We start from the raw sequence: 141689 nt of genomic DNA on the forward strand, positions 1-141689 counted from the left end.
TAGTAGTAGGCCTGGTTCACCAGGTTCTACCACTGTTCGGCCCAATCAGAGTCAAAATCTGAGTTTGATCCTGGCTCAGAAGGAACGCTAGCTATATGCTTAACACATGCAAGTCGAACGTTGTTTTCGGGGAGCTGGGCAGAAGGAAAAGAGGCTCCTAGCTAAAGTAGTCTCGCCCTGCTTCAAAACTAGGGAGGAATACGTGGTACAGGCTGCTCTATAAATAGGAAATGAATGCACTTTAGGATCTCGGTGGAAAGACCTTTTTCCACAACAAAAAGAAGTAGGCATGTGGCTCGTCCGTGATAACTTCTTCGGATTTGCGTGAACTAGCGGACCGATCACTAAGTGGTTAGTACCTCCAGCATGAGCGAACCTTTTCAGAACTGGTTAGGAATGGGCGCCACTATCCCAGGCCGGATCCAGCCAGGAACCAAAAAGAAGAAATGACAAGAAAGTTGTATATAGATGGAGGATAAAATTATGATGTGGAAAACAAGACAGGGGTTTTGTACAATGACACTGTACAACAATTTGGAAAAGGGATGTAGCGCAGCTTGGTAGCGCGTTTGTTTTGGGTACAAAATGTCACGGGTTCACCTTCTTTCATCAATAATTTATCTGTTGTTGATAACGGTGTATTGATCTCCTTGCAGCCATGCATGCCAACACGTTTTAACAGATCAGTAGCATACTTCTCTTGAGTCAAGATAATTCCATCATGAACTTTATTAACTTCTATGCCCAAGAAATAGTGCAACGCACCAAGATCCTTAAGGGCAAATTCTTCTTTCAAATCTTGAAGTAATGCCGAAGTTGCTTTTTCACAAGAACTAGCAACAATGATGTCATCAACATATATCAACACAAATATGGAGATAGTACCTTTCTTGTAAAAGAAGAGCGAAGCATTTGCTTTTGACGGAGCTTTCAAAAAGAAAAGCAAGGACCACTACGGGAGGTCGAACCACGGACCGGAGGAACAGTATTGTCCGCTCACTTCCTTCAATCAAAGCAAGGGTTATCTTTCCAGGAACTAGCAAACCAAACAAGCAGGCTATAAAAAGAAAAAGAAAAAGACCGAACCAGTAAGACTAATGTATACTTATTTATACCTTTGAGAGGTCCACTTAGACTATTATGATTTTCTCTTTAGCTACGTAGGTTATATAAGATTCAATTCAATCTAACAAGCGGACTGGACTACCTTCGACTACTACAAGATATTTAGAAACCAAAGAAGTTGAGCCTACTTTACGCACTTAAGGCAGCAGCAGACAAGGAAGAAATGGGCGATGATAAAGGGCGCCCCTTGGCATTTCCTGTGGGGAAGTCTGATTGATCCAATCACGACGACTTTCAGGAATTAGTTCACTTGCCATTCAATCTCTTTTCCGAGTTCATGTCTTAGAAGGAGTACGCAATCTCCTTTTCTATCCCCGTGAGAAGCTGAACACTGCCTCCCTCTCAACGATGTCACTAGATAGGGACACGCATTTCTGCCAGGCCATAAAATCGAAATGAAAACAATCTCTCCCTCCTACGCTATGAAGGTACTTTTCTTCACCGGATTCGAGTGATTGTGATAGCTGTGGTTGGGCATCCGAGTGCTTCAAATGGCATGTTGTTTCTTAGTGCTTCCCTGCGATTTAGGGACTCCGCAATATTATTATATCCTGTCATTCTTTCCCTATTGAAGGTGGATTAACAACCTTTATTTGGTTGTATTCTCATTCATCTTAACCAATCATAACACCAATTAGGTGTGGTAGTTGGCCACTACTTATGAAATATCTCAAACCCACGAGTGATTTATCATAACAAAACTGTGAGGCAAACTTAGTAAGGGGGTCGTGTTATTAAGTATATTTCTTAGCTACAAGCCTGGCCTTTCACTTTTCTTAGTTCCCCCTTTTCCAACCTTTCTTTTCCTGCATGCCTAAAAGAAAGAGTTAGCTTTGGGACAAGACAAGCAAGGGCGAAAGCTTCACAGGCCGTCCCAACTGCTTTACCTGCTGTCCCTACTATTCATTCTTCGCCAAGAGAGCTATCACTTGGGTCGGGGCCCCTATTTGACAAGGGAACTGAACCCATTTCATTGACCTTCGAACCGCTCTTGCCCTCCCCTTTCACTTCCATAGTGGTCTTCTTTGGCCGGCCCACTCATTTCACTCTCAAGCTCTCTGAGAAGATTCAAGATGTTTCGAATTCTCCTTCATGTTCGTGCTTTAAGTCAGTTCGTACTTTTCAGTATATAAGAGAATGACTGAACTCGCGTTGAAAGCTACTAAACAACGGCTGACAGAGACTCATAAGAGGGGGAGCGGTAGCAAAAATGAGATCTTTCGTCTAGACAGAAGAGAGATCCTTTCCTTCCTTTCTATAGGAAATGACTGATGTTGCTAAGTCACCTTCCGCTGCTCTTGCGTCATCCCTTTTCCAATTCTTTTTGAAACCACTTGATGATGAACGAGAAGTAGCTCGACCGTAAAGGAAAGGAAAGGAACCCTGGTGAACGGATTGAGCGAGCGCCAGCGGGGAAATCTCAAAGAGATATTTTTTATTTTATATAGTTATTCTCTAATATTTCACCATAGAAAAGTTTCTATTTCACTGCCAATCTGTTGACAAAGCTCAACCAAGTAAAATATTTTTGATCCTGGAAGAAATAGTAGAAATTAGAAGAAAAAACTTGATGCTTGAAAGAACGGACTCATAGGGTCACTAGCCAACTTTCATAAAGAAAAGGCCTCACTGTATGGTTTATGTGGATGCATGATGCTTTCTCAGCGATGACCTGTAAAGGAATTACTCAGGTCCCTCTCTTTTGTATAACCCTCTTCTAGCGATCATGTATCCCGACGTAGGTACAAACGTGTTCGCGAACAAATTCGTGGAGAAGGGTCCAATAGCCCTCGAATGGACCGGCTACACTGAAAGAGGGAAGCGAATAGCCTGAAGATTCTTTCCTTTGTTGTCTCACTATCAGAGCTTGCGGCACTTGAATAAGCCGCCGGCCCCCGGCTGCGTCTTTACCCCTATCCAATTTTTGGGCCAATTCCCCCTTCGTACTACCAAAAAATGAGATTCAGGAAAGTAGTTGGGAGTATGTATGCCGGCAAAAAAGTACCCACACCTTCTTAGGTGGTAAAAGATCTTTTTATGAAAAAAATACATACATTCTTATAGGTCAATTTATCTCAATCGATGATATTGTTTCTGAATAGTTGACCTAACCAATCAAAGCTCCCTTGACTAGCTTTCCAGCATGCGCTACTACTGCCTACCTAGCAGTCACCTCTTCCTCCTCTATTCCATTTCTAGTGCAATATCTGACTTCAGTAGAAGAAGAGTACTCCCCTTCATAATGCTTCCTTCTTCAAGTCTTTCGCTAGTGAAGTTTGGGAAAGCTAGTAGGGAACTGCAACCAGAGAGAGAGTTCTAGTGAGTCCAGACTCTTTCTTTCGTTCATCAAAGCGAAGCATGGCTGCAATCCCAAACTCATCCTTTTTTCTTCTTATCATTCGCAATGCTACTATGGTTTTGATGTCTTCTTGTGTCGCTATCTGAGGTTTGAGATCAAGTGGACTAGCCATTGCTTCTCCACGAGGCTCATACCAGGCGCTACGGCGCTGAAGTATGTAACCCATGCCATACTCCCAGGAAAAGCTCGAACGACCTTCAACAAAGGCATATCGAAAGAAGAATTCGAAGGAAATGAAGCATAAGCTGTCACCACTAGGATAAATCAAATTGAATCCTAGGCTGTTTCGATAGACAAAAGAAAATAGAAAAAAGTAGTGAGTGAGAAAGAAATAAGTAGCGGCGCTTTGCTTGCTTGGAAACGAAGTAGCAGATTTTTGAGTAGTCTTTTCTTGGCTGGTAACTATTCAAACAGAGCTAGCCCTCTTTCTTGATACCTATGTACTGACCACATATAGTACTGTTTCGTGAAAAACCAATAGGCATTCTACACAGAGAACAATTCAAAGCTGACTACCATATACTACTGTCCCTGCTTTCCAAGTAAGTACTAATTTCGAATGCGAGGTTGCGTAGCAAAGCTACAAGCCGAAATTCAAGAATGAACTGAGTTATTTTTCCATTTTAAAGAGTGGCATTCGATGTCCAATATCTCGATCGAAGTATGGAGGTCAGAATAAATAGAATAATGATGAATGGAAAAAAGAGAAAATCCTTTAGCTGGATAAGGGGCGGATGTAGCCAAGTGGATCAAGGCAGTGGATTGTGAATCCACCATGCGCGGGTTCAATTCCCGTCATTCGCCCATCGCATTATTGAACTAATTGTGCCACAGTCGAGCATTTTTGTCCAATCGCAACATAGACACAATACAATGTCTCACTCTCATTTGTGCCCCTTGAGTTCATTTGCTTTTGGTTTAATATAGTATCGATAGCTATTGCTGTTTTTCCAGTTTATCTGTCCCCGATTATAAGTTTTCATTGACCACGGCCTATAGGAACCAGACTAAAGCATGTTATCTCTCATTTTTCGTCGGTAAGATACTTGTACATAACAGACTAGCAGTACCATAAGCAGCAGGCTTTTGGACTGAGCTACAAGTCACAGTATTTTGAGTAAAATAGGGTAATACCCCATACCAGCATGAAGCCATTTACACAAAGCCCATAATTTGGTATCATGCCGGTACCAGAGTCATACATAAAGGTCCGTCTTCTCCTTCTGCTCGAAAGAGTCTAATGCTACATCCTTTCACTCATGTAGATTGTCCAGCATTTCATTTGACAAAACTCCTTCTGATCTGAGGACGACGAAGTTTATGAAGCTGCCAAGCAAGATATTGATGGAATCTCGACAACGGGTTCTTATGTATGATGTGTCCATTAGGTCTCAAATTATCAACACGGAGTGTACACAGAGTTATGGAACAAGAAATGATTCTTTCTTATTTTGAAACAGAATTCAAAATAAAGGAGGATTTAATTCGGTTGCTTTATGAAAGCCGACGCCGTGCCGTCTGGCGAAAACGCCGCAGGCGCGAAGCGTGGTGGGCCTGCGCCGGGGGAGCATAGGGAGGAAAGGGAGCCAGTAAAAAAATGAGTTCCTTGAAAAATCAAGGGGACAAGGAGCCTACCAAGTACGGCAACAAAAGAAAGAAATCGGCACAGTTGCGATGCGCTCACTCAAGCTTAGGCACCGAAGATGCATTCCATTTCCTTTCAAGTAACGAGAGGGCTATCAGTTAAAAATTAAAAAGAGAGGAAACTTGCTTAGCAAGCGTACGAGACCAAATCTTGTTTTGCTTATGGGCTGTAGCTACCGGGTCCGAAGGAGGCTGATCGTGAATCAATTCCATCTGTTAGGGCGGGCAAGTTGCGGTGAAAGAGAGTCCATCTTTATCATAAAGTTTTGTGAAGAAAGTATGGCTGCCGAAAGCTCTGGGGGAGGCTCGCTCCTCCTACATCGAACTCTTCTTTTCTTTATTCAACAAATGCAAGTTCGTCTTCGTCTGATGGGATGAGAAGTAGTAGGATTGGTTCTCATAATTAAAAAAAGGAATTTATCGAAATTTTTCTTTTATTCTTGTTGAATAATGCCAAATCAACACCAAAAAAATATCCAAAAATCCAACAAAAGTCAAAAGTAAATGAATTAGTTAATTCAATAAGAGAGAAAAGGGGACCAGCACTTGATTCCGTTGCCCAAACGAATCCCATTCAATCTTTTACTCATCCCATGAGTCCGTCGGAAAGTTCAATCAATCTTTTTTTCATATCCATTTCGCCTTTTGTGAAGGATCCCTCCCCCCATTCTATGCTGACCCGGGCCGGGGCTCGCTTTTTGGGAAGCCCGTTCCCACCGCGCTCACGGCCCGGCTGGCCTGCCAGCGGTAGTGGGAATTCTCCCGTTCCCTGGTCAAAAAAGGGTTGAGTCGTTAGAGCACATATCTCCGTGATCCCTTCCACAGCTAAACGTAGATCTCTATCTTGTAGAGGAGTGTAGAGTAAAGATATACCGGAGTGGAGTGCAAGAAGGTTATAGGGGAGTGTGGCGCCCGCTTGCCCGCCTTTCTTCTCGGTTGAAAAACAAAACTGTTGCTTGCTTTGTTCATTCAAGTAGTGGTTTAGCCCTCGAATCTGGGATTGAAGGATTTGCTAATGCCCGACCCTTCTCGACTAGAAACTCTTCCGCTCCTCCGGACCTTTGGAAAACCAAGAAGTAGACTGCAGTGTCCCGCTCGAGTACGATGTCTGTTTAAATTCTTTCTTTGATTTGCAAAAGTAGTAAGTCTACTCTTCTTCCACCTCTCCTCAGATGTCTACAACAGGAATTGACAGACCGCACTCAGAGACCATTTGGAAAGAATAGCAGCACTCTCCAAACTCTATAGGTTGCATTAGCTATACGAGCGAATTGGTTGTTTCGAGCACGTAGCAATGCGAGATAGAAGATTATAGCGAAAGAGTTAGCTCAACCTATCTACTACTACCCTTGGAAAGGGGGTGTGCGTGGTATACCTGTTACGACTCCCCTCGAACTGAGCCATTTTCATGATTTTGCAATCAAAGAAAGTTCCATACTTTTTTATTCCCAGTATGGAGCCAACGTCGCTTCGCTTTCGCAGGACAATTTCCTTCTGGAAAAATATCCAGTGGCATATCCCATCTAGCTCTGGGAATCAAACCACAACCAGCGCCTTCTTGTCCGATGAAGTTCAAGTCTCTAACATGTTCTTCGCTTATCCATTTAGCCCGCCCGCCCAGACGCGGCGCCCTTTCGCATTATCATCTACCGCCCTTTCTTTCCTCCCGTCCCTTCACACATGAAGATCGTCGTATGTATGTTCAACTTCGGTTGCCGGTGCAATAGAATTGGCGGGAGTATATTATGGCAGGATCAGTCACCTGGGCAAACCAACCCTCCTCCAAGAAGAATTGTGCTTTAGAGTACTACGATCTGGATAATCCTCCTAAATTTAGATCTATGCTGCTCCATGCGGGGGAAGTCGATGAACGAGTAGAATCATCCCCTAGCGTAAACATGAGAGGAACCGAACCCTATAGTTGTACTGAATTCCGGTTGTCCGCTTTCCATTTCGACCACTCGCTCCTATGTATGAAGAATGGCTCTTCCTTGTCTTCACCTTTTAAAATCGACAGCCTTCGGGCTGATCCACACAAGGATACTCACACATTCAAACATCTTGTAGAATAGATTCCTGTTCGTCGTATATCGACACTTCAGAACATCTTGTAGAATCCCCTTAGCTTCTTTCTATATGATAATTTATAGACACTATAGCAATATGGATATCTGCAATGGAAGGAAAGCATTTAACTACCTCACATCTGGTAAGTGTAGCAAGTCCAAATCCCTCATCTCATACGTTTCCCTCCACCTCCTCCGCAGGCCTCATAAGCCTCGTGGCCAGTAGGCAATCTCTGAGTTGAAATCGATCCCAGACATCCATCTCTTTCAAAAAGTTCTAAAGGCCGACAACTACAGGGTGCGTGCGCTGGGACTGATCGGGACGACCTCGTCGAACAAATATGAGTAGACTAGATCTAGTGTGGTGGTACCAAATACGAAGTTCTCCTTCTCATTGAAGACAAAGAGAATGGAATGAGTAGTATAGAAAAGGGGAAAATGAATCAGCATTCCCAAAACAAAAGTAAGATAGGGTTGGCAATTCCACTACTTCAAAAGGTTTGTGCCTTCCTCGGTAAGAGAATTCTCAAAAGCTATCCAAACAAGAAAAAGAAATACGGCACCGACATTTCCAATGGTAGTCAAGTTCACTGGAATAGGTTCTTTGAGCTATGATCCACCACTGTCGAATATATTTTTACAAGTGTATAAAGTCTAGAAGAGGGCAGGGGAACATACTCTCACGTTCTCCGAGTGGGTACTACACTGAGTAAAAAGGGTACTGGTCGACACGGGTAGCCCATTTCTTGCATAAAGAAGTTCTCGAACGAGACGATAAAATCTTGTCCCAGCTTCGAACTTCTCTCATAAGCTTTACCGGTTAAACCTTATAATCCTTTTGGAGTTGACGTAACTCCTTATACGCAAAAGATCGAGAGGGGCCCAAACCAAACCGAGAACGTAAACAGAATTCGACTCACTCTCGTATGGCTCGTCCTCGAGCCCTGGGCGAGTCGGCCGGGTCTTTCCCTCTTGTTCTGTCTGAATCTGGCGCTTTAGGGGCAGAATGTGTGATTGATTCCAGCGAGAATACATAATCTCTTTTTCCGCTGCATAGCCCGAACAACACCAATATTGGGACACCCATTATAGAGTATTGATACGTCAATCAAAACCGACTCCACAAACTTTGGTAACTCCAACTTCAACCTCGATTTTATTAATAACTACTTACGAGACCTTCTTTGGTACATATCCCTTATCTCAAGTTTTTGATCAAACCAATCCATTGACACAAATGGTTCATGGGCGAAAAGTGAGTTGTTTGGGTCCTGGAGGATTGACGGGGGTTTGATTTGACAGAAAGTTCGAAGAAGAATAGATAGAAGACAGACTTATCGACAATTGATTTATTTGACTTTTTTAAAAAATCTTCTATAGAAATTTTTTGTAATGAAGTGACCCTTAGGGGCTGTTCTTTTTCACCGGTTTAGACACGTTAGTCGTCAATGTAATTTCATATGAGAAGCCAAAAATTAAAAGGGGAATAACGATCTTATTAATTCCTAATAGTTACCATAAATATATGCTCGACTAAAATCCATACAAACTCGATGGTGGTGATAAGCATTTATAATTCCGTAGACTCGAAAGAATGTCCCGCTTGATTGCCACGCCCAATTGAGGGTCTGCCAGACAGAAAATGTGTTCCTTCATACTGCAATAAAAAACATTTGAATCCAGGATAGTAAGGGTTCCTAGGCAATCAAGGATAGAAAGGAATATTTTAAATATTTAGTCAAGATCACTTGCGACTTACTATATCCACTCGCCTGTTTCTTTTGAACTCGACTCAACACCTCTGTAAAATCTATAAATGCTGTACAATAATAGTCCAAGCGAACATTGTGCCTCTTCCTTCTGTAAAGGAAATAAAGTAGATCCTCAGGGAATAATCGTAGTTATAATATAAATTCTGGATCTTAATAGACTAATTTTAGATATAGATAAATTACCATTCCCTTGTCCATACAGTACTGAAACTCTGCAAGCATTTCCTGTACTCCAGAGAGAAGCTGACATCGCTTAAGATGTGCAATTCTATCTCTTCTCTGTGTAACCTGACCCTGTTGTATAGATAACCAGAGGTCAACAGTTATATGTTAAGCCTGGTAACACTTGTACTCCTTTCACAACAGATGCCAGGCACACAGATAATAGAGTAGAACATACTGAGGCCTGTCTCAAAATAAACAAATCTCAAAGATAATATAATACATCCTAATACAATAAATATAGATAGCTAGACTATGATATGTTACATCGTCGTCTAGGTTAGTTTATTTTGGGACGGAGATAATACACTACTTAGGCAAGTGATATTGAGAAGAAGGTAAACATTGGAATAAACGTACATGGACAACCCTTGCTGGCTTTAGAAGTACCGGCAGAAGAAGCCATCGACCAAATGCAAGAGTAACCTGCTGTACCCTAAGAACATGTTCTAATTCCGGCATTACCCTGTGCAAGAACAATCCAACAAACTCAGCTGGTGAATACTTATACTAGATAAGAGTTTTCTGTGTGTTTTTACCAATATATATTTGTCAGACATGAATAGTTTAACTTACTCTTTAAAATCCCGTAAAAACTTCTTAGTCTGAAATTTCAAAGTTGGTGAGAAAAAAGCGACCTGAATTTATTAAATGCAAATATATGTACACAAGGAAGGAAAATAACCTGATTAATCATGAGACATGCTAATTCTTCAGGAGATCCTGGTTCCATCTCATACCTGCACTTAATATGCATAGAATATAGCTGAATGATCAAACATACTCACATTTTCAATTGAGCACGATAGAGAGAACAATTGTTCGAGGATCACCCAAAATAGAGTAATTCGGAATAGCTAAATAACGTGTACATATCATAATTATTCTCCGGCAGATGGTATTGCAATTGAATGCCATCCTAATTAGTGATTAGATAGTGACATTATTTGGATCAAAATTTGACATATAGCTTCATGGACGTACGATACGAGATACGCTATAAAGGTCTATTCCTAACTGCCTTGTGTACATTATTAGAAAGTGGATTCAGCAACCATGACACTCAATGGTTCAAACAGGTTCTCAAATAACTCAAAACTGTAATGTCAAATAAGAATTCTACAAGATGAAACTGCAAATTGCTATGCACGATAAAGAAAGATTGATTTTGAATTGATTTTCGGCAAATATTGACATCAAGTCCATTTGGAAATTTTCTACTTTAAATATTGAGTTGAATCGATTTTGAAATTTAACTTCTATAAAGATAACCAATTCTAGAAATGGGACTCTATTGACTACAAAGTGACTACCAGGGACTCTATTGACCACCAGAAAACCTTTTCAAGTCTTATGTATTAATATGCCATTACACATAGGGACAGGGGCGGATCCAACGTGGGTGTAGGGGGGACTCCCTACACCCACAAGACCCATGGATACCCCCCGAGCACCTCCTTTAATTTTTTCACCATGAATGGTAATCTAAAGGTCCTTAGATGGCTGGAGGTTGAAGAAACTGTGTAATTGAGTCCCCCCCAATTTTTTTGATCCTGGATCCGCCCCTGCATAGGGATTTCTCATAACCCCTTAAGGGAACATTTTATTATTTTATTTTCAATCAGAAACTCAAATGTAAACCAGGTATTACCTTTCGCAGAGAGAAGACGATATGTTCCTGCATTTGCTTAATGTATCTTCAGGGAATTGGATATATTGTTTTCCTGTTACACCTTTGCTTTGATGGAGTGTATTGGTGAGATACCTTATAGAACTGACCTAAAGATCCATAATAGAAAAAACGTGTCATGCGTGCGGTCAGTGACACAACAGAAAGTACTAATTTCCAAATTCGAACAACTAGACAGATCATTATGTTCATCTTGATAGTGGATAAATATATGGAAACTTGGACGAGCTTGTTGTAGCAACACTTCCAAAATTTAGTGGTTACACATGAAAATTAAATGAACCGTTTGAGATAACTAGAGAATGATCTTTTTTTTTCTTTCAGTAAAAAGTGCATGACATTGACATTTTTCTTTCATGGTCTTCGAGGTGTGACTTAGACACAATTTATTTTTAGAAATTTAGAACTGTGATTGTGAAAATACTTTTGAAGACAAATCTACACAAATCAATCTTATGTTTTAAAACTAATTACTATTTTAAAAGGTTTCAAGGTTTGACCAGATCTTGTCCAAAAAACATCAAGTATTGGTTACCGGAGAGAGTAGTTGGATTCACAATCAGTTACTCCCTCCGTTTTTTAATACACGGCGCTATTGATTTTTGGACAAACGTTTGATCGTCATTTATCAAAAAAACGAAGGGAGTAACTGACTGCGAATCCAACCAACCACTCTCTCCGGTCACAAACACTTGATTTTTGGACAAGATCCAGTTAAACCTTTGAAAGTTTGAATATTTAAAAACAAAGGGAGTAATTTGCACTACCATTGTGCACAAAATAAATAAAAAAAATAGAATATAGATAGAGTATCTTACTGGTTTCTGAACATTCTCATCCCAACACCAAACCAGCAACTTTTTAGCACCATGAAGCCAGTTGTCAATGTCAGAACTTCCCATCAAGCTACTGTGGCGTAAAAGCCATAGGGTAAATGCAGAGAGGCCCAATGCTCCAAATGTGTAGGGTAACCAATATTTGGTCATTTTTCTCGGCTTTTTATGGCTTGAAAGCTATCATTGCATAAAATTACTTGCTTCAGAATTCAGATAAATAAGCAACACATTTCTTGGCATAATGAAATTATAAGCAACATATAGATATCTTCTAAGAACTGCACCGGAAGATCTACTTTTGTGAGATGAACAAGAGTACAAGACCCACATATAGTTTTCTAACATAAAAAATAAAATAAATAGGTGAATTATGTAAAAAGGATTGCTAGACTACTAAATCTGATATTGATGTACAAGATTTAACACTTTGTCAATTATCCACATGATTAATTAGTTGATTTTGATGCCTCAAGTGGGAGATTTTCCGTAATCACCCAAAAATGTTTTTGGTACTTTAGAATAATTAGCAGTAGCACTGATTTCTCATTTGAAACCATTCATGTATGGAACAGTTTTTGGTTTACTTGCATATGCCTAAAAATACTTTTTTGAGTTTCGACTAAAAGCACAAACTAGTAGCCAAAAAAACTTGGGTACAACATTGAATCCTTAGGGTGCGTTCATTTCTCCCCCTTACCAACTTTGGCTTTCTTATTTTCCGTACACACGCTTCTCAAACTGTTAAATAATATACTTTTTGCAACAAAAAAAACTATAGGAAAGTTGCTTGAAATAATCATATTAATCCAAATGAACACAGCCTTAATGTCCCAATTAAAATACAGGTAACAGTAATCTGGGAACTGCGAGGCTGACAAGTGAAAAAAAAATCACGTGTGAAAGTGTAGTAGGGGGGGAGTTGCAAACCCGAGAGGAAAGAAAAATATCTAACTTCTGAAGGTTTTCATAGATCAAACTTATAGCAGCTGAACTCTGAACATCAGCTTCTGGCAATCTTTGGAAGAGTTCGAATGAGTTATTATCATGATTCGCTAATACAGCCCCCTGCTGGAAAAGAAAAACCGAGACCATATTAGAAAACAACAAAGAAAGATTTACACCTAGAATCTCGAATTAAGTTAAAAAGAAAAAAACATTTCATACCTCACCAGCATTTCTAAGTTCTACCTCCAAATTGGAGAAGATGTTATTCAGAGCAACGAAGAGACTATGCAGCGATTGTTCTGATCTTCTAATTAATACACTTCTGCGTTTGTCAGTTTCATTGTAAACCTATGGAAAAAAGCAAAGGTAGAATTTAAGTTCATATATGCCATACCAACAGCTGGCTTTGAAGCTGACCATGCCTCAGTTTTTGGGAAGAGACCAGGACTTTGAAAAAAGCTTTTTAATATTGGTATTTTAGTAAACAAACCTCAGCAAGAAAAGAAGCCAAGCAGTGTTGCATCCTTGTTAGGATGGCAAGTTTTGTTGAGAACATAGAAGATGCAGAGTCCAAAAGGCCCTGGACTGGACTCCCTTTGTTCTGAAGTTTAGCCAGCGTTTGACATGTTGTTGCAACAAAGGCCCTTGGACCTCTTTGAAAGATCATAAAATACGCTTTCTGCGAATTTGTTCTCTGAAAAGAAAAGAGAAACAATTCCAAGTATAGGTAAATGGCAGATAGATAAATGCAAGAATCATATCTAAATACTGGGAGTCTAGGAAAAGAAAGGGTTTGCGGCGTAAAAATACCAGAGCATTGGACTGCCAGAACAGTATGCTTTCCTGGATACTGTGCATATTAGACAGGGTGTGTTGCAGAATATCTTCTAGTATGACGAAACTTTTGGGAATCTCAACCCTACGCCTGCAAATAACATAATAATTAAAAAGAAAAAAGAAAAGGCATCGATGCCACAGAAACAGATTAATTAATATATAAAGGCCCTAATCTCATCAAGGCCTGATCATCACATCAATGCCACATATAAACAGATAGATCGATCAATCAAATAAATTCGCTAACATATAATTTTCGGAGGGGGTTTCTCACTCGGCGTAGCTATCGGCGAGACTGCCGCCGGCGAGAGGGACATCGGGGCGCCGGTGGCCTCCGTAGAGGCGGCGCTGGAAGCCGGCGATGGCGGCGGAGGGGTCGCCGGCGCGGCGGGCGAAGAGGGAGGAGGTCCATGTGCGAGCAGGTCCAAGGCTCGCGTTGTGGGCCGGGCCGCCGGAGCTAGGAAGGCCCATAGAGGATAGAACCGAAGACTGTACAAGTACAACTAGATTGATCTTCCTGTAGTCAATTGTGTAATATAGGAGTATATACTTTCTCCGTCTGAAATAAATCAATCTAGGCTACGTTATGTCATATCATATGGTTAGATTCAATTTTGAAACGGATTGAGGTATGCACGTTCAGATTATATAGGTTGAAGCTCGGTACCGGTACCAGTTTCCGTGGCCACGTACAAGTACAACTCGGTCACAGATCGCAATCCAAACGGATCTCCTATACATATGTACTCCCATCCTTTTCTTGTCTTTTAAGAAAGAGGCTAACAAAGAGGCTGTGAGTTGTAACGGGAATAAAAGACAGAGAAAGTTGACAAAAGAGAGCCTTGTTCGGCAGGCAACCTAGCGAGACAGTGAGCAATGGAAGAGGAGTCTGTGACGTCCCCTCAAGCGAGACAAGAAACAGAAAGTGAAACTAACTCAGATATCAGATAAAAAGGGATAAAAATTGATAGATATTAGACAAAAAAAAAAGATACAAATTGATCGATACTAGTGCCAACAGATCAATTGCCATGTTAAAACCGAATCGATTAAAGAGAGATAAGAAAGAAGAACATATATAATATATTTCTGGAGCTCGTCCTCCCAAGCCATGTAAGACATGCTCCATCTATTGTGAGAGGGGATGGCATGGAGTAGATGGGACGACATGCTCCTCCTCTCATCTCTGATCCACTACGGAAGAGTGTGAATCCTCTCCTGGTCTCCTAGCGTTCAAAGTTTTTCAGTGAAAATTCAATCTAGAGAACACAAACAATCTTGAGCCGTGGAAGAAACAACCAAAACTCTGAAAAAGGAAATTCGAATAAGAAACTGTAAAAGAGATACTCTAAGTTGAATCGAAATCCGGTAGCTCACCACTCATCCCTAGCACGGTGAAGGAAGGCCCTGCTGCCGCTGCCCCTATCACTCGCTCTACCAAAAGGCATCGCTTGCTCGGAGTCATGCTAACGCGGGAACGAGCGGATTCGGCGAGGCTAGCCAGGGGGGTCAACGCGTCCCGTCACCGCCTTCCCTCATTTGCTTGGCACCCGATTTAGGACGTAGGAGAGGACAATGCAGATCTGGAAGCTTGAGGGTGTTGTCCTTCCCGCCGCCATCATCTTCCTCTCTTCACTGTCGTCGGCGCCGTCTTCCTTGCCGGATGCTGACTCCCTTCATAAAGCTTCAACGCACCAGATCCACCGATGACTAACAGACCCCAACCGCAGCATCACGCCGCCCTCTCCTTCCATCAGCCTTCCTTGCCATTGCCGGCGCCGCCTTCCTTCTCAGTTGCCGGCACCGCCTCCCTTCTCTGTTACCGCCACCGCCTTCTCCTCTCTCCTCCAACTGCTAGGCAGCGGAAAGATGCGGGGAATTTAACTATTTGCCACTTTTAGATTTTTCACTTATCCAAATACCCGTATGAGGTTTGTATTTAATAATTGAGAGAATATATTCTATGCCACTGAATTTGTTCGAGTTCAACAATTTGCCATCGACATTCTCTTTCTATAATATACCGGCGACTTTATCAATTGTTCTACAATACGCCATTAGGTTGGGCATTCTTTTCAAAAAAATACCTAAAATACCCTTATGGACATACAAGGTTAATAATTGATTTATCTAATTAGAAGTTCCAAAAAAAATATGAACATTTTTATGTGGCCTCGTTACACAACGTGAAAGTTTGTTTATATGTTTCAAGTTTTTTTTCTGGTATATTTATTGTTAGAAAAAAAAATTATGTAGTATACGAGAGAAAATTTGCTTATACGAGAGATAATAGCACAAAAATATCTTATGTAGTGTATGAAAGATGATTTATATTCAAAACATAAATAAAAAAGTGTTTTGTATAGCATATAACAGATAAGTTACATCTTTTTTTTAAAAATATAAATTAAAAAACTTGAAACTTTTATACGAACTTTCATGTTGTGTAAGGAGGCCACATCAAAGTTTTTATTTTTTTGAAAACTTCTAATGGGATAAATCAATTGTTAACTTTATATGTCCATAAGGGTATTTTGGGTATTCTTGAAAAGAATATCCAGCCCAATGGCGTATTGTAGAACATTGATAATGTCGCCTGTATATCGTAGAAAGAGACAATATCAATGGTAAATCGTTGAACTCGAACAAACTCAGTGGTATAGAATAAATTCTCTCTTAATAATTTATCATTGGAGAGAGGTGATTTCTTAACTATTTGCCTATTTTGCCTACGTGGTGAGCCATCATGGCATGCCCGCGTGGAAAGTGACGTGGACCCCACCTGTCAACCTCTTCGCTCTCCTTCTTCTCCACCTCCGGCCGCCGTATCTCCTCCACCTCGGCTCGCCTCACCGCGTACAGCTCCTCATGAGGGACGGAGTTTGGCAAGTCATTTGGCTATTGGAGTGAAATTTATTTTTTTGAATTGCCAAAATTTGGCTCGGAGAGTCTATTTAAGAGGCTCTTAAAAATGCTCTTATCCATACCACACTCACTTATATAAAGGAGATTAGCCAGGCTAGGGAAATACGAGTAATCAAACATGCCCTCCAAACAATAAAACTGGTAAGAGTCTCAGAGATGCTCTCTTACTTTTTTTCCCTACCTCTCTGAGTCTTTGGAGACCTCCCGGCTCCCACTATAGTTTTAATTTGTTGAGATAAAAGTACATCAGTCCTCCTTAATAGTATTGCGTGATGTTGAAACTAATATAAACCAATGTGAAAAAAAATATACAGAAGTTTCATAAGCCACACCACCTTCTCGGCCTCATCGTCGCCACCTTCCTCCTCCCTCTCCCTCTCAATCATCCCCCGGCACGGCGGATTGGGATCTGGCCCCTGAGCTCGGGATCTCCACGGTGGCGAAGCGGCAAGGAGCAGCGGCAGCCTCCCGCTTGCCACTCCCTCTCCTCTCATCTCTCATCTCCTGTGTGATTTCCGCCTCTCCTCCTATTTCTTGTGTGATTTATTTTGCGATTTCTGATTGGATTTATGATGATACCAATTGGACTAGGATTTAGTTTTTTTAGATTTATAATGATTGGGATTGGTTGTGGGATCTTCAGAGCGAATGCGCGTTAACACGGGCGAACGGCAGATGAAGTGGAGAGGAGGTGCGCATGATGCGGACGACGGACTAAGACGAACGAAAATCCTCAGAGAAGTCTTATGTATTTTTTAATTAGGTATAGATATAGATATGGTGTTGAAATAGTACATTATTAAAATAATTTTAACTATTTTATTTAGATCGACTCCAAACCAAGGTTATAAATACTTGTGACTAATATATGACCGGCGGAGGTTAACGGTTGTTTTTAACAAATGTTTGAATTAGAAAAAAAAACTAATTATATGCATGTTGCTGTCAATTTAAATCCAAACTAGATACTTCTGACACTATCGGTCATCAATGATTACATGCTAAAAAATTTGCCACGACAAAAGCGTAATTCTTCAAAAACCCAACATGATTAATGTATTTATACATCATAAATAGATAAAAAAAATCAAAATACAACCAACCGTGAAAAACATGTCTCCACTCTCAACTCCAACTCTTGTATTCACATGAAACAATGAGGACTCGTAATCTTTAATCTGTTTTAGTCTTTTTGCAGTTATTTTTTCCATGTTAACTAGGATCATTAATTTCATATTTTTCTTGTTTACCAAGGTTCTCTTTCTAAAATGACAAGATAACTTTTGTGGACAAAGAAAAAAGAACAAAATGAAACCATCTCTCCCGATCCCCTCTCTCACTTGAACTGACGGTTGTCACCAATGTTCATTCAGTTCACCATCTATATGTCATCTTACGGTTAAATTTCTACCGTTCGGGAGGAAACTAAAAGATGCCTCTCATCTATACCTACCATTATAACCCACTAAACTCCTAAAACTCAACATACATCAACCCACTAAGGTCAACATACATAATCCGTAATCACCTAAAACTCAACATGTAAGTATGCATATAGTAATTACATCTACAATTTATTTCATTCTAAAACTCAATATACACATGCTAAATCATCGTTCTCAAATCATTTTCACAATATTTCAATTCAAATCATTTTATCATTTCTATAATATTTAACATATATCCTGTAACAAAGCACGAGACATTATCTAGTTAATTAAAATTTTACTCCACAATTTAAGGTAGTAGCCATCAGTTCAAGTACTGAAGGATTGCAACCAGGTTTACCAAACCATTTTGAGCGGGGTTACAACCACCCCACGGTAAGATGGTTATCGTGGTAACCGTGCGGCCACCGCGAGGTTTACCGTGGTTTCAAAAACTGAGAAAATTACTGCACATGATAACCATGATAACCACAAGGTTACGTAAATCCTGATTGCAACTCATAACAGGAGCCTCCTCATCTTCCATGATGTTTAACATGCAGGCATGTGATGTCTCCTGTTTGAACTCATGGTAAAAGGACTGAAAAATGGAGACGTGAGTATACGGTTGCAACAAGTATGACAGCAAGATGCGCATATTTACATCGATTTCTTGCCCATCTTGACATCTTATTCACTTGATATGGGTTCCTCATTTCTTCCTAGATGATGAGGATGAAGAAGAAGCGGCAGCGATGATTCCACCAGCAACAAGTCCCACAAGTCCGAAGGCACCAGTGACAATAGCCATGCCAATCATACCGTCTGCATTTAAAAAGCAGTCAGTAATGCCCATCCTTCAATCGATCCGAGTTGCAAAAACCATTGTACTCCTACGAATTAGATTAGTACGGAAATATTTTACTAAAATTCATTGGAATTAGATTATTTCCTACACAGATCTTCTAGAATTTCTTTGTTCCGATCTCCAAAGGACACAAGAGGGTGCTGAGCTGCTCCGATACTTCTTTCTTTATAATGTGAAGTGCAGACATAACTAAGATACCCTTTGTTAATATCAACTTTCATGCGTGCCCTGCTGATAACTACAGTTCCCCTAACCAATATATTTGACAATTATACTAACAGTATGAAATGAAAATTGAGTGCAAATTCATTTTCCAGTCTGAAGAAGGCTTGGATGTTAAATAATATACCCTACCTCTTCTGGTTTTGTCCTCAACAAGCCTTTGTAAAGTGAGAGCTTGCCTCCAGTCAGGTTGAATCTGCAAAAGGTGATAAATGTGCATTCATTAACATCAAATTCAGGATAATCTCAAAAAAGTTAGAATCTAAACGTACAAAAATAAGATATCTCAGATGTCTATCTGATTAAAGAGACAAACACATTATGTTAAGCAAAAATTGGCACCAATCCAATCTAAACAGCGTAATTCTACAAAGCAGCCTGTTTCTCTTATAGCAGCTTCAAGTCTTGAGTGAACATGATGGCAGGTCATACACTTGTTCTACTTTGTCATTTTTAAACTAACAGATGCTTCGTTGATAAAAATGCAATATTATGATAATCAATTAAAATCAGTTAATTGTCTTGCAAGCTGAGGTTACCACCATGACCATTTACAACAGTATCTATAGATCTCATATCCATACAACAATAATGGTACCAGCGACCATGGGCTCATGGAAACAGCAAATAAAATGATTAGAAATATATTCAGTAATCAAACCTCTAAGCATCTTTCCAAAAGCTGCCGACTCCTTGTATAATCACCAGTTCTGTAGTGTCCAACAGCCAGTAAGTAGAGCTTCTCCCTTGTCTGCAGTGGACTGGTAGACCTGTCCAAAGAAGCTGCCAGGTGCCAAGAGAAAAACATGAGTCCCCCCCAACCACAAGTGAAAGCAGGAAGGTCAGATACAATATCTGATTGCCAACCGATCAAAAAAGTGTTAAAGAAAATTGAAAAATGGTTGACATACAAGAAAATGTGGACAATGGATTGGAATATCACTTTATAGGTGACACAATGTAATGAAGTGACATTTTGATTCAGCATTAGAGTGCCATATTAACGGCACTATTAATAAAGTTTGTTCAGAAGAGTGCATACAGGAAGTTTAATAGGAGCGTCAGAATGGGTAATCATGTGGGAGGACACTTATAACATATGTTAAAAGCTATTTGATTCGATTAAAAAGGGGTCCCCCTAGATAAATTGTTAGACAATGTGTGGCTCATCTGTTGAAACTTAAATATATAAGTCTGAAACAGCGTCAGAATTAAAATCATGATTTCCAGATAGATTTGTATTCCAGGTTAACAATATCTGACTTATATACTCCCTTTGGTCATGAAAACATCTTCATTTGGACATACATCGAGACTTTGAGCAGAAATGTCTTTTAAATATTTAGATTAGATACACAAAAATTATGTGTAGATTTGTCCCCAAAGTACTTTCATTATACCATAATAATATCGGCCCTACAGACACATTATAGATAATTCGTGGTCAAGCAAGTTGCATTCTGGAGAACTGATAAATGTTTTCATGACCAAAAATAATATATAAATAGTTCACATGGGGAGACACATATTATCATGGTCGTATAAATTTTCAGAAAGTGATGGGGTAAACATTCATATGTTAGAAACAGTAAACTACTACTCTATTCATTCAGCTTTTGAATTGATTAACAAATTCCAAATGCTAAAAAAAATTAAAGGATGTATGTGGCTTCATTACCTTGAAGCATTCCAATGCCGCGGTTCACATCCTCAGGCTGTCTGGAGTGAACAAGCGCCCACGAAAGCCTCATAAGGCTCTCATTCTTCTGTTCTTCATTCGCAGCCTCCGCAACCTCGTTCTCACAACCCTGGTCAACAAGACAAAAAGTGCACATGGCATGACATAGATTAGGACAGAGAACATGATACGCGAGGCAAGTGAATATAGGCATATAGCAGCTTGCAACTGAACATATAGTTCGTTTAGGCCTACGACCACGGTAGCTCGAGGGTAAAATGGGGGCTAATTTTGTGATTCAACCGCAGATGTCGACAATAGCACATGATATCAAAATGTTTGATCACCGAGCGACAATAGCTAAAACAAACGCAAACTCGGAGCAGATGGTAGCACAAACACAGCAATAGCTAGGGATTTAGCGGTCACCGAACACCTAAAACCTCCAATTCGCGAGAGCGCGTACATTCCACAGAAAATTCGCAGCCACAACGAAACATCCACTCACGAAGCGGGGGAAAAGAAATGGCCATACTAGAGCCAAACACGGATCAACCCGGAGGGCGGAGCCAAGGGTTCATGAGGAGGAGGGGGAGGAGGATGGGGTGGGGAAGCTTACAGCGATGATGTCGCGGTCGCACCAGGGGAGGGTGTCGCTGCCGCGGAAGATCGAGCCCACCGAATCGAATAACTTGCCTACGTGCGAATCCATGCCGCGAGAGCTTTTTTCTCTGCTTCTTTTTTTTTTCTTTTTCGGTTGGTTTTTTAGGGGGTCGCTTGATCCGTGGGACGCCGGGCGCCGTTTTGTAGGCGGTTTCTGAGCCTTGGTGGCTAAGGAAAAAGAGAGGCGCGCCGCGTAAACAAAGCGAAGCATCGATGCGTCTGGCATGTGGGGCCCGGTCTACAAGTGGCGCAATCCACGCACCCCGCCGATGACCTGACCCCCGAGGAGTACTCCCTGGTCCCTCCGTCCCATAAGACCATTCTATGTTTACGGTCACGTATGGATAGCATATAGCCATCCATATTTTATTGAATATGACGATTTATTTTTTTTATTTGGTTTGTATGGATATGGCGATCTAATTTCTTGTTTGGTTGGAGAGATATAGCATGGATGAAAACAACCAAAAGTTAGTGAGACCCATTTATCATATAATTTTTTTATCAAGATATAATCATCCGAGATCTTGTTTTAAAGATTTAATTGTAACAAATATAATGGTGTAATCAAATCATAAATTAGATAAAACGGTTTAGGAGAAAAAGTCATTTGGAGCTTGCTTAACAGAAAATCAAACCAACCACAGCCAATCAGAACATGACACATCACCCAGACCAAAACTGGATGGCTTCATCCAGCCAAATCGGCCGGATGCACTCATCCAGTATATTGAGGGAATATTCCCTATTTTGGGCTGCCCCATCCACCCTGACCTCCAACCAAACACCACAAAAAAATCGGGTGGCCATCTCCCATCCGAGTTCATCCACCCAACCAAACACACCTACAATGCGGTGTCTCACACCCGTGGTTTTAAGTTACACTTAGATTCAGATACCACGCTAAAGGTTTGGAGTGGTCTCACAGGGTGACAGAGGTTCATGCAGAGAAAACAGTGGTTGAATGGTGGTTCTAGGAGAGAGAGAAGACGATTTGTATGGTCCGGGAAGTTGTAGAGGAGAAAAAGGAGGAACTGGAGGCTACCGACGAGACAACGAGCTAGAGGTTGTCGTCGCCATAGCCAGCCCACACCTCGCTGTGGCCCACGCTGCCAGGGAGGGAGGAGAGGGAGCCCGGCGGCGGTAGCCAAGGAGGAAGCCAACTCGATTCGCATTGATGACAACAGCTCTGAACATATCGACGCCATCTCCGGGAAGATGCCGACGACAGCGGCAGCTCGGCTAGATCCGACGAGCATGATGCCAGATCTGTGGACCTGTTTGGCGCTCGAGCTCTGCTAGATCCAGCAAGCATGATGTCGGATCCACGCCAGAGAGCTCAAGCGCCGCCGATCCCGTCGCCCTCTGCCACATGGAGCTCGACGTCGGAGATCTCTTCACCACCATGAACTGGGCGGGCCACGCCTCGTCGACAATGTGACCGAAGAAGGGGAGGCGGCGGCGAGCTCGAGCGGGCAGAGAGGAGGGAGAAGGGGACGGAAAATTAAATTTAATTGCACTTTATTTCATTTATTATTATCAAAATTAAAAAACACGAATATTAAGGAATAACCTAATATGGTACTGGTAGAGTGGTAGCAGACCAAAAGATACAGAAAATTAAATGTAATTGCACTTTAAATCCATCTTTTATTATCAAAAATAAAAAAGGTGAATATTAGGGAAGAACCTAATATCAAATAAATAGAAGGGGTGAGGCTCCGAACCCATGTTGGCTAGCTCACAACCTTTCGGAGTTAACCGGAAGACGCTTAGGTGTTTCTCTTTATTATCAAAATTCACTTTGGACTACTCTCTAACTAGTAATATTTTTATTTTAGATTAGATAGATTACCTTTGTTGTACTTTGGATTACCCCAAATTACTTGTCTAGCCACATCTACTTTCTAATCTTGCAATGAATACTTATGTGTAAGTTGTGAAGACATGCCGGTTTATGGGTGTCGATGTGCTTAAAGTAATTGTAATTGATGTGCTTGAGAAAAGTTGTTTTAGGTGATCCAAAATAAAACAAAGTCAAAGTAACTTTGTTCAAAGTGAAAAGATAAGATGAAAGGTGATCCAAAGTGAAACTTTGATACTAAAATATAATCATAAACTTAATTTACTCAAATTAATTTAAGCCCTACCGAAAATTTCAATATTTAATCATATATTTGTCTCCTATAACTATATAATATATTTTGGCACTGATCTAAACATAGCACTCTATTCGTTCCAAAATATAAGAAACTTTAACTAGATATGACACATTCTAGTATGATGAGCAACAACGTAATGTCTCACAGAACCATTTTTGATGTGAGTGCTTTTGTGTTCTCCCTTTGTTTTGAAAGGGAATAATGCGAGATTGGTTTAATGGCCACACATGGTTGCAAGCGAACAATGCTAAACAAATTTGATAGTAGTTTGGTCCAACAATACCTTATTAATTTAAGAATCATATCGGAAGCGTCAATACCATCGCACATGTTTTCGGTTTACGGGTTTCTAATACAAATATAGTACTCATATGAACTACTTTCTTCTTATCTATAGCAATATATTCGTGACTTCAAAGTTATTTTGCTCACTTTTGACCAAGACGCCTCAAACTTCAAGGTTGCTAGACTCATGGCATAATTGAATTTTTTATTTCTAAAAAAAACATATATCCCTGCCGTTCCAACATAACTTTATTTTTAACATCTTATTTGTCCCAAAATATGTTGCAAACGTTGCTTAGACCATTTCAAATGATATTTTTCTTATAATTAAACAATATTAGGCATACGTCCAATAGAGTTAGGTATGAACAATATATGGAAACTTATCAATCATACGGTGACTATATATGAAAATTTATCAGAAGAAATGATCCTGGCTAGAAGCTATCCTATGGAACCAATGACGTGGTCTATCATTATAACATAGTGGGCCACTGGGCCATAGGAAAGCAAATGTCCAAACCAATCCTAACCATAACTCAATTCCATGCAGCATGCAACTATCATTATCCTTCTTTCCTGCCATCCTCCAAATTCCAATGGAGTAATCTAGAAATTGTGCTGCAATGTCTCTTTATTATTCACACACATGTTTATTTTTCTTAGAATATGACCACACACATATTTTCACAAAACCAAACCACATTTAAATAAGGCATTATTGATATTTATTTCTTGGTTTTCAAAAGAAAAATTAAAAACCGTTGACTGCCAGTGGAATTTGATTATTTTTCATTTTAAAAAGTAAAATTTAATATTTTAAAGTTAACCAATTTACCGAGCAATTAACCTTAGAATTTTGCAAGGCCAAAAGCGGAGAGGTTTAGCATCACATCACCAAGAGATTACGTATAATCTCCCAAAAAAGTTGTTTTTGGGTTTCCTAATCTGAAAATAGATAGCCAAAAAACTGATCCCGCCAAGATAAAGCCTAAATTTTATCCCTAAATTAGAAGTGGACTCTTCTGCTAAACTAATAAATTTTCACGTTTTCCTCCCTCTCACACGCTCTCCTGCCCCCCCCCCCCCCCAGAAAAAACACGCGGAATGACAGATTGGAGATGGCAAACGCGCTGTCCTTCTCCCTCAAATGAAGAGAGCGAAGGATGCGGGGAAGGGATTTCAAAAAAAAAAATCAGATATGAGACCGGTTGGAGCCTTTTTTTACCAAAATCCTAAAAAAATAAAGTGGACTCTAACAGTTTTTCCTGTTTTCCTCCCTCTAGCGTGCTCTCCTAGCACTCCCCCTGAGAAAAAAAAACACGCGGAATGAGAGATTGGGGACGGCAAACGCCCCGTCGCTCTCCCTCAAATGAAGAGAGCAAAGGATGCATGGAAGGGACTTAAAAAAAAATCAAATATAAGATCTGTTGGAGCTATTTTTTTCACCAAAATCCTTAAAAAAATAGGATTGTGGATAGAATAAGGAGACTATTGGTGATGCTTTTATAAATACCGATAACAAAATTTTATTTCACAGCTTGATATTCAGACAGTTAGAATTCGTAGCTTTTATAAAAACATATGCTTCTTCCGTTCTATAAAAATGATCTAATATATGATATACCATATTGCAATGTTACTAATTTAGATATCATATTAGTCTGTGTTTTATGGAATTGAGGGAGTCCTCCTATTTTGATAAATTAAACTTATCTTGGCTGTCTTCATACAAACTCACTTTTTTTTTCTTTTTACCCTTTCAGGCTTCCTAAAAAATTAAAGGAATGTGTTCTAGAAGGTCCGATACCAACAGAAGTCCATCTCCAAGAAGAAAGGAAACGAAAGCAGCAACAGTGCAGCACACGGCCGCCACCCTCTCCCCCCATCTCCGCCACCACCGCGCACGACAACCGGAGCCCCGCATTCCCCGGCGGCTCTCCGGAGAGAGAGAGAGAGAGAGAGAGAGAGAGCCTTCCACCACCATCGACGGAGCCAGCCGGCGTCATCCCCCACCGTGATCGAGATGGCGGCGGCGGCGACGGCGACGCTGCGGTCCGCGACTGCCGCGGCCGCGGCCGCCGCGGGGGCGCGCAAGGGTGGCGGGCTGCGGTGGCTGGGGACGGCGGCGTAGGCGGAGGCGGAGAGGGAGGGCGGGGCCGGGGCGAGGTGGGAGCTCTCGGCGGCGCGGGAGTACTACGACTACCGCAAGTCCGTCTACGGCGACGTCACCCACCGCGCCCTCCTCGTCGACGCCGTCGGCACCCTCGTCGTCCCCGCGCAGCCCACCGCTAAGGTCAGTTAGCTCCTGGCCCTCGTCTCCTCAGTGCGCACTGCGATGTGTGGGTCTCGGGGTCTGATCAATGGAGTTCAGCCGGAATTGTTGGGGTGCAGAGTTTGCAGTGCGATGTCGCTCCTGCGATGAATTGATCTCTGACCGTTTGAGCTTTGAACCGTGGTTTTTTTCCCCTTTTGTTTAGGTGTATAAGAGCATTGGTGAGAAGTATGGAGTGAAGTACTCCGAAGATGAGATCCTTGCGAGATACCGGCGTGCGTATGAGCAACCGTGGGGCGGATCACGGCTCAGGTGCGAATCTGTGGTATATACACGCGAAATTATTGACTGCCAAAGTGCCAATTCATTCATCTCATCATCTGATCTGATACTTGTGTAATTGCTGCTGTTTATGAACTGTAATCTGTTTAAATCTTATTCTGTTGAATGCGGTATATATATTGCATACAAATTGATTATTATATTGATGCAATCTGTACCTTGATTGAGTAACAATAAGTTGAACTTGCTGGTATTGACTATTGTTCTGCTGACTTTTAATGTCATGAAAACCTACGCTGGAAGCATCTTTTGAAGTCATTGTGAAATGTTTAGAATTTTTCTAAGCTGGAAGCAGCTTCATTCACGTAAACCTGCATAAATTGGCAATTACATGCTTTGCCAGAGCACAAGCACAAACATCATTTTACACATGTCAGCTTATAAGGTTAAGGGATCTGTGTGAACTCACTGTCTTTCTATCTACAAATAATGAATCATGATAAAAGATTTAAACTGGGTATTCATTGACTCTGTGTATGTAGTTCGAGTTCTCTTTCCTATGTAACCTTCTTCCTTAACATGTTGAAGGGTCAGCACATATTCATTGTAATTCACAATCATTCTTATTGGACAGCAAGCGCCCCATCACTTAATTAGTAGTAACTACTTTCAGTTCAGCTGTTACTTGTTTCTTATTAGCATCCCTAGATTTTGCAGATAACGACAAAAAGGATATGATGGTATGCACCTTAACAATGATGTACACTGAATTTCTACCAAATAAAAAAAATTGTGGATAACTACCATTCTGTTGCCTCCTGAAATGCCCTTTTTGGATAAACAAACAATGGGATGTTGTATATTTGGTTCAAAAATTGTATAGACAGTGGGGAATTCAACATTCTTGTGCTTAGATCAAGAACATGCTGTTGTTCATGATGTTTTCTTTTCAGTTGAATTCCAATTTGACTGATGTTTCCTTTGTTTGTTATGTTCCATGTACTGCACTACTGCGTATTTTCTGTTGACGGTAGTTAGACAGCTTTAAGATTGATCTCACTTCGTATATTTCCAACTTGGTTAAGGTATGTGGATGATGGTAGACCCTTTTGGCAGCATATAGTCACTTCTTCTACTGGCTGTTCAGATTTGCAGTACTTTGAGGAACTATATCAGTACTATATGACAGAGAAGGTAAGATTAACTGTGCCTTCAACGTATGAAAATAGTTCAGCTTCCATTTTGTGGGCCTAATGAGAATCCTTTTTGCTTGATAGGCTTGGAAGCTTTGTGATCCTGATGCTGAAAACGTATTTAAAGCTTTAAGAAAGGCAGGTGTCAAAACTGCTGTTGTCTCCAATTTTGATACCCGTCTACGGCCTCTGTTACATGTTCTGAAGTGTGATCACTGGTTTGATGCGGTTGCGGTCTCTGCTGAGGTATGTCGACTTATATTGTCATTTCTTCAGCATTATATGCTTTTCCATGCATACCATGCTCGTGTCATATACTCTTATCTATTCTGTTGAAGTCAGTTTTATATATAATTCTCTTATTCCCATTAATAATCTACAACAGGTTGCTGCAGAAAAGCCAAACCCAACAATATTTCTGAAGGCATGTGAGTCTTTAGGTGTCAAACCTGAAGAGGCCGTGCATGTCGGCGATGATCGTAGAATGATATATGGGGAGCTAGAGATGCAGGCTGCGATGCCTGGCTATGGGGAAGTGATGTTCACTCTTTCAAGGAGGTATTTCTTCTGTACACCCCCCAACATTAGTCATTTTCTTCTCTTGCAAATTGTTTCCTGGCAGAGTTGCCATCCTCTTTACAACTTGTAAATAATTTAATAACACTATGCCATCTGCATGGTTTGTAGCAATCATTCAGGAGATTTATGTTAGTTGCTCTTACATTTATTTAATAATCAAATTGCATCATCAAAGTCTTTGACTATGTGAGGTTCGTTTACTGGCTATGTGTGCAACTGTGCATTGTGTTGTCAGGGGTTGCCTTGACGACTGTTAATGAAGGTACAACAGATCTTTCATGCATTACTGGCACAGTGATGTCTGGCATGAGAGTAGCGCATTAAACACTACTAGCTGTCAACTTGTCATTGTTTAGAAGAACCTGCTGCATTTGAGGTTCAATTCAAAGCCCTAGAATCATGTGGGAGATTTATCGTTTGAAGTTTAAATCGAAGCTCTAGAATCATGTGGGAGTTTTATGTCCCTTTCTTTAGCATCCTTTCTGTAATTCGGTGTTCCCTTTCATCCACAACTCCGAATCTCCGATAGGTTCCAGTAGAATGATCTTCTGTACAGTGTACTCTCTATCTAATGGTTATTTCAAACTACGCAGGTTGCAGAGAGGATCGGGGTTGAGGTGGCCAAGTGATGGGCAGTGGTTCTCAGGAGCATTAATCGATATATATGGTTTAGGAGTGCGGTCGTGATGTACATAGCAGAGACCCGTCCTTGTTGCTCGAGTGACGTTGTCTGCTGTTCAGTGAGTGCTCGAGACATTTCCCTTGAACCGTGTCGTAGTGTACTTGCGAGTTTTTTTTTCTTGCTTTCCTTACCTGTCTCCACAGTTTGCCCGGAATATTGTCATGTGATCGTGGCCGGCACGTAAATATATCTATGTGGTCTGGAGACTGCAGCTTCTGTAAGGTCTTCTTTTTTAGAGAATTTATCTATAGATGGCTAAAAGGACCGAGGCCCGACAGCCCGGCCCATGGCACGGCATTTTGGCCTGGCCCAAGCATAGCACGGCCCGACGGAGGTCTGGTCCATGCCGGCTCGGCTTGACCACCGGGCCGTGCCTGGGCCCCTCCACCAGCACGTTGGACCGGCCTGGCACGACACGATGGGTCGGCAGCCAGGCCTGATACACCAAAAAAAAATAGGGGAGTAAAAATAGATATATTATATGCCATGGACGAAAGAATAGGGATATAAAATAGACTTATTTTATCTATACATATGTCAACCCAAAGAGGAGGAAAGGAAAATAGACTTATTTTATCTATACATGTTAGCCCAAAGAGGAGGGATGAAAAATAGACTTATTTTAGCTATACATATGTAACAGTCCAACGAGGAGGGAGGAAAATAGGCTTATTTTAAAAAAGACCGCCACCCGTGCCTTCGGGCCGGCACGGCCCGACAACTGGTGAGCCGTGCCTAGGCGGGAGGTGCAGCCCATGGGCCGGCACGAAGTGCCGATCAGGCCGTGCCGGTCCGATGGCTGCTGGGCCGTGCCGGGGCCGAGCCAGGCCGGGCGGGCCTTTTGGCCATCTACAAATTTATCCATGTTATACTTTATACTACTATACATCTTCTAACAAATGGCGTTGACTTTTTGGCACTCGTTTAACTATTTGCCTTATTAAAAAAACTACATAATTATCATTTATTTGCTGTGAGTTGTTTTATCACTAAGTACTTTCACCATTATTTATATCTTATGTATTTGTAAATTTTTTTTAATAAGACGAATAGTCATATGTTAAAAAATTAATAACGTCGTATATTAAAAAACGAAGAGAGTATTAATAGCAACAATAACAACACAATTTCAAACTGTATTAGAGCAAGTTTAATAGTGTAGCCCGTTGCTGGCTATAAACTTTTACCATGTCATGAAGAGTTAACTTTGTAGGTAAAATGTACAATAGATAGCTACTACCACAGTAGTTAAGATGAGTAGTAGTTTATCAATATATTTATCGTCAGTCTGTGGTTGTGTTGACTGCCGACCAGCTCCTCTCCGCTCTGCTAGTGGGCCCCGTTTTCTTGAAATGCGTGTGTAGCTCAGCGACTATAAATAGTCGCCCGCTTGCGCTAACTCTCCATCATTTTTCCCTCTAGCTCAGCAATGCAGCCTACTCACTCCGTCCTAAAGAGTCTACTCCTGGATTCCTGATGCAAGTTTAGGACGAATGTGAAAATACCAAAATACCCTTATCAGTGTTTGTTGTTTTTGTCGTTTTTTTATCCATCGATTAGTAGTACTCCAGTACATACAGGAGGCATCTGCCGTATACAAAAAGGCTAGAAAATTTGGATTTTTATACTACAGAAAGAAAGAAGAGATATCTCTCCAATCTGAAAAGAAAAAAAAAGAGAAGAATAAGTGCTCTGAATTCACGAGCAAGAACCAATCAATTTTTACACTTGCCAAAGGAAAAGATAACATCTCTACAACCAAACGAAATGCTTTGAATTCACCTGCATGAACTAGGAAGAACAAGAACATAGAAGAACAAAAAAAACACAGAAGAATCAAGAACAAAAAAGAAATTAAATCTGCATCAAATCCGCCAACAGCACTGCATCCATCAATCGCCTCCGCCTTGTGCATCACATCTCCGAAGCATCCGAGCCGCCTCCACCCGCCGTCGTGGTCGCCGCCGCCTCGGAACGGATCTATCCGCCGCCGCCGCAAGCAGGTGGACGCGGAGAAGCGGGAGAGACGGGAGTGAGGAGGAGCGGCATGGAGCGGGGAAGAAGGTGTGGGGAGGAGCGGGAGAGATGGGTGGAGTGAGGAGGGGAACTGGGTGGTGGATGCGATGGGGATTCTGGAGGAGTTGTGCGAACTCGCGCGAGAGAGACGGAGAGAACGAGAAAGATGCGTGGGAGGGGATAAGGCTCGGGTGGTGGAGACTGGAGAGAGAGAGAGAGCGTGGGCCCATCCACCACCGAGACGACGTTTCTAGTTTTCTGCGCAAGACTCGATTTTTTGTGGGACAAACTCCCCCCTCCAGAGTTCGACTCTTTTTGGGACGGAGGGAGTACGTGGGATCCCTATCACCGGTGAAAGTGCATCTAGGCCCCTAATGATTTTGATGATTGATTACAATGCGATTAGAGAGAACTAACACTTTTATTCAAGCAAATGTGAAGGTTGTTATGTCCTCGACATGTTGTAATGAGATGCATACCCCATGAATGCGACATCACGATGCAATGTGGAATGATCAAATGGTATATTGTATCTTTTACCTTACATTGTGTCGTAGGAATGTCGTACTATTAAGAGGGATACCACATGCATATTATTGGTAGAATATTAGTGCTCAAAATGCTTCATCTTTGTGTGAGTTGAAAAACCTAAGTCAAAATTTCAATCCCGAGTTGTTTCACTTGTCACAACACTTACACCGGGTTTCTTTGCAAGTTTTTCAACATCTCTTAAAGGTTTTGGACCATGTTTTATGTTGGGTTTGATAGCCCATGATACTAGCTTTCCATAGAGTCCAAGATCTTCGAAATCGGAGTTCGGAGTAAAAAGTTATTGCAGTTTTACTTGAGCAACATCAGACTATCCGATTTTTCACAGAACTTCACTCTCTGTCTTGATTTGAAAAAATCCTATCGAGTGAGTTTTTCTAAGTATCGGAGTATCCGATGTCGGATCAGATAGTCCGATGATACAGAGACTCCGAAATTTCATAGAACTTGAGTCTCTGTTTGAGGATGAAGTTTTTGCTTCTAAAATATCAGATACTCCGATTTAACATCAGATAGTCCGATGTCTCGGAAAGTCCAAAATTTCATGGAACTTCGTTCTCTGTTTCTTGTTGCCTTGGAGGTTTAAAATATCGGACAATCCGATCTTGTATCGGACTATCCGACATGGGCTGAAAGATTCCCCTCCAACAGCCACATTTTTGGGGGGTCTATAAATACCCCCCACCTAACCCTTTTCTAGGGTTACCCAACTCATTTCATTCTCATTCACTTTGGGTTGAGCTTGATGCTAAGGTGCTTTGGATCTTTGAGCTCTTTCTCCCTCTCTCAAATCCCTCCTTGTTCTTTGTGTGGTGGATCTTGGTGGTTGTGGATTTGGTGTTTGAGGGCCTAGTGTGTGTTTCACTCGATCTTGAGCACTAGGGTTTGACCAAGAGTTGTGTGGTGTTTGTTACTCTTGGAGGTTGAGGACTCCTAGACGGCTAGGTGTCACTCCCGAGCCACTAATCTACGTGTGATTGGCCAGGAGAAGTTTGTGAAGGCCGGATCTCGCCTCCGCAAGGAAAGAGATACCCCTTAGTGGAAGGAGGAGTGCTTAGTGCAACCTCTTAAGGAAAGGGTTAGCAAAGACCCGGCTCTTAGTGAGCTCCTCAACGGAGAGTAGAATCCCCTCAAGGATTTGAACTCCGGGAACAACTTCGTGAACTTCATCATTGGTGATCTCCCTTCATCCTCCTTTTAGCTTTGCTTAATTGTGCCGCTATAGATCTAGTCGCTGTTTGTGCTTTACTCTTGTTTGTGTGATAGATCTACTTGTTGTGCTCAGTCTGATCCAATATCAGACTATCTGATATTTTCAGATAGTCTGACTGTGGATCAGACTTTCCGACCTTATTTCAGTTTTAGCTTCCGCATAAAGTTTTAAATTAGCCTATTCACTCCCCCTCTAGGCCTAATTGACCCTTTCAACCGGCAAGGGGAAGTTTATTGTACCTGCTCTTACCAGTGCGTTATTAGCTTTTAAATTGAAAACCATCGATGGACATCAGTTTGTTTAGGTACTCCCTCTGCATTTTAGTTCTGGGAGTTTTAGATATTAGGCGAGCCATTTTCTTCGTCTAGGAAAAGGTCGGATTCCTATGGAATGATCAAGGAATAAGTTCACTTGATGATCTTTATGTCGAGTTTGAATCACATCCCTCAACCATAACACTAGAAATTTTGACCCCAAGTAGCACAACCGGGTTAAATTAGGTCCTCCGGTAGTATAGAAGGTTGGTTTTGTTATGTGGCAAGTTGACTACGGTCAATCCAATTGAGTTAACGTGGGACCCATGTGGGTCCACACGTAAGTCGCACAGAAAAATACAAGAAAAACCCTTCTCTCCCACCTCTTCCCCTAGCACACGGTAGCGACAGTGCACCTATCTCTCCATCCCAAGTTTCGACAGCGAGGCATAGGAGGTAGAGATCAAGGATGATGTAGTCGGTGAGGTCTAGGCAGGGCACAGGGATGCGGATGCCGAGGACAGATTCTCCTTCCCTTTCATGTGCATCTTAGCTTCCTCTTCTCTCATCTCCGTGCATAACATCAACCACCAATCCGCCATGTCCATGCCCTCCCCTTCATCCAGGACTACAATTAGCTTCGCCACCATGCCCAATCGCCTAGGCATGCTGCTCCTGACCGCTAATTTTATCCCCGTCCGCCATGGATCGCACCAACAATAACACCAACATGCATCTTGGCGTTAACATGATCAGCCACAACATCTGCAAGGCCACTCCACAGTCTCCACAGTCGCATGTCTAAAACATTAGCAAGAACCAGTTCCACGATATAGTCCAGCAGCTCACTGTCGGCACCCCTTCACCGTTGTTGCACCAGCATTCCCCTCACTGCCTGCTTCCACCGTAGCACCAGCAACCCAAGCCTCTCTCCATGCGCCTCTAGAAGATTCGCCCGCCTTTCATCTCCACCTTTGTCCCTTCCCCTCCTCCCCCCAACACACACGCACGCGCGCATGCGTGCACACACACCTGTTCGCAAAACCCTGCCTTTCACCACAGTTGGATAGCAGGCACCCCACCTGGTGTCACCGCAGCCAACGTCACAACGACTACTGGAGCAGTAGTTGCGGGATAGCAGGCCCCTCCACACCATCCTCACCCCTCACCGTCGGTGACATCGGCAGGGATAATCCCCTCGTTGAGTGGGTTTCTCAACCTGCTCTCGATAACGCCCAAGTCACTATACCCACTACGTTCATCGGGATTCCAGTGCCCAGGCCACTTTTTTTTCCGACTTATATGTGGAGTCCACGTGGGTCCCATGCTGATACCCGGGTTGACCATAGTCAACTTGTCACGTTAGAGAAACCAACCTTCTATATTGTCGGAGGACCTAATTTAAATCGGTTTTGTAAGTTGGGGGTTAAGATTTCTAGTATTACGTTTGAGGTTGTGATTTAAACTCAAAAGGTGAAGGACGTCAAGTGGACTTATTCAGTGATCAATGGCGGCAACGTGTGGAGCATCACCTCCGTCCGTACCAAAGCGGGCCGTGTGGTTTTCACATCTCGGTCGGCCCAATATCCATTTCACAAAGGAAAAAGTATACTTTGACTCCCTTAACTATGGCCCGAGTATGATTCATAACCTCCAACCACAAAACCGGGTATATCGACTCCTCCAACTATCGAAACCGGTGCAAAATATATCCCTGAGTGGTTTTGGAAGTGGTTTTGGCTGACGTGGCGCCTACGTGGCAGTGTTGACCCGGTCTTCGTCCCACGTGGCGTTGACTTGTCGCTTACGTGGCATTTTAGAATAAAACCAAAAAACAAAAATATGTAGGACTAACATGTCATTCACATTAAAAAATAGTGGGACCCACCGACATGTGGGCCCCACATGTCATCCCCTTCCTCCTCCTTCCTCTCCCCTCTTCTCTCTCCTTCCTCTTCCCCGTTCAACTTCCTCTTCCTCCTTCCTCCTCCTGCATCATGGCAGTGCTTGTCACTGCCTCCAGTGTCGGGATGGTGCTCCGATGTCGGTCACACATCGTTGCCGCCGAGTCGTCTCCGCCGCCGGCAGAGTCAAACCACTTGCGCACGGCGAAGTCGCCCCGCAACGGCTTGAGGACGAGCGAGAAAGAGACGACGCCGGCTGTGTTGGCCTTGACGGCCATGGCCATGGTTGAGGCGGTGGCGAGTGAGAAGCTCGGCGGCGCCGGCTCCAGGAGGAGGCGGCGGACAACGGCGGCTAGGGCGGACACGGCGGCCCCCTCCCCTTCTTTTCATGCTGATCTTGGTGTGTCCTTCCTCTTCTTCTTTGTTCCTTTGATTTTTTTGGTTCAGAACAATTAAGCAAGCATTTCCTTTTATTAAAAATGTGTTTCTCTCTCTTTTATTGGCTTTCTGAGCGCATCTGTTGCTTTTTTTCTTTGAGATTAGTTTCATTGGTTTACCCTGCCAAGTATACATGTTCTTCCATCTGTTCAGTTCTTGTTCTTCCCTCCCCTTTTGATTCGGCTCCTGGGAATTTTCTTATCCCTGCGATTTTTTTTTACCGTTTGCTTGCACATCATCACAAGGCAATCTATACCGTTAGATTGTTTATACTACAAGTATATACTGGTAGTACATTGTACCATAAAAGTTCTCCTAAATTAATCTGTTTTTGTTTAATCGTTTGGTCTTAAGGTGGTTGGACGGTTAGCATCTTCCTCCTCAAGCTGAGATTTGGGAGGGGTCGTTACCGGCGGGGTCCCGGATGCGACGACAGTGGGAAGTCGAACCCTGTGCATGGCGGTGCTCTAGGACAGGCGGCTGCGTCAGGACCGAAGTGGTTTTCGGCGGCGTCGTGGATAGGAGGTGAGGCGGGCAGCTCCGAAGCTCGGCGGTCAGGCATAAACCGGTGCGGCGCAGCAGGTGTGCGGCGGCGCGCTTGGGCCGAGAGAAAGGAGAACGAAGGGAGTTAGGAGGCCGTAGAAAAAGGAAGAGGAAGGGGAAAAGGAGAGAGAAGAGGAGAGAGGAAGAAGAAAGGATGAAGATGATGACATGTGGGGCCCACATGTCGGTGGGTCCCACTATTTTTTTTAAGTGTGAATCACATGTTGGTCCCACGTATTTTTGTTTTTTTTATTCTAAAATGCCACATATGTGACATGTCAACGACACGTAGGACGGAGACCGGGTCAACACTGCCACGTAAGCGCCACGTAAGCCAAAACCGCTTCCAAAACCATCTCAGATATATTTTGCACCGGTTTTGATAGTTGGAGGAGTCGATATACCCGGTTTTGTGGTTGGAGGTTATGAATCATACTCGTGCCATAGTTAAGGGAGTCAAATTATACTTTTTCCTTTCACAAACCCAAGGCTGCGGCCCGCGATCGGCGGTTTATCCTGTCCTTTGATCTGCGTGTCCTGGTTCATCGTCTGTGACACCGTTCACACACACGAATAATCCCGCGTTAATTACTACCTTACGTTGACTTGGTATCAAAAGAAGAAAAGTTCGAGGAAACAATAGTGCGATGTTGTTATTTGTTTTTAGAAGTATATGAAAATTAATACTCTATACGCTTCGCTGATTCACACACACAGGGACATGGGTTTTAGCACGTATATACTCCCTCCGTCCCTAAATGTTTGACGCCATTGACTTTTTTAAACATGTTTAACCGTTTATTTTATTAAAAAAAACTTTTATGAAATATGTAAATATATATATATATATACATAAAAGTATATTTAACAATGAATCAAATGATAGGAAAAAAAATTAATAAATACTTAAATTTTTTGAATAATACGAACGGTCAAACATGTTTAAAAAAGTTAACGGCGCTAAATATTTAGGGATGGAAGGAGTATATGATAATATATGCTCTCTTCATAGCTGCACGGGGGCTTTGTGGCACGTGTTACATTGAAGCGGATTCATGATTCACACACATGTGCATGAACCGCATGTGCACTAGTAGCTTCATTTCTAAATGAAGGAGAACTTATAAATTAACCAACAAATATAACTAGATCAGAACGTCCTGCATGACTTAGCTACATGCTGATTGAGTAAACAATTAGCTATTTAGCAACCACCGGCTAATTAATCAAACACCAATTGACAGCTCCCCTCGGTCTCTACGACTCTACCAGTCCATCTAGCTAGCCGTACTATTTTGGGCAACTGAATTAATTCAATCACGTGCGAAAAAACAACTTAACCAAACTTATGTCCACGCCGAATTAATCGAACCGATCACGTGGTGATATGCATAAATTAGCAATTAAAACTGAGGGAACAACATAAAAACCACCAACCCACATCTCCTAACTCCCCAATGGAGATTACATTGACCGGTCCAATAATCCAAGCAGCGTAACAGTTTTTCTCTCTCTCTCTTTTTTTTTTAAAAAAAAATTCGAGTTGAAAACTTGAAATGGACAGCACGCAGTTCTCATTAAATTTTGCTGTTTCGAACAAAATCGTAATGTAGATAGATCGGGTCAGTACAATAATGCAAATCTGCTAACTAATTACGCACGTACGGACTACGGAGTACCTGGTATGACGTAACAACGCCAAGCGCGTCGGTGATCGATGTACCTAGCTTAATTGCACATAGATGAATTCCTGATAATGTGACAATTAATTGACGGTGCATATTAATTCACATTTATATTTTTTTTCAATTCAATTACACGGATCATACATCGATCCCAAGCAAACTCCTAAAACTATACCTGTACTCTCCAATAATAACCGAATTCAAATTCATCGCTAAATTTGTTCAGATCAAAATGAATTAGTTGCTGCCAAATTAAACAAGAGGAGCAGCTAGCAATCTGATCAAATGAACAAATCAAGCGGCAATCAAGAACGGAAATTTTGAGCTTAATTAATTACAAGGCTTTCTGATCGATCGATCAGCTTAGCTAGCTTGCTCCTCGGTCCAGGCCGAGCAGCCTCGCCGCCACCGGCGACAGCCGCCCGGGGCTCACCGCCGCCACGACGATCCTCCTGGCGCCCTTGCGCTCCTTGATCGTCTCCAGCCTCGGCGACCACGCGCGGCACCTCGCCGCGCCCACCAGCTGCTCGTAGTGCTTCCTCAGCTCCGGCGTGCTGCACAGCTGCGCCCCGCCGCCGCCGCCGCCGCCCTCCACCACCTCGTCGCCGGCGGCGGCGCAGGCGCCTATTGGTCTCGAGGAGGTGATGGATCTCACGATGAACTCCGGCGTGACCTTGATGACCGTCCGGCCGTCGTCGCCCTTGACGTACTCGAAGGGGCTCTTGGCGCCGCCGGCGATGGACGTCGCCCCGGCGGCGCCGGCGCCGGCGCCGCCCCTGTCGTAGGAGAGCGCGGCCAGCGAGGCGGCCGTGACGGCGTCGTAGCCCTGCGGGAGGCGGTCGACGGGGAGCACGAGGTAGGTCCTCCCGGCGACGAGGCGGTCCTCGATCGCCAGCACCGGCGCCGGGCGGCCGATGCAGAACCCGTCGGCGCGGCACACGACGCTGTCCGTGAAGTCGAGCATCACCTGCCCGGCCATCTTCCCGTGCCTCGCCGCCCGCACCTCGCCTCCCCACAGCACCAGCCTCACCGTCCGCCGCCGCCGCGACAACATCCCGAAGCACGCCACCATCCTCTGCACCAGCCGCCGCCGCCGCCGCTGCTGGCATCGGTAGCCATCATCATCGGCCATGGCAAGCAAAGCAGAAATAATCCAAAGTACAAAAAATGAAGAAATAACCTTGCTAGGGTTTACTGGTCTCGCGGCGCTGAGCAAGAGAGGTATTAATATGCATTGGAATGATCGGGTACACCCACCAGAAGGGGTAGGTTTTTGTCGACGTGCGCGTGTCGCGCGCCATTGGAAGTAAGGCAAGGTTGCTAGGTAGTTCTCCCCTGTTTCAGATTATAAGATATTTTGATTTTAGTTAAAGTCAAATTATTTTAAGTTTGATAAAATTTATAGACAAATATAATAATATTTATAATACTAAATTAGTTTTATCAAATCAATAATTAAATATATTTTCACAATAAATTTATCTTTAGTTAAAAATATTGCTATTTTTTTTTTACAAATTTAATTAAATTTAAAGTCAAAACGTCTTATATCTTGAAATGAAATGAAGTAAGCTAGCTTAGCTATGTGGCTAGATGAACGCGCGCGTCGCCGCCACGTCGGCGGTCAAAGTCGACGGCGAATTCGATCGATCGCGCCTCGCGCGCGTGGCGTCCGCGTCATCATCGATCACGGCAGCAGGAGTAGCAGCAGCAGCAGCATCCAGCGTGTGGATGCGTTGCTGCGTGTGGTGTGGATGGGATCATGGGAGGAGGGGGAAAAAGTCCAAGGCAAGCCTTTTTTAACTAGCAGCGACGGCACAGCGACAGCTTCAGACTTTCACAAGTTGAGAGATACGTATATAAGTAACACTGTAGCAGTTAGCCAGAAGACAAACACCTTTCCGTTACTGAGAGGGTACGTAGTATGAGTCTATGAGATATGACCGCATCTGCATGTATATGTGGGTAAGGAAGGGTCAATTGGCCTGGTGCGAGAAAGTCGTGCGTTGGTAATTAAGAGTTTTTTTTTAAAAAAATATAGTACTATATCCCTCTCATTTTAAGTGCATCCATGATTTTCCGTGTCCAACATTAATCGTCCGTCTTATTTATTTTTTTTAAAAAAAAATTAAAAACATAAGTCACGTATAAAATACTATTCATATTTTATCATCTAATAACAACAAAAATACTAATTATAAAAAAATTTCAAACAAGACAGACGATCAAAGTTGGGCACGAAAACTTATAGCTTCACTTATAATGGGACGGAGAGAATATAAAGCAGATGCTCATTCATCTCTATTAATGAACAATTGCATATCTTATATCTATGAACACCTTTAAGAGATTGGATCGGTATATCTTCAGATTGATGAAATCACCATATGGTGTCTTATCGTCGACGGCTAACAGGTTTAGCCATAAATACGAGCATCGATGTCTAAGTCCAGGTCCTAACTCGAATGGGCTGATTCCACCACAAGAAACCTAACCAATTAAACTACTCTCACTTTACAGTAATTAAGAGGTTGGTGCCGGCAAATTAAAATGGTTATTACTAATGCTACTTAATTAATGTACATTCTGTTCTCTCAAAGTAATTATATTATCGGTACTCCGCCTATTGATAAATGTATGCCACTGTTAATTTTAGATAAGTAAAATTTTAAAACTCTGACCATCCTAACTCTCAAAATATTTAGTTTGAAAACATAAAATCTATATTTTCTTTATAAGTATTTTTACAATAACATAATTGTGTTAGATACTATCATCACATTCTTATAGAAAGATAATCACTAAAGTATATCAAGATCCAATAAACTCAATAATATCATATAGTAGTATTATTTAAATATAGAGTTTTAGTATATTGGATGTGTTTAATTCCTGAAAAAAAGTTAAAAGTTTAGGGAAAGTTGGTAGTTTGAAAAAAAAGTTAAAAGTTTATGTGTGTAGGAAAGTTTTAGATGTGATGTGATGTGATGGAAAGTTGAAAGTTGAGGGTGAACATGGCCTAAAGACACCCATAAGGGCTATTAAGGCTGTGTTCTTTACCCCTCTTTCCCAGCTCACTTCTCTCGTTTTCCGCATGCACGCTTTTCAAACTGCTAAACGATGCATTTTTTTAAAAAGTTTTCTATATGAAAGTTGCTTTAAAAAAATCATATTGATCCATTTTTCAAGTTTTTTAGGCTAATACTTAATTAGTCTCACTATAATCACGTGCTTCGTTTTCCGTGTCAGGAGGCAAGGTTCCCAACCTCGCCTCCCGAACACAGCCTAAGTTTGTGCATGGCTGCACCACAGTCAGCTTGAACAGTACCGTTGCGGCCGCAGCGCGCGTCCGTCTGCCGAACAACACCATGAGTTAATTGTTCAGTGCTTGCCTGGCATAGCTTGTATGGCAATGCAGAGAGAGTGTAGACCATATGCCAACAAATGCACTCTCTCCGTAACTTATAAATTAATATTATATCTGGGAATAGTCTATTTCTATATAAAAGATAAAATTATTTGGACGAATAGAGTACGTAAATGTATTTGTAGACGCCGTACAGGTATGGGCATTATGTTGCTAGCTAGCCCATCTTCTAGCGAGGCAATTACCAGTCACCACGGCAAGACCACTACTGGGTTGGAGCTAACATGATTATTTTGGTAACAAGATTGTCAACACTATAAAGTATTGGCATTATTCGCTTGGGGTTACTCAATCAAAATCCTGGATTATAAGACACTCTAAAATGATGTCCATTATTTGCAGGGAAGTACTAGACTTATTGAAATACAGTTTTTTTTTATTTTGGTAGAGAAAATATCTGAAAATTTAGCCCTTCTAGCCTAAATATAAATAAACGCGAAATAATATCTGAAAATTATAAGAAAACAATGATACCATAAATAAATATACTATTTCTATTAATGAAGCAAAAAGGAGATTTCATGTTGGATCGATCGACCTAATTAATTAACTATAGCAGAATTCGTATATCGTGCACATTAGGAATTAGTAAGTAATTTCATGAATAAATTTACTAGTACTGAAATGATACTTTTGAGGAGATAAAGGGATTTATTTACTAACAAATTAACAATGGTTTCCGACAGGCCGGTAAACCCATCACGTATATATAATTTTACAGATGTTTACAATTCTGTTGTGTTTTCTGGCTAAACCATTAATTGTGCTTGAATGTACTATGTCTTAGCCCAAATGGCAGAATTTAACAACGTCCTATCTATAGAAAATATTACCAGCTAATCAATTCAGCTCCAGCAATTCAATTAGCTTGGCAACCATTAAATATTAGGACGAGTGGTATATATTACTCAGCTAATAATTAATATTCTTAATTAAAATTCCATATCATTATAGTAGGATCCGAGTAGCTAGGGAACTATACTTTGATTTTTTCCTCCATCTTTATTTACCCATGCATATTAATGTCCTATCCACCGGCTAGTATTTGTTTTCCATAAAACCATACAAAGCATTAAAAAATTATTATTGAACCTCTGTCAGATCTAGAATTTTAATGCTTTTGCATGATATAATTAATTAATGCATGATATACAAGGGCGTGGGGAGGGATCGAGATCTACATATGCCAGTATGCCACTTCTGTACATGTGCATTAATAGTTGATTAATTGTACAGTCACACACGATGTTAAAATACTTGAAAAATGAGTTAATTTAACACGAACAAACTATAGGCTCAACCGTAAAATTAATGATATGAAAAATATAATTTGAGCTGGGATTTTGTCGAAAATAATAGTAGCTTGTGCTTTAATTAAGCAAATCCAAAAATAACATACTCCCTCTATAAAAAAAATTAATTCTAAAGATAAATCTGAACATGTTCAGATTATATATTTGGAATTAGATTATTTCTTTTTACAAAAAGAGGGAGTACTCCATACGACTATATGAGCGCTAAGTCTAATTCAATTTGTAGAGCCAGAGCATTAATTAAATAGACCAGTCAACGCTGATTATTCGTCACACCAATTACTCATTTTCGTAATTCCAATAATTAGCACATGTATAGTTGGGTTAAACATCACGGTCAGTGACGTTACGAAATATTGCTGAAAAGGTGCACCTCTAGCGTCATTAAAAGAACAGATTGCGGCTCTGGTACCTGACCGATCGAGTTCTCTTCCAGTGGTTAGAGAGAACATGTTAATTAAGACTGCGAACAAATTTGAAAGGTGGGGGGGGGGGGGGATAATTAGGGTTTTGCGCTCATGAGGATGAACGCGAGTAATAAATATATAATGCGGTGGGATTTGAGATTTCGGAGACTTATCCTATTATTTTGAGATGAAATAGTATATGATCTACAAAATTAGAGTAAACATGATGCACTCCCTAAAAAAAAACATGGTGCACGTAGAGAAGCTTATGAAATACTTCATTCGTTTCAAGTTATAAGACGTTTTAACTTTGATCAAAATCAAACAGCTTTAAGTTTGATTAAGTTTATAGAAAAAAAGTAACATTTTCAACCCAAGATAAATTTATTATGAAAATACATTCAATTATTGATTTGATGACACTAATTTAGTCAGGGGCGGTGTCGGTAACATGGGACCGGGAGTATCATGACTTAGAGACTTGAGGCAGACACGATCACCCACGTGGCCTAACCCCCTCGGGAGGGTCGGGCCCGAGGGTGATACGGCCGCCCTTCTCTTTGTCTCCCCGAGGGGTCGGACCGCTCCCGTCTCGGCCCCGAGGGCCGAGGCGCCCCGACCCCTTGTGGGTTTTGCGCCGCGTATATGGGGTAGGTGAGCATAGCGGGGCTCACCTAACCGCATTTATTGCGGTTTGGACGAGCGCGTCACGCCACATGTAGCGCAGTATGGCACGCTCGTTTATCCGGTCTGTGACCGGTCACAGATCGGTCAGATTGCGGGTTAGGAGGCAACAGGCGATCTGACACACGCCTCGCCCCGTCCCGTCAGGATGAGAGTCTCTAGGCACTCGTCCCTAGCCGGAGCCAGCGTGCTAGCTCCTGGAGATGGCACGTTGGTCCTGGTCAGATATATGCCAGGCTTTATCCCAACCATTATAAGCAAAACGTTGTATGAAGAAGGGCGAACATGCAGATTGCTAAACTGACACGTGGTGGACAAAGGTGACCGGTCTGTGACTGGTCTGACACTGGTTATGTCGCCGGAAGACAACCGTGTTCCCACGTTGCACCTGCTTCCGGCGGAGTGGAGGTAGATATGGGCCGTCCCATCAGAAGGGTCACTCGGGCAGCAGCCGTTGCAAATCTCCGCCCATTTATGAAGAGATGACAGGGTGATCTCCGAGGTCAGACGAACGAGGACGCGTGGCCACACTCAAAAACAGGCAGTGTTTCAGCTTCCAAGAGAAGGCAAGCCAAGTTTTACTATAGATAGGATGGGCCCCCACCCAAAAAGAGAGAGAGGGAGAAGTGGTGCATGTGGTATCCCCTTGAGATATAAAAGGAGGACCTTGCCCACTTAAGAGGGGGGGTTGGAAGGGGGGAGGATCTAGAGAGGAGATCCCACGAGAGAAAAAAAAAAGAGAAGAGGGTTTTTAGAATAAGAGCTCTCTGGCTCTCCAGCTCTTTGTAGCTTCTTCATACACAGATCCACCAGAACACAGGAGTAGGCTATTACGCTTCTCAGCGGCCCGAACCTGTATACATCGCCCGTGTCTTGTGCTTTTTCCATTCTCGCGAACTTTCCACAGACTAGGAGCTTAGAATCTCACCCAGGGCCCCCGGCCGAACCGGCAAAGGGGGGCCTGCGTGGTCTCCCGGTGAGGAGCCCCACGCTCCGTCATCTGGCGCGCCAGGTAGGGGGGTCTGCGTGTGTTTTTCTAAGCTCTCGCATTCTTTCGTGTGCGCCAAGCTTTTCCTGTTCAGCCCAATGGCCGAACAAGCAAAGGCGCACAACCTCTCTCCGAGTGTTAGCGGTGACGACGGGGAGCCGAACCCACGCCGTCGAGCTCGTACTCCACCGCCCCTCCACGCCAAAGTCCTAGGCGGGAGGAGGCGCTCGAGAGGGTCGAAGGATCCGCGACTTCGACATCCACGGGTGATGGGGAAGGGCGGCGAGATGGGGAGCGTCGCCTCCTCGTCTACGGCGACGGCAGCACGCCCCAGGGCGCGCTCCAAGCTGCGGGCGCGCTCCTACGTCACCCGCCCATTGTCCCTGACCCGGAGTCTCCAGCCCAACGTTGGCTGGACGACGTGGCCAACTTGGTCATGACGGCGCGGCAGCGCCTAAATGCTGGTGGGCGGTCCTCCGCCACCAAGACCTCTGGTACTGCTACCACCGGCTCCGCGTCGTCAAGACGGAGGGCGCGGCGAGCGGCGGCCGCTGTTCGCCATTCGGCCGCCACTCCTTCGTCAGCGCCTCCGACCCGGGAAGATCTGCGTGGGGAGCCGGATGCCCGCATCAGTATCGAGCGCCGGCGTAATGGCCGACGTGCTGCCCACGCAACGGAGGGCGCCTCCTCGTCCGGAGTGTCACCTCAACACGGACGCGGGGATCAGCCCTCCGTGCCCCCGGTTGGTGGTGTCGGCTGTAGAGCCTTTGTGGTGAGCCTTCGGAACGTCCGTTGGCCCCCAAGGTTCCGGCCCACCATCGCCGAAAAATATGACGGGAGCGTCAACCCCGCCGAGTTTCTCCAGGTCTACACGACCGGGATCGAGGCCGCCGGGGGTGACGACAGGGTCATGGCGAATTTCTTTCCCATGGCCCTGAAGGGACAGGCGCGGGGTTGGCTAATGAACTTGCCACCCGCGTCCGTCCACTCTTGGGAGGACTTGTGCCAACAGTTCACCATGAACTTTCAAGGCACATATCCGCGTCCAGGTGAGGAAGCGGACTTGCACGCAGTACAGCGAAGGGATGATGAGTCACTTCGCTCATACATTCAGCGGTTCTGTCAAGTCCGCAACACCATACCATGCATCCCTGCACACGCGGTGATCTACGCGTTTAGGGGGGGTGTGCGGCACAACCGCATGCTCGAAAAGATCGCCTCCAAGGAGCCCCAGACTACCGCGGAGCTTTTTCAGCTCGCGGACCGAGTGGCTCGTAAGGAGGAGTCATGGACCTGGAACCCCTCCGGTTCCGGTGTGGCAGCTTCGGCCGCCCCCGGATCCGCTGCTCGGACAGGGCGGCGTGACAGGAGGAGGAAGAAAAGGTCAGCCCATTCCGACGACGAGGGTCATGTCCTCGCCGTCGAGGGTGCTTCACGGGCCACCCGAAAGGGGAGGCCTGCGAGCGACAAAAAGGAGGCCAGCGCTCCCAGCAGGGAGCGCCCAACCGGCAAGTGGTGCACCGTCCACAACACCTCCCTTCACGACCTCGCGGACTGCCGTGCAGTCAAAAGTTTGGCTGAGCGGACGAGGAAGTGGGAGGAGGAGAGGAGGCAGGAGCGCCGAGAGGGCAAGTCCCCGGCGGTTCCTTCCGGCAATCGGCGAAGAGAGGCCAAACAGAAGGCCCCCGCCGAGGACATCGATGACGGCGATGATGACCTGGGTTTCCAAGAGCCTGGGGCCACCATTGCCACTGTCGATGGGGGAGCGTGTGCTCACGTTTCTCGCCGGAGCCTCAAGGCGATGAAGCGAGAGCTTCTGGCCGCGGCCCCTACTCATGAGGCGATGCGCCGGGCGCGGTGGTCGGAGGTTGCCCTCACCTTCGACCAGACCGACCACCCACCGTGCATTGCCCGGGGAGGACAGGTCGCAATGGTGGTTTCCCCCACTGTTTGCAACGTGAAGCTGGGGCGTGTCCTCATTGATGGGGGAGCAGCCCTCAACATCCTTTCCCCCGCAGCCTTTGACGCCATCAAGGCCTCGGGGATGGTGCTCCGGCCGTCCCAGCCGATTATCGGTGTGACGCCGGGGCACACTTGGCCGCTAGGTCATATCGACCTCCCGGTCACCTTCGGTGGATGCGCCAACTTCCGCACGGAACGGGTGAACTTTGATGTGGCGGACCTCAGTCTGCCCTACAACGCGGTCCTAGGGAGGCCCGCGTTGGTGAAGTTCATGGCGGCGGTCCATTACGTCTACCTCCAGATGAAGATGCCGGGCCCCGGTGGCCCCATCTCTGTCCATAGCGACCTCAAAGTCGCGCTCGCTTGTATGGAGCAGCGCGCGGACCACCTCGCCGCTGCGTCCAAGCCCGAGGGTGGCGACGAGAGGCTTGGCACCTCCGTCCCCGCCGCCCCGAGGCAGCGGATAGTCACGTGCGACGAGGTCCCGGTCAAGGAGGTTGCCCTGGGCGACGGCCCGTCCAAGACCACACGAATCGGTGGTCTTCTGGATGGCAAATAGGAAGACGCGCTCGTCTCCTTCCTGCGAGCAAACGCTGACGTCTTCGCATGGAGACCGGCGGATATGCCCGGGGTCCCCAGGGAGGTGATTGAGCACCGTCTCGCCGTGCGGCCGGGCGCAAAGCCGGTCCGGCAGAAAGTGCGCCGGCAGGCCCCGGAACGTCAAGCTTTCATCCGCGAGGAGGTGGCGCGACTTCTGGAGGCCGGATTCATCCGCGAGGTCATCCATCCGGAGTGGCTGGCGAACCCGGTGGTCGTTCCCAAGGCGAACGGCAAGCTTCGGATGTGCATCGACTACACCGACCTTAACAAGGCATGTCCTAAGGACCCTTACCCCCTTCCTCGCATAGATCAGATTGTCGACTCCACAGCGGGGTGCGACCTTTTGTGTTTTCTAGATGCATACTCTGGTTACCATCAGATTCGCATGGCTAGGGAGGATGAGGAAAAAACTACGTTCATTACCCCCATAGGAACTTATTGTTATACGACAATGCCATTCGGGTTAAAGAATGCAGGTCCTACTTTTCAACGTACTACTCGAATTTCTTTGGGTAGCCAAATAGGACGTAATGTTGAGGCTTATGTCGATGACTTGGTTGTGAAGACCCGCGACCGAGAAACTTTACTTTCAGATCTGGCGGAAACTTTCGAGAGTCTCCGCTCCACCTGCATAAAGCTGAACCCCGATAAGTGCGTGTTCGGTGTACCTGCGGGCAAGCTTCTCGGGTTCTTGGTCTCTGCCCGAGGCATTGAGGCCAACCCCGAGAAGATACGAGCTATAGAACGGATGCGCCCCCCCAGCAAGCTTAGGGATGTGCAATGCGTCACCGGTTGCATGGCCGCCCTAAGTCGGTTCATATCGAGGCTGGGAGAGAAGGCGCTACCCTTATTTAAGCTCCTCAAACGCTTCGGGCCGTTTACCTGGACGGAGGAAGCTGAACGTGCCCTCGCTCAGTTGAAGGCGTATCTTAGCTCTCCCCTAGTTCTGGTCGCCCCGGAGCCAGGTGAACCCTTGCTACTCTACTTAGCGGCGACCCCGCAGGTAGTTAGTGCGGCGTTAGTTGTGGAGCGCGATGAGGACAACCCTCATTCCGCGAATCCCCACCCTGTGTTGGCTTGGCCCGGGAGAGAGCAGGGAGGAGAGGCTCCCGAGCCGAACGGTGGCCCAAGGCCCCCGACGACCGGAGCTGGCCCTCTGCCCGCTTGTCAGACGGTGCCAGGTGCCCCCGACCCCCAGGATGGCCCGGGGGCCACTGCGGGAAGGCCGCACCTATCGCCCTCTGACCCCGAGGTTAACCCTGTGCCGACTCGACCCGGGAGAGAGCAGGGAGAAGAGGCCCCCGAGCCGAACGGTGGCCTAAGGCTCCCGATGACCGGGGTTGACCCTTTGCCCGCTTGTCCGACGACGCCAGGAGCCCCCGACCCCCAGGACGGCCCTGAGGCCACTGTGGGAAGGCCGCACCTGTCGTCCTCCGACCCCGAGGTCGTCAGCACAGAAGACAAGTGCGCCCCGCGAGGCCGCTTGGACGAAGAGCGCCCCAGGGATGCGGCCCCTGGCGAAGAGGATCGGCCCCATCGAAAGGTGCAGCGGCCCGTCTACTTTGTTAGTGAGGCCCTCCGGGACGCCAAGACCCGATACCCTCAGGCCCAGAAGATGCTTTACGCTATTCTGATGGCTTCGAGGAAACTGCGCCATTATTTCCAGGCGCATCGGGTCACGGTGGTTACGTCTTACCCCCTCGCCCAAATCTTGCATAATCGAGAGGGTACAGGACGGGTGGTGAAATGGACAATTGAACTTTCTGAGTTCGATTTGCACTTTGAACCACGTCACGCTATCAAGAGCCAGGCCCTCGCCGATTTTGTGGCAGAGTGGACCCCGGCTCCCGAGCCCGTCTCAGTCCCCGAGGCCAGCTCGGGCCCCTCGCAGCTGCCTCACACCGCCCACTGGGTGAAGCAGTTCGACGGCTCCCTGTCTCTTCAGGGCGCCGGTGCGGGGGTCATATTGACCTCGCCGAGCGGAGACGTCCTTAGATACCTGGTTCGCCTTGACTTTCGGGCGACCAATAATATGGCAGAGTACGAGGGACTCCTTGCGGGACTCAGGGTGGCAGCTGGACTGGGGATCCGCCGCCTCCTGGTGTTAGGCGACTCCCAGCTAGGTTAACCAGGTCTGTAAGGAATACCGGTGCTCTGACCCGCAGATGGATGCTTACGTACGCCAAGTACAGCGTATGGAGCGCCATTTCGACGGGATAGAGCTTCGGCACGTGCCCAGACGGGATAACACGATTGCCGACGAACTCTCACGGCTCGCTTCCTCGCGAGCCCAGACCCCACCGGGCGCCTTTGAAGAAAGGCTTGCCCAGCCGTCGGCGCGACCTGACCCCTTAGGGGAGACGGACGCGCCTGACCGGCCCCCGAGGCCCGTCGGAGTCCAGGCCTCGGGACCCGAGGGGAGCGCTCCCAGCTCCCTTAGATTGATTGCTTGGATCGTTGAGATCCAAGCATACCTCACAGATAAGACTCTACCCGAGGACCGCGAAGGAAGTGAACGCGTCCAGCGCATCTCCAAACGCTACGTGCTGATAGAAGGGACCCTCTATCGGCGCGCGGCTAACGGAATCCTCCTGAAGTGCATTCCTCGGGAACAAGGCGTCGAGCTTCTTGCTGATATCCATGAAGGCGAATGCGGAGCCCACTCCGCCTCGCGCACCTTGGTTGGCAAAGCCTTTCGTCAAGGTTTCTATTGGCCAACAGCTCTCAATGATGCGGTCGACCTGGTCCGGCGATGCAGAGCGTGTCAGTTCCATGCCAAGCAAATCCATCAGCCGGCCCAGGCACTGCAGATCATACCACTTTCATGGCCGTTTGCTGTCTGGGGGCTCGATATCCTGGGACCGTTTAGGCGGGCCCCGGGCGGGTTTGAGTATCTGTATGTCGCGATCGACAAGTTCACTAAGTGGCCCGAGGCTTATCCGGTCGTCAAGATCGATAAGCACTCCGCACTTAAATTCATTAAGGGCATCACAGCCCGGTTTGGGGTGCCTAACCGTATTATTACGGATAACGGCACCCAATTCACTAGTGAGCTTTTCGGTGACTACTGCGAAGACATGGGCATTAAACTCTGCTTCGCCTCACCCGCCCACCCCAGAAGCAATGGCCAAGTGGAGCGCGCCAATGCGGAAATCCTCAAAGGCCTTAAAACCAAGACCTTCAACATCCTCAAGAAGCACGGCGATTCGTGGATCGAGGAGTTGCCAGCAGTGCTCTGGGCAAACCGAACCACACCAAGCCGAGCAACCGGGGAAACGCCTTTCTTCCTCGTCTACGGCGCGGAGGCGGTTCTCCCATCCGAGCTCACCCTGAAGTCCCCTCGGGCCACCATGTACTGCGAGGTTGATCAAGATCAGCTTCGCAGAGATGACCTCGACTACTTGGAAGAGCGAAGGCGGCGCGCGGCCCTCCGAGCCGCACGCTACCAGCAGAGCCTGCGGCGCTACCATCAGCGCCACGTCCGGGCACGATCACTCTGCGTCGACGACCTCGTCCTACGCCGCGTCCAAACGCGTGCTGGATTGAGCAAGCTCTCACCAATGTGGGAGGGTCCGTATCGAGTGATCGGCGTCCCCCGGCCGGGCTCCGTTCGGCTGGCCACGGGCGACGGCACAGAGCTGCCTAACCCGTGGAACATCGAACACCTTCGTCGCTTCTACCCCTAATGGAGTTCGGGTGTCAGGTTTCGGGCTCGGGCCAACCCCGCACCCCCTTCAGGCGTGCAGGGTTGGCCGGGGGCTACCACATATGCATATTTTTTCTTCTATCTGTATTTCAATAAAAGCATTTTCGATTTCCTAAAGGCTGTATCTGTGCTGTTGTTTCCTTTTGAAGAATCTTGACTTGAAATAGGTCACTTGTGCTCAATCCTGCCCTCGGGGGCTCGGGTCGGCTAAAATCGTCAAAAGGGGCCCAGAACCGAGCCGTGCCCCGGGGCGTGGTGAACTCCGGGGGGGAATCGGCAAAAACCCACAATCGGGTCACCCATAACCCTCGGTCACCACGCTCCCGGCCTGGCCAGTCTCGACACGTGGATCTCCCCAGGCACTAGCCCCGACCCGCGCCTTTTGAGGACTGGGACCTGGGCACGAGCCCTTAATCAAGTTAAGACATAAAAGGACCACGGCACAGATCATCCTCATCTCATACACATAGCAAAATGAAATTGACACATAAATTTCTTTATTTTGATTGCAGATTAAGTTAATCTATACAAAAAGGAGGCCCGAAGGCCTTGGAAGAAAGAAAAGAAGAAAAAACTGAGGATTGGCGGGGGCCTGGGGGCTCACTCCGATGCACCCGGGTCGCCAGCCTCGTCGCCACTGTCGCCCACACCGCCGTCATCGCCCTCCTCGTCGGAGTTGAGGGCGAACGCGAGCCGAGGGGCCGAACCCTCGAAGCTGTGGACGATATGGTCGGCGGCATCCCGGACCTGCGCGCGCGCGCCGTCCTCGGTCCCGGGAGGGAACTCGTCCAGCGCCGTCCATGGGGAGAAGTCGGGGTCCCTGGCCTGGTAACTCGCCAGTACGAGCTCCACCGCTCCTCGGGCGAGGTCCCTCGAGGATGACTTAATCGTCCCCTCGAGCTCCTCGGGGAGCCGCTGGAGAGTCCCGGCCATCTCCGAGAGGCGCTGGGCGAGGCCCCCTTGGTTGGCGGCGTACTTCACAGTCCGCCCGCCCCAGAGACTCGCCTGCCGCCCGGCGCGGTCTAAACGGGACACGGCGTCGCGAAGCATGCTGGGCCCTATCTCGCCTGCCAGGCGAAGGGCCTCGACCTCCCCGGTGGACGAATCCAGCGCGCCCTGCAGATCCGCGATGGTGTGTTCGGCAGCTGCGAGGCGGGCGGCTAAGTCGCTGTCGCCCGTGGCCGCCCCGCCGCTACGCGCCCTTGCATCCAGCTTCCTTGCCTGCGCCTCGAGTTCAGCGGCCCGCTGGTTCAGTGCGGCCCTCTCGGCGCGGGCACTTTCCAGATTGCGACGCGCTTGTTCCTCTTGCGCAGCTTCGCGGAGGGACGCGCTCTCCGCTAGCCTCTGTGCTGCGGCCTCGGCCTCCTCGAGGGCTCGCTCCCGCTCGGTGAGCGTATCCTCGCGGAGGCGGAGTGCGGACTCTTCTTCGGCACAGGCGGCTTCGTGCACCGCCAGTGTGACCTCCCGAATAGCAACGGCGGCCTCGCGGTCCGCCAGGTCCCTCTCCACGACGCAGGCACGCTATTCCAGCGCCATGGCACGGGCCTCAAGGGTTTCTTCGCGCCGCCGGGATGCCACCTCGGTCTCCGCCGCCCGCCGTTCTCGGGCAGCGGCAGCGTCAAGGACCCCCCGGGCGGCGTCGAGCTTCTTCCCTAGCTCCGCCTCCCAGCTCCCGTATTGAAGGCGGAGGTCGTCCTGCGCCTCGTTCATCACGGTAGTGGCGATGAGGGCAGCCCCCCTCTCCTCCTCCACCTCCCTGGCGATCTCCCCCAGCATCTTCCGACGGGCTTCGAGCTCTGAGACGTGCCGGCGGTGTGCCTTGCGGCCCACCTCCACCATGGCCTCCACCGAGCGACGCCCCTCTTCGACACGTGCCCATGCGGCGTCGAGCTCCACCCGCTCTGCTTGCAAGGCCTCCATCTGGGCACTTAACCCGTCCAACACCGTGGTGTTAGCGACGGCCAAGGCCTGCAGAAGAGGCTCTGCGCTCAGTGGGGCAGCGGAAGGCGTGGGGGAGAGCCGCCTCGGTGAGGATGTCGCGCGGCTCGGCCCGCCGATGGACGTGCCGGATTCAGGGATGTCCCCCGGACCTGGCTTGTCCTGAGCGTCGCCCGAGGGAGTGGGCCCAAGCGATGCGCCCGCGGCCTCGTCGCGAGCTGCCTCGGAAGTCGTCGCCGCCTCGGCCTGGCGAAGTCTGGCCTCCTCCCGAGCGGCTTCTTCAGCTTGGCGAGTTCGGACGGCCACCTGGGCGGCCTCCTCGGCTTCCCGTAGGCGATCCGCGGCTTCTCGCCGGTCAGATTCCCGCCTCCGAGCCTCCGTGGTCGCCGCATTCTCGGCCTCAGATTGGCCGGACTTGAATTGGCAAGAAGGACGCGACGGGATCTCGCTGAAGCAGAAGAAAAGCCAGAAGACAAACAAGATGGGTGAATGAAAACTTGTGTTGGAAGAATGAATACAGCCACAATGGGCGTGGGACGAACCTGCGAGGGGGTCGGTTAAACGACCACCTTGGAGGGGAAATGAGGTTTCCCCGGGATGGTTCTGTCCCCCCCATCTTGCGGAGCCGTTTCTTCTTCCGCTCCCCCTCGGGCTGCGGCGTCGGCGCGGCCCCCTCCGGGCGCCTGCTGCTGACACGCGCCGCCCCGCCCCCTCGGGGAGGAGATGGGGAGGAAGTACCCTCTTGCTTCCTCTTCCCTCGGGCGTCGGCAGGGCGGCTGCCCCCCGAGCCCCCATCACGGGGCCCGGAAGCACAACCCCCTCCTGGGGTAGATTGATCTCCCTTGTGGCTCCCGCTCGCACCGTCATGGCCCTTAGGAGCTCGTTCCTCTGAGGCCCCGCCGCCATTATGATGGACAGGATGTTGGCGCGATCTGGATCGCTGCAGAGGGGGAGGACTCCTTGGGGGATGAGGGATGCCTCCGCGGAGCTGAGATTCAGCACCCGTTGGATCATTACCTTGAAGTCTTCGGGGACCCAGTCCCATTTGACCCCCCGGTGGGTCCTCATACAGTCCTCGGACCCGGTGTACTCCCAGGCGCCCCGGGCGCGCCGCTGGAGTGGCGCGATCCGGCGACGAAGATAGTCGCCGAACACCATGGCCCCTGTGAGCCCCTGGGATCGCAGGCCCGCCAGGCGGTCGAGGACGGCGTCGTAGCCATCTCCCAGATCTACCGGCGCCCGCCAGTTGGAGGCCTGCGCTGGAGGCTGGCTCGGAAGTCGGAGGCGCGCTTCGTCGGCGAGGGGGGTGTAGAACCAGTCGCTCTTCCAGTCATCCCACTTCTTGCGGAGGACGCAGGGAATGTAGCGGTTCAGCACCGGCCCCCGCGGCTGGAAGTAGCAACCACCAACCACCGACGGCGGCGACACCGGCTGTACGGTGAAGAACCACCGGAACAGCCGAAGGGATGGGCGCACCCCGATGAACATCTCGCACAGGTGCGCGAAGATGGCCAATGTCATTACCGCGTTGGGGGTGAGGTGCGCCATCTGGAGATCGTAAAACTCCAGAACATCCATGAAGAAAGAAGAAAATGGCGGAACCAGCCCTGCCATAGCAAAAGGGAGGAAGAAGACGGACCGCCCCGGGTAGCGTGGCGCAGGGCATCCCTCGCCCAGTGAGACTATCTCCCGGCCGGTGGCAGATTCTGGCATGAAGCGGCGCGGCAGCCCGGCCTGTCTCTCGCTCACGATGCGGGAAGGCGGCAGCACGCTACCGTCAAGCGGAGCGGAGCCCCGTGCCATGACGCCGGAAGAAGAGATGTTTGAGAGCGAGCGCGTGTGGCGAAGGTAGGACACAGGAAACAAGGAGTTAGGGCGCAAGCGGCGAAGACAAGGGGAATAATGGCGAGAGGAAGGAAGCAAATCTCTTCCTCGGCGACTTTATACCCTTGCCAACGCTGTGCCCGGCTCCTCGTTTCTCGCGCCCACTATCTTGCCCCCTCGTTTCTCGCGCCCACGCTTCCACTAATCCCATTCGCCCGTTTGCGGTGCATGAGGTGGATATGCGGCTGTGGCAGTCGAGATGGAACATATCGTGCGCGCGTTAATTACGCTCGCCGACCAAAGCGCCATCACCATATCTCCAGGAAAAACGAACCGGCTTGTCCCGATTTTTAGACCGGCCCCACCTGTCACCAGGCCTTAGGAAGTGGCGTCACGCCCGACCGCTTCCCTCGAGGAGGGCAATCGCCCTGGCATAACGCCGGGGGCTACTGTCGGTGACATGGGACCGGGAGTATCATGACTTAGAGACTTGAGGCAGACACGATCACCCACGTGGCCTAACCCCCTCGGGGGGGTCGGGCCCGAGGGTGATACGGCCGCCCTTCTCTTTGTCTCCCCGAGGGGTCGGACCGCTCCCGTCTCGGCCCCGAGGGCCGAGGCGCCCCGACCCCTTGTGGGTTTTGCGCCGCGTATATGGGGTAGGTGAGCATAGCGGGGCTCACCTAACCGCATTTATTGCGGTTTGGACGAGCGCGTCACGCCACATGTAGCGCAGTATGGCACGCTCGTTTATCCGGTCTGTGACCGGTCACAGATCGGTCAGATTGCGGGTTAGGAGGCAACAGGCGATCTGACACACGCCTCGCCCCGTCCCGTCAGGATGAGAGTCTCTAGGCACTCGTCCCTAGCCGGAGCCAGCGTGCTAGCTCCTGGAGATGGCACGTTGGTCCTGGTCAGATATATGCCAGGCTTTATCCCAACCATTATAAGCAAGACGTTGTATGAAGAAGGGCGAACATGCAGATTGCTAAACTGACACGTGGTGGACAAAGGTGACCGGTCTGTGACTGGTCTGACACTGGTTATGTTGCCGGAAGACAACCGTGTTCCCACGTTGCACCTGCTTCCGGCGGAGTGGAGGTAGGTATGGGCCGTCCCATCAGAAGGGTCACTCGGGCAGCAGCCGTTGCAAATCTCCGCCCATTTATGAAGAGATGACAGGGTGATCCCCGAGGTCAGACGAACGAGGACGCGTGGCCACACTCAAAAACAGGCAGTGTTTCAGCTTCCAAGAGAAGGCAAGCCAAGTTTTACTATAGATAGGATGGGCCCCCACCCAAAAAGAGAGAGAGGGAGAAGTGGTGCATGTGGTATCCCCTTGAGATATAAAAGGAGGACCTTGCCCACTTAAGAGGGGGGTTGGAAGGGGGGAGGATCTAGAGAGGAGATCCCACGAGAGAAAAAAAAAGGAGAAGAGGGTTTTTAGAATAAGAGCTCTCTGGCTCTCCAGCTCTTTGTAGCTTCTTCATACACAGATCCACCAGAACACAGGAGTAGGGTATTACGCTTCTCAGCGGCCCGAACCTGTATACATCGCCCGTGTCTTGTGCTTTTTCCATTCTCGCGAACTTTCCACAGACTAGGAGCTTAGAATCTCACCCAGGGCCCCCGGCCGAATCGGCAAAGGGGGGCCTGCGCGGTCTCCCGGTGAGGAGCCCCACGCTCCGTCAGGCGGATCTACTCATTAGGTGGGGTGGGTCAACCCTCAAGACCCCCCTTACCCCCTTATAGTAGTTATGGGCCATCAAATTTAGATATAACAAGGTGTGAACACCCAACAAATTGAGGGAGTTATGCGAATGAACTATTAATATGATATCTGTTGTGTTCGAATGCTCTTATCGAGTGAACATCTCCGTTCTCCGCCCCATCTATATTTTAAAGCTACGTCCGTCACTGAATTTAGTATTATAAATATTACTATATTTGTCTATAAACTTAGTCAAACTTAAAAACAGTTTAACTTTAACCAAAGTTAAAACGTCTTATAACCTGAAACGGAGGAAGTAAAATAATAATCAACAATGTCATATACGCTCACGAGGTAATTAGTACAGTAGTTATTTTCGATGTATATAAATAAATATATCATGCTGATGTAGTTTACTGAAACATATTTTGGACATTGTCATCGTATCCTTTCTCTAAGCAGCCAGCTTGAAGTTAAGGAGTGTCTACGGCTATGTTCTTCCCCTTCATTTCTAGCTCACATCTCTCTTTTTTTTTTCTTGCACACTTTTAACCTGCTAAATGATCTTTTTTAAGTTTTCTAAAAAATATTTGTTTTAATAAGCATATTAATTTATTTTTAATTTTTAATTAATATTTAATTAATCATGTGTTAATAGATAATACTTTTTTGTGTGGAGAGGTGGAGCTCAGACTAGATGTGTGTACCCAGAATTTTTTTTAAAAGTAATATGATTTTAATGGAAAATCGCAAAACTATAGGTCAGTTAGGCGAAATCGCAAGTTTAGCACCCTATCGAACAACCGTGGTTCGACAAGGTACCTATCGAACAACCACAGTTCGATAGGGTACCTGTCGAACTACGGTAGTTCGACAGGTGATTAAAATAATTAAAAAAAGAGAAAAATCACTGTTGCACACTGTTCACAATACCCTATCGAACTATGGCAGTTCGATATGTGCCTGCGAGCACTGTAGCATCACTGTAGCGCGCTGTTCACGCAACCCTATCGAACTTTGGCTGTTCGATATGTCCCTGCCTAGTATTGTAGTGATACTGTTCATGTAATTTTTTATTTGTTTTTGGACCACCTACCCTGTCGAACTCACGTAGTTCGACATGTACCTGTCGAACTGTGGTTGTTCGATAGGTATCCCTGTCGAACCGCGGTTGTTCGATAGGGTGCTAAACTTGCGATTTTGCCTAACTGACCTATAGTTTTGCGATTTTCCATTAAAATCATATTGCTTTTTAAAAAAATTCTGTGTACCCACGCTTCAATATCATGTCCATACTACAGAGACTGCAGTGACGACTGAGTACTCTATTTGTTTTTCTTTTCAGGACATGTGATTGCTGATGTGGACACCAAGTCGGCCCTCGGAAAAGGCGAAGAAAAACGCCAAACTCCGTTTCATGCATGCATGACGCCGAGAAAAAACGTGCAAATATATATATATATATATATATATATATATATATATATATATATATATGGACTAGTCCGAGAGTAGAAAATCTCGTGGCAAATACTAGTATGATTTACATATATAAACAAATAATAATCCATCCGGATGAGCTAGCTACATAGGTCAAGTCAATTACTTAAAGTACAGTGACAACTACTCTATATCGCAGCATCTATGATCATATCCATCCATCCCTATAGACTAACTAATTAAAGAGTATATTTAAATAGCTAACTTAAGATCTTTGTTTTGGCATGATCTAAATTAAGATGTTAGATTCAAACAGTGAGTCGTCATCTTTAGACTTTGGAGTGCCTGTTAAATTCAATCCGGATATGTATATGAATTCATAATTTAGATCATGCTGGTGGTTTTATTCGTATAGTCTTTGAAAAGTCTGACGAGATAGGTACAGGAACCAATAATTAAATAGACAAACATGAAGCATTTAGTCCTTGCGACACCGGTAACCACATCTACCTCTGTACCTTGTTCAACGGCCACCGTCTGTATTTATGCACAACCTGAGCTTGTTAATTAATTTGAGTAGTTGGTCTAAGCACGGTTCTGCCATGCAAATTACGCAGTTATTTACTCGTCTAGTACTGGGTCGGACAACTAATTAACACACCGTTTAATTTTCATTTAACGAGATTACCATATATTGGATAAGGATAGAAGTATGTGTATATATTTATAGGGGTGAGTTTACGTACGTTATGTGTTGAGATTATAGGCATATAATGATTTAATCTATTCCATAAATAAATCATGATATTACAGATGAAAACTAGCATGAACGCATCATTAGATCTACACATGTAAACTACACAGTATAACATGAACAGATCAAATATGCGCAACATATTGAACACGTATCGAGGTGGCGGAAAGACCGGCTGCTCGGTCGAAACTTTTCGCAGGCATCTATGAAGGCACGCAGCACGCGAGCGAAGAGGAAGACAAGCCGTCGCGGACGAACAGGGAGCAGTCGCGCAAAGCGCTTCCCAAAAAACTTTATTGCCGCCTTCTCCCGGTGCAGGACGTCGAAGGCAGAGGTTCCGGAGATCTACTCTCCCGATCGTAGGTGCACGTCGGCGAGCGGGATGGAGTAATCTACGAGCGACGGCGCAGCACAGAGTAGGAGGCAAACCCTAGATTGATTTCGCGTGTGTTGCGTGAAGACGGCGGGTCGGTTTATATAGAGAAGGGTCGCTTGATCAGGGCGCCCGCATGATCTCCACTGCGCGTAACCGAACCGGATAAGTCGCGCGTAACTTATCCGGACTCCACGCCGTTTGCACGCACCGGATTTTTCGGAACGTTTCCAAAACAAAAACGAATCCGAATTTGCAGCAAAATAAAACTGCAAAAGGAGGCTGCATCTGCGCAAGGCGAGGAACCAATTTTGGCGGACCATTCGACGCGTACGTCGTGCACGCGCGCCTACCAGGCCAGGCGAGCGAGCGCGCGCGTGTGTTCCCCCTCTTCTCTCCACCACACATGCTTCAAGTGGCTAGAAGGGCATCATCCCTTTTAAGGAGGTCCCCCTCTCCTAGAATAAGCAGGGTGGTACTAAACTCCACATGCATGCCATTCCATGAGGTGGGCTTTTGTGATTTCCAAAGAATTAATCTTCTAGTGGGCTAAGGCCCATTCATTAATTCCAACATTATGAGTATCAGGGGCGAATCTAGAATAAAACTAGAGAGGAAATTCATCTCCTCCTTCAACCCCTACTCTTCCTCCTATCTCTCTTTTTCTTTCGACTCTCTCTCCTTTTATCAATGATGATCTAGTGGGCACGGAGGACTCAAGTCCCTCTGGCACACCCATGCTGGATCTATCCTGAGCACATAAGTAATACCATTTTCTATCTTTTGAAAAAAAAAACAAGCTGGTATATACCATCATCTTTGTCCAAAAAAATTAGTACTGCAGCTGTAACCGTCAGATCGAGGGCTAAACGATCGCAAGCCGTCCGATCCGAAGGATGGATCCGTTCATCAGCTAGGTTACGTTAGCCTCTGGTGCACCAGTCGTTGCAGTTGTCGGACCTGCAGCGCTGGTAGCATCCGCCCCACTGGAAGAGGCTGTTGACGAGGCACTTCACCCGGCACGTCGCCTCGCAGATCTGGCAGTCGATGCTGCTCGCCAGCTTGCTCCGCCCGCCTCCGCCTCCGTCTGCGCCACGGTCGCGGTCGCCGCCGCCGTCCCTCGCGCGCCCGGTGCCGTTGTTGTTGCCGCCGCCGCCTCTCGCGCGGCCGGCCGTGCCGTTGTTGTTGCCGCCGCCGCCGCCGCCGCCACCCGCCTGGTCGATCGCCGCGGCCTGATCGTCGCCCTCCGGCTCTGGCGCCTGCCCCGCCACCACGACGACCGCTACCAGCAGCAGCAGCAGCACGCAGATGGCTCTGGCGGCCGCCGCGGCAGACGTCGCCGTCGCCGTCGTCGATGCCGGCGCCATCGATCGATCGGTGCGGCCGCGGCGCGGCGTTCGAAGTCGATCGTTGTGCACGCGCGCGCGCGCGCGTGGGGGGACGAGACGATACTGGCGGCGCCTTTTGTACAGGCCGCGGCGTGGCGCGAGCGGCGAGGAGGGGATGGGGGATTTGTACGAGCGCGCGTGGACTCTCTCGGGTGTTTTGTGCGTGGGCGGGCGGGTGGGCGGGGAGGCGTTGGTGCACGGTGGTTGGGTCATGCATGCATGGTGGTTTCTGCTGCCAATTGCCATCACGGGTGTGCAGTGCACGAGACGATGAAATTGAGCCTCGATTCGATGGGCTGCGACGTCCGACCGATGGGCCGGGAGGAGCTTAGCTAGCCCACAAGGAAAGAGACGTTTTGGTCCGGGTAATGTATAGCCCATGAGGCAACGGCACGCATGAAAGCCGCCCGGCCGTCACGCCGATCCACGTACTTCAGTACGACTTCACTGCATGCGCGTGTTGACATGGTACAGCAACGACGACGATGGGCGGCGCTACTAGTGTATCAGCCGAACCCGTACCTTACGGCTTACTTCCTCCGTTCCTCCGTCCCAAAATGTAAGGATTTTTGAGATTGGCATAGGTATTAAGAAAGTAGGTGAGAATAATTGAAGAAGGTGTGTGATTGGTTGAAAAGAGAAAGTAGGTGAAAAAGAATGGATGTGATTGGTTGAGAGGAGAAGGTAGGTAGAAAAATAGCTTCATTTTAGGATAAAGTACTGTGCTAGAAATAGCTACATTTTGAGACGGAGGTAGTACGTGCGTGCATTAACCTGATCGAGTACCGGACATCGATCCGATATTTTATGACCGGCCTGACCATAGGCCATTTGTCTTAAAAAAAATCAACCCATATTTCCCTACTAGAAGACTGATTTCTTTCAGACGGGAAAAAAAGATTTTTATAGGCGGCCATTAGCCCCGCTTGCACTTCAAAACCTGCAAAAATAGACGATTTTTGCATCCGATCGTTATCCCCGCCTGCAAAAAGTCACTTTCGTAGGCTGCTACATCCACTCGCCTGCAAAAAACAATCTCACGGAACAAAAAGAATCCCCCGCTGCCACCCTTCCCCCCTCCAGCCACCGGTTCTCCTTCTCCGTCCCCCGCTGCTGCCCTCCCCCTCTGACCTCCGGCTCTTTTCCTCCATCCGCCGCCACCACCCGATGGGAGCGTTGCCTCTGCCGCTACCGCCGGCCGGCTCCCTGGCTCCCCTCCTCCGGTTGGATCTGGGAAGGAGGGGAGAGCCGACTCCGCCGCCACCGTCGGCTTCCCTCTTTCAGCCAAATCTGTGCGGGAGGGAGGGAGGGGGGAGGGGAGGGGGAGCATCGCCTCCACCGTCGCTGACGGCTCCCCTCTTCCGGTCGGATCTGGGAGGGAGGGGAGGGGCCTGCGTCGTTGCTCCTCCGGCCAAATCTAGGAGAGAGGGAGGGGAGTGCAGCTAGCCTCCATCTCCACCGCCACTGCCACCGGCACCGCTTTCCTCCTCCGGCCGGTTCTAGGAGCGGGGAGAGAGGGAGGAGGGGAGCGCTGCCTACGTGCCGCCGGTTGCTGTGGCTGCGGCCCTCTCCTCCTCCAGTCGGATCTAGGAGGGAGGGGAGGAGAGGAGAGGGGCACCGCCACCGCTTTCCTCCTCCGGCCGGTTCTAGGAGCGGGGAGAGAGGGAGGAGGGGAGCGCTGCCTATGCGCCGCCGGTTGCTGTGGCCGCCGCCCTCTCCTCCTCCAGTCGGATCTAGGAGGGAGGGGAGGAGAGGAGAGGGGCGCCGCCTCCGCCTACTATTGATGCCCGACTGGATGGAGGAGGTGAGGAGAGGTAGTGAGGTGAGGGAGTGAAGGGAGAGGTGGGTGGAGGGGGAGGACTTAGTGGGTGGGAGGTGGGTAGCTAGCAATGGTGCAACCTAACAGGCCGCACCTAGCTACTCCCATCATCTCAGAATATAATTAATATAAAAATCTAAAACCATATAGAACATTATGTACAGATTCGTAGTTCGTAGTATTAGAAAATGTTCCATTTGATCCTAAGTTTTTATATTTTTTTGGGACGGAGGGAGTAGTATGTAGTAGCATGCCATGTTCAATTGCAATGGCATGAATGACGCTGCGCAATAATACAGGGGCGTAGCCAAGGGGTAGTCTCGGTGGGCTCGAGACTACCCCAGAATTTGGCTCGGAGACCCACCCCCCCTCCCCCAATCCCCCAAAAATTAGGCCCAAATTGTCTGTTTCGCCCAAATCCAATTGTAATTGTGGAGGGGAAAACGACAAAGGCCTGCTCCATAAGCATGCCTCCCTAGCCTCGGGCATCCTTCCCCAGATCATGCCAACGCCGATCAGCTGCATCGCGCCAACGCCAGTCAGGGTTGACCCAGCCCTGTGCTGCTCTGACGTGGACACGACGAGGAGGCCGGCACGAGACGACGACCCGATGCTTCTGGAGCTGGCAACGGCTACTGTTGTGCTATCAATGAGGGAGATGCCTGCGTATGCCCTAGGTCTCACCTTCTTGGATGGGTCGTTTGATGGGCCATTCTTGTCGCCTGATGGGCCGCTTGGGCTTATCATGCTTGGGCAAGTCGGGGTTCCCGTGGAGGCATAGGTACGGCCCAAGAGGACCTAGTGTTGTTCGCTACACTGCAGTCATTGCTCGTGGTAGCGACGTCGTCGCTTCGGTGCTAAAGAGAGTGCAAGAAGGTTCTGGTAGCAAGCTGCTAGACCAAGAGTCTCGAAGGGGGGTATCTTCGGTCCCGGTTTCACTGCGAGCTCAAGTCCGTATCATCAAGGATATGGGGATTTTGCAACAAGGAGAGCTGGTGGGCAATGATGTGGTTGCTGATCAGTACATCAAGCACTTTGAGGCTCCTCTGCCGATGGTTGTGGTGAAGGGAATCGGGCACTCGCCAGGATGGATGGAGGCACGCCTCTGCCACCTGATGTGGCAGGGGAGACCGATGGCACGCAGCCAGAGTGGTCTGATTTTCTTGCTTGCATTCGAATGTGGCGGCTCCCTGCTTAGTGCTAATGTACCCTTGACTCTCTGTATCGTTTATGGTCCTACATACCCCCTACCAGATATTAGTGCTGTCGGTGTTGATGTTTGGATGCTTAGCATGTCCAATGATGCCTAGTCTTCAGCTAGGCTTTAGTAGTTCATGATGGTTCGTGCACGACAGGAGTAGTTATTTTGGGAAAATTGTAAGGAACTACACCACCCCATATGTATTGTGTAAGGTGGTATCTCTTGTTTTAATGAATTGCCATTGGAGAATGTTCGATGTTCTTGTGATCATGCATAGGAGATACATGTTGTTTCAGAAATGATGGATGGCTTAAAAATCTTAAATTGGAATGTCAGGGGGCTCAACAACCCAGAAAAAAAGCAGGCCTAAAACGTGATTGGGACGCGCGTGGCTGATCACTAAATAGCAATTTTGCCCATACGATGGTCGTGACTCCAAGCGTACCTCACGCTGGCCGGTATCCACAACTGTGCCTCGCTTGGCTCAACTCGTGCTTCACTTGTGGGCGTGGCTCCCAGAACCAGAACCACAAGCAGAAAAGCCGAGCCAATTGGTACTCCGATTCTCCCTACAACGCCGCCGCCTCGATCTACCGATCTCCCTCCCTCATTAGTCGTCGCCACTGATTTGCCCTTTGGTGGACCCTTAGCACTATTAAGACAATGGCCAAAGTAATGCATGAGGTCTTCGAACCAATGCTGTATGGTGGGATTCAGTACCATTGTCTTCATCATCATCAGGACCGAAGTCGTCCCGCTGGACACGATGGATAGCATGCAGTCATGCAATAACCATCTCAGCCATGGCACTCCTTGCCATGGTCGTTGGACTGGCCTGCCCCGCACCAATTGCCTAATGGGACTCCTTTGGACGCCGCTTCCCCGATAACCATTGTTGCCCAAGACCGACATCCCTCACAGTGATTCCGACCAGCATGTGTAGCCCACCGCTTTTCTGCTAACCGTGGACTACAACCGGGCACCTTGCTCATCGAGATTAGTTTGATATGTTAGAATAGCTAGCTTGCTCCACCTTTGTACTCGGTGTGATACATCTCAAATGTATATATATTCACCTTCTCAGGAGTCTAAACCAATATAAAAACCATTGTCCTTATCTCTTTATTCCAAACTCGTGCATACATTCGTATCAGCCGTACCATAAAATACCATTATCGGGCATACCCCGTCAACAAGCACACCCTTTGTCCCAAAAACACTTGATCTCTAGCCCCTTACATATATCCTAGTTCACAAATCGAAAAGTACTTATTTAGTTTTATCCCTTCAATTCTACTTACCTACCCATCTAACAATGCTCGTATTAATGATGATACTTTAGTTTTTTCCTCTATACTTAGTTTGTTTTGAAATTGCTAGTATAAATTAACTCCTTCTCGGAGGGAGATAGTACTAAATTAATTCTACCACGATAATATAATAAAAGAATAATTCCGTTATTTTCGTTGTCTGTACTTGTAAGGGGCCATATTTACTTATCCATTGAGGCACTTCAGGCTTGTACTACTAGTAAGGGCATGTTTACATGCTTACGCGCTACATTGATCCTCAGATCAAAAAGTTGCCAGCACGATTTATGGCAACAGGGTGATTTAATTAATCACTTAATTGGTGACACTTTGCCGCAGGACACTGAGAGGAAGGAGAGACAATGCATACGCTAATACACATGCGTATAGTACTCCCTTCAAGATTGATTATTTTTTAGGATGGAGGGAGTAAAGCAAATACGAAATCAGCTATAGAGGTGGGCCGGGAAGATGCAGGCCATGCAGAATATCAGGGCCCATCAGGATCACCTAGGAATAAGGTGGGGCCCATACGACCAGCCAAGTAATGGTGACACGGCAGCGCAGTGTCAGCTTAATTGTACTACTAACTAGCCGGTGTCCTTGTCTGACAGGCCGACACTATAACGGGGACAACACGGAGACAGTGGATGGATCTTGGAAATGGACAGCCACAACGGGGCTCGATTATAGACTGCATGCAATTAGCCGTAGACCGTAGTTAAGTCAGGTGGTACTTGGATTCAGTAACTTAATTTATTCTCTGACACTAATTTAGAGTATTAAATATAGACTATTTATAAAACTAATTACATAAATGAAAGCTAATTCGCGAGGTAAATTTTTTAAGCCTAATTAATTCATAATTAGATAATGTTTATTGCAGTATCACATAGACTAATCATAGATTAATTAGGCTTAATAAATTCGTCTCGCGAATTAGTCCAAGATTATAGAAGGGTTTTATTAATAGTCTACGTTTAATATTTATAATTAGTGTCCAAACATCCGATGTGATAGGGACTTAAAAAGTTATCTCATCTAAACAGGGTCTCAATAAGCTACTGTCTACTGTGATCTTGTATGATCTTAGTATAATACTTCCTCCATTTCATAATGTAAGACTTTCTAGTATTACCCACATTCATATAAATATTAATGAATTTAGACATATATGTATGTTTAGATTCATTAACATTTATATAAATATGGATAATGTTAGAAAGTCTTACATTATGGAGCGGATGGAGTAACTCTTAAGTGCTGTTAATTATCATATCTTTGTATTTAGTTGGTTCGGTTCTACTGCATTAGACATTTTCCATCTATGCTGACTGAGCAGCTGAGCTAGCGTGGAGCCCGTCTGGCATGGCTTCACCTTTAGCTCCATCTTTTCGCTCAACCAGAAAAAGTGAATTTGATTAGAGTGTTCTCCTAAAGTAAACTAGATATATAGCTAAATTTATATAGTTTCACAACTTTACTCTAGACCTAATTTTTAAAGTTAAATTTAGAAGTTAGAGTACTACCAAACATGTCCTTAATAGTTACTTCCTCCGTTTCATAATGTAAGTCACTTATATATATTCTATTTACATTATAATTACAAGTTAATTATACGTTGTAATTACATTGCAGTCGTATTATAGTTACATTTAACAGAGTTTTAAGCGGGTTTCTATCGAATGTTATATAAAATGTCCCAATAAATATCAGGGACTAACTTAAGAAGTTTCAGGCCTTCTCATTTCAGCAAGTATGGATTCATTTGGGGCTCGTTTGGTTACCTGCATGTTGCATGGCTCGCATCCGCGCGTGCAGTGGAGGGATGTTTGGATACCTGCCATAGCCTCCAGGGCTTGGCTCATCGCATACAAAATCACCTTCCCAACCAGGCCAAAGGGAAACGCCCGAATCGAGCTTCCCTCCTCGTCGGAGTGGAGCGCGTGCAGGCACGGGGACGAGCGCGTGTAGAACGGGGTCACGTGCGTGCAGGAGGCGAGAGGGAATCGCGCATCTCATCACCTCTTTTCCACCATTTACCCGCTCAGTACCTTCCGAGTCGTCATCGCCTCTGCACGGCGCAAGGCCGCCGTCGTCGCCTCCACGCCGCGCACGGCCACCGTCATTCGCCTCCACCCCGCGCACGGCTGTCGTCATCGACATCGCCACTCGCCTCGCCAGCTCCGTCAGCCACAAGCTCCCCGATGCCGGATATGGCCACTCGAAGCCCGCCGCCAAATCCGGCGAGAAGAGCGCCACCGCTCCGCTACTGCCAACGCTTCTCACCTCTCCATTGCCACCGCCGCTACCTCCGCTCCTTCCTTGCCGCTGCTGCTGCCTCCACTTCTTTCTCGCCGTCGTCAGCAACCATCTTCTGCCACAGGACCACCGGATTCGGCGGCCACGAGCTCGCCGCCACTAGATCCGGCGGTGGCGAACTCGTGGCCACCGGATGTGGCGTTTCCAATGGCTGGTGAGCGGCGGACGCCCGTCGTTGACTACGACGAGGACACCGTTCTCCTCCATCTTGTTTTACTTTTTCTCTTTTTTTACACCAATATACTGTCAAACAAAGTTGAGCTTATTAATATAGAGATAATCGCAGTTTCTACAGTGATTTTGCACAAATGTTAAATATGCTTCTCCGCATGTTATACAAATTAATACAACTTGTCAAATCAGATACTAATTAATATGATTTTATTTTATATACGATATTGCAGTGGTAACTTCACTCTACCACTAAATAAAGAGGTAACCACACTCAAAGTCCACGCAATCAACCAAACAAAATCTTACACGTCCAGTATATTCAATACAACCAACCAAAACATCTAACCGTAGTCTGACTCATCTTATGCTAGCAGCCAAACAAGTGCATATGTATATCCTCAGCCTGGGCAAACTTAGCCAGTTAACCTATATGAGGGAGATGAGTCCGGCTAGAGTGATACAAATAACCAAACACGCCCTTAGTTATGCCAATTAGCCAAAATTAGTGATCTAGAAAAGCTTGTACCAAAAGAAAACAAAGGGATAGCAGAACTGTAACAGTGTTTAAAAAAAAAACAGAGATCGAGAGTAGAGTGAGTAGCGTTTCCATCAATTAATTCCAGTAGGTTTGGTTGCACTAATGCACTGCATCCTCCCAGTCATCCCGATCTCGATCAGAATTCATACATGCTATAGTACGTACCGAGAAATCGACGGATCAATTAAGAGGGAGGGGGGAACGCGGATTAATTAGTGGGGAGGCAGGGCAGGAGCAGAAGGGCCAAGCCGGCCGGTCGGCCGGCGAAAGCGATCGAGAGAGGAGCCCCACGCCGTCCGCCGCCGCGTGTAGCCCGACGCGGGGGCAGCGCGCGCTGTTCCTCGATCTCCCTGAACAATTCCTATCCATCCACCATCGCGCGCGGCCACGGTGGCGCGGTCGTCGTCGTCGTCGTCGTCTTCGTTTGCTTGGGGAGAGTTGGGGTTGGGTAACGGAGACGGAGGAGAGGGGTGGGGAGAGGAGAAGGAGACGCCCGAACCGTCGAATTGATGATGGTGCGCTCCCACCGGAAATCTTGACCACTAGTGGCGCGCAGTACGTAGTAGAAGCCACTTTTCAATTTTTGTTTGAAAAAAAAAGTTCTAATGTATGGGGTGATATTATTATTTTTGTTGGAATTACACGGTCGAATGTATGGCAGTATGGGATGGTACTATTGTTCCGTTGAAATTACACGGAAGGCGTTGAACATGCACCACTCTCACATATTCGAAAATACGTCCACTTCAAAACATGCTCAAAGAAACATAGGTCACACCATACTTAACGAGGAGAAGGGGATTGAAAAGATTGGGAAGATACGTAAAACGAGGTGAGCTATTAGCGTATGATTAATTGAGTATTAATTATTTTAAATTTTAAAAATAGATTAATATAATTTCTTAAAGCAACTTTCCTATAGAAAATTTTTGCAAAAAACACAACGTTTAGTAGTTTGGGAAGCGTGCGCGCGGAAAACGAAACAAGCTCTCTCCCTTTCTCCAGCTGCCAAACGCAGTATACATCAACAGATACACTTATTAACATATGCTTGGGCCCCTTTGAATCACAGGGTTGAAAAAACAAAGAATTTTAATAGGAATTGAAATGTAAAACAAGAGGTTGGAGCTCTTGTTAAGTTTCCTTCAAAATCCACATGGAATGTGCCATTCCATAGGAATTTCATAAGATTTGAAAAGCTTCAATCTTTTAAATTAAAAGGTCAAATAGGAAAATTTTTTATAGGACTTGAATCATATGAAATTCCTAAATAAATTCTTTGATTCAGTCTGAAACCAATGATGATTCCTTGATCTCAGTAAATTTCTTTTGCACGCGTGTACAAGTTACGAACATTTCAATAGAAGTTATATGCACCCATAATCCTCTACCAGCAGGGGTAATAAAACGACGCTATAAAATTTCAAAACTAAATCGTTTTTCCTTACGAGGTAAGAAAATAATAAAAAAAAGAAAACTATTGTAGTTGTTTCCACGGTTTCTACTATTGTACTTCAAATTAAGGACAAAGAAAAAATAGATAAGTGAATTAGACATGTAACACGGTAACCATACGGGGACTCCTCTTTAGGAGCGGAGAAGAGAGCACCCCCTCCCTCATCGTTTTAGTGTTAGCTCTTTTAGAACGTAGTAAGATTTTAAAAACGCATGAACATGAAAAATATAGAAATATGATTTCATGCATAATAGAGTCCTATGGAATTCAGGCATTAATTACAAGCAATGCATTTGGACATTTGGAGAGTTGGTCTCAAAGTACAACTAAGTGTGCCTTTTTAAGAGATTAATGTTAGACGTTAGAGATGGTTGTGATCGATTGATACGAGAAAGTATATGAGGAAATTAAATAAGAGAGGTACATGGAGAAATAGTTTTATTTTAAGATAATTTTAACACTTATAAATAGTTATATTTTGAGATAGATGAAGTAAACATTATTGTTTAGTGAAAAAAATATGTATCAGCCTCCCAAAAGAAGTTGATTTTGTCGAGTTAAGATAAAGAAACCGAAAGATTTACAGAGGAAGAAAAAACATATCGCCATGGGCTCCTACCTATTCTGGTATCAGTCTCATCTTCGTCCACTTTAAAAAAAACTTTTAAATTAGTACATTTTGATGAACGCAAGTAGTATATGTAGTTATATATATTTAACGTGCAAAGAACTTTGATAGTGTAAGTATACTTTTAAATACTTATAATCTGTTTTTCGAAAGAAAAACAGTCTAAGGTTGTACATTAAAAGTATATTAGTCTGATATTATCCAGTACCCGATCAATCGATCATTCACTTTCCCCGGTGGAGAGGAAGACCAGAAAAATTTTGCCCCAGATTGTGGGTGATACACATTCCGTTCTTATTCATACACGCCACTAATTTGGATTTTGGTGTAGATCCCATGACTTTACGTTCATCAAAAGTCTAAACATACATGCAAAAAGAGTCATGTGCAACTCAATAATGCATATTAAATAATCATACACACTGTCCCTTGTATACAGACACATGTACTGTACACATAGCTGTGTGAGAATTGATTGAAGCAAACGAAAAATAAAAAAAAAACAGAGAAGATCTTGGATGGAATATTTGATTGAGTTGGCTTAATAAACGTGTCAACGCAACAATTCAACTATTTCTCTTGCTAATTTTTCTCTTAGAAAATTAGATACATCTATTTATGCCCCATATTTGATATTTCCTTTTCTGCCCCACCTTAATTACTCCTTACCCTATTTTTCATTTTCCTGTCCAAGTGGCTTACTCCAATTTCACCTAAATTGCACTAATTTAGCCATCCTCTTCAGACACATGCATCAATTTTACAGGTGTCATTATTTATGCATGAACTTGGAAATAATATCCGAGGGTGTGTTTAGTTTTTTGGGTGTAAAATTTTTGAAGTATATGGACGTACATTTAAAGTATTAAACGTAAATTAATAACAAAACAAATTACAGATTTCGCCTGTAAACTGCTCGATGAATTTATTAAGCCTAATTAATCCATCATTAGTAATTATTTACTGTAGCATCACATTGTCAAATCATAACATAATTAGGCTCAAAAGATTCGTCTCACAATTTACATGCAAACTGTGCAATTGGTTTCTTTTCACGTTTTTAGGCAAAAATTTTTGGATCCAAACAAGGCCCGAGTATACCAAAATATATCTGACTTAGGTTTTGTTAAAAACTTTCGACACATTTATTTTCCACCGTCAAATGTTCTTTAAGATTCATGCTACCGAGATAAATATAATAATTGTGCATGCGCGAATAGAGAATCGAATCCTTGACTTGCTGCTTTGCAAGTCCACTGCCCTAGCCACTTATGATGCTGGGTGTTTTTGGAAAAAAAAATCACGTTACGTGTTAGTTACATACTAGTTGCATTGTGATTATATACTAGTTACATTTGTAAGTTTTTCTTCTACAAAACTATCGAATGTTCTACGCGTACTCCCAAAACTTGTCTGAGTCAAACCAAGTAGATCTGAAAATATAACAAGTAGAAGTACTCCATATTGATATTATTCAAAATGAAGAAATAGAACATGAGAAAAAATAATAGAAAAAACACACGTCTTTGCACGTTGTTGTGGCCCTCCTCTCCTCGTCCACTCCCTCTCCCCAAGCCTTCGGAATTGGGAATGGTCTGAAAAAAAAAAAGGAGAGAAAATTATCATCCCACCCTGGCGCCTCCTCTCCACCCACCGACTCCCGAGACAATGCCGCCGCGGCGCGCGCGGGCGCGCGGCGGCAGCAGCAGCCGGCGCCGCTGCTAGATCCCACGTTCGCCGCGCGCGCGCGCGGGCGGCCTCGCCGTGGGGCTCGAGGCGACGCGACCAATGCGCGAGCACGAACGGCGTGGGCGAGGGAGAGGAGGAGGAGGAGGAGGACGCGTGTCACCGATGCCCCCCGGCGAGGACGCCGACACGGCGTCGTCCTGCAGCGGTGCCGACGAAGGCGAGGCGCAGGCGCAGGCGCAGGGGAATGAGCAGCAGCGCGCGGAGCGGGTGCTCCCCAATGGGGACCTGTACACGGGGCAGTGGCGCGGCGGCTCGCCGCACGGCGCCGGGAAGTACCTGTGGGCGGACGGGTGCATGTACGAGGGGGAGTGGCGGCGGGGGAAGGCGACCGGGCGGGGGAGGTTCTCGTGGCCGTCGGGCGCCACCTACGAGGGGGAGTTCCTCGACGGCTTCATGCACGGCGCCGGCGCCTACGTGGGCGCCGCGGGGGACACCTACCGCGGCGCCTGGGCCAAGAACCTCGAGCACGGCGCCGGCGAGAAGCGCTACGCCAACGGCGACTGCTACGACGGCGAGTGGCGCGCGGGCCTCCCGGAGGGCTGCGGCCGCTACGCGTGGCGCGACGGCACCGAGTACGCCGGCGGCTGGCGCGCGGGCCTCATCCACGGCCGCGGCGCCCTCGTCTGGGCCAACGGCAACCGCTACGACGGCGGGTGGGAGGGCGGCCGCCCCCGCGGCCAGGGCACCTTCCGCTGGTCCGACGGCAGCCTCTACGTCGGCTTCTGGGGCCGCGAGGCCCCCGGCGGCGCCGTCCACCAGAAGGGCGTCTACTACCCGTCCCCGGCGGCGGCGGGCGAGTCCCGCGACCCCAGGGAGGTGTTCGCGCGGGAGCTCCCCGAGTGCGTCCGCTCCAGCACGGAAGGGCAGTCGGCGCTGCCGTCGCTGCGTTCGCTGAGGTGGCTGGCGCGGTCGATCAGCGGCCGCGGGAGCTCGTCGTCGGGCCGGAGCATCGGCTCCGTGGTGGGCGTGCCGCACCTCTGGGGCTCCGACGGCGAGGTCAAGCCCGACATTGCCGACGACTGGAGGCGCCGGAGCAGCGTCAGGGAGGGGAGGGGACCGCCGCCGCCTTCGCTGGCGGCGCCGCCGCCGCCGCCGCACGTCGACAAGGGGGCGGCGCCGCCGCGGGTGATGAAGCGGCAGGGGGTGACCATCGCCAAGGGCCACAAGAACTACGAGCTCATGCTCAACCTGCAGCTCGGGATCAGGTGCGTGTGTTTCTTTCCCGCGATTTTCTGTCTCTTTGATTGCACTCGCAATACTTCAATTTGTTTCCATGCGAGGAATTTAAAAATGTGAAATTAGGAAATCTCGCATGAACAATCATGTTGTCATCTCGTCGGTAAACAACGAAATGGGAATTTTGGGCGAAATATTAGGGGTGTGCATTGAAGCATTTATCTAGAATGGACAAACATTTTCAGCGACAAAATTCATATGCGTTGGTAGTGTGGACATCAAGAAAGAATCCGAGGCCTTGCATGTAAAGTAGTAATGATTTGAGCACAATTCGATGACTTGGCTGAGGCATTTTTGTGGACTCTTATGGCATTCTTATCATCTTAACACTGCCTCACTAGTCCTTCTATCAGTAGTTTGAAATCCTGAAAATGAAATCATATATCATAGACTCCATAGACAGTACTCTTACAAAGTTATAAAATGAAATTCTTATAGTTCATTATCAACGATTAATCATGTAAGGATTATCATTGAATTTTCTCCATTACCAATCTTTGTGTTTACAACATATTTTACTTTAGAAACCAAGATTGTTATTGTTTTTTCAGAACTTGTAGCACTTCCATATCTTTTGAGAAGATGTAATTATTCGACAGTAAGATTGCCATATTTCTTTGTAAGCTCAGAAAGTAACTTATTATCACTGAGTATGCTTATTGTACATAGGCATGCAGTAGGAAGGCAAGGCCAGGTTATATTAGACCTGAAGTCATCAGCATTTGACGCAAAAGAAAAAGTATGGACTAAATTCCCTCCAGAAGGCTCAAAATACACCCCTCCACACAATTCTTCTGATTTCAGATGGAAGGATTACTGCCCAAAGGTGTTCCGGTTGGTTATCACTCCCATGATAGATACATTATAGATTAGTGACTGTTTTATGGCTTCATCCATGTCAACATGCACATTTGTTCTTTACAAAATCACAGGACATTGCGCAAGCTGTTTAAGGTTGATCCAGCTGACTATATGCTATCCCTTTGTGGAGATGATGCTCTCCGTGAACTCTCGTCCCCTGGTAAAAGTGGAAGCTTCTTTTACTTGACAAATGACGACCGCTACATGATAAAGACAATGAAGAAATCTGAAGTAAAGGTTGTCCTTTGCTGTCTTTGTTCAAATAGCACCATTTAAGCTTCTATATTTAGAAGTTCTATTCTGAATACATGGACAAACTTTGCCACACAGATGCTTCTGAAGATGCTTCCAGCTTACTACAATCATGTTCGGGCATTCGAGGATACCCTGGTGACAAAGTTTTTTGGCCTACATTGTGTAAAGTTGGCTGGAGCAAATCAGAAGAAGGTTAGAACAATATATGATTATCCACTCCGCCCTCATGAATATGCTATTTTTCAAGCATAATATGCCTGATTGTTTGCTGCTGTACTACTACCTAGGTTCGTTTCGTCATAATGGGAAATCTTTTCTGCTCTGATCACACTATTCATAGGCGATTTGATCTGAAAGGATCATCTCTTGGCCGTACAACTAACAAGCCACTGGCAGAAATTGATGAGTATACAACTCTGAAAGATCTTGATCTTAATTTCATCTTTCGGTTGCAAAAACAATGGTTCCAAGAGTTCCAAAGGTGCTAAGTGATACCCATACACCTTAGTGCCTAATTTCTGTATAACCATGCTATCTATCCCTTGTGCTAATGAATTTTTAAATATTTTGAAGCAGGCAAGTAGACAAGGACTGTGAATTTCTTGAGCATGAGAAGATCATGGATTACAGTCTTTTAGTGGGTGTACATTTTAGAGGTAAGAAAGTGTGCTTCTGACAATAGTTTGCACAATCTTAAGGCTGACTTATTTACCTTGGTTAAAAAGGTGCCGTTGATATTGATGGTGACATACCTGCATCACCACGCCTTTCAAGATGGGACAGGGATCACTTTCTTTCTGACCCAAACAGGTAACCGAGATATGGAGTACTAAATTATTCCTCTCTCAGCTATACTGCAATCCTAGTTTTAGTTAGTTTTCCTCGTTCAAAATCATTTAGTTAGTATGTATGTAGTGGAGAACCCTACTCATTGATAGTTTGATTCATGCTATAGCCGTCTTAGTTTGGTAACTAATGATTTTTACCAGTAATTTTGTTATGAAAAGGCTTTAGGTAACCTTCTGCTTATCCATTTTAAATATACAAGTTCACTGTAGTATTCTGTTGGGGGTATTCATTCTCCGGAGTAGAAAGTATTTTAGGTATATTATCTCACTTTCTGTAATTTCTTGGTAAATTGTATTTGTTATGTAAATGCCAAGAAATGTAAATCCTCCAAGTATCAAACAGATGGTGCAACTGTTCATTGCAATTGTCCAAATGGAATTTTTTATGCCCTATGTATATTTGAAAATGCTACATTATAAAGTAATTCAACAAATCTGACTTCAGGTGGTCGAAGATTAAACTTGGGGCAAACATGCTGTCAAGGGCTGAACTGACAATCAGAAAGAATGACACTGATGTCGTTGGACAGCCAACCGGGCAGTACTGCGACGTGATATTATATTTTGGGATAATAGACATACTTCAAGACTATGATATCGGCAAAAAGATCGAGCATGCTTACAAGTCTTTTCAATACGACTCGACATCCATCTCAGCAGTAGACCCAAGACAGTATTCCAGGCGCTTCAGAGATTTCATATACAACGCGTTCCAAGAAGATCGAGCAGAGAGCTGAAAGTTTATCTGACAAAATGTAGCTCCAAAGTGAGGACTTTGCAAAGGCCAAAGATCAAGCACAGCGCAGGACAGCACGGCGCTACACAAGCTCGCATATTCGATTGCCTGCACCAAACTGGTCATCTGGAATTCGGCTGTTTTTGTAGAAGGTATCAGTAGTTGCTGGAGCACCATTCAGGCTGCTGGTTCCTCGCCTTCCAGGAATCGGGATTGACTTTCCTGTAAATATGAGTAGCTACGTACATATACACGGAGTTCACTAATATTTACAAGAGTAGATGTAACATACAGATTCAAAATTACACATAGAAACATGTAAACCACGGGTGCACAAGCCAGTCAGAGGTTGTAAAATGTAAATGCTCCTTTGCCTGAGGAGATCATTCTTTCATGTACTGAAAACCTTTGACATATTGGAAGGAATTTTTTTCTGTTCTTGATTTTGCGCGACATTAAATCCAAATTGTGAGTCATCATCCCCTTTCTTCTACCAGTGCCTCTGTAACAAATTGATCACGTCCCTCTTAATTTCTCTCTTGATGCTACAAAAGGCAAGATGTGATGAACTGTTTGCTGATGGTGTGTTCAGAATGTGAGATGCAATTGAAGGGGCATGATCATTCTGTCTCAGTTTGATTTCCAGATGGAATATAATCTGGTGATGATATATTGACAGTGACAATGCCTGTGCTACCTGCCTAATCCCAGGCAGCTTATGCAATTGTGAGATGACCCCACTGGTGGCAGCTTGGGCATCAACATTTGGTCTGCTTGCAGGTCTGTTTGTGATGATGGCAATCTGCTTCAAGCCAAAAAAAACACAGAAGCAAGTTGCACAGTGTGTACCTGACTGTGGCGATGAAAGAGACAGATCAAACAGCTATGTCCAAGGTTTCAACTGCAGGTTGTTAGATCATTCAAAGGCCATAATAATGTGAAGTTGTGACCTCTGAGCAGGGGGAAGTGAGCTCAAAGCAGGTTTAATCAGCAATTTTAAAGAGTATGAACTGTTTGTAGCAAAATTCTATATGCGAGAATTTGTTGGTGGGGAACAACTATACTACTTCCATCGCAAAGCCAAAATGTCTTATATTTTGTAACGGAGGTAGTACGTTGTTGTTGTACTCTCCTTTTTGAATATACTGGACTGGCGTTTTTCTTTTTTTAATTTTCTTTCCAAAACAGTATCCAATATATTAAATAGAAAAGTAATTACAACCCTGCTATTACATGGAAGGCATATGTAAGATCTGAATAAACTAAGCCGGCATCTTTTGCCGGCCCAGCCAAAAAGAATTTGTTGGAGGTGTATGTGCAATACACTTATATTACCTTGGTTTTGTTCTCTTTTTTTTTTCTGCTCATATCTGTCTGCGTATTCATTTTGTTAGGTAAAACGACAGAAAATCTGAGTATTGCTGGGAAAAATAATACAGTTTGACAGTTAAAAGTTTGAAATGTTCCATGATTTGACCTGATCATTGTTTCGGTGGCTCAATTTTTTTTCTACACTACATTATAGATAATGTAATATAAATTGACAAATTTTTCTATAGAATACCAAAAGTTTCTGGTCTTTGCTCCTGCACTCCGCAGAAACATGATATGGCTCGAGTACAACCCAAAACTGATAATTTACGGAAGGACACCATATCTATTATTTTATCATTTTCGGGTTAAATCAAGACAGAAAATGCATAGAAAAGACAAGTTTGCCCCTCCGGAGAGCAGCATGTAACTTGGTTGGGTCTAGTTCAAACCAGACCCAAGCCCCATTCCCTCCACTGACCCCATCTCCAAAAATCTAGAAATTGAAGTCTGCTGTGAAACATACCTAGCTGGGTTACATGTTGTTGGCCTGAGAGATAAATCGTCTTTTCTAAGTGTTTTTTTTTCCTCCATTTGGCTTGAAAATGATAAAATAATGGTCACGTTGTCTTTTAGCAAATTACTATCATCTATTTTATATGACCTTGAGTGTGTCACATCTTTGCAGTGTCCAAACTAAAAATTACAAACTTTAAGTGTCATGTAGTAAATTTTGCTATTTAAGTTTCATTTGTTGCACTACACCTGTAGATGAACATTAAAGTTTTTGTAATACTCCCTCTAACCATTTTATATTTGACATTGGCGGTACTTAATTATTCTTAGGGTGTGTTTAGATCCAAGGGTATAAAGTTTTATCGTGTCACATCGGATATTATATAGGGTGTTGCATGGGGTGTTCGGGCACTAATAAAAAAACTAATTACAAAATTTGTCAATAAACCGCGAGACAAATTTATTAAGCCTAATTAATTTGTCATTAGCAAATGTTGACTGTAGCACCACATTGTTAAATCATGGAGCAATTAGGCTCAAAAGATTCGTCTCGCAAATTAGTCGCAATCTGTATAATTAGTTATTTTTTAGCCAATATTTAATACTTCATGCAGGTGTTCAAACGTTCGATGTGACAGAGTGTAAAATTTTTGCGTGGGATCTAAACAGGACCTTAGTAGAAAGCAAGATTTTCCTTACTATTTTTGACGGGGTTACCGTTATCCGATGGTGGTATCACGATTACAACGACAACCCAGAGGTTACTTAAAAAATTTAAGATGTTTCCAAAATCAAGAAGATTACCTCACGATGCTATTTTCTCCGTCCCATAATATAAGGGATTTTGAGTTTTTGTTTGTATTGTTTGACTACTCGTCTTATTCAAAAAATTTATGCAAATATAAAAAATGAAAAGTTGTGCTTAAAGTACTTTGGATAATAAAGTAAGTCAAAAAAAATAAATAATAATTCTAATTTTTTTAATAAGACGAGTGATCAAACAGTGCAAATAAAAACTCAAAATCCCTTGTATTATGGGACGGAGGGAGTACCACTTTAGTTAAAAAGGGGTAACGGTACAAAATTGCAACAAAAGGAAAAATACGCAGTGCAATTAATATAGGTATAGACACATCTCTTATCTCAAGTTTTGCGGCGATAGTTTCTTATATACTCTCTCCTTCCCTAAATGTTTAACGCCGTTGACTTTTTAAAACATATTTGACCATTGATTTTATTCAAAAACTTTTGTGAAATATGTAAAACTATATGTATACATAAAAGTATATTTAACAATGAATCAAATGATAGAAAAAGAATTAATAATTACTTAAATTTTTTTTAGTAAGGCGAATGGTCAAACATGTTTAAAAAAACCAACGGCGTCAACGGAGGGAGGATTTTTTTAACATTGTAAAATCATATGGATCCATTTGGTGCATCTGTGTGCATGTGCTGGCTGCGGCTGGCTGCGGCTAAAGGAGAAAGTGAGCTAGGAGGGGGTGACGTGGGACGCCCTGGAGGCGGCACGTGGCGGGGGGAGCAGGGGAGGCCATGGTTGAAGCGAGCGAGCGGGCGCGCGAGCTCGGCGTCCGCGCGGGGAGCAAAACTCCCGGGTGGGAGGAGAGAGAAGAGGAGGCGGAAAAGCTTTGAAGAGATCCGAGTTTGCGGGGGGAGGGGGTGCTCTGGATGGGGGCACCACGTGCGGCATTGCGGTGGTGGTGGTGGTGGTGGCGGAGGAGGCCGAGGTGCGGGTGCGGGGGAGGAGGAGGAGGAGGTGGAGGAGGAGGAGGAGGAGGAGGCGGGCCGCAGCGACGGTGAGGGTGGAGGACGCCGGCGAGGTGAGGGGGCTGCCGCCGCCGTCGCCGGCGACGGGGCCGCACGCCGGCGGCGGTAGGTCGCGCGGGGCGCGGCGGCAGGGGGAGACCATCGCCAAGGGCCACAAGAACTATGAGCTTATGCTCAACCTCCAGCTCGGCATCAGGTGCGTGCGTCTGTCCCGTCTCTTACTCTTCTTCTCCTTCTTCTTGTTCTTTTTATTTTTGTCCGTTCTTTCGATCCGGGTGCTCCATCCAAATTTTCCCTACATGGATTTCCTCTCCTTTTTCAATGTATTTATGCTGATTGCGCATTTTGAATTTCGTATGATGTAATGCCATCGCCAATTAATCTACCGTGCAGATAAATTTGCAAAAAAAAAAAAGGTTAGAAGGTGATGTTTATTACATGATTTTAATTAGATTATTCTGGTCTCATGGTAAGCAAAACTTTTCAATGGCTAGCTACAAATGCCGAATGATTTTACCTCCCCCTCCTGACGGGGATGTGGCAATTTTACAAGAAGTCATTGTTTGCACGTAGAGGAAGCGACGCGTTGAAAAATTCAACAAAAAATTCTATGCCTAACATGTGCATTTGTTTATTGACTCGAAGCTGAAATGGTGGCAAATTGTGATTAATTGGAATTTTACGACAAGAAGAGGGGATTCTTTTTATTGAAAAATTTAATATGAAGTCAAGCATAATAACAGCAGGGCATACTGTGGGCCAAAAGCATACTTGCATATTTTCATTTAAGCAGATATTATATCTTCTTACACTAGAATAGTAAAATGCATGTATTTGCAACATTTCAGAATGAATTTGTCTATGCTCTAATAACTTTGTCTGGGCAATAGACATGCAGTAGGAAAACAAGGCCCGATTACGCTTGATTTGAAGTCATCAGCTTTTGACCCAAAGGAGAAAGTATGGACAAGGTTTCCTCCAGAAGGATCAAAGTACACCCCTCCTCACAGTTCTTGCGATTTCAAATGGAAAGATTACTGCCCGCAAGTGTTCCGGTTGGTCATCACTCCAATGACTTATTTGTGTGTTATGCCTGCATTTAGCTTAATTCATTCTCATCAGCGGTACAACTTGTCCTGGATTGAATCACAGGACACTACGCAAGTTATTCAAGGTTGATGCGGCAGATTATATGTTGTCCCTTTGTGGTGATCAGGCTCTCCGGGAGCTCTCATCCCCCGGTAAGAGTGGAAGCTTCTTTTATCTCACGAGCAATGATCAGTACATGATAAAGACGATGAAGAAATCTGAAGTAAAGGTTGGTGCATCATGTTTAGTTTGTCCAGATGCTTTCTGAATTCACATCTGGCACTTCTGTACTAAATCTACAAAGAACTTGCCATCATGTAGATATTTCTTAAGATGCTTCGAGCTTACTACAATCATGTTCGGTCATTTGAGAACACTCTAGTCACCAAATTTTTTGGTCTACATTGTGTAAAGTTAGCTGGAGCTAACCAAAAGAAGGTCAGTACTTAATATATATCTGTATATCATGCTAAAGCTAATTTATTAGCCAATAGATTCTTATTAAGCTTATAAATCAATATGTCATGTCTGCTCATCTGTTTGCTATATTATTACCAGGTTCGTTTCGTCATCATGGGAAACTTGTTTTGTTCTGATTATTCCATTCATAGACGATTTGATCTGAAAGGCTCATCACTTGGACGTACAACTGACAAGCCACAAACAGAAATTGACGAATACACTACTTTGAAAGACCTCGATCTTAACTTTATCTTTCGATTGCAAAAACACTGGCACCAAGAGTTCCTAAGGTAAGTGAGGCTAGTGCAAGAGTGAGTGGTCATCACATTTTTACTCGTTGTGTTAATGTAGAAGTTAAATGTGTTCAAGCAGACAAGTCGATAAGGACTGCGACTTTCTTGAGCAAGAGAACATCATGGACTACAGTCTTTTGGTGGGTGTACATTTCAGAGACAAAAGAAATCTATTAGCAAGTGAAGGTAAGATGAAAAATATAATCAATTTAAGTTTTTGACATGGTTGTTCTATACCTTACGAAGTGCATGGGTTGAAGGTTCCTTTGATAGTGATAGTAGCAGAGCGTCATCGCCTCACCTGTCTAGAGGAGATACTGATCCAAACAGGTAAAATAAGATACTTGATTACTCTTGCTCTTGTTGTCAATACTTTTCAGGCATACACATGCTATACGATCTTCCATATTGAGATGCCCCATATATATGCTTCCTTGATGTTCGCCTTGATTCTAATGTTATGTTCAACGGGCTTCATTGCAGTAGAGATATACGATACTTGTCATCAAGAACTAATAGGCAGCATTCGTTGCCACCACCATTTTACCTCCTTTTCCTTGCACTTCTATATGATAAGAAATAATTTGGCTGTATTGATGTCTCCAAGTTCTAATTTTAACATCACTAAGATTCTTTGGGTGGACAGGTTTTCGAAGATAAAACTTGGGTCCAACATGCCAACAAGAGCTGAGCTAACAGTACGAAAGAGTGAGTGCGAGCCTCAGATCATCGGAGAGCCTACTGGGGAGTTCTACGATGTTATACTATATTTTGGGATTATAGACATCCTTCAAGACTACGATATCAGCAAAAAGCTTGAGCATGCATACAAGTCCTTTCAGTATGACCCAACATCTATTTCAGCAGTAGATCCGAAACAGTATTCCAGACGCTTCAAAGATTTTGTGTACAAAGCGTTCCAAGAAGAGAAGATAGACATCTGAAAACACATTGGGACTCCAGAGCTACCGCAGCTGCCGACATAGATGCTGGTCATATTTCAGCAGGTTTGATGCCTCTACTTGTATATGATCAAGCAGAAGCCATCAGGCTGATCAAGGCCCTGCTTGCAGACCCCCAAGGAATTCAGATGGCTCCGATTGGGACAATGGTGCTTTTCAATAATCTCAGATTCAACAGTCTTTTCTTCCCCTGAAAAATAGACACAGCTTCCTATCTACAGCTACTTTGTTACAATGGCCAGTCTAGCATAGCACATCAATGCCAAGCTATGCCTAAATATAGCTATATACATGCATATAGAATCCACTAATGTTAGTGTAGATGCTGACTTGAAGATTCATTCTTTTTTTTGGCACACTTGAAGATTCAACTTACAGAGAGAAGTTTGTAGTGACAAAGTTCAGAGATGTAAATGTTTTATGAGATAACATGTCGCTATCCTCTTGTTTATGTGTGTTATTAACGAGGGCATATTCGCCTTATGTAACTCATATGAATCATTCTAAAGTCCATAACTTTAGGAGATTCTTCACTGTTGAAGTCAATGGCATGCAGGAATATCTGAGACTGACACCATTTTTGCTACCACCTCTGAAATCAATGAAACGTATTGCTCAGGGTATTTTCTTAGCATTCCTGAACCTGATATCAACGGTAAGATGGTGTATTTTAGCTATGTCACTTAGGTCAAAGTAAGCACATACTGTTGTTTTTGCCGGGTTGTCAGATTTCTTCCAAGATAATGGGGAAAATTAACTTAATGATTTGCCACTCGGACCCATATGTCCGACATATGAGTGTTAGAAATATAGGATCATTAGGTGCGGATCTAGGGGTGATATGCTATTTTTTCGCGAATGCGCAAAAGGATTGCACGTCAATATAGGGGGGGGGGGGTTGAGATGCTAGCTCATAGCAATAATGGGTTGATGTTCTTGAGGGGTGAGCGGAGGGAGAGAGAGAGAGAGAGAGGCGTCGGACTTGGAGCTTGATGCGGCCACGGCGACGGTGTAGCGGAGTGGTGTGGTGTTGGTGTAGATGACGATGGCGGCGGCAGTGAGAACGTGAGTAATCCCCTCACTTCAACGCCTTCCCAGATTGGAGGGACTTAGGGTTTGTGGGGAGCACATGTGCATGGGAAAAACTCACTTCGCGTGTGCCGGTGACTCCCCTTTTATTGTGGCGCTGCGTGAGAGGGGCTCACAGCCATGGAACGGCTAGCGCCCCCGATCAGGGCGCTTACGTGCGTGGAGTGGGGAATCGGGAAACAATGAGGGCTCACACGTAATTGATACATAGGTGCCAAATAGTTAAACACTTAAATGCCAAATCTAAGAGTGGCAAATAGATATTGGAGATGCAACATTTTGTGAGATGCATCTTGTTTGCGCTAAAATTGGGAGCATTCTTCATTCTTCGGTTTTCAGTTACACAGAAACTCTTCCCAATTCAAATGCTATTCATTGTCAAATTATACATGAGGAATTACCGGCCAGACGCTCTTGAAGTGGACGACATTTACTTAGCATGACTAGCTATTTATATTCACAGTAACATAACAAATATTACTTCATGTTGACTTGCAACAACTGACTCACTAACAACAACAAAAAAAAAAGATTGTGTTTAAAACTCTACAAAAATTCATGCTGAACTCCCTAATTTCATAAGAAGAAGGAAATAATAAAAAATTACATGGGATTGGGATCACCAGAATCCTCTACATGTTGACAACAACATCTTTGCTATCAATCGCAGCGAACCAGCGGTCAGTGATCCGTCGATGCCTTGCCGGCAGTCGTCCGAACAGCTTGCATACCATCAAGCAAATTAACAATGTCCCAGAGGACCAGCATATGCCAGTCGCGGCTGCTCCGTGTCAAGGGTATAGGGCTCACGCGGCGCTTCATGATCAAGCTCCGCCTAAGACCAGTCCTAACCCAAGACATTAGACATAGTTTTCATAAACTCCACATCATCAATAAACTACTACTAGACACTACTCTTTCAATATAAACACCATTCTTCCATACTTAAATTTAATTCTACTTATCTCTCATGATATGTTGGATATTGTGTAGAAACTACCCCCTCCATACTCGTAAAGGAAGTCGTTTTAGACAGCGACACGGTCTCCAAAATACAACTTTAACTTCTTGTTTCTATAAAAATATTTATTAAAAAGTGATATATGTATACTTTTATGAAAGTATTTTTCAAAGACAAATCTATTCATATAATTTTTACATTTTCAAATTCAACAACTTAAGAGTTATTCATGATTTATATTCCTAAGGCTTGACTTAAGCATTGTCCTAAACGACTTCCTTTACGAGTACAGAGGGAGTATGTCTTATGCAAGATCTGATTTTATTCTCTTTTCTCATTTTTTTCGCTTGCCACATCATCTTTCATCATAGGTGGTAGCTTATTTAATACTATGGACACCATCCTGATCATTGAGTTGGAACTGGCCTAAAAGCCGCGCAACCTCTCGATCCAGCGCTGTGGCCGGCCGCCGCCGCCATTGCTCACCTCCCGCTCTGCTGGCCGAAGCCGCAGAGTCGTTTCTTCTCTCCGTTTGGATTTTTCGTCGACATCCAACGGTAAAAAATATATTTTTTTGCCGTAACAGTATTGAGAGACCCATCATACTTTCGGCCCGGAACGACACTGCGGCCCACATGAAGCCTATTGTGTTTTTGGTCCGGAATGGGATTGCCGCCCACATGAGGCCCATTAAATTCTGGTCCGAAAGGAATTACGGCCTACGCGAGGTTTCTTTTTGGAATAAGTTCACCGGAGGTCCCTCAACTTAACAGCGAGATTTTTCGAGAACTCTTAACCACAAAACCAGAAATCTTCACCCCAAAACTATACAAAACCGTTCACTCAAGGTCCCTAGGCAGTATATATGAGTGGTTTCGCTGACGTGGCATCCTAGTTAGCCAAAAAAAAATTAAAAAATACGTGGGGCCCACATGTCAGCTGCACTTTTTTTTCCTCTCTTTTCTTCTCCTTATCTTCTCTTTTCTCTCTTCTCTATTTCTCTTCTTCAGTGAGGGAGGCCGGCGGCAGGCGGAGCAGCGCGCGCAGATGCGGGTGGCGCAGCAGAGGGCAAGCGCCAGCGGAGCGGCGGCGGGCGCAATCGTGGCGGGCCGAGCAGTGGAGCGCAAGCACGGCCGCGGGCAGAGAAGCGGAGGGCGAGCGCGGCGGCGGGTGGAGCGGCGGAGGGCGAGCGTGGCAGTGGAGCGGAGGTGGGCGAGCGCGGAGGCGCATCCAGCCCACCCCAATCGACCAAAGCACGCCCTTTGCCCTCGGCCATAAGCCCCGCCGCCAAGTCGCCGTCGCCGTCCTCCTCGTCGTCGTCGAGCGGCAGCGATGACTTCGCGGTGCTCCTCGACGCGGAGCTCGAGCTCACCTTCGCCGATGACTCGGCCTCTGCCGGAGACAACGACTTCGAGGAAGACCCCTCCCAGCCTTCCCTCCTTCCTCCTCGAGCTCCCTCACGCCGGCGCCGGCGCCGGCGCCTACAGGGATGGGAAGCCGACAGTGCTGGCCGTCGTGGTCAGCTCGCTTGCCGCGGCAACGCTGGTCCCGGCGCTAACCGGCTGATGCGTCTGCGGATCGATGCCCTGGCTCATGAGCTTGCGCTTGATGTGCTGTTCCACCTGCAGAACCAATCAATCAGCACCAAGAACACAAGAAGAGCTAACCGGAGCAGATGACAACACGTTGAAATTTGTTTTGCTTACTTGTTGCCGAGAAGGGCGTGGAGCTTGATGGTGAGCTCGTCGTCGTCGTCGGTGAAAGTTGCTGCACTTGAGGTCGGGGATAAGGTAGTTCATCGAGTGGAGGCAGCAGCTCTTTCGGCAGCGGAGCAGCCCCATCGCCTTGGGGAGGGAGAGAGGGTCGACAGGGAGAGCGCGCCGCTCATCGGGCGGCGGCGGGGCCCGTGGTCGAGCACCCGGCACGTTCGAACATCTCCGCCGCCGAGCTCGCCGTCGCACCGGCCGCCACCTCTCCTCCGCTCCCGCCGCCGCCGTCGCATCGACTGCCTCTCTCTCCCTCTCCGCTGCCGCCGTCCCCGCTCCGCCGCCGGCCACTTCTCTCCCCCCGGTCGCCGCGCCTGCTCGACACTCGAGAGAACTCGGAGAGAAGAGAAGAGAAAAAGAAAAAAAACAGAGAAATGTGGAACCCACACCATTGTCTCACTTACATGTGGGCCACACATTAATTTTATTTTTTTTTCTGGCTAGGATGCCACGTCAGCAAAACCACCTGTATATACTGCCTAGGGACCTTGAGTGAACGGTTTTATATAGTTTAGGGGTGGAGATTTCTGGTTTTATGGTTAAGGGACCTCAAAAAATCTCGGTGTAAAGTTAAGGGACAGCCGGTGAACTTATTCCTTTCCTTTTTTCCGGTCCATTTTTCTCGGTCCAAGTGAGCCTTACGGTTCGGTTTGTCCCTCGCTGTGTTCTAATTTCCACTACGTACGGTACGACACAGCATGGCATCAGAATGGACAAGGGAAAATTACTTGCAATGGTAATAAAGCTAAGCTTCAAACACAGATTGTTTATGCACCAACAGGGTTCTCATTTAATCATTTTCTTTCTCACCTTCATCAAACCAAGTGTTATAAACCAAACAACCGTACAAACGCGTAACTCTATTCCTTCCTTTTGAGTAGCCACACAAAAATACAAATATATACTGTTATAGCGCTGGAAATTTTTGTTTTGAATGGCACCCCACCTTGACACATTACATACAGGAGACTATAACATCACACTCAAGTTGCTAACTCGTGCAAAGCGATACGATAAAACCCGTATTGGAGAACAAAAATAAATTTACATTCTCAACAGCAATTCCTACAAATGATTAACATGGATGGGAAAAGAATAACTACCAAGAATATACAATCGTGGAACTGAATGAACATCCTACCTTGGACTGTCCCAAGGAGAGGGCGGTTTGTTGTATGGAAAACCCTGAGAAGCGGATCCATGTCCTAAATCGAGACTGTGGAGTTGTTCCATCAGTTGCGACCTCCGCTCTTTGAAGAAGTCTAGCCTAGTTGTCAGTTCTACCAAAGTGGAGGAGGCCACCATTGGTTGCCTCCCATAATCAACACCCTGCCATACGATAAAAATAAGAACAATCTTCCTTTGGAGGATATTAGTAGTGCTAAATAGAGTGGCTGTGATTTCCCTAACCTCAGTAAACTTTGGGGCATTGATAGCCATAGCAGTGTTATCTGTTGGCATGCTCGTCGATGCCTCCATGCCTCTTGAATCGCTTGAAGATGCGTCCAAAGAGAGCTTGCGGGTGAGTGGCCTTGAAGAACCATAAGGTAGCACATGCTGCTTGATATTTCTCCACTGTGATGAGTCCACCGAACTCTCCTGCCATGCCAAAATATGATCCGATGTTAGTCAGGGATACGATGCCAATATCAGATTAAAGCGAGTGTGTTTCCTTCAGTCCTTCTGGTGGAAACTCCTAACAATATTATCGTGCAAGAAATTGTTTGGGTACCACAACCCACACATCAAAATAGAGCAATTATTATTTGTTTAGGAGACATGATCAATAGCAGTAATATCCGTTTCCAAAACTGAAAATGAGTAAAAACTAATAAAACAGTATAATAGAGCATTCTTGTTATGCTGATGTGCACAGGGGTCAAGTTGGACCTGAAATTCAACACACCTCTGTGTTGTTATTAAGCTCACAATGTGTAGAGTAAATAGTTCTTAACAAACCTCATTTCTCTGCTTCTCTTGGTTGCAGAAGGCAAGGTTCATGTCGAATCCTGGCTGAACAAAGTTCCTGGCACCAATAAAATAGTCAAAATAAGATAGAAATCATTAAGCTCAGTAAAGCATATCCAATATGTCTCGATACATTGAGCTATCAATTAGTACTGCACAGATTGTTTTCCAGTGAAATGTTGTCCACAATCAGATTTCAAGTAAGCACCAGTTGCAGCATAATTCTGTGGCTGCATACCTGCAGCCACTCTTTACAGAAATGGGGCCACTTGGATGAAACAGAACAATAAACACAATTACAGAAAATCAAAAGGTGCCAAACCTACTGAACTAGCAACATCCATCCGTATAAATAGCAGTAGTAAAAAAGAAAACAACAAAGTTGATTACTTACTGCTGCGAAAAATGGCCAGGAATACGGTGGTAACGATCATTTGCATCTACCATAGGGCCATACTGGTGTTGGCGCTGTTGGTTGAGTTGGAGATGAAGCTCTGCAACCTTCTGCTTTAACCTTGCAACATCAGCTTCAGCAAGAGCAATCTCCTCAAGTTCAGCTCTCGTCTTGAGAAAAACAATGAGTGAAAATGAGACTCCGTAAAGTAATTCCATAAAGTAGAGCGGTCACTAGAGGTACCTTCGTGTCCATAGCACGTGAACTAGAAAACTGACTGGAAGACATGCTCAATCCAACCTCCAATGCAGCTCTAAGATCTCTCTCTGCCTGTAGTTGCTCTTGCAACCTAGACACCTATCAATATCACACTTGTAGAAATTACTATCTGAATGTTTCAGTCACCATCAAATATATCACAAGTGTTCAGCCAAAACCAAATGTAAGGGAAAGTATCGTTTTGGTTCCTCAGTCTATGGGCTATGGGTAAAAGTGACTTTTGTGCAGGCATTATTTCATTTTAGTCCCTCAATTTTACAGCATTTCCAATGCAAGGGATGAAGGCAACCTCAGCAACAAATTAATCAAACTTATCGAGCCTCTGGGTCAGGGTTAAAAAAAACTGGTGGTAAGCAGTCCAGGTCCTGGGACTGGTTAGGGGATGCTCACCAACAGGAATGATGTTGAGATTATATTTATAATTTATAATTATTCTGACAGTTATCAGTGCAGTAAAATCCAGTAACCAGAAGGTTACTGTATTTCACTGATGAACGATAATACCAGGATTACTGATATTAGGAACCCTGATCTGATTCAACGATAAGCAAGGCCCAAGGAGCTATCAGTTCAAATGTCAACGAGGGGATCCAAGTCTCTGCCTGGACCTCATTCTGAATTGCTGGAAATCCAGGCAAGAACCAGGATTTCTGTGTTTTGCATGTAACTAGTGAACAGTGAGGTTTGTGATTGCTATTTTCAAGGAATATAGACAGCGCTGATGATTCAACGTGTAGAAAAAGAAGAGACAAGCTTCAAGAAACACACAAAATAAAAGACAAATGAAAAGAACGCTAGATGCACAATGTCAATAAAACTAGGCATTTTCCAGCAAACCAGTGGGATGTTGGATTTGAAAGAATTCTAAGATTCAGAACCTGCCTAAGGGACAAAAAAAAAGGGTATCTTTCCCCAATATACTATAGTAAAACATATGCACTTGACGACCAAGCAAATTTGATGGTACAAGGGAATGCAACATACATCCTGTTCCAGGGCCAAACGACGTTCATGCAGTGCTTGTTTCCTTCTTTCCAAACTTGCCTGTAGAATTGCATTACCCCTAGCCTGAAGCCACTCCTTGTTAGATGGCAAGCATAAAATAGAATATTCTTATGTGCATTTTCTTCACATACCTCTTTGGCAATTCTGTTCTGCAGATCATTCTTTGCTATTTCGAGCCTTTGAATAGCAAGCCTGGAAGTTTTTATTTGCAAAGCAAAATTACAATCAATTAATCTATGGTATGCATATTCAACAAATGAACAGCAGCGGCGTACAGTAGCAATATCAGCAACCAGGGAGTGTCCTTAGCAAGTTATTGATCCTTTAACTTCTCTGGATTAGGTTAGGCTTAGTTAGCAAGTTATGAATCAGCAAGTTAAAGGATTAGGTTAGGCTTAGTTAACAAACAAGTTATTGATCGATATAGGAAGGTTTGGGTGTTCAAGGTATTCCATTATGACGACTACTAAGACTTCTGTTTCAGCCTCATTCAAAACAATGTTAGACCCTAGGTTAATCCAACGTTTCTCCATTTGGATAGGGGAATTCCTATTAATCTATCGACAGCTTATTAGTTGGGAATATTAAATTGAGTTGTTAGGGGCATTATCATCCTTTTCAGCAGGCAACTAGGCAAGAAATGAAAATAGAAGTCCGTAGACTCTCCCTTCTCAGCCAGAGGCCTCAGTGCCTTGGCAGCAGCAATGGAGGGGGTCAAGGAAGGGCAAGTGCTAGAGCATTGGCAAACATTTCCACAGTCAATATAGAATGGCCTAATGCAATACAACTGCTCAGATTCACAACTATTAACAACTAAACTCAACGAAACAGCACTGTAAAGTGTAAACAAAAATGATTTGTTGGTGCTTTAGTGGCAAAGGGCTTACTCTTCTTCACCAGATGAGTCGACTGATTCAGAGTGTTGACTCTTTCTTGCCTGCATAAAACATGCATATAGAACTCAGAACAGAATAAGGTTTCTAATAATTCCAGAAACAACTTCAGGAACAATATGGAGCCAACTAAACCATAATTCGATGGAGTAGGAAGGTGGAACAGCAATGCACTATTAATACCCAGTAGCTCCAAAAAAAAGGCAGAAAAGAAATAAACATAGCTAGGTTTTTCTTACATTATTCCTCCCCCAGAAGTTACTGCGTTTCACATGTGGGTGAGATCCATTGATTTTGGCTGGCTGTCTGCTTTCTACAGAATATTCACCACTGTGATTAGCTAAAGATATTCCAGGATCCAAAGAAGAAAGTATTTCTCCCATAGACAGTGGAGTCTCATGGCTAGATATTGGGTTAGAAGGATTCTTTTCACTCAGCAATGTTTCCATATATGCTGAACCGTTTTCAGCTGAATGACTTTTTGGACCTTTGCTTAACTCAATCTTTACTTCCGCTGCCTTAGCATCTTCAGAACGTTCAGCATCTGAATCATCAGCATGAACAACCTGTTCAATCAGGTGAACATAAGAAATAAAGTATTAAGATTGGGACATTCAAAAGTACACAGAAATAAAATTAAAAATTGCCTCTCAACACAGTATTGAAGCTAGAAAGGGAAACGCACAAATGAGATACTCATATAACCTAGAAATACAACCACCAAAACTTCAAGACATTTCTTACATGGAACAAGGTAATATTCTAAAGTGGAAGATCTATAGGCAGAAGCATTTAACAGAAGATGACAGCCTTCAGGGTTATATTACCATCAATATAACCATAATAGATCCATGCCGCAAGCTCTAATCCATAAAATACATGGAAGTGGAAATTTACAAGCATAACCCAGACTGGCATGATTAAATAATACTGCAAGATGACAAAAACAATAAGCAAGGGTTCTCAAAATATTGTTTATTAGTTTTTCTGAACCCAGGCAGTTTATCGCTTGGCGGGACATTGCTGGGTTCTAAGTTTGCATGCATTCAAACTCATTGGCTGACCAGGTCAAATGGTTTTGAGAAACCATATTTGTTCAGACCTAGCAACAAAGATTTCACCCGAGTCTTTCGTATCTGCAATGATATCTACTGGCAGGGGTCAAAATGGGTCATCCTATCATATCCTTTGGTCCTCCAAAAAAACTACAATAATTACATTTAAATTACATATTCACAGTTTGCAGCTGAAAATGTACTGGTGTCCAAAAAACAAGCTCCTCATAGATGTACAACAACTCAACAGGAAGTCAGGAACTACTTTTAATGCCCTACTAGTTTTTATCTTCATTCTTAAGACCATAAAAAGGCATACTTATACATGTACAACAATAAATAACAGCAGTAATAACCAGATTAGAGATTTAAAAAGTAGGAAGCATATCAAAACCTTGTAGTCATAGAGGTCACTGCCAGCGTATCCACTGCTCTCACTCAGTTTTCCACTAAGTATACGTTCTGCGCCATTCTCATCATCCATTTCCTGATCTACATCATTTTCAGCATCATGAAATCCATTACCCTTGACATCCAAATTTACATCATCTGTTGATGCCTCGCTACCGCTATCTTCAATTTGAGACTCTGGCGACAGGGAGCATCTAAGGTTGTGTTCACCCTGTAAGATATATAAATATGAATGATCAATAGATTAGTGTTGTCTTTATTTCTAGTTCACATTTCAAAATATGTTCTACACAGAAAAGAAAAAGGCATAGCTTCCAGCAGACAGATTCCAATGAAAAAGAATTAGCGCAACTGTTGATGTGAAGTATTGTTAGCTTTTCGATGGATAATGGTAATATCAACAGATTGTTCACAGAAAAGGTGAATCCACAAAAGGAGTTGAGAATCTTACATCAAATATACTCTCGTATTCCTCTAAGAGAGTTGTGACAATGCCTTGAGCACTGTTAGCGGCATTTGCAGCAGCAAGAAGCTGTGCAGAATCATCGCCATCCATATCAAATACCTCATCCATTTCACATTCACCAGCAAGAAGTGGACGCAACAACAGAGGAGCCATACAGGCAGCAACTGCTGATGCTGTCATTCGGTTCTCGGAAGTATGAGAAGCGATAGTATACATCATTTTCAAAATTCTGCAAATAAAATCTCAATTAGAAAAAGGAGTTTTTGACATATGATTATTATCCAAATTCTAATTGATCAAACAAGACATCTAGATAAAGATTATTGAGGTGTTGCTACTTCAAACTTAAAATTCAACCAAGGCTAAAATAACCAGGTTAGTATATGCTCTATTCTGTAAGGGTTCCAAAAATCAAATTATGGAAGGTGCTCTTACGCTTCACCCTTTGAGAACCGCCACAAAGTTTGAAGCATAAGTCAAGGGTGGATTCCAACTACTTACCCTTCACTAGTGCTTCAAGATTTGTGTAACTTGTATTACAAAACATGAAAGCACTTGTAACAAGGTTTTTAACCCATAAACAGTATAAATCATTTAGCATAAGCTGGCGGACTTGAAGCCCAAGCGAGAGTAATAAAACTTCCTAGAACATTTAGATGCGATCCAGTATAACAAAAAAGAAAAACAGAAAAAAAAATTGATACGAGGAAAACCATGAAACTAACCTCTGCAGTAACCGCCGATTAGGCTCTGGAAATGTCTCAACTATAGCTGAGCGCATAGCATTTATCCGAGCATCCTTAGTCTCCAGCCCTAGGAAAGTAAAGCAGAATATAGACAGTTAGTCAAATAAAAAGACAGCAAAGGAAATGAGAAAGCATGTAAGATCTTAGCGATAAATGTACATCAACTAGCATCTTAGATGCTTGCCTAGATCAACTAAAATTCAGAGGCAAAGAATACACGGGAATAGAGGAGCATACTATGAAACTATATAGAAATATAATCATCGGCCATACAAGGGGACATGCCAATGCCAGGCACTTTTGAGCAAAATAACTACATAATTCAAAAAGATAATTATCCCCATTTCCACAGTTATCTACAGACTTCCTGGAATAGACTGAGATGGAATTAAATTGTAAGTGATACACAACAGGAACCTAGGTGTGTTTCCTAGTATCCTATGCATATGTCAATACTCAACAGTGACGGAATATACTAGAGCAATATCACTTAGTTTAAACTGAATAGAACACTTACGAAAAGCTTCCAATAATGCTGTACAGCAGGAAGCAGGAACTGGAGAGGATGGTAGCTCTCGGAGAACATGCTGCAGAGATGTTTACATGAACATACAGTTAGTGATAGAACGGATTATTCAAGCTCCCAGCACAAAAAAGAAGAGGTACCGTGACAGAGTTACCTTTACACAATCACCAACAATGTGAGAATCTTCATCCGGTGCAAACTCCGTCCTTCCTGGTAGGGGATATAAACAGGCACAATAATGGAACCATATGCAAATTAATCAATAAGCGAAGACAAAAACAAAACAGAGCTACCAATACCATCAAATTAACAATACTAGTCATAGAATAAACTAAGAAATGGTTCAACCTTGCTCGTATTCCTGCAATCTCCTGTCAACCTCCTCTACATCTGCAGCCTGGCGTAGAATTCCTTCCACCTTTATCCCTACAAGAAAAGATTAACATAACTATTGTACATTGTACAGATGCTAAACTAGCAGTACTCCAGGTTCTAAAGATGGTGCTAGTTAAAAATTATTTGTGCACCCACCATATTTCTCAAGAAAACGCAGAGCTTTTTCTAGAAAAGAAGGGCTTCCATCAATATCCTCAAGTGCGAGAAGAATTGGCCTGCCAACAACTAACGACTTGATCGGCCTCTTCTCTCTCCCTGCAAATAATTGGAAAGGCATGAGTTAACAACAAACAAGGTTGTAATGAGTAGGAGAAGAAAAAAAAATGAAATAGCATAAGTAGACCAACAATTTGGGATAGCTCCATCATATGTGTCAGTCGTTTCATTACGAAAGATCCCATTATGTCCCATCACAAGAGCTGCATTTGGAGCCTGCGCAAGAGCCTCTTCTAATGCTGTTTTCCACTCAAATAAATCTTCAGAAGTTTCTGCCTGTATTAAGCAAATATACAACATTCAGAAAATACTAATAAGGAGTAAGGAGCATGAACATATGTCTGATCATTCAATCTCTCATCTGTGTTGAGATGATCCAATTATTAAATAGGAAAGGAAAAACCATCTTACCTTAAGGGTGAATGCACGACCATCACGGCCATCTGGGAAAAGGACAGTCAATAACTTCTTGTCTTCTCTGACTACCACACTGCAAATGATAAGAGCTTTTAATACAGTATTATCTGTACATCCTAAAAGGGAAAAGAAAATCTCAAGAATGAGGTAAATACCTCCCAGAATTATTCAAGTCAATTCCTCCCAGAGTAACATTCACTTCACCACCTCTCTGGGGCAAGGTACTCTACAATGTCAACAAAAGGTTTATCAAGAATTAGGAAATGGTTGTTGTTACACAAGTTATAACTGCACTAGTGGGTGGGTGGGAGAGAGAGAGAAAGGACTCATTAAATAATTTAACTCAACTCCCTATCGAAAATAGAAAAGGAAATGCACATCAATTGGGAGAAAACAAGTTGTTCAAAACTTAAGACAGGAGAGCTTATATAACCAAAGCATGTTGTGTAATTGATTTGTTATGAGCACTAGATGTTGAAAACTCATGCATTTCAAAGTATTGCACACATGCGAAAAATGGATCGAAAATTGAAACTATATACTATTAACTATCAAATTATCTGTGCATGGCAAGGTGGCAATGAACTTTTTTTTCCCTAGTAGGACTTGTCTTACAAGCAGAACAATTTATAGCAGTTTCAACAAATAAGAGTGATGGCACTTAAAGCCAAATAATCACATTCTGTGGTGGTTGTGCTTTTGCCGGAAAAAGTTCATATGCTATACTTCATCTATAACATCAACTAAATTCAGGGCTCTGAGAAACAAGTTATGCAAAGGTACACCAGGCTAATTATTGACTTCTCAAGCAGAGGAAACATATAATGATAGAAATACTAACAGGATCACTCTTGAAGAAAACCAATGATGTTCGTGTGAGGATGAACCACCGTTTTTTCCATGATTTCCACCCGATTCCTGAAAATTATATATAAAAAGAGTTTTCTTTACTGTAGAAGAATATGATATCATATTAGAAAGTTGTAGAAGACATACCAAAAATAGACAATGTGATACTGACTCACAACACATGATTTAATTCAAATATGAAAGGGTGATTTTGGTAGATTAACTAAATTACAATTCGTAGGAATCAATCTGCTCAGGAAAATCATGATTCAGCTGGCAGGAGTCATATTTGGCACTCTAATTGAATTTCTGAGGCATAAGGCAATCCAAACTATCATTTGGTTTGGATTTTGGAGCCTTCCCCATGGCAACAGGTTTATCTTTCCCACGTAAGTTGGTGACAAAGGCATGATACAAGCATATCTAACTTTGAGAAAAGTTATTCTCTAGATAATTCCTGGATTCGTATAGTTCCTTTGTGCGTACATGATTGCTAGCAAGATACTTCAACCTGATTAACCTATGTTGGAAATTACAGAACATATGTTCCTCCCCCTTCGCTTATAATCCAAGAAACCAAGAAATAATTAATATCACAAAAAAGAAGAATATTATGGCATCCTCTATATAATCATGGTGTCGGCGTTCATCACCAAAAATATGTGAGTGCCTCAATTCTTTGAAGAATTCAAACAGAGACACAAGAGAAAATGGGAATATTTGGACTAACTTTACATGTTTACATCACATAAACGGCCTGAAACAACTTATGATACATGTGACAGAGGTAGAGAGCAAGAATGTACCCTTTGATGAAATGAAGAGAGGTCCACTCTTGAAAACCTGGTTAGCACACTAGTTGACATCAGAAATGTGAACAGGACAATAATATTAAATATACTAAGAGATTGCAATACCTAGCAAGTACGTAATATGTATATAGACAAACATTCAAAATTCATAGTAGATGAAATGGAAAGGAATTGTATATGTATATCCGATACATGACCACGTTGTTAATTAACTCTTGTGTGTTCAACTCTAGTGCTAACTAAAAGCATACTGCTTTATGCTCAACATGATGAATAAAAACAGTTCCAAGAATTCCCAAATTAATTTTCTGGAGAAAATCACTGTGCATGGACCTAACAAAGTGAATATGATTAGGTTTTCATTACTAAAAGTTGCATCCTGTGATGGCATGATAACAAAATTAGTGTTGAAGGTAATGTCATAGTAGTATTGGAATTTGATCTTCTAAATATAGACGAGGTGAGCGCAGCAAGTAGAATGTAGATTGATGCTAAGATGTCTATTTCTATCTAGCTTTATCAAGAGTTAGGGCTTGGGGAACTGAACTACTGAAGTCGATCAATTTACCATGTCATCTGATCTGAGTTTACATGCATGCTTATTTACAATTTACTAATGTAATGGGAAGCCACGCAGAAAGCTTAAGCACATTCATGAAATGCATATGCTAGACATCAAACCATTTAGAATTCCCCAAATCTAGTTTCACGAAATAATAGATGTATCTGCATGTGTGAGCTTCCTAAATTCTACTCCCTCCTTGTGCTGACAGCTGATCATCTTCCAACCAGATATTATTTCTTCCTTTCTTACCTGTGCACCGCTCCACCCTGCTCTTATCATTTTTGCTCCAAATTATCCTTCACGGTTACCATGCCACAAATCTCCCGCCCTCAAATTCTCTCTCCACTCGGCCCCAATTCACGCGTGTCACCATCACGTCAAACCCCACGCAACATCTGACACACCATTCAGCCGTAATCAGAGCCAATCTCAGGTCAAAACCAGGCAAGCTTCACGATGCCCCCATCGACATTCGGCAAGCATCAAAACCTCCACAAATGTAGTTACATTTCCTTATCCATTGCATGTTCCGGTGATTATCCTAAGCTGCATTGCCAGCACCCCGCCAATATGACCATCGGTATGAAGGAAATCGAAGCTCGTGGGAGCCCCCCAAAAAAGGGCAGCTCATCTGATGCAACCCGACTGAAGTCGAAACCTTCCTATTAATAGCAGCTACGCAGCATCTCCTTGCCAGCAATGCCAGTCTAGAGCAGAAGCTTGCGGCGGCCGCTGAACCCCCCATGAGGTCCAAATTATAGAGCCGCGGGAACACGAAACCGAGATGCCCGTAAGCATCAGATACCAAAACCCACCCCAAAATCCCCCAAGCCACCACCCGCGCATGACGCACGCAAGGAAGCTAGCTAGCTACTCCTAGCTAAGCCCAGTCCACACGGAGAGGAGAGGCGACGCGACGTGAACGCACCGTGTTCCCGCTGGCCGCCGGCGCGCCCGCCCGCTGGTACCGGTCGAACGCCCCGCCCGCCGCCGGCGCGGACGACATCCCTTCCTCCCTCCCACCACCTCAGATCGGGCCCGCTCACCCACGCTACAGCGGCCGCAGCCGCCGCCGCATTGGATCCGGCCGACGCGTACGGATCCGCGCGCGGCGCGCGGATGGCTCCGCCCCGGCCCCGGGGGGAGGTGGCCGCGACGGAGTGGGGTCTAGGTCTAGGGTTTGGGTTTTAGCGCGGCGGTGGCTCGCCGTCACAGGAAGGATTCGGGCGGCGGCGGCGGCGGCGGCGGGGGAGGGAGGAAAGCGAGGCGGATGGATGCGAAGAGCGAAGAGAGAGAGGGGGGGAGGGAGTAGGATGCCGTTGTGTTGTGTGTGATGGGGCGCTGCGCTGCTGCTTCCGCTTTGGCAGCTGGCTTCGCTTTGGAGCCTTTTGCTCGCCTCGTGTGCGTGCTGCGTTGTAATCGTATCGTACGCCTGCTCGAGCAAGTAGTAGTAGCGAGTAGCCGACGAGTTTACTACACTGGTTGGTAGGTGATGGTTTGGTTTGGTTGATGTGGGTTTTAGCAGGCTTACGCTGCGCTGCTATAGTGTGAATCGACTGTGATCTCGGCGATTCTATTATATGGATTAAAATAGATGTAATTTAATAAAAAACAGGTGTCACTTGTCACGAGGGATACTAGCACTGTATCATTCAGATAACCTTCACAATTAATGTTGATGGGTATTATAACGCGACTTCGCCGAATCGCAATTAGGAAAGTTTGGATTCAAACATGGCCTAATATAGATGTCGGTTTTATGCTCCACTCAATCCTCTAAAACCATTATTCGATCTATACTCGCACCGAAGTTGGTTTAAGAAGATCTAGTTTTTAAAATAAAGGATAATATAAGAGGATTTAGTTATAAAGAGACTTGTGGGATGGCTCTTTTTTTTTATCTCAAAATTATAGCATCCTTTCACCATTAATTTTTTTTCCATATCCAAACTTCTTTATAGGATTGCGGGTGTTCTTGAACACCTAGGTTTCTACAAGATTTTGTGCATTGATTACTTTATTTCTGTCTCACTCATGTTGTGACTACGTTCTATGATCCAATGTCAATCACAGAGGTATGAAAATGTAAATGTGTAACGAGCCAAGACCATGACAACGACACAAATGAAAGGAACGCAACAAAAATCTAATCAATGTTAGCAATCAAAAAGTACATTGATGTACCATTAATGATTCTTATGAAGTAGGGAGGAAAATGTAGGTGCACTAAAGGTTAATGTTAGGAATTGCCAATTTATTGGTTAGTATTTGTGCTTGTAGTTGTAGGACAACGATGGTGACTCATGAAAATTTATATGAAAAACCAGTGAAAATCAAATCTAAAAGTTCTCCAAATTTATATAAAAAATTTATAAAGATAAGTATAAGCGTGAACTACATTACCACGAAATCTCAAGTCCAAATTTAACTTTATTTTAAAGGAAAAAACAAATTTTGAGCAAATCCTAGGGCACTATGTATTAAGGTTAATCTATTCATGACTACTTATATACTCCCTCCGTCCCAAAATAAACTAACCTCGTACCGGATATGACACATCCTAATTTACTTATCACTTACTTTGGGAAGATCTTTTGTCATTACTAATGACCAATTTATATTGTTAAGATAGGTCCTGAAAAAAAAACTACTACTACGTAGATAATAGGAAACGTGCAAATATTCATTAGGTTTTCTTTTCCTATATAACATTATTATTTATTACATTAGCACGTTTTTACATGTCATCAAATTTTATGACTACGTGTGCTGGGTTATCTAGAAACTTTCAGGGCCCCTTTCAATCCTATAGAAAAATTTCCTATGAAGCCCTTTGAATCAAAGGATTGAATCCTATCCAATCCTTTGAAATTCCTATGGAATGGACAATCCTATAGAGATTTTGGAGGAAATTTAGCAAGAGCTTCAACCTCTTGCTAACTTTCCTTTGAGTCTATCTCTCTCATCTAATTCCTGCGTTTTTCCTGCGGTTCAATCAAACGGTCATTCATGTGTTTTTCCTGCGTTTTGCAATCCTCTGTTTTACACTTACATTCCTACCAAAATCCTACGTTTTTCCTATTCCTACGTTTTTTCAATCCTGCGATTCAAAGGGACCCTCAATATATCTATTTTTCCTATATTACTTTCAATATAAAATAAGAAAGGCCACTATGTCACTTCCTTCGTCACAAAATATATCAATTTACGATTAATACTCCTTATGGGGCATCATCTATTCGTACAAATCTGAGACTTATCAAGTGCAGTACTAACATGACAGAGAACGGAAAAAAGAAAAAGACATTTGCAGATTATTAAACCCTCTAATAAAGTGTTTGGTGCCGATTTTTTGTTTGATTAAAAGTGGGCAGTTGCTGGCAGGCAGGCTGGCTGGCTGGCTGGATTGTTGGGCCGTACGTTGCGCCGCGCCAATGGCCCGTGGGGGTCACCACCACTACCTTCTCCCTTTCCCTTTTGTTTTGTTCTCTCCTCAGCTTCTTTGTCCCTTTGCTCGTTTGCTCGCCTAGCTAGCAACACCGGCCGGTGGCGGCCACCGGAGCCGGCCGGAGGCGCCGGCCGGCATGCCGGACCACACTCGCCGCCGCATCGTAGGCGCTGGATGCTGCCACATGTCATGCTGAATCTACTTTTGTTTGCTTTTGGTTCATTTCAGACGGTACGTGTGTGCACCACACCTCTGCATATGCATGTTATAAGACGTTTTGGTCTCTCGATGCATCGATTAGATTCACTAATAACATCTATATAAATTTAGATAGATACGTGAAACAAAATACATGTATCCATATATGAATCTATTAAAAAAACCCCGAAATATTTTATGATGTGAAACAGAGGAAGTACTAAATCCTTTTACGATATTTTTAGTTGTCTAGGTTTTTCCTCATGGTGCGGTCCAAATGAGAGTAGAGAAATACGATAGCTTTGGTTGAAATTAATCGGTGTCACTTTGTGTGTTGATTCTCTGATCGGTTAGAGACCAATGTTGGTTAGTACTAAGTACTACATAATACAGTTTATGCTTGTCTCGATTAGTTCTTTTTCTGTTCATCGTTGGCTCCTTGTTGTCCCGAAGTGAAATGTCAACTTTCTAAGAGAAATAATGAGCTCACAAACATCATTCAGACAACGAAAAGAAATGCATACATGATACATGCAAGAAAAAGCATGGAAAGCTAAGTTAGATGGTATAATTGCCATGTGAGTACTCGCTTTGAACCTTTTTGCGAAAAATCAGGATCCAAAATGACTTTTGCAGTTTTGCTCTCGCCTCCCACAGGAGGGGGAAAAAAGGTTTGCATTTTGTTGTATTGAAAACAACAAATTCTAGTACATTAATCATGCATCAACAACAACCAATGACCAACCTGGATCTTAATGTCTCTCTCACACACACAGAGAGAAAGAGAGGGCATTAACATCTAATTAACTTCTATAATGTTTCAGTAAAATTTTATTTCTACATGCACTTAGTACTAGTACATGTCAATCGGCAAGTGCATCACATGGTGCCATTAATCTCGACCTATCCATAGTATCCAGGGAGGACAAGGATGCAGCCACCATATTAGCTTATTTTGTACTTCACCTGTTTCACAATGTAAGTTATTTTAGCATTTTCTACATTTATATTGATGTTAATGAATCTAGCATCAATATAAATATGAGAAATGTTAGAATGACTTATATTGTGAAACGGAGGGAGTAGTATAGGAGATCATAGCTGAGGTTAATTACCCGTTTCAGTTACGACGTAGTAACTGCGGCGTACTGATCATCAGCGTTAATTCGCTGATCGATGCATCCATCCGAGGTACTACAAAAAAAATTGTCCCGGCAAGAATGCCATGAATGAGTTCTGGGTCCATCTTGTTTTTTTGGTCTTGGACCCGCGTGTAGCTCTGGCAATGGGACTACATGCCAACTATACGGATGCAAATGCGAGCTGAATAATAATGCCCTTCCTTGTACGGTTTGGTAAGGCAATTTAGTACGGTTTGGTCGCGTCGTGTTCGGTGTTTATCACACGGCAAAAATAATTTAGTACAGTTATATTGTTTGTAAAAATAATATCTCTATTATTATAAAAACACGGTTTGTTCTCTCCTTTTTCCTGTCAAATTATGGACACAAGTACACACAACCACCCATTCTCAATAAAACTAGAAAAAAAAATCAAGTGGGTTGGTTAAAAAAATTCAGAAAAAAACAATTAATTGTTTTTTTTAAAAAAATTGAATCATGTCCTATTTTTAGGCTTTTTAGGCCCTTGCAATGTATCCCAAATAGGACTGTGCATCCTCAAAACCGTACTTTTGCCACGGTTTTGTTTGGCGTTACAGTTAGCTATGATAATTTACTAGAATTAATTTAGATATTTTATAGCTTCATTGTTTCTTCAGCTTATCTGCCGTAACCAAAATTTAAATATTTAAAGTCCATTTTGGTTTTTTTATTACGGTTTATTTTTTTCATTAACTTTTAAGTCATTAACAACACATATATAAAATTTTGACTCACAAATTAGTTTTTATCATTAATAAATGTTAGTGCCTACAATCATCTTGAAGCGAAACGATGGGGCTATAATATGTTTTGCAAACTGTTTTTCTTTATTTTAATTTGCAAGCTAGTATTATTATCTTTCGAAGATATGAACAAACAGTAGAGAGAGATGACAATATTTTTTAAACTTTTTTTAAAATAAATTCTCTCAAAACTTGCATCCAGATGGCAACCTTTTGCCATGGTAAAAGGATGCTGCCATGCCGTTAAAAACCATGGGCGTGGCACCAATTTGACCAAAAGATCTTTTTAAATTAAGTTTCAGAAGTTTTATTTTTAAAAGTTTAAATTAAAAGGTTTTTTTTTTTTGAAAAGTACTAGCAATAGCCCTGTAGCATGGAGGACCCCTCTGCCGCTACAACATAGGAGCGACAAATTGCCAGTTCAACTGAACTAAATTACCCTTTGAACTCAAAATAGAAATTGCTTCAAAGGTCTTGATATACCACTGAGAATAATGGGCATCTTCATGGTTATTTCAATTCTTTTAACAAAGCCATGCCAGGGACTGTACTATCAAACAAACAAAGTGATTTTATAGACTGATTATGAGGGGTAAATTATACATCAAGGTAACTCTTTATGCTGTTGCTGTTGGAATCAACTCGATGGGGAGAGACCATAGACACTGGACTTAGAAACTCTCCTCCCTCTGAAAAAGTATCGAACCAATCATAACTGCGATTCCAGTCACCGCAATTGTGAAGAGCAGACGCTTGTGCTGTGCACCATGCATAGGCCGTGGCGGTCTTACTGGTGGAGGAGGACGCACTTCTCTCTCTGGAATGATTCGGGCACTGAAATTTGAAGCATCTTATCAGTACAAGATTTGTAGTACTTCACATTTGGACTAGTAAAATTGCTAGTAACATCTTGCTAATCATGAAAGGTATAAACAAGAATCATCAGGATACAAAGCACCAGTTCCATTACTCTGATACACATTATCATCTTGAAAGAAGTGGGAAACATCTAATTGAATTATTGAATGAATCTGACCTACATTGACTAAAGAATGCAGGGATCAAGGCTCAAATGCTAAGTGTATATAATTTGCATATAATAGATTGCAATAATTTAGCTTGAGAAAATCTACCTTCACTGAAAATGAACAGTCAAAGAAGTATGCAACTCTCGTATTAAAATGATAAGAATTATACATTACATCATACCAAGGTTACATTAACGATAAAAAATCAGCATGTGTTAAGAGAAACGCCTAAGATTTTACCTTGATGTCTGTGCAGAAGCATTTGCATTTGCATTTGCATGACACTGTATTTCATGCCCAATCCATTCACGTAGTCTAACATACTTCTTGCATGTTTGACAAAATTCTGTTCGGTTTCCGCATACATCCTGCATCTCAAACTAGTACGATTAAAACATATATCTACGACTTAAAAAAAAAGATGTATTCCTTACATATTGTGTGTATTATAAGGTATTTGGTTGATGCCATATAGTCTTGTGTATAATTTTCAGAATTAAGGGCAATTATTTTTGCAATTAGCTCTAGATCTTATAGTATATTACTTGTTATAAATCGAAGGCACGGGCATACTGTTAGTAAAAAAAAAAGAGAGAGATTGTTTCAAGGCAAACAACAAAACAGCACCTGATGTTCATGAAGCTCAACCGCAGGCAACTCAAACTCACAATATTCACATGCAACAATCCTTTGTGGGCACTGTTCACTTTTATGAAGATCCCAGATCTCGCGTGTTACAATTTCCTTGCAAAGAGTGCAATTTACCTGTATGTAACATGATTAGAGTGATCATACATTGCCGAAAAAATACAATTGCTCTATAGATCATGGAACATGTAAATTCTAATATTCTTACTATTGTATATGGAATTGTAATGTGGCATTAGTTCCTGGTTTCAGTTGGTACGCAAAAATATCATGCATTTGGCAAACATAACAGAACGTGTATCCAATTTGTACGTACAACAAAAAGTTTACAGGCTGATGATGGTTGGATGAAGCATAGCAACCACAACCATGGTGTATGGGGTTTGTGGTGTGCAATTAGTTATTCCACAAAAAAAGCCACACTGTCCCACCATCAACCAGCATGCCACAGTGCTTCCCTCTTGCTCTACCCTTCCCTTTCTTTTCCTTTGTAATGAGACTCTGGATACAATCCAGGAAACGCTGCTGATGCCTCATATCCTTGGTGTGGTGGCTTCAAATAGCAAAGAGACAACAGTGGCTTCAGCGAGCAACATGTGAAGAAATTATGGTGGAGACAGACATATTGACACAAAAAGCAACGGCTGTAGCTACAGTTCGTGCTCCCTCTTCCCTTCCCCTACTCTCTGCCCCTTGGTGTATAGGGTCACTGATTTGGCCAATTCGTGCAGTTCAGGTGTCGTTCCACAGCGATCCTAAAGTCGCAGGCATAATGCAGTTCAGTTCATGCAATTGAACATGTGGCCTCATGGCATGATTTTGGTAGCTATGGAACGAAAATTGTTCTTGTTTATAACTGTAAGCCTCACACATTTAGTTATTATTATTGCTGCATGCTTTGCTTGCTTCAAAAACCAGTAACCCCTCTACGGAAAGAGTTTAAGAATATTAAAGCTTATTGTGAAGAGTAAATATGTACCTAAAATGATCAATTAAATTATAGGTTGGAGATCTCATCATCCAACTATGGCAGTGATATATTCAATAGCGCAGGCAATCTCATGTTCATCTTTACTACTTTAAAAGAGTGTAGTGGTGACGGTGAATCCGAGTCTACACATTACCAAAAACTACTCCATCTATCCACCTCTTCTACCTATGAAGCTCGAAGCTACCATGTAGCTGGAAAATATGAGATGGAATAACAGAACCACCCTTTGATCCAACATGTAGAGAGTACCCAGAAGTTACTATGAAACTCCAACATGTAACTGGAGTTGTAGATGCACAACTACAAAAAAACTCCAGGGTTACTCTACTATAGAAATACTCTCTTGATTATAATTAAATATTAGAAAATTACAGTGCACTTTGAAATTAGTTCTTTTATGTTGGTTGGGAGATTGTTACCTTTGCAGCGCACAGGCATTTGGCTAGTAACTAAGTTTTCACGCCAATGACCAATGGTAAGCAATTTGGTATGTAACTATGTATACATTAAATTTTGCACGTTCATTCATGGAGAATTGTGCCATGAGATAGTGGAAGCCGTATTTTTCAGGAGTTAATGACAACTGCAGGTCCCACTAACAGAGTTACAGAGGAGATGCCAGATGTGCAGGGATCTTCTCTCTCTGTTTTTCTTTTTCAGAAAGGGAATCCAGAACATGGGCCACTGTCAAAACCTATTTCAGTTTTGATTATGTAACAGAGAAATAGGCTATATTCCCCTTTTAAACTAAAAAAAGGTTTAATCACATCCCTCGAATTGCATCAAGTAATACAACTTTCTAAGAGTACCACAAAAGAAAGTCCTAATTGGTGCAGTCAACTGTCAAGTGCCAACATATTGCTCAACTGAGTCCTAAGATAAATAAACAGATAGCACTGAAATGGAAGCATCCCAAGCAAATCACAAGTATGGTATAATGTTTTGAAAGCCCAAAACTCAAGATTTATGATGAGGTTTTGAACATACTGGAGCATGGCTTTCATTGTAGTGCTCGTCCATAAGCTTTCTGGCCACCATTTCTCCACAGTGTTCACACTTTTGAAGGTTACGTGCGCAGTGTGCCGAATGTAAGTCAATGTTTGACGATGGAATTTCTCGCTGGCTGAAAAAGAAAGAACACGTAAACAAAACTAAAATTTGTATCTACCATCCAACATGGCAAATGAAGAATGGGCATGATGCTCATGAAATCAGCACCGCACCACATATCATAAATTGTGTTGAGCTAGCCTTGACTAAGGGTAGCAGGTAGAAAAATTCTGAAACTAAAAGCTGCTGATCCCATAGCACTCCAACTAATATCATGCATATTTTTTTATGAGATTAGAAACAAACCCAGAAAGTGTAAAAGCAAGCAAACTGTATATCGCATTAATACGAAGAAATGCATCGGAAGTGCTCTGGTACTAAATATGCCAAACGATGATCCATTATTATCCATTTGGTTTCTGCAAATAGCACTGGGTTAGTTTGATGAAACAATGGTCTGCAAACCCAGTGCAAGCACTATCCCCAGTTCCCGTAAGCGCATTAACCAAGCATAAAATGAGCTCCGTTCTCCTCAAACCAAATTGGTGGTTTCTAACGGAATCAGTGCTACCTTAGTTCAATTGTAAGGGTATGCAGTTGCTTCTGCTGAGTGCTAACAATTCCAGATAAAAGTCCCAGCAACAATAAATTTTGCTCTTTATGAAAAAAAAACACTCACTCGTAATTACAGCCTATGTACTTTGTTTCGTAGACCAATGAATAGATTATTCCTCAATTTTTTTTAGGAACACGATACTATAATTGTCTGATGAACTTCGATCCATTACATTGCAACGATGGAGAAGCCTCTATTCTATTCCGATAGCGCAAACGCTCATCGAATCGATCGGATCCTCATCCTCAGCTCAGATCCACTCCCACACGAGATCAAACAACGAATCAGAGCAGCAGCCTCACCTCCCCCCCTCCACCGATACGCACACGCCACATGACAGGGAAAAGCAACAAACAAACAAACAAACAAACAAACCGAGCCGAGAGAGGGAGGTGGGGCGCGGGGGGGGGGGGGGATCGCGCCGCACGAACCAGTGGGCGCAGGTGGATGTGGCGGCGGCGGCGGCGAGGGCCGCGGAGGGATCGGAGCCGGCGTCGGCCGCCGTTGCTGCTGCCGCCATATCGCCTTCGCAGTGAATCCGCCTCGCCGCTTCCTTGGCCGGCGCCAATCGAGCAGCCGGCGGCGGAGACGACGAAGACGACGACGACGCGCGCGGGGTGGGTGGTGGCGCAGCCGGAGGATTCGAGGAAGATTGGTTGGGGGGGGGGGGGGGAGGAGTTTGGTGGAGGTGGAGGAGAAGACGAGGCGAAGGGAAGGCGAGAGAGGAGAGGAGAAGAGGGGAGAGAATTTATGAAGGGGGGTAGATGGATCATATGGAGGTGCTAGCGTGGCATGCTTTAATTACAATCGGGGATTTCGGATGGTCGGTCTGAGGCCTAAACAGTGAATACACACCACCAGCACCACCGCCCATGCGTGCGTGCGAGCGTGGAATTACTGTCACTCACTTGGAGGACCATTTCAGGGCATATCAACCATTCTCGTCAAACTGTTAAGACACGCTATCTGTTTCAGTTGTACGACGTTTTAATTTTGATCAAAAATTAAACTGCTTCAAGTTTAACTAAATTTATAGAAAAAAAATATTTTCAACCCAAAACAAATTTATTATAAAAATATATTTAATTATTGATTTAATGAAACTAATTTGGTATTATAAATATTATAGTTTGACTTTGATCAAAATCAAAACGTCTTGTAAACTAAAACGGAGGTAGTAGTATTTCCTTCATTTCATAATACAAGTTGTTTTAACTTTTTTTAATTAAACTTCTTTTAAATTTTATAAAATTTATAGAAAATATAGGACTGGTTTGGTTTTAGGCCTAAATTAGGCTTACCAATATTTGGCAATTTCAATAGTGTTTAGTGTCTATTTAGTTTGAAGCCAAATTTTGGCATGCCTAAGAAAATAGGCCATTTCAATAGTGAATTTAGGCTATTTTGACTTCAATCCAAACACAACTTTGCCTTACCAAAATTAGTCATGCCAAAACTTACCAAAATTTGGCACTGACAAAAATTTGGTAAGGCCTATTTAGGCCACAAACCAAACCAACTCATAATAATACTTTTAACACAAAACAAATATATTATCGAAATATATTCAATTTTAAGTTTGATAAAGTTTGAAACTAATTTGATCAAACTTGATAATTTTTTACTAGGAAGAAAATCAAACAACTTATAACATGAAACGAAAGGAGTAGTTTAGAATCAACTAGATATAAGTTTAATATTAAAACTAAATTATATAAATATATGAGTTATAAGGTTATCTTTAATTTTCTTTTTCTATCGCTTCTTCACATGATAGCTAGTACATTATATTAACCATGTAAAGAGCGGGCTCTTACATGATAGCTAATACTTTTCTCTTTTTTTTCCTCTCCTCCATATATAAGTTTATAGCATACTATTAAACTTGCTTTAAGAATTTGTTTCTCTATTTTTTTTAGCTTTTACTCTCTCGTTCTCTACCACGCTTTCCAAACTGTTAAACGATACTACATTTCTCTATAAAAATTGAAAAATTGCTAGAGAAAAACATATTAATTAATTTAATTTCTAATTTTTTAAGTTAAACTTAATTAGTCATGTGCTAATAATTCGCATTGTTTTGCCTGCATGGAGAAAAATATCCCAACCATTCCAAATGAACGTAGCCTTATCCACCTTAGCTAAGATACCTAACGGTTTAAAATTGATTTGAGATGTTTTTTTTATCATAGCTTATTTTTTACTAGTGTTAACTTTGAATCATTATGAAAATAAATTGCTTTGGTTTACACCATTCATTTTCTCCATGGTTTATTAGCCGTATGCCTGTAGGATCGAGATATCGACTAGAGGGGGGGTGAATAGGCGATTTAAAACTAAATAACACCTAATCAAATCTAACCTAAGTTGCTAGGCTTGGTGAGAGTGAACTCTAACTAAGCAACTAAGTTATGTTTAGCAAACCTAGGGTGATAGTGGCTCAATTATATCTCTAGAAAAGTAAATCACGCTCCTATGTCAATGTTTTGCAATCCTAGGGTGATATGATCTCAAGTGTGTCTCTAGAAATGTAAATTGCACAAATGTAAATGCGACAATCAAATGAGACAATGAGACAAGAGATTTTTCACCGAGGTTCGGAAACTCGCCGGTTTCCTACTCCCCGTTGAGGTGAGCCCAACTCCACCGCTCAACCACGAAGCCACCGCACGCCCCCTTCGTCAAGGGGTGGGCAAGGCGGGAGCCGGCCCACGGAGAGGACTACCCAAGCCTCGATCACTCGGGGTAGTTCTTCCTTCACTCCGAAGGTGGTGAACTCCAAACCACTCACAAACCGGCGCCGGGCCTCCTCCACAATCTTCTCGGAGAGGTCACCGGGCAACTCCTCCACAAGCCGTCTAGGAAGCGGCAACCTCCAAGAGTAACAAGCAATGACCCGGTGTGGAGATGATCAAGTGCCACACTAGCTCTACAATGGAAGCAAATGCACTTGACTCTTGGCTAAACAACCCTCTAACACACTAGATGGATGAACACAAAGCTCAAGTGAGTGTGAGAGAGGTGCAAGGAGTGTATGCAATTGAATTGGGTGCCAAGAGAGTCCCCTTGCTGCTGGTGGGAGAGTATTTATACTCCCACCCACTAAAACTAGCCGTTGGGGGCGAAATCCCCCAACTTTGTGCTCTGCCAGTCTGACCGGAGGTATGTGGCCGGTCAGACCGTGCTACTCTGCAACGGCTAGAAAACTAGCCGTTGTAGCCCTGTCAGAGGGCCCCATCGGCCTGGCCGGTCAGACCGACATGGGGCGACCGGTCAGACCATCCTCGGCTCGGTCAGACCGCCATTGGCTCGGTCCGACTGACTACGGCTCCGTCGGCTCTGTATCGGCCATCCCGAGCAGCATCATCTCGGCCTCCAGGGGGCCGGTCTGACCGGGAAAGTGCCGCCGGTCAGACCGCCACTATGTAGCCGGTTTGACCGGCCAGGGCACGCCGGTCAGACCGCCACTATGTGGCCGGTCTGACCGCCCCTGGTCAGGCCGAACCCAGTGAATTAGTGAATGTGTGTGTAACGAAAAAGAGAGCACAAATGAAAATGCAATGACCTAATGTGGCAATTAAAATAATCTCTTTGCTAGGTCATTACCCCTCTTAATAGTACGGCGAAACTAAAATTAAACTAGCAAATTTGATCGCCCTACACCTCGATCAATTCTAAATTAAAGCGCTAGTTTTACCGTCTTCTTTCCCTTTGCTTTGCGCCGTCAATTTTAATCCATCGATAATTATCCATGCGCACATATGACGTGGACCTAACTTAAAATGTATAGCTCAAAGACAACGGTTAGTCCACAATTAGTGCTTGTCATTAATTACCAAAATTAACACCGGGGGCCTAGATGCTTCAATCTCCCCCTTTTTGGTAATTGATGACAAACACCACAAATATATATAATCAAACATAGAGCACATGGACATATGTTGTATTGACAAGCAAAAGCTCCCCCTAAACATATGCATAACAATCACAAATAGCAAATATGGAGCCAATGCACAATTCAATTTCACATTTCAACATATCACAAACACAAGAGCAATATCTCAATGTGAACTTCAAGAAATATTCATCCATGAGCATAAGATGGTCACAAATATATCAATGTCACACCAATCATCCATCATAGCACAAGTTCACATTAAGACCACATAAAGGGCTCACAAATAAATATAGGCTATTACAAGACCACGAAGGGTCCAAATGACATAGAGAACAACAAAACGAAAAAGGAACACACAATATAGAGTAATAGCCCATACCCATACCAAATATAGCCCAATCCTCCTTAACCTATTAAAAATGAGGTGACTAACCTCACTACTACTAGTCCCAACCCACAAAACATAGAACACACTATTCTCCCCCTTTTGGCATCAAGCACCAAAAAGGTCTTCACTCTTGTGGAGGAGAAGGAGGACGCGCCGAAGTGGAAGGATGAGAAGCATCACGGCGGCGATGATAGACAAAAGCTTGGGTACTCTCTAAGGTTTGGACTCGAGAATCCAATACACCCACCCTAGTATGCAATCTTCCCACCGAAGTATTCAAGTTGCCAACATCGGTGCGCAAGCCACGAACATCCTCATGCAATGCTTCATGCCCAGTGGATAAGCGTTGAATGCTTTCACTTAGGGTATTAATAGCCCCAAGGACCGGGTTGAAGAAGTCATTGGGTTGCATTCCAAAGTAGGCATATTGTGGATGGAAAAAAGCACTTGGATCATACCCTTGAGGAGGAGGGGGGGCTGCACTTGAGCTTGCACCTTGATCGAATGTTGGTTGGCGCACACGAGGAGCTCTAGGGGAGGAGAGTTGGAGACGAGGCTTGTACTCCTTATGTTTTTTTAAATTGTGACCAATTTGTCCCAACTTGCTTTGAATCAACCTCATTATGTATGGAGCATAATAGATTCCTTGTCCAAGAGTCCCCTTTGAGATGACAATCTCCTTCATCATAAGGTTGATAACATCAAACCGACGACCATCCATAATGGCATCAATAACATGCCAAGCAACTCCGCGTATGTCATCATTGTTGCCGCATCTTGGGAGGATGGTGGCCCTTACTATGCTGTTGATCACACTTGGGAGAGCCCTCAAACCCGCCACCTTGCCATATGTGTGCCTTCCCCCTTCTTCATAAAACTGAGAAAAGTGATCAATGGGGAAGGGGTTGTGGGTGTGCTCATCATGAAGGTCATCCCCGTTGTTGAAGCGAATGTGCAAGAACTCCTTGAATTCACGGCAGTTGATAGAGCATCGGAGGGTCCCCGACATCCACTTCATTGCATCACAATCGCCGGACACCCATACGGTGGCATAGAATTGCCGGATGAGATCTTCATCAAAAGGTTGCTTCATGGTGACAATTCTATCAATCCCAACGGTCCGGAACATCTCTTGCAAATTCTCAAACTCCGGTGTCTCACCAATGTGCCTCCAAGAAATCCACTTGTGTTCGGCGAAGGCTTTGTTGGCATACACTTGTGCATACACGGACTTTTGGAACCGTGTATGAAATCTTGGATCATTACAATCGTTAGGCCTCCGGAATTGATCATGATGACGGAGGATAGTGTATTGTTGAGCATTCCTCAAATTAAACACAAATTGGATGGAGGAATCGAGAGGACTCCCATCATCACTTGCCTCATCATCTTCACCATTTACACTCTCATTGTCATCACCATCATCACTTATTTCCATCTCATCACCCTCAACATTTTCCATATTGTCATCATCACTTTGAACATACTCATCTCCGCTTGATTCCTCATTCTCACTGACGGGATCGGGCGTGGGCTCACGACGACCATGGCGAGTGCGGGGAGGCGTAGCTGAAAAACAAGGAGCAAAGGATGGATAAGCAACAATTTTAGAAGCCACATAGTGAAGTGGGAGAAGGAGGAGTGCTGTCTGTCAGGGGCGGTCAGACCGAGAGCCAAGGCCGGTCAGACCGCAAGCCCCAAGTCGGTCAGACCAACGGCTCACGGCCGGTCAGACCGACGGTCCTCGGCCGGTCAGACCGCAGGCTCTCGGCCGGTCAGACCGCCACTGACAGTAGCACAACCGAATCCTTCCACAATCCACACAAATGATTCTAAAAAAATTGCTAGGACAAAGTTGCACAAGATTGGAACATGAATATCAAGGTGTAGGTCTATTTCATAGAGATTGAAGCAAAGGGGGAAACTACCCTTAACCCAAGAATTGAAATAGACCGATTTGAGAGAATGCACAAGAGGGAGAGTGATTTACCGGTTGAAGGAGTTGAATCACACCAAGAAACTACCCTCTATTGGTGAAAACCTAAGAACACCTCTTCCTTCACCTAGGGTTCCAAGCCATGGATCACAAACTCAATAAAAACTCAAACAAATCCATGGAATAGAGAGAGGAAGAGGAGGAGATTCACTTACGGTGTAACCGGAGTGATTTTGACGGTTGAACCGGATGGATTTGGTGGAGGGAGGTGGCTAGGGTTTGGGAAAAGAGAGAGGAGGAGTTTTTTCGAGTTGGAGAAGAGAAGAGATGAGATGGGATGAGGAGGGGTCGGGTAGAAGGAGGAGGAGGAAGAAAGGACAAGGTCTTAGGCCCACCATCCCCGGCCAGTCAGACCGCCGGGTTGCCGCCAGTCAGACCGCTGCCACCAGGCCGGTCAGACCGCGCATATAGCGCCGGTCAGACCGCCTGGCCACCCAGCCGACTGTGCATAGCCCTTGCACAGTTGGCTGCCCCCACTCAATAAAATTCAACAAAATTTTGATTTTTGGAGCAATTTTGAAATGTGTGAGTTGAAATATTGCCAACCATTCATAATATTTGAAATTTATGAAGATTTGCAACAAAACTCACTTGAGTGCTAGGAGGTGGCCTTTTATGGTCTATAGGGGTTTTTGGGCGAATTTGATTTTCAAACAACTTTTGAAATATTTGGTTTTTGAATATGATTTGAATACCAAAAACATTTCAAATCCTCCTCTCTACCAACTTTGTTTTGAATCTTTTCTCAGATTCCTTCTCAAACTCATTTTGGGGTTTAATCTCATTTTGGCCAAAAACAAGAATCTAGATTCTTCAAAAGAGAGCCAAAATGGCATTTTTCATTCAAAAATCATTTTTCTAGCAATGTGAGGCTTGGAAAACATATAGGGACCCTTTTGAAACATTTTCCAAGAGATAGTTTTCAAATTTCATTGATTTTGCAAAAGTTTTGACTTATGTTGACTTGGGCATTTTGAAAACACTACTAGCACTTTTAGTTGATTTTCTCACATATAAAAGGAAGTAGAGCACATGGAAGAGTCCAAAACTCCCCCTTAATGTGACATGTTCCATTTTCTCAATGAAGAACCAAATGGCAATAAGTCCAAAGCATAAGAGCAAATAGGAGCAAATATACAATATGCAAAAGAAGCAACCATGGTGCACTATCTCAAGCCACATTAGAGAAGTCTATGACATTTAACTCATTACTCAACTTGCAAAAGCGGGTTTTATCAAGAGGCTTGGTAAAAATGTCGGCTAGTTGATCCTTGGTTCTTATGTGGCTAATGACTATGTCACACTTGGTAACATGGTCTCTTAGGAAGTGATGGCGAATGTCAATATGCTTGGTTCTAGAATGTTGAACCGGGTTATTGGCTATTTTTATAACACTATCATTATCACATAGGAGTGGGGTTTTGGTGAAGAATATGCCATAGTCCAACAAGGTTTGTTTCATCCAAAGCAATTGGGCACAACAACTACCCGCCGAAACATATTCCGCCTTGGCGGTAGAGAGGGCTACGGAGTTTTGTTTCTTGGATGACCATGACACAAGGGATCTACCAAGCATTTGGCAACTACCGGATGTGCTCTTTCTATCCACTTTGCAACCGGCATAATCCGAATCGGAATAGCCAACAAGCTTAAATTTAGCACCTTTTGGGTATCACAAGCCAATAGTAGAGGAATGCTTTAAATATCTTAGAATCCTTTTCACGGCCACTAAGTGACACTCCTTAGGAGCGGCTTGAAACCGTGCACACATGCAAACACTAAACATGATATCCGGCCTAGATGCGGTAAGGTAAAGCAAGCTACCAATCATGGAACGATAAAGCTTTAAATCTACCGGTTTACCTCCCTCATCAAGGTCGAGAGGCCCATTGGTTGCCATAGGTGTCTTGATGGGCTTCGCATCCTCCAAGCCAAACCTCTTGAGTAGATCCTTGATGTACTTGGTTTGGCTCACGAACGTCCCATCCTTGAGTTGCTTGATTTGAAGTCCAAGGAAGAAGCTCAACTCTCCAATCATGGACATCTCAAATTCCCTAGACATCATATCACCAAACTCCTTGCAAAATACCTCATTAGTAGAACCGAATATGATGTCATCAACATAAATTTGACACACAAAGAAATCATCACCAATGATTTTTGTGAAAAGAGTGGTGTCAACTTTTCCAATTTTGAAATCCTTTGACAAAAGAAAATCTCTCAATCTTTCATACCAAGCCCTAGGAGCTTGTTTTAAACCATAAAGAGCTTTTGAGAGTTTGTAAACATGGTTAGGATTTTTAGGATCTCCAAAACCGGGAGGTTGTTCAACAAAGACAGGTTCGGCAATTTCACCATTTAGAAAAGCACTTTTCACATCCATTTGAAATAGTTTTATATCAAAGCATGATGCAAAAGCAAGAAGGATGCGAATAGCCTCAAGTCTTGCCACGGGGGCAAAAGTTTCACCAAAGTCCAAACCTTCAACTTGTGTGAAACGTTGCGCCACCAACCTTGCCTTGTTTCTCACCACCAATCCGTTCTCATCTTGTTTGTTCCTAAAGATCCACTTTGTCCCTATGACATTGTGGTCTCTAGGTCTTTCAACCAAAGTCCACACCTTGTTTCTTGCAAAGTTGTTGAGCTCTTCATGCATAGCATTCATCCAATCCGGATCACAATGAGCTTCATCTACATGTTTTGGCTCAAGACAAGAAACAAACGAGTAATGTTCACAAATCGAAGCGACACGAGATCGAGTTTGAACGCCCTTACTAATGTCACCCAACACTTGGTCAATTGGGTGATCCTTGGAAAGAGCGGTGTGTATTCTTGGAGGCATAGGTGGATCTTGTGCCTTCTCCTCCTCCACTTCAACTTGAGCTTGACTTGGCGAGGCGGAAGTAGATGGCTCATCTTGAGTGGAGGTGGATGGCTTGTCTTCCACTTCAATAGGCTTGACATCTCCAATAGAAATGTTCTTCATAGCTCTCATCAAGCCTTCATCACCTACATCATCCAAATTCTCGTGCCCCTCTTGGGAGCCATTAGTCTCATCAAATTGAACATTGGCGGTTTCTTCCACAATACATTTGTTCTTGTTGTAGACCCGGTATGCCTTGCTATTTGAGGCATAACTTAGAAGAAACCCTTTATCACACCAACTTTCAAATTTGGTTAGTCTAACACCCTTTCGGTAAATATAACACTTGCAACCAAAAACTCGAAAATAGGCGACATTTGGCTTCCTCCCAACAATTAGCTCATAGGAAGTCTTTTTCAAGAGACGATGCAAATAAAGCCTATTAGTTGCATGGCAAGCGGTGTTTATGGCTTCCGCCCAAAAGGAATCGGAAACACCATATTCATCTAGCATAGTCCTTGCCATCTCAATCAATGTACGATTTTTCCTTTCCACTACAGCATTTTGTTGAGGTGAGTAGGTAGCGGAAAGTTCGTGTTTGATACCAAGATCATCACAATAGTCCTCGATATTGGTATTCTTAAATTCGGAACCATTGTCACTTCTAATTTTCACAAGAGTGCAACTAAATTCATTTTGGGCCCTTTTTGCAAACTTTTTGAAAAGCTCGGCAACAATAGACTTATCATGCAAAAAGAACACCTAAGTATAGCGAGAATAATCATCAACAATCACAAGGCAATGACTATTACCACCAATGCTCTTATAGGTTGTTGGGCCAAACAAATCCATATGCAAGAGCTCCAATAGTCTAGATGTGGACATGATACTCTTAGTAGGATGAGAACATGCAACTTGCTTGCCGGCTTGACAAGCACTACAAAGCTTATCTTTCTCAAACTTCACATCTTTCAAGCCCACAACTAGATCACGTTTTGAAAGTTTGCTCAATTGATTCATCCCAACATGAGCTAGCCTCCTATGCCAAAGCCAACCCAATGAAGTTTTTACAACTAAACAAGTTTTCAAATTTGCTTCACTAGAATTGAAATCAACCAAATAAAGATTTCCATATCTAAAACCTTTGAACACACAAGACTTGTCAAGAAGGCTAGAAACAATGACTTCTTGTGGGAAGAAGGCACATGACAAGCCAAGATCACAAATTTGAGCAACCGAAAGCAAATTGAAATTTAGAGATTTAATAAGAGAGACATTTTCAATTGACAAATCATTAGAGATAGCAATTTTACCTAACCCAATTACCTTTCCTTTGCTATTGTCTCCAAATGTCACTTTCTCTTGTTCATTCCCTCCTACTTCAAATGTGGTGAACATAGCCCTATCACCGATCATGTGTTGAGTGCATCCACTATCAAGCACCCAATGGCTCCCATCGGTCCGGTAGTTCACCTACAAAAGAAGATCAAGTTCTTTTAGGTACCCAAACTTGTTTGGGTCCTTGGAGGTTAGAGACCAAAGCTTTGGGCATCCAAATGGCATTGTTTTTACCACCGAGTATAGGGAAACCCACATATCTAGCAACAATGCTACCATCATGAGCCTTTGTAAGCATATAATGAGAATCAAACATGCATGTCTTAGGAGGCTTACCTCCGGGGCAATCACTCACCAAATGCCCAACCTCACGACACTTGGAGCAATACTTACCATTTCTCTTGACAAAACGAGTGGCATGGTGAGAAGGTTTCTTACCCTTCTTTGGAATGAATCCAAGTCCCTCCTTGTTAAGGATGCACCGTTGCTCACTCAAAATCTTGTCAAGAGTGTTCTTACCCTTGAAGCATCTCTCCAAACTCTTGTTGAGCTTAGCCACTTGCTCCTTAAGCTCATTGTTCTCAACAGCAAGTGAGGCATCACAAATAGAAACACAAGAGCTAGAACTAGAGCAAGGGCTAGGCATATCCATAAGATCATCACAAGAGGTAGAAATGCTAGATGATGCAACATGAGCAATATGGCAAGTAGCACTATCATCAAGCAAATCACAAGATATGCCAACATTAATGTGAGCTCCATGTTGAGTAGTGGAAAGGAGGTTGTCATGAGCTTCCTTAAACTTCTCATGAGAAATGGTGAGTCTCTCATGAGAGGTCTTTAGCTCCTCATACAAGACCTTCAAAGAAGCATGATCCTTCTTTAGGGCCTTGAACTTGACAATCTCCTTCTCACTATAAGCATGGAGCTCCTCAAACATACTCACAAGCTCATCATAGGAAACATCATCACAATCATCATCACTCTCACTATCACTAAGAGATGTTACCTTAGAGGAGCCCTTTGCCATGAGACAAAGTGGAGCGAAGAGTGATGGAGCCTTCTTGATGGCAACAACGGCCATCTTCTTCTTCTTGGAGCTTGCATCATCACCACCTTCTTCCTCGGACCCGGATGAGGCGGAGCTCTCCTCATTTGAGTCCCATTCCCCGATGAAAGCCTCAATCTTCTTCCCTTCCTTCTTAAGCTTCTTCATGAGCTTGTAGCCTCCACTCTTCTTCTTGGATGACTTGTCTCCATCATCATCCTTGGAAGGGCACTTGGAAGCAAAGTGTCCCTTCTCACCACACTCAAAACACCTCAAGTTGGAGAGAGTCTTGTTGGGTCTTCTATTTCTTCTCCTATTGGAGTTGGAGCCCCTTCCTCTCTCCTTTCTCCTTCCTAAGAGATCATTGAACCTTCTAGCAAGAAGGACCATCTCTTCCTCCAAGTCCTCATTGACTTCATTCACCTTGCTCTTGCTCTTGTCTTCAACTTCGGCTTGGAGAGCAATGCACTTCTTGGAGGGTGAGGCTTCCTCCATCTCCTTCTTCTTCAGCTTGTACATGTCATTGGTGTTGATCTTCCCCAAGAGGCTTGCGGGTGTCATTCTTGACATGTCGGAGTTGATGAGCATGGTGACAAGGGTCTCATACTTCTCCGGTAGGGCTCTAAGCATCTTTTGGGCAACCTCAAGATCGGTGTAGTTTGCCCCAAGCCCCTTGAGATCATTCACAATGACATTGAGCTTCCCATACATGTCATTCACACTCTCATGAGGCAACATGGAGAATGTCTTATATTGGATCTTGAGGAAATGAAGCTTGGCATCCTTGTACTCACTTGGACCCTCATGGATCTCCGCCAACTTGTTCCAAATCTCATATGCGGTCTCAAGGTTGCTCACTCTATCGAACTCCTCTTAGCTCAAAGAGTTGAACAAGGCATTCATGGCTTGGGCATTGGTTGGAGGTTGCGGTGATCAATCTCCGTCAAGGGTGTGCCGGTGATGGCAAAGCCTACATCCACAATACTCCAAATATGGAAGCTCATAGCTTTGAGGTGAGTAGACATTTTAATTTTCCAAGTGGAATAGTTTGTGCCATTAAACATGGGAGCCTTCCCTACATGGTTCACCTCGTTCGACATCTTCTCTCTAGGCGGTGAAACCCAATCAAGAGAGACCAAGCTCTGATACCACTTGTAGGATCGAGATGTCGACTAGAGGGGGGGTTGAATAGGCGATTTAAAACTAAATAACACCTAATTAAATCTAACCTAAGTTGCTAGGCTTGGTGAGGGTGAACTCTAACTAAGCAACTAAGTTATGTTTTGCAAACCTAGGGTGATAGTGGCTCAATTATATCTCTAGGAAAGTAAATCACGCTCCTATGTCAATGTTTTGCAATCCTAGGGTGATATGATCTCAAGTGTGTCTCTAGAAATGTAAATTGCACAAATGTAAATGCGACAATCAAATGAGACAATGAGACAAGAGATTTTTCACCGAGGTTCGGAAACTCGCCGGTTTCCTACTCCCCGTTGAGGCGAGCCCAACTCCACCGCTCAACCACGAAGCCACCGCACGCCCCCTTCGTCAAGGGGTGGGCAAGGCGGGAGCCGGCCCACGGAGAGGACTACCCAAGCCTCGATCACTCGGGGTAGTTCTTCCTTCACTCCGAAGGTGGTGAACTCCAAACCACTCACAAACCGGTGCCGGGCCTCCTCCACAATCTTCTCGGAGAGGTCATCGGGCAACTCGTCCACAAGCCGTCTAGGAGGCGGCAACCTCCAAGAGTAACAAGCAATGACCCGGTGTGGAGATGATCAAGTGCCACACTAGCTCTACAATGGAAGCAAATACACTTGACTCTTGGCTAAACAACCCTCTAACACACTAGATGGATGAACACAAAGCTCAAGTGAGTGTGAGAGAGGTGCAAAGAGTGTATGCAATTGAATTGGGTGCCAAGAGAGCCCCCTTGCTGCTGGTGGGGGAGTATTTATACTCCCACCCACCAAAACTAGCCGTTGGGGGTGAAATCCCCCAACTTTGTGCTCTGCCGGTCTGACCGGAGGTATGTGGCCGGTCAGACCGTGCTACTCTGCAACGGCTAGAAAACTAGCCGTTGTAGCCCTGTCAGAGGGCCCCATCGGCCTGGCCGGTCAGACCGACATGGGGCGGCCGTTCAGACCGGCCTCGGCTCGGTCAGACTGGCCTCGGCTCGGTCAGACCGCCATCGGCTCGGTCTGACCGACTACGGCTCCGTCGGCTCTGTATCGGCCATCCCGAGCAGCATCATCTCGGCCTCCAGGGGGCCGGTCTGACCGGGAAAGTGGTGCCGGTCAGACCGCCACTATGTAGCCGGTCTGACCGGCCAGGGCACGCCGGTCAGACAGCCACTATGTGGCCGGTGTGACCGCCCCTGGTCAGGACAAACCCAGTGAATTAGTGAATGTGTGTGTAACGAAAAAGAGAGCACAAATGAAAATGCAATGACCTAATGTGGCAATTAAAATCATCTCTTTGCTAGGTCATTACCCCTCTTAATAGTACAGCGAAACTAAAATTAAACTAGCAAATTTGATCGCCCTACACCTCGATCAATTCTAAATTAAAGCGTTAGTTTTACCGTCTTCTTTCCCTTTGCTTTGCGCCGTCAATTTTAATCCATCGATAATCATCCATGCGCACATATGACGTGGACCTAACTTAAAATGTATAGCTCAAAGACAACGGTTAGTCCACAATTAGTGCTTGTCATTAATTACCAAAATTAACACCGGGGGCCTAGATGCTTCAATGCCCCATTTTTTATTTATAATAATTAATAACATTTAAATTGAATCAATAGTAATTACTGAGTTTTATTTACAAAATAAAATGTAGATAGATAGTGTCCAGGTACAAACCGTTGAGAATCGCGACCGGGTGTGGAGGTTATTCGGAATGGTCCACGATCTTAGTGACCAGCGCGGAGCCCATAGCCTCCTCGAGAGAGGATAGAGCTCCAAATCAGACGTCCGATTTCCTTAAAAATAATCGAGTGATCAAATGTCGGGTGAAACATTAAGACCGGTTTAGTTCCTAATTTTTTTTTAAGTATCACATAGGATATACAGACACACATTCAAAGTATTAAATCTTGTATAATAACAAAATAAATTACAGATTCTACCAGGAAACTGCGAGACGAAATTATTAAGCCTAATTAATTCGTCATTAGCAAATATTTACTGTAGCACCACATTGTCAAATCATGGCGTAATTAGGTTTAAAAGATTCGTCTCGTAATTTCCTAGCGAAATATGTTTGTTTGTTTTTCTACTTTTAATACTCCATGTATGTGTTTAAACATTCAATATGACCGGGTAAAAATTTTTATTTTGAGAACTAAACAGAAAAAATCAATCACTGAAACATTGAATCACTGTACCGGAGCTGCGTGAATTGCGTGAGCCAGATTAGCAAATTCGAATGCGGAAAATCCCTTTTATCTCAAGTGCCCTAGGGAGCGCCTGCGACGGTGTGGTAAGCCTCCTCGCGCTACAGGTTGCCACCCGCCGCCTCCTTGTTTGCCTGCTACTTCTAGTGCCTTTCTCGTCGGCTATAGAGGTTTTTTTCATCTGAAGTAAGGGAATGTTTGGTTGATGTCTAACCTTGCCATAACTAAGTTTATGTTAGTTGTGGCATGGTGGCACAAATGTGGTTTAGAAATAGTTGGCCATAAGTGTGGCATATTTAGCTCTAAATTTGAGAGCATGACATGTGGGTTCCAATGTTAAGAAAGTGTGGCATAACACAATTGCGGCAGCGAACCAAATACATTGCTAAAAAACTATGGCATGGCTAAAGTGTGGCAACCAACCAAACAGCCTCTAAGACCGGTACAGATCCACGCGAACCAATTTGAAGAAAGCAGTGATTCATGTGTGATCTCTACTACATTATCGAGGATTCATAACACTAGTAATCTAATCAGTAAAGAAAGCCTTCTTTTGCTTTCACGAATATCTCTACAAAAAATTGAGTCATACTGAATAATTAAATTTCAGAGTTCAGATGCGGAGATGCCGCTCAAAACGATATCTATCACACACAGTAATTTTGCATCTTGGATGTAGTTCTCAGTTGAAGAATCCTGCACCCAAAAGGATCCATGGCTGCACACCGTAGGTAGCTAATTATGCTGCTCTCATCTCCTACTATCAAATTATTGATTCCCATTCCAATGCATGACTGAAACTTGTGCAGAACTTGGACACAAAATTCTAGTGTTACAGACGAAAGAATTCGATGCATGCGTTACTCTATCGGAGCTTGAACCTGCCGCCGCGCCGCGCGTGCTCGTTCCGACTCCGACTCCGACTCCGACTCGGACTCGGACTCGAGTTGTTAACCAAGACGGAATCGGATCGGATGCCACCCATCCTCCATAAATCAACCCAAGAGCAGTACACGGCCGAGCATTGAGTTAACAGCAAATTAAAGCAGAGAGAGATGGAGCAGCCGGAGGATCCGAAACTGAACATGGTAGACCTACTACCCGACGACGTGCTCGCCGACATCCTCCGCCGCCTCGCGCCGCGCCCACTAGCCGCGTGCCGCTGCGTCTGCAAGCCCTGGCGGGCCGTCGTCGACGGCCACCGCTTGCTGCGCGCGGACCTCCTCCCGCTGTCACTGGGGGGCATCTTCATCAACTTCCACGAGGTGTTGACGTCCTTCTTCCTCCGCCGCCCGTCCGCGCGGCCCCCTGCCGCGGCGATCTCCGGCAAGTTCGAGGACTTCACCCCCTCCGCCGCCAGGAGCACCGTCGTGGATCACTGCAACGGCCTGCTCCTGCTCCGCAGCCGCTACGTGGTCAACCCGGCCACGCAGCGGTGGGCGGCCTTCCCTGAACCCCCGCCACCTCGGCCCGGGATCACGAGGAGCTTCTATCATGACGAGTACCTCGTGTTCGATCCCACCGTATCTCCGCACTACGAGGTGTTCCTGATCCCGAGTGTTACTCCCGAGGAATTTGTGTCCAAAAAACTGAGGCCAAAGGTTGAGGAATCAGAGTGGCCACCCTCTCCTTGCTTCTTGAGTGTGTTCTCGTCGAGCACAGGGCAATGGGAAGAGAGATCCTTTGTACGTGAAGGTGAGGCCGCCGGGACGATCGCGGATATGAGATCGCAACCGCTATTGGAACAGTACAACGCGGTCTATTGGAAACGTGCACTCTACGTACATAGGGAAGCTAATTTTGTTATGAGGTACTAGAACTAACTAGTCCTTAATCATTTTTGTTTATTATATATAATAATATCATTTATATTTAGGGTAATATGTTCTCAGCTGTTTTTGCTTACTACTTTGATCCATTTTGCAGAATTTCTCCGTCGAAAAGTAAGTATCAAGTAATTAAATTGCCTATAGCGCAAGATGGATATGTGGATCCTTTTCTTGCAAGATCGGAGAAGGGCGTGTACCTCGCAGTACTTGATCGGTGCCATCTACGGGTTTGGATTCTCAACGAATCATGTGAGCAGATGAAGTGGGAACTGAAATACGACAAGGAAATTCAACTCTCGTTTCAGCGCTGGAACTACGATGAGGAAAGTGTCGGACCATGGACTTTACACTACAGCCGCCGTGATGTTTATGATGGAGATGACACTAATTACAATGCAGAAGTAGCGGAAAGGAAGTTCGAGTGGGACTCTGACAGCGATGATGTTCTCGACTTGGAGGATAGGGTTCAAAGGTCTTCTCATGGTGGTTTTTTAATCCTTGGATTTCATCCTTACAAAGAAGTTATCTTTCTAGATGAAGGATCAAGCAGAGGATTGGCTTATCACTTGGGTACCTCTAAGGCTCAAGACTTAGGTAGGTTACGCCCCAATTTTTTCGACCATTGGCACGTCGAAGGCGTTAATCGGTCGTTCGTGTATACGCCTTGCTGGATTGGAGAGCTCTCTAATGGGATATAGTTATATATATATATATATATCCGACTCGCAGTGTTCTCATGATAATTGTATACTTTGATGTAATTGACCGACTTCAATAAAAGTTCTCATTATCTAAAAGAAGTTGTATATAGTCCCTTTGTGTTGTTTCTCTTCTGATATCACTTTGAAATCAAGAAACATCTTTCACATATTTCCTGATGTTCCTTAACGCTTCCATTTCTCCCATAAAGAAAAATGTTATCCTATAACCTCCCTCTAGATGAAAGGTTGAGGCTTTACCCTCATGGCCTACGTATCATCTCTAACCTTAGATGGCCCCTCCGTGTAATTGGCATAAGAGGTTCCTTAATTTTTCATCTAAAATAAGGAATTATATTTTTTTTAGGGAAAGCACTGAATAAGGAATTGTATTTGATCAAATCACCCAGCATATCAAGTTTTCATAATCTTCTCTTCTACAAATTAACGCCCGCTCTTAGAACAAAATCAAGGCAATATTCCACAAATACGGGATTTAACTTTAGAGTGACACTTAATAAATCCCTTAATTTTATTTACACACAAAGAAATCTAAAAAGACCACTGTGAATAAAGGTACATTTTCAGTCCTTTTTATACATTAAATTTGATACTGTAGAGGAATATTATTTAGAATTTTCACAATATTTATACTTGTACTAATTGGGGCTCTGCTGCATGAAGAATAAATCTAAAGAGGTAAAATAGTTAAAAATTTCCACATTAACCGGAAATTCCCACATTACTTCCAAAAAAGACATACTCCTAGCTAGCCATCCAATGCACGATACAAGTAATAATGCCTACGAGTAACATTTAGTTTTCGTGTAGATACAAAAATAATTTAACACGGATGGACAAATGCCCTTGCTCTTTTTTTCAACCATAACTGGACAATTTCGTTTTTTTCTCACTTTCATGTCCAATATTGATTACACCCCTACTTTTTAGGGTTTTCGTTTTTTTGCCCACACTTTTTTGAACCGAAAGAGGCGTTTACCCCTAGTTTAGATGGAAGTTAGTGGGACCGGCTGTGGGGGATACGGCACCCGGGTACCTCACGGTAGCGGCCCAAGTTAGGCTTCGGGGGTGGGCCAAGGGCCCATGACCGATATAGTAAGTCTAACATAGTTGGGCAAGACAGGGAGATTATAGTAACAGATCCCCAATCATGTAATAGAAGGCAAGTATCCAAATTGTGAGGATACGGGGTCTTGATTGGCGCCGGCGGCCTGAGATTGTATAAAGAGGCCGGCGTCCTTCCGAAATCCTTTGGGCTTCTCGATTCATTTTCTTTCCACGAATACAGAGAAAAAGCACACTGGACGTAGGGTATTACCTCATCTCGAGGGCCTGAACCAGGATAAACACCTGCGTCACCATCTCTCCTTGATCTAGCGCACCCCATAAAATATATTGCCGATCATAGAAATCGACAGTTGGCGCGCCAGGTAGGGGGCGCTTGATCGTTTTCAAGGCGGAGATGGCACCCACTGGGTTTGAGATCGCCAGCACCACCACTTTCCCCGCCACCACCCAAATCTCCTTCGGCGCATTTGACTTCCTCGTCGACAGCGCCGGCAAACTCCGTCAGGTGAGCCCAGGGGTCACCGGGCCAGTCATGGCCTGTTGCTATGCTCCAGGGACCAGGTTCTCCTTCGGCAGCCTCGACTTCATCGCCACCAGCTCCGGCGTCCTCGAGCTGGCCCCATGCGAGCCCGCGCCACCGACGACCACACCAACCATGCCCCTCGGCATCAACAACTTTGCCGCTTCCGGCCCAAGCACTGCAGGCCGGCAGCATCGGCACCAGCATTTCAGCGACTGCCCCACCCTCACGCTCCCCGGGGCATCATGGCAGCTCCAAGCGCCGACGTCCCCGACTTTCGCAGGAACTCGGATCCCATTGGGTCGGCTTGCTCGATGAAGCCGCACACCCTTCGGACTCAGGCTCAAGAAGTTCGAACAACACGCCAACCTCAAGTCATCCGCCCCGCGAGATCTTCGTCGTCTTTCAAGAGACAGATGAGGAGAAAAAGGAACACGAAGAGGAGCGCCGTATCCAGCAACAGCAAGAAGATCTCACTCGGCGCCTCAACGAGCTTCGGCAGCGCGGCCGTCTCGCCCAAGACGCTATCCTCCAAGTGAAGCTAGGAGAACACGGCGTCTTCACCACGCCGTAGAACAACATGATCGCCGCCAAGGCCCTCCTCGACAACATGCCGGTCCCAGTCGACCCGGCCGTGAACACCACCATCGCCCAAGTGAAGGCTATGGTGGAAGCCACCGCTGTTCAACACGCTGATGCACTGCCAACGACTTCAACTGCCGGCGGTTCCTCCGGCAAGAGACAGTCCCGACAACCAGCCTTTGAGTTGAAGCGCGTCAAGGCGTCCCAAGCGGGGAGTTCACACCCCAGTCTACGCACCAGCGACCTAAGAGACAAGATCGAAGCCGGGCGCCGGCTAAACGCCGACCTCCGTAACGTCATGAACGAGCATTGCCGACTTCGTGACGCTGAAAGGTTGCGGATTCACGAGGACGACTTCGACGCTAGCCGTCGTCACACAGACGTCCAGCCGGACGGCCGCATCGTCGTCCATCGACCTTACCAATACTACCACGACCACTCACCAGACCACATCCCACACCGCGACGACGGCGCTGAGGGCATACCGGCCTTCACCGACAACCTATGCCGAGTCCGCTGGCTAGCCAACTTCAAACCCATAGGCATCGACAAATACGATGGCAAGACCGACCCCAACGCATGGCTCGCCGTCTACTCCATCGCCATTCAAGCTACCGGGGGCGACCAGGTGGTCATAGCGAACTACCTGCCGGTCATGCTGACCACCGTCGCCCGAGCATGGCTGACAGGGCTACCAAGGTACACCATCAACAGCTGGGCCGAGCTGAAGGGACAGTTCATCGCCAACTTTCAAGGCACTTTCCCTCACCCGGGCACCCAGTGGGACCTCTACCGAATTGTCCAAGGCCACAACGAATGCTTCTCCGACTACATTCGCTGCTTCACGGAACGGTGCAACACCATCCCACACGTCACCGACACAGAGGTGATGGCCGCCTTCCAACAAGGCTGCAAGAACGAAGACTTCATCAAGTGGTGGGCCTGCAAGACGTCACTCGGAGGGTGCGCCGCTCTCACCGTCCGACAGATGTTCGACCACGCCAACAAGGACGCCAACTCCGAGCTAGCAGTCTACGCCCAAATCAAGAGGAGGCCTTCGTACCAGCCGCGTCGAGAAAGCAACTCCTCCCGTAGTAGGCCACCCAAGTGCAAGAGTGATGATAAAGTCAACACCATCGGGCGCAGCAACGCCCAGCGCAAGTTCCGCCAACCCAAGAAAGACGACTTCGACAGGATGATGGACGGTCCATGCCTATACCACCCCGAGCTCAAGCACTCCGCTAAGCAATGCTGGCTACTCAAACAGTATGCCCAGCAATTGGCCGACAAGAGTGGCTCAGGAGGAAGAACACACGATCCCTCTCAAGACGGCGACAAGACCAAGTCACAAGCTTTCTCGAGCCCTCACGCCGAGCTCAACCATATCTACGGCTGCCCCGATGCATACGAGTCCCGACGCAAGCATAAGTTAACGCAATCTCTGACACACCGCAATATCTACGGTGGTCTAAGACCTCGATCACATTCGATCGATCCGACCACCTCGACCACCTCCCCCACCCAGGTCGCTATCCACTCGTCCTCGATCCGATAGTGGAGGGGGTGTGTCTCAAGAGTTTGGGTATTTTTTACGACCACAGATAAATCCGCAAGCGCACGGAATACCACTGTAGCACTTCACCTTCGGGTGACCCCAAAAGGATATCGAACTTAGGGAACGTGTGTAATCTATCTAAGGCTAAGACTATCTGTTGGTATTTCTTAACGACATTACTAAAAATATAATTCCCAGCAATGACGCAGAAATACTTCTGGTATATTATGGTTACAGAGTTCATCCGCAAGCGCACGGATATACCATTGTAGCATTTCACCTGAGAGTATTCCAAGGGTATCGTATTTATTTTATCCTGTGGGAAGATCATGTAGAGAGAACTTGACTAATAATTTATATGTTACTTGTGATAATAATATCCTAAGCAGGGGTTAAGATAATCCAAGGGTAGAGTTGTCAGGGTTATGGATACCACATACCTAGTAGTAGTTGACTAAATCTTGGCAGGACCCACCACATACCATGTCTTATACGGAAACAACCTTCGGATATAGGAGGAGTTCCGCATAAGGAAGGATGAATGGAGTTCTACATGGAAACGACAAGTACTACTCGGATTGTATCCAAATTGGTTTCCCTAGTTCTACTTGGACAAGGGGACACCTATGGGTATAAATACAAGGCCCCCTAGGAGGAGAGGGGATACGGAACAATAGATCAAGACGCAAGATCAACATACAAGCCAACATACGCCAAGACAAGCCGCCGGATATCGATATCAGAGATAAGCCTAGGAAAACCCCATAGGGTACCCACGGGAACCAAAGAGAGGAATCTAGCGCTATCTCTGATCTCGTCGGGCATAGATTCGAGGAGGAAGACTACCCTGTTGTCGACTATGAGTCAGCACTTCAGACCGCCAAGTCGACAACAGTTAGATAGGCTACCCCAAATATTGTACTGGTGTAATTATGATGAATAAGAGCAACGACCGGCTTCGGCCAACAGGATGTAGGGCTATTACCTGACAATTCAGGAGCCCGAACCTGTATAAAAATCCCTGTCTCCATCTCTTTTACCTCAATCTCGCATATATCCTAGTACCAACGATCCCCATACTATGCAAATACCGGAATCGCGACATCAAACGTCGACAAGAGTGAACACAACCAGTAGCTACTCATTCTCATAATATATTATCTAAGCTATGTGGAAAGAAAAGAGAAAGATAATCTACTCCTATACTTTTAATAAACATAATATACATACATTCTAGTTATCCGATATACTAGCTAATACCCTCTATCCGATGCCATCCTGGTACTTCGAGAAGCCACCCCTGACTGCCGAGTTCCTTACGACAGCCCGTCATGACCATACAACCGGGGCTAAATACGGAGGAGTACCCTCCCCAGGGAATTAACTTAGGATTATATACACGCGCGGAGGAATACTCGTACTGAGCTGTCACCATCAGCGGCTCACCTCTCATCCGCAGCATATAACCCCAAATAATGATATCTCGTAATCTAGACATCATGTCTAAACTACCAGATACTACTCTAATATCATCTTCATGACATAGAGTAATTGCATAAGCAAACATTATACCCGCATCAAAGCATCTCCCAGATAAGCTAGCAGTATATTCAGTATAACATGAACATAATGTAAAGCTAGCATTCATATACTCAGAAAGTATTTCAATACCATAAATGTATATATAAGAGTATTCTAATAAAAGTACAAAGCTTATAAAGGAGGAAAGAAAAACTACTAGAGCCATACCCGAACTCTTCCGAAGGCTTCCGGACTCCTGATTTCTACTTTATTCCTATTCCACTAGCTTAATACTACTAAACTAAACTTGAGAGAATATGAGAGAGCTTTGCTTGAGGTGTGTGAGTGAAGTGAGAAGAGGAGCTCCTTTTATAAGCAGGTAATGACGGTTATGACGGTTGGAATGGTCGGTAATACCCTCCAACCGTCATTGGGTCTCAATCCCAGCCGTCCATCCAAACCCTTCATCCATTGGCGCCCCGGGAGGTTCGGCCGAACCATGGGCTGGGCCAATCTGGCCCATCGTCGGCTGGCGGCCTCCTTTATTACTCTCCTCCGTAGACTTGTGAATTTTGGCCTTATTGGTTGTGTCATTTCTGAGTTCTTGGCTCATTCATACATAAGTCTAATTTTCGACCTCGTCCGATTGATTTATCGTCTGTGTTGATGTCGATTCTCCTCCACTTTATTGTTATTCTCTGCAAAAAGGTTAGTAAACCTAATATTAGTGGAATATTATTATTCTAACATATATATGCATTGCAAGCATCACTAGTTCTCTTCTATTTTGGTAATATTGACGGTCAAAACTGATCAATAACGACCGTTAACAAAACTCCCCAAGCTTGAACCTTTGCTCATCCCGAGTGAAGGATGAAAGGAAACAAAGACTTGGTTGTTGATCAGGAGTTGTTACTATGCTGTATATCTCAAATATACAGGTGCAAGGTATATGTACTCTCTCTCAGGTTAAATAATCTTTGGCACGGTGGCTTACCCTTACCCCTGATTCCCACGAGACACTGCTTCTCCTTGCCTTGGGCGGTTGAAAGACAGAATAGCAATTAGAGCATCAATCACCCAATATTTATTCAACTTCTTATTCCGGAAGTTTTCAAATGATTTTGCAAAAGAAAACTAAGTTCCTCAAATGATCCACTCAATCTCTCTAAGTGTATCAATTTGAATTCCTCACCATTTCTGCCTTTTTGATTCCTACTCTAAGGTTTGATATGTGGATCTTGGTAGAGATCAAACATGATATACTTGCATTCACATTTATTACTAAGTCAAAAACTCAGACTAAAGCAGATAACTAAACACACTCAAGATCAAGACCAAGATCGTGCAGCGTGTGTGGTATATGATGAAAATGGTTTATGAAGAAAAATAAATAAAATGCTTCTCCTCTGTGCTTACTTTCTTCTCCCAAAAATCCTTCCTTATTGATTAGGAGAGGGCATGGCTACATTTTTTTTCAACATCATGCTCATGCTTGTGAGAGCATAACTTTATTATTTTTCTTTTCATAACCATGTCTTTTCCTCCTTATCTGGTTCACCAACAACAATCTGGTGCAGATGTTCTGGTACAGATCCAACGAACCAGAGCGCTCATATCATACCACCTCTCCCGAAATCACCGTACTAGTCACATCACATCCCACGGAAACCTAGTCCGCCTTCACTACGATCGCGAGGCGTGCGCGACGAGACCTCACCTCGCTTCCCACGCGTCGCACCGACCCCCAACCCCTTGCAGATCACTCTCCCTCCCTCAGTCGCCGATCCGCATTCGTCGCTATCGCTGCCAATTCCTTCCCCACATCGCCGCCTACCCGCGTCACACCGTCTCCTCCTCCTCGCAGATCGCCGTCTCCAGACCTTGAAACCGCAAGCGCTCGGAGACGACGCCCCTCCTCGACCAACGCCCGTCCACGAAGTAACCGCCTCATCGCGCTGCTCCACCTCACCGACGGCTACACCGAAGGGGCCGCATCTCGCTCCAGCGCCATGCATGGTGGTTATTTGTGGCCTTCGCCATTGGCGGGGACTGGAGTTCTCCGGGGGAGCGGAGCAGCGGCGAGGTGGTAGGTAGAGCTCTGAATTCAGCGTCTCTGCATCCTCTCCTCAAGGTCCTTCCTTTCATTCTGTTGTCCAGTTTCAACATCTTCTTCGTTCATTGTTTTTCTGCCTGATTCTGTCTGATTTGGTTTGGACTTGAGCTATGAACGATTACGAGCAACATCTCTATTTGGGCACGTACTCTGTTTTGCTTTGCCCAAAGCTCATGAGGTTTTTGCCTCAATGCAAGTGGAACAATCTGCCATTCAGTACATCAATCAATTTTCTTGTCAATCATAGGTAAGTATTAAGTGTATGCCAATGTGTTTGGGCCAACTGATTTTCAGATTGCTTAAAAACCCACATATTGTCCAATGCATTCATTATGATCTGGAGGCTACTCAGAAATAAAGAAATTTAATTTCATGCATTATGTGGGGTAATAGGGCATCTGATAGTTTATTCTACTGATGCGCTGCTGCTGAATTTATCTTGAAATCAATTACTTCTAAAGACGACTTCTCTAACCCAACAATTAAGAATTACTACAAAGCTTTTGTTGACATAAATATCCCTGCATGAAATGAATTGGAACTACTACTCCCTGTATTATACACATAACACAATCTGAACATAATTTATCCATGTAATTGATATCAGAATTGAAACCTACAAAGATAATCCTACTATTCTTGCTAATTAATGACCACTGTCTTTCAGATCCATTGGGCGATACGTTGCAGATCCACTTTCCATTTTGTTTTGGTAAAATTATGGGTCTTCCACATTCTGTTTGGCCCCAGCTAATTTTAAGTACAAGGTCGACCTCCTGTTGTTGCTTCCTGCTCCACCATGACAGGCTCCGTTATGTGTGATGGGTACCACCTATAGGGGTTCTGCCACAGCGATGGTTTTTCTTACTCACCGTCCAATCCTCTTTCAAATTGCTCTCTAGGTCAGGTAATTAGGTACTATCTTGACTATCGCTCTGCTTTTATCTATGCTTTTAATTTTGTTCTATTCTGCAGCATAGAGGTATAACATACACTCTGAATTTTGATGCTTTGAATATGAATTTTTCATTATTAACATTTGATATGTTCCAAGACTTGAAGGAGTGATTAGCTCAGATGATTAGCGCTTTATATTTTCAGATGTTCCTGTTGCTTGCTGTTTAGACTTCACATTTTTTTACTCGGTCAGTACACAACTCAGGACATCTATTTTACATGAGTACGATCATGAAAACATTTGACCCATTATCCCATGTTATTTTATAGTACTAAGCAGTGATAAGATATCGAGTGAAATATATAGCCGGTCCTTAAACTTGTAGGGTGATGTTACTTAGGTCCCAAAACTTAAAAATTGCATATTTAGGTTCATGAATTTGGTTTATTGTACCACCCCCGTTCCAATTGCTCTTTGACTATGTTTGACCGCCAACGTGTCACGCCGCACAAGCAACACTTATGTGCTCAGCCCCCTTCACATCACAGCGCGTCGCTTATACCTCCTTGTAGCTATAGTGACACCCGAATCCCCCCCTCCCCCAAAAAAAAAAAGTCCCCAAATCATTATTTCCTCTTTCTTAGAAAATGTAGCCCCGATTAGCAATATGCCATTGGTCTACGCTCCACGATGGCCTTATCCTTGCACAACGTGCACTTAATCAATGGTACCTTCTTCCGGCGACTGTAGGGCGAGGACGAGCTTGGAGAATCCATGCGATGCCAAGTGTGTAAGTTGCCTCCCGCCGTTAATCAGGCCGCACCGTGCCACCGCTTACCTTGCCGGACTGTGCCGCTTCTTACCATTAATCTCATCAGCTAGGCAGCCATAGCAGCTACCTCGCTGCCTCCCACCGCTAACCTCACCGTCGAAACCCTAGCCAATTTGAGGATTCGGGTTGGAATGTACTGGTCAGGGCTAAGTGCAAATGAGTTGCCTGTGTAGCGCGTCACGTTAGCGGTCACACATAGTCAGAGGATCATTGTACTATGGGTGGTTGGTATATTAAACCAAGTTAACGAGCATAAAAGTGCAAATGCAAAAAAAAAAAAAAGGATGAGGACGAGCTGCAGAAAAGAGGGAGGCCTGTGGCGTATGCAATGCATTCCAGAATTGCGAGAGCAACCGTGAGCTTCCTGAAGATATTCCTATGATGAGCAGGTAGCCTTCATGTTTGTGTATGGACCAAAGTTTTGTACCTGTACTAGAAAAGTTGCATTGATTGATTTGAGGAAATGTCAAGTACAAAAATCAACTGTCATAACAATGAGGATTGCCCATCAGCTCTGATAAGAACTTGATTAACTATCTTCTATTGAGAGGATCGGATGAACTTATTACCCGAATCTATTCACCAGAAAATTTTATTTATTAGAGGTAGATTCTTACATGACTATGAAAGCCAGTATATATGCTTTAACAATTTTTTTTAAGAAATGACGTCCAAGGCATATCATTCTTCTTATCAAAAGTTGCGATTTATTTTATGCATGCGACAATGTATTGAATTTTTTGTTAAAATTTATGTAGCGATTTTCTTTGTAGACCACATGGTAAGAGGTAAAGAATAAATGTCTCCGTAGCCAGCCCATAGCGTTAGCATGAACGAGTATATTATTGCAAAAGTACAATGGCATGGTTCCAATTCACCCTTTTTAATTAGTCTAGCAATACCGGCCGTGCGATCAAAATGAATAAATGTTCAATTCATGCAAGAAACATGGACATATATACTTTATATTTTAAAAGTCGAATGGTCTTTGTAAATACTTCCAGAGAGTAAATATGGCTTATATATAAATTAAATATGGTTAGATCAGTACATAACAAGTTATTACGTACGTTGAGATAAACACTTGCAAAGAGTAAATATGACCTATTACATTGATAAGAAAACACTTATAGATTTAATACAGCTATTACATTGAGAGAGAAAAAAAAACACAAGCGCGCGATCGATCATCCTCTTTGCTGCACCATCATCATATCTCTCCTGATTTTGCTGATGTGCCATTCATCCAACACCTCCTCCGAGCATTTCCTTCGTGCGGGCCAAAGCATGACGCCGACTCTCTCCATCGCACCAAATTTGTTCGCAATACGTAACGATCCATACAAGTCCCTTGCCTCCTCTCCGCCCCACCAGCCATTGTTCCTGTGACTAACGAGGAGTCCACATGTCATCACTCGCCATTTCACTACTTCATCGGCTAGCTTACTGGTAAGATGCGTCCCTGTGGACCATCCTCTGAGTTGCCAGTCACGGATTTTCCTGAGCCGTACCGCTTCTGGCAGGGTAACGATCAGGGTTGCTAGGGCATCTCCGAGAATCCTGTCATCTGTGGTTGATGGATCGTAGTTGGATAATGCTTGTATGGCATCTAGCACGGCCTGTTGGCCAAGGGCGATCCTAGGTCGGTCCTTATGTCCACGGTGCCCAGCTCCTAGAAGAGAACCATAATTATCATTGATCTTGAGGGGCGTCACATCTTCGCGAAAAAGATGGGCGTGCCTCTCGAATGCGTGCCAATCTCCACTCCTGTTGGCAAACCCAAGAACATAGAGGTTGTCGTCGCGCATCGACAGCATCGTCTCGTCACCGTCTCTGCCGATGAGATGCGCCATGTTCCACGACTCTGGGGCTTCACTGACAGGTCTTTGTAGCATGCTAGATGTGCTAGTGATGAAGGCGATAAACGTCCGAAGGATGGCATGGTAGGCCTCCCTCACAAAATCAAATCGCAGAACTGTGGGATTAGCCCACAAATGTCTGAAAAAAAAAAATAGGTAGCAACTATGTATCAGTGCACGCTAGACACCAAATAAATTTTCACTAAAATGTTATTTGTAAATCCTTGGCATTGCATAGAATCCAAAACATACTTTTCCATTTTACCCCTAGGAGCAATCATATATTTACCCACATTAAACTTCTTTGTTTATCTTAGTTACTACCCACAACACTATATACTCCAACATTTTAAGGGCAAAATGATCATAAAAACTTGACTAGTTTTACATGCATAGTTAAAGTGCCAATTCGATCAAAAGATAACTTAATGGAGAGAGTAGCATATATACCTGTTACGAAGAGGATCCTTCTCAAAGGATGTCACAGGCAAAATAATGGAAAGAAGCACCACCACCTTAATCGTGAAAGTAATCGCCATGATGATAGTAAGTTTGATTAGCAAGCACAAGTTCACACTATATAGCCTTTTCAGATGGTTGTTGGTGATTGTTAGTTTCTTTTTAGATTGGTGATTATTAGGTAAAAAATGTTAGGAACACAGTAGGTTTCTTGTATACTTGTTTGATGAATATTTTTTTTACCAAAATTCAAAGGTAAATAATAAATAATTAGTCATTAATTTCACATGTGAATATTGTTTGCAGCCCAAATTTACAAAATACATAAGGAAAGTGTCTGATCTAACTCGTTTTGTTGCATATTTCAAATAGAAAATACTGGGTTCGACCAGTTTATGATTTCGATATATGATTTGAAAGTTTCGAGTAGTTAAAAAAAAGAAAGCAATTAACTAGTAATAGCTGCACCTAGTTGGTTTGCTACTAATCACGTGGCCACATACGCTTATTATCTGTAGTGTGGCAGTAGTAGACTCAAGTTAATGCAAACGACGTGCATGCCAGTGGGGCGGGCAAGCGGGTTTTTTTACTCACTTATCTCACTTCTAATTCATTTTTTCTTTTAAATTTTGTACTATCATGTGAGAAATGAACTAGTAAGCGAATTTTTATTTGGATAGCGGGACTATCCCACTTGCATCCCTACATGCAGGGTATTGACCACGGAAACTTGTCAATAAGGAGGCTGAAACACAACCATCAAACTGCATCTCTATCTCTTGATTAGGGTGGTATTTGCCCCCCCCCCCCCCTCCCTGCCTCCGGCGATCGGACTACCCAAGTACTATTTGAATTTCAATCGAAACTAGAACCTTCATTGGTGATCGGATCGTTGATCCGATACTTTGATTCCGATAACAAACTGTACAGACATGTTCGGCTCTCATCGACGATTGGACTGTTTATGTGTTGTTTTAACAATCAAAACATATTTTGCCCCCTTACACACGGGAGTTATTCTTTAATCATAGGCAAATTAACCATCCTCTATTTAACGCCAGCTACGAGGTGCGACGTGCAGATTTAATACACTAACTAGTATGGTGGCCCGCACAGATTGCGTGGCTAGCATCATTATATTTTCTCTCATATAATAGCATATATGTTTTCTCATTATATTATTCAAACATATTAAAATAACATCATAATTTTAAATTTTACAATAACTTTACGAAACTACAAATGTGTAATATTCATATTGTATTTTATATACGTGTTAGTTATTAATTATTTTTAATATCAAATTTTAGTTATTTGTAAGTTATATATATTCCTATATGGACTCTATACTCGTCCTTTAATATTTCTTTTTTTAATTTTGAATTTTCTGTAAATTGTATTTCTATATAGACTCTAGGCTTTTCTTTCAATATTATTTATTTTTATTTCTGAATTTTTATTATTTCTAATTGTATTTCTATGTGGACTCTAAACTCATCTTTCAATATTCTTTAATTTTTAATTTCGAATTTCAGTTACTTCTAAATTGTATTCCTATATTGACTTTAAATTCTTCTTCCCATGTTTTTCTTAATTTCGAATTTTAGTTATTTGTAAATTGTATTTTTATATGGACTCAAAACTCTACTTTTAATTTTATTATGTTTATTCTGAATTTTAGTTAGTTTTAAATTCCTATATGGACTCTATACTCTACTTCTAATATTCCTTATTTTTTAATTCCGAATTTCTAGTTTTTTTTTCTTAATTGTATTTTTATATGGACTCTATACTCTACTTCTAATATTCCTTATTTTTAATTCCGAATTTCTATTATTTCCTAATTGTATTTCTATATGGACTCTATACTTTACTTCTAATATTCCTTATTTTAAATTCCGAATTTCAGTTATTTCCTAATTGTATTTCTATATGGACTCTAGTCTCCTTTTCTAATGTTCCTTATTTTTTAATTCCGAATTTCAGCTATTTCTAAATTGTATTTCTATATAGACTCTAGTCTCCTCTTCTAATATTCCTTATTTTTTTAATTCTAAATTTCAGCTATTTCTAAATTGTATTTCCATATGGACTCTGCCTTTTCTTTTTCTCCGATTAATGTGAGAATTTCTAGGCCATGAGAGTGAACGTGGAGGCTCCTTTTTCTATTCCTTTAATAATATAATAGATTGATATCATGGTCGGTTGTCAACACGCTCAAACGGTCTAACAAGCTGACGAAGCTATAGCCACCACAATAAGTTCACTTTGAATCTCTTAACGAGTGGCCATTCATCCCTGAACCTGTGAACCACAATACCGGATATTTCGACCTTCAACTATTAAAACCGGCGCAATTTAACTCCCTCAGCGATTTTGGAGAGCGGTTTCGCTGACGTGGTGCCTACGTGGTGGTGTTGACCCGGTCCTCGTTCCACGTAGCATTGACGTGACGCTTATGTGACACTAGAATTAAAAAAAAACTAAATAATGCTCCGCGCGTTACGACGGACTATTCATGTGTGCAATGCAGCTATAAATTTTCAATGTATAGACATGAGAGATATTATGTACCTATAAAAGCACCTCACATATGAAAAATGAAATACTTGTTTTAGTGGTTTTTATAGCATACATCACGGGAAAATATGTAGTGCAAACCACATATGTAGTGGAAACTTGGAAACTACCGTTGGATCGAGAAATGGACGTCCGAGATTCGTCCACGTCACCATGAGTTAAAATTTAACTCGCGGATTCACTCATGAGTTAAAATTTAACTGTGGTAACGTGGACGAATCTCGAACGTCCATTTCTCGATCCAACGGTAGTTTCCAAGTTTCCACTACATATGTGGTTTGCACTACATATTTTCCCATACAACACTAAGTGGTTTGAGTTACCTCATAATCAATGAAAAAGATAACCATTGATATTTAATGTCTATTGGATGGTTATGGTGACGCATGAAAATGATCCAATGGCTCTTGTTTTGTGGTGATGTGGCTCAATACATGTTTAGCTTTTGGTGCCAACTAAAAAGGATGTGAGATTGATGCATTCTAATTAATCAACATATCGTATTCCAATTCTAATTAATCAACATATCGTATTCCAAACTGCAGTGGCAAGAAGACATTCAAGGAGGTGGTTAACTGTCTCCAGATTCGTAAGGTGTAATTGATATTAGTCATTTTGCCATACCCTCCTTGATGGCAATCTGTCCTTCGTCCATATGAGGTTTTTAAGCACAAGCCAAGTGAAAAATCTTGCTTTATATTTTGAAGGTACTCATCTACCCTATAGTTGAACAAATAGTTTTACTCGTTACTCATTCATCATATCACACATCCAACGGTCAATAACATCTTAATCCAACAGCTCACATCGCCCCACGTCTCCCCCTCTTCCTTCCACAGTACGCACGCATCCCTCTCCCCGTCTCCCCGCAAATCACGCCGCGAGCGCCCCTCTCCTCACTCAGCCCGCGCCCGCGCTCCCCTAACCCTAATCCCCCTCCACCCTCTCCGCTCCTGACCCCTGCGGCCCCGCTGCGCAGATCGCCATCGCCTCTCGGCAGCCGCACTATCCCCAAAATCACGTCGTTGTGCGCTCACCGTCGTTCCCCTCCCTTCCCACGCGCTCCCTCCCTTCCACCGCTCCGCACCCCACGCCCGTCGCCAGCGCCGCTGCCGCCATCAGGTCGCCATCACTCCCTCTTGCAGACATGGATCTTCACGCCAGCGCCGCCACTCCCCCGTGCCCTCATCGCTGTGCCGCTCCGTCACCCTCTGCCCCTTCTGCTCACGGCTCACCACGCCGCCTCTGTCATCTACGGGCGCTTGCCCTATAGGCCGGCACGGTGCTAGCTAGCTAGGTGCGTGGAGGAGGGTGGGGATGACGAAAGGGTGGGAGGTGCTAAGGCGAGGCATTCCGGGCAGTCGTGGACCTAGCGCCATCATCTCCCCTCTCAGGTGCAGTCCCATGACCCTTGTACTTACATTACAAACTCAATCGTTCACCCCTTCTTTTTACTGCCTCCCAGTTCTTCGTCAGAGGCAATGAAGAAAGTTTGTATCCGCTCTGTCTCAATCAACCGTACAAATTATTTTCCGCTCTGCCTCAATCAATAGTTCAAATTATTGGTATCATGGTTGAATGATATTTTACAATGACGGGACCCAAATTATCACCAGATTTTACAGTGGCAGGACCCAAGCATATTGCAAACGTAGGAGTCACACAGCCATTTATTTATCAGTTTAAGAACTCACCAACTGATCCATTGTTGACGAAGCAATATTTTATTTCAGTGATAAAGTTTTCCCATTGTTGACGAAGTCACACAGACATGTATGTTTTCTCGTAGTAATCTGCTTGTGTATGTACGGATCTAAATAGTGTAGATGACACATTTAATAAGCAATTCAGTGTTCTGTATATTTATTTTGGCAACGACGGTGGCATCAATCTGGCTTAGGTGAGACTGGTGGTAGTGAGAATTTGTGTCCTTATGTTATGCTCTGGAGATTACCCCCTACATTGCTCTGAGTACAACTGTTTTATTCAGGGCTGCAACAATGACAAATTCTGCAGTGTGTAAAGGTGTGAAAAATGAGCTTCAAGGTATGTCCTTTTTCTTTTTGCTACGCCTTTTACTATTGTCAATGCATCTGTTCATGGTATTAGCCATCAACTTCCACTGCCCTGCTATCACTTCATGGTTTGTGACATCACATTGTTGCCTATAGCTCACAATGCCCTGGTACTTGCAAAAAAAAAACCAGTATATCTGTTCTTTATGTACTATATATTTTTCGTTGCTAAAACTAAATTGAGAGTTGAATCCACTGTCATTTATTTGTTACAAGTACTTTTATTTTGTGATTCTCAGCATTACACTTTTACTGTGATACTCCCTCTGTTCCAATTTCCAAAATGTAATGTGTTTTAGTTTTATCCTAATTCAAATTAAGCTTCTTTAAAAGTTCAAATGTACTTTAAATCTTCAGAATAATATGACTAATATGTACCATTTAGTTTAGGAACCACCATGAATTCCTAGGCATATGGTAAATTTCTCTATATTTCTGATGGTATACAGAAACCAGAGTCGTATTACTTGTAAGTGATATGACGAATATCGAGCGGGTTTTGATGGCAGCAGCGAACTTTACATATATCGACCGTTTCAACTGCCAGTAGGGTGGTTCATTTTTCCATCAACCTAAAGAAAGAAAAGTGTTTCTAGATTTGCCGCTGTCTCCCCACAACCGTCAATGCCCGCCACTACGGCCCTATCGCCGTCGCTACCCATCACCTTGCCAGACAACCGAATAAGAGGAATTTGGCCTCAACAATGTCACTGCCCCGATCAATCTTCCATCTACACCAAAAGCTGGAAGGAGGCATATATATTTCAATACATAATAAATTTATTTTCCTGACACATTACTTCCTATGTAGAATTTGTGTTAAGTTCATAATCTGCCTTATAATTTTCAGGATAATGCGTTGCTCTGATAAGTTTTAATAAATAAAATAGGCTCTAGCTTCTGTGCACATATTTATACTTTTAAATCAACTGTAAGTTTCTTCCTTGAACAGCTGCATCTTATCCTTCAATGTCTTCACGGAATACTTTTTTTCATCCTATCCATTTTTTTACCGTCTATTTAATCAAATGGCACGGTTTTTTTTCGAAAGGGTTTCACCAATCCATATTATTATCCATTTACTGTCATTGTCACTAATCATGGTTGCTGTATGGAAACAAAAATGGTTTCTTTTTCATGTTAACAGAAGCTATGAACCATCCTAATATTAAATTATCAATGGCTATTATGCATCGGTTCAATAGTGACTCGGTCAGTTATGTGATCTACATCAGTGAGATAATTGAAATCAAATTATTATGTGCATCTGTGACAAAATACTTGCTATTTAATTCTCCTCCCTCCCACTAACATACATCTGTGATATAATTGAAATCAAATTATTATGTGTATGTGTGACAAAAAAAAAGTTATTATCTGCATGTGTTTCTCAAATTTAGATAGCAGGCCTAATCTTTTGTCGAGCTAGGAGAAGCCCTGAGTGCCCTGGTTAGGGATAACCTGGAGCTTTTTTTTAAAATGAACCTGGAGCTAAAGAGTTTTTCTGGTTCTGTTGTAGCTGCCAGAATGGAAAATGCCTGAACATTGTTCTGAAGATGAGTACATCTTTTGCAAGTCTTGATCTGTGCACCTCTTCAGCTGGTTGCCAGCATGAAAAATTTATGATTCTGACATATGTCTCTGAATATGTTTGTAACAATGAATTCTAAAAACATATATCTCTGAATACGTTTGTAAATTTAGTTGGATTTTATGAAGTTTTCAGTGAGCTTTGGAATGTTTATGAGATAGCTCCATTTCTGAACTTGTCTATCTGAACTTTGGTCGTGACCTCATCTTTTCTTTTTTTTTTTGCAGTAGCAACAAATTAATGGAATAAATCTATACTTTTTGAACATATTCTTTTAAAACATATATTGGCTTCGTATATTGTATTCTGAATTGATTATATATAATTAATTTTTATTAAGATTTATTGTGCTCACACAATATCATATTATTGTACATTATGTGAACTGTACGATATTAATTGAATTAAAGCTCCAATTGCACATATCATATACTTTTTTTTGCTAACATG

The 141689-nt window shown here is 44.3% G+C and overlaps 10 protein-coding genes, 3 long non-coding RNA genes, 1 other non-coding gene and 1 pseudogene across 18 annotated transcripts; 7 read left to right on the forward strand and 8 right to left on the reverse strand.

Annotated features, from left to right (window-relative positions):
* Positions 1-8669: 8669 nt before the first annotated feature.
* Positions 8670-14069, reverse strand: LOC9270588 (protein DGS1, mitochondrial). Of its 3 annotated transcripts, none has more exons than XR_010739809.1 (13): positions 13771-14069; positions 13470-13584; positions 13150-13353; positions 12879-13007; positions 12642-12782; positions 11697-11891; positions 10840-10967; positions 9874-9928; positions 9765-9793; positions 9549-9654; positions 9150-9372; positions 8954-9054; positions 8670-8851 (listed from the first exon to the last, which is right to left on the reverse strand). XR_010739809.1 is itself a non-coding variant. In XM_026023799.2 (13 exons), the coding sequence occupies exons 1-13, from the start codon at positions 13965-13967 to the stop codon at positions 8728-8730; spliced, it is 1632 nt and encodes a 543-aa protein (XP_025879584.1). In that variant the 5' UTR covers positions 13968-14066; the 3' UTR covers positions 8670-8727. The 3 variants fall into 3 exon arrangements, 2 of the variants coding, with proteins under 2 accessions (XP_025879584.1, XP_015629511.1); XM_026023799.2 differs by having other exon boundaries at positions 9150-9260; positions 12642-12779; positions 13771-14066; XM_015774025.3 differs by having other exon boundaries at positions 9150-9260; positions 13771-14066.
* A 4256-nt stretch (positions 14070-18325) lies between these two features.
* LOC9266461 (mitochondrial fission 1 protein A) lies at positions 18326-21391 on the reverse strand. Its single transcript, XM_015773162.3, has 5 exons — positions 21236-21391; positions 20617-20746; positions 19600-19721; positions 19071-19134; positions 18326-18673 (listed from the first exon to the last, which is right to left on the reverse strand). Exons 1-5 carry the CDS (start codon positions 21326-21328, stop codon positions 18561-18563), a joined length of 522 nt encoding a protein of 173 aa, XP_015628648.1. The 5' UTR covers positions 21329-21391; the 3' UTR covers positions 18326-18560.
* Positions 21392-25752: 4361 nt separating this feature from the next.
* On the forward strand, positions 25753-28891 carry LOC9269048 (uncharacterized; annotated as a pseudogene).
* An 8532-nt stretch (positions 28892-37423) lies between these two features.
* LOC107277534 (uncharacterized) lies at positions 37424-38577 on the reverse strand. Its single transcript, XM_015773897.3, has one exon. It carries the CDS (start codon positions 38469-38471, stop codon positions 37707-37709), a length of 765 nt encoding a protein of 254 aa, XP_015629383.1. The 5' UTR covers positions 38472-38577; the 3' UTR covers positions 37424-37706.
* A 20591-nt stretch (positions 38578-59168) lies between these two features.
* Positions 59169-60011, reverse strand: LOC112938318 (glycine-rich cell wall structural protein). Its single transcript, XM_026024345.2, has one exon. The coding sequence runs from the start codon at positions 59831-59833 to the stop codon at positions 59390-59392; it is 444 nt and encodes a 147-aa protein (XP_025880130.1). The 5' UTR covers positions 59834-60011; the 3' UTR covers positions 59169-59389.
* Positions 60012-65845: 5834 nt separating this feature from the next.
* On the reverse strand, positions 65846-67690 carry LOC112938192 (uncharacterized). Its single transcript, XR_003241232.2, has 2 exons — positions 67384-67690; positions 65846-66749 (listed from the first exon to the last, which is right to left on the reverse strand). It is a non-coding gene; the product is annotated as an uncharacterized lncRNA (long non-coding RNA).
* Positions 67691-70857: 3167 nt separating this feature from the next.
* Positions 70858-75440, forward strand: LOC9267438 (phosphatidylinositol 4-phosphate 5-kinase 6). Of its 2 annotated transcripts, none has more exons than XM_066308734.1 (8): positions 70858-72256; positions 72957-73121; positions 73220-73385; positions 73479-73595; positions 73691-73884; positions 73977-74059; positions 74129-74213; positions 74697-75440. In XM_066308734.1, the coding sequence occupies exons 1-8, from the start codon at positions 71091-71093 to the stop codon at positions 74986-74988; spliced, it is 2268 nt and encodes a 755-aa protein (XP_066164831.1). In that variant the 5' UTR covers positions 70858-71090; the 3' UTR covers positions 74989-75440. The 2 variants fall into 2 exon arrangements, with proteins under 2 accessions (XP_066164831.1, XP_015628903.1); XM_015773417.3 differs by having other exon boundaries at positions 73980-74059.
* A 3026-nt stretch (positions 75441-78466) lies between these two features.
* Positions 78467-81980, forward strand: LOC9269201 (phosphatidylinositol 4-phosphate 5-kinase 4). The gene is made up of 8 exons (XM_015773418.3): positions 78467-78798; positions 79493-79657; positions 79755-79920; positions 80013-80129; positions 80250-80443; positions 80526-80632; positions 80707-80776; positions 81093-81980. Exons 1-8 carry the CDS (start codon positions 78773-78775, stop codon positions 81388-81390), a joined length of 1143 nt encoding a protein of 380 aa, XP_015628904.1. The 5' UTR covers positions 78467-78772; the 3' UTR covers positions 81391-81980.
* A 4071-nt stretch (positions 81981-86051) lies between these two features.
* Positions 86052-97507, reverse strand: LOC9271710 (rho GTPase-activating protein 7). 2 transcript variants are annotated; one of them, XM_015777258.3, is made up of 22 exons: positions 97151-97507; positions 95652-95688; positions 94838-94914; positions 94152-94222; positions 93991-94069; positions 93711-93855; positions 93499-93618; positions 93316-93393; positions 93122-93177; positions 92959-93028; positions 92421-92508; positions 91681-91924; positions 91213-91440; positions 90003-90329; positions 89758-89807; positions 89002-89062; positions 88850-88933; positions 87830-87943; positions 87587-87756; positions 87184-87250; positions 86635-86823; positions 86052-86553 (listed from the first exon to the last, which is right to left on the reverse strand). In XM_015777258.3, exons 1-22 carry the CDS (start codon positions 97226-97228, stop codon positions 86362-86364), a joined length of 2625 nt encoding a protein of 874 aa, XP_015632744.1. In that variant the 5' UTR covers positions 97229-97507; the 3' UTR covers positions 86052-86361. The 2 variants fall into 2 exon arrangements, with proteins under 2 accessions (XP_015632744.1, XP_015632745.1); XM_015777259.3 differs by lacking the exon at positions 97151-97507 and adding an exon at positions 96472-96556.
* Positions 97508-102234: 4727 nt separating this feature from the next.
* Positions 102235-106765, reverse strand: LOC9267608 (uncharacterized). The gene is made up of 5 exons (XM_015777295.2): positions 106539-106765; positions 105429-105564; positions 103430-103567; positions 103043-103170; positions 102235-102608 (listed from the first exon to the last, which is right to left on the reverse strand). Exons 1-5 carry the CDS (start codon positions 106625-106627, stop codon positions 102446-102448), a joined length of 654 nt encoding a protein of 217 aa, XP_015632781.1. The 5' UTR covers positions 106628-106765; the 3' UTR covers positions 102235-102445.
* A 15325-nt stretch (positions 106766-122090) lies between these two features.
* LOC107280290 (putative F-box protein At3g16210) lies at positions 122091-123562 on the forward strand. The gene is made up of 2 exons (XM_066308253.1): positions 122091-122845; positions 122962-123562. The coding sequence occupies exons 1-2, from the start codon at positions 122091-122093 to the stop codon at positions 123560-123562; spliced, it is 1356 nt and encodes a 451-aa protein (XP_066164350.1).
* Positions 123563-126397: 2835 nt separating this feature from the next.
* LOC136355909 (small nucleolar RNA Z256) lies at positions 126398-126491 on the forward strand. The gene has a single exon (XR_010740475.1). It is a non-coding gene; the product is annotated as a small nucleolar RNA Z256 (small nucleolar RNA).
* A 4087-nt stretch (positions 126492-130578) lies between these two features.
* LOC136355829 (uncharacterized) lies at positions 130579-132045 on the forward strand. Its single transcript, XR_010740312.1, has 2 exons — positions 130579-131192; positions 131613-132045. It is a non-coding gene; the product is annotated as an uncharacterized lncRNA (long non-coding RNA).
* Positions 132046-133862: 1817 nt separating this feature from the next.
* Positions 133863-134528, reverse strand: LOC136355629 (uncharacterized). Its single transcript, XM_066308460.1, has one exon. It carries the CDS (start codon positions 134526-134528, stop codon positions 133863-133865), a length of 666 nt encoding a protein of 221 aa, XP_066164557.1.
* A 3905-nt stretch (positions 134529-138433) lies between these two features.
* LOC107279841 (uncharacterized) lies at positions 138434-141413 on the forward strand. Its single transcript, XR_001542376.3, has 3 exons — positions 138434-138967; positions 139564-139619; positions 141168-141413. It is a non-coding gene; the product is annotated as an uncharacterized lncRNA (long non-coding RNA).
* The last annotated feature ends 276 nt before the right edge of the window (positions 141414-141689 follow it).

The sequence above is a fragment of the Oryza sativa genome, chromosome 3 (genome assembly GCF_034140825.1).
Source record: "Oryza sativa Japonica Group chromosome 3, ASM3414082v1".
In the NCBI taxonomy this organism is placed as follows: Eukaryota; Viridiplantae; Streptophyta; class Magnoliopsida; order Poales; family Poaceae; genus Oryza; species Oryza sativa.

Bases quoted from the DNA above. Each gene is read 5' to 3' on its own strand.
- LOC9270588 (XM_015774025.3), bottom strand. From the start codon at position 13,967: ATGGGCCTTCCTAGCTCCGGCGGCCCGGCCCACAACGCGAGCCTTGGA. The intron at 13,354-13,469 runs GTATTTTTACGC...TTTTCTTTTCAG, and splicing joins TCTGGCAGTCCAATGCTCTG to AGAACAAATTCGCAGAAAGC. The intron at 11,892-12,641 runs GTTTGCAACTCC...ATGCAATGATAG, and splicing joins ATATTTTTCTTTCCTCTCGG to CTTTCAAGCCATAAAAAGCC.
- LOC9266461 (XM_015773162.3), bottom strand. From the start codon at position 21,328: ATGGATTCGCACGTAGGCAAGTTATTCGATTCGGTGGGCTCGATCTTC. The intron at 20,747-21,235 runs GTAAGCTTCCCC...CTTGTTGACCAG, and splicing joins GCGACCGCGACATCATCGCT to GGTTGTGAGAACGAGGTTGC. The intron at 18,674-19,070 runs GTAGGGTATATT...TTTTAAATGCAG, and splicing joins TGAGGACAAAACCAGAAGAG to ACGGTATGATTGGCATGGCT.
- LOC107277534 (XM_015773897.3), bottom strand. From the start codon at position 38,471: ATGGCCGATGATGATGGCTACCGATGCCAGCAGCGGCGGCGGCGGCGG.
- LOC112938318 (XM_026024345.2), bottom strand. From the start codon at position 59,833: ATGGCGCCGGCATCGACGACGGCGACGGCGACGTCTGCCGCGGCGGCC.
- LOC9267438 (XM_066308734.1), top strand. From the start codon at position 71,091: ATGCGCGAGCACGAACGGCGTGGGCGAGGGAGAGGAGGAGGAGGAGGA. The intron at 73,122-73,219 runs GTTGGTTATCAC...ACAAAATCACAG, and splicing joins TACTGCCCAAAGGTGTTCCG to GACATTGCGCAAGCTGTTTA. The intron at 73,885-73,976 runs GTGCTAAGTGAT...AATATTTTGAAG, and splicing joins TGGTTCCAAGAGTTCCAAAG to CAGGCAAGTAGACAAGGACT.
- LOC9269201 (XM_015773418.3), top strand. From the start codon at position 78,773: ATGCTCAACCTCCAGCTCGGCATCAG. The intron at 80,130-80,249 runs GTCAGTACTTAA...TATTATTACCAG, and splicing joins CTGGAGCTAACCAAAAGAAG to GTTCGTTTCGTCATCATGGG. The intron at 80,633-80,706 runs GTAAGATGAAAA...CATGGGTTGAAG, and splicing joins AAATCTATTAGCAAGTGAAG to GTTCCTTTGATAGTGATAGT.
- LOC9271710 (XM_015777258.3), bottom strand. From the start codon at position 97,228: ATGTCGTCCGCGCCGGCGGCGGGCGGGGCGTTCGACCGGTACCAGCGG. The intron at 87,757-87,829 runs GTACCTCTAGTG...GTTTTTCTCAAG, and splicing joins CACGTGCTATGGACACGAAG to ACGAGAGCTGAACTTGAGGA. The intron at 86,554-86,634 runs GTTAGGGAAATC...ATCGTATGGCAG, and splicing joins ATGCCCCAAAGTTTACTGAG to GGTGTTGATTATGGGAGGCA.
- LOC9267608 (XM_015777295.2), bottom strand. From the start codon at position 106,627: ATGGCGGCAGCAGCAACGGCGGCCGACGCCGGCTCCGATCCCTCCGCG. The intron at 103,171-103,429 runs GTGCTGTTTTGT...TTTGAGATGCAG, and splicing joins TTGAGCTTCATGAACATCAG to GATGTATGCGGAAACCGAAC. The intron at 102,609-103,042 runs GTAAAATCTTAG...TTCAAATTTCAG, and splicing joins GCTTCTGCACAGACATCAAG to TGCCCGAATCATTCCAGAGA.
- LOC107280290 (XM_066308253.1), top strand. From the start codon at position 122,091: ATGGAGCAGCCGGAGGATCCGAAACTGAACATGGTAGACCTACTACCC. The intron at 122,846-122,961 runs GTACTAGAACTA...TCCATTTTGCAG, and splicing joins GAAGCTAATTTTGTTATGAG to AATTTCTCCGTCGAAAAGTA.
- LOC136355629 (XM_066308460.1), bottom strand. From the start codon at position 134,528: ATGGCGCATCTCATCGGCAGAGACGGTGACGAGACGATGCTGTCGATG.